This window comes from Rattus norvegicus, chromosome 7 (genome assembly GCF_036323735.1).
Source record: "Rattus norvegicus strain BN/NHsdMcwi chromosome 7, GRCr8, whole genome shotgun sequence".
NCBI classification, from domain to species: domain Eukaryota; kingdom Metazoa; phylum Chordata; class Mammalia; order Rodentia; family Muridae; genus Rattus; species Rattus norvegicus.
Window position 1 is genome coordinate 779284 of NC_086025.1, and position 144179 is coordinate 923462.

Sequence of the window (144179 nt, forward strand, 5' to 3'; positions counted from 1 at the left end):
TTCCTGAAGAACTATTGCTGAACAGGTCCTCTTCCCCCATATCCTAATAACTTTTAAGTTCCATTACCTATGCTGGGCGGTGGGCTAGAGGAGGGGTTGAATTCTTATTAAAAGTAGGTTGCGTGCTCGCTTCGGCGGCACATATACTAAAAATAGGTTGCAAAAACCTTTGCCTACATCCTGCTGTAGTAGAAATAAGGAAAAAGCAAAGTATTTTGTACAAAATACTTTATCAGAGGTCTTAACCTCCTAAGGCTTCCTCAAAGAAGCTCTGAAGATAATTTTAGGAAGTATTTAATAATCCTGTATGTGGTAAAAGAGGAGAGGCACTTGGGTCAACTATAATTCAATTTTATTAGTCTGGTCTCTTAGTCTGCAGCACATCTATCTAGGCTCTTATGGCTCTTAGAGTCTCTAGGGAGAAGTAGTGTGTAATTCTAATAGGAGGACTGCATTTATATGTTACTAGTCCTTTTCCCCTTGCAGCTTTTATTACACTTTATTTGTTCTACATGCTTACTGGCTTAGGTAATATATGCCCAGGGGTATTCTTTTTCAACTCCAGGCCATTTCATACACTGTTTGCTCCTTTCACTTTGATAAGTCTCTTGTTTAAGTTAAGGACATTTTCTTCTACATTTTTTGTTGAGAATGTTTTTTGTTTGTTTTTTTGTTTTTCTGCTTTTGACCGGAGTTTCTTTTCCTCCTTCTTATATACTTTACTGTCTTTATCATTTTATTATTATATTTGTTATTTTGTACAAAAACTCTATTTCTTGGATGTTTTCTTACAAGATTGACTTTATTTATTTTTCCTTCCTTTCTTTCTTCCTTCCTTCCTTTCTTTCTTTCCTTCTTTCTTTCAATTTCCTTTCTTCCTTTTCCCCCTCCACTCTTTTCCTCCTTTTGGATTTAACATTTTCCTCTATCTATGCATCCATTCCTTCTATCATCTCTTCAATGCCTGAGACTCTCTATTCCATCTGTTGGAGTCTGTTATTAAAATCTGCCTCTGAGAGACTATTTGAGTTCCTACATTTTACTCATACACATCTCTCTGTTTAAGTTTTCTTTATTCATTTCCTTCCACAGTTAGGGTTTTCACAGATTTCTTTATTTTTCTCTTTAAAGACCTCTATCATATGTGCAAATGCTGTTTTACAGTCTTTTTTATTCTCGTTCTTCAGTCATGCTGACATATTCAGGGCCTTCTGTGATAGTGTTGATGGGCTCTAATAGAGATTTGAATGCCCTGGCTGTACTGGTTGTGTTTTTATACTAGTCTGTAGGTATCTGGGATTGGGAAGATTATAATTCTAGGTGCTGGAGTCTGGTTTTGTGTGATAGAAAGTATTTGATCTCAACCATGAATTTCTACCCATCCTTTGTCCATTTAGTTTCCGGATAAAAGATGCATACAAGCTTTATATTTATGATAATCCTTAATTAGCACAGGAACTGGGCAGATAGCTATCCTGTACACTATTATGCATATTTCTCAGCCAATAATTCCATTGCATAATTTGCCATGGTTTTGTCCGGACTGCTTTTAACTCCAATTAGCCAATAAGCATGGCCATTATCTAAAGATTCTTACCTCATGGTGGTTTCTCCTCTGTTTACCTTCTTCTATCTACCCCTGTCATGGTCTCCTCCCACCCCCAAGCTGGGAACACCAGAGAACACTGATCTCAATTCTGCACAGCTTTTGAGTGTAGGCATTTTTATTTACAATTCAGAAATAACTTGGGGACACGGTCACTTAAGAGTATGGATTTGTGTTTTCTTTCTTTCTTTTGCTTTGTTGTTGTTTTTCATTTGTCTTTGTCTGGTTGGTTGGTTGGTTTTTGAGACAGTGTTTCTCTATTAGTATTTTCAAAAGTCAATTGATTAAGATATCTGGGGTCAGAGAAAGGACCACCCGTTTCCTTAAATCTTGTGTATGGTAATCAAGAAATTCTATTAAAACTTCTGAAGGGCCCTGTTACCCTTCAGCCCCAGGGTTTATATAGGTACCTCTGGATATTCTCTAATTTACCTTATTGATCAGGATGGTCTTAAACTCAGAGATCTGCCTGCCTCTGTCTCCCAAATGCTGGAATTAGAGGGGTGTGCGAGCATGCCAGGCTAGTGCCCTGAATAATTTCAAGAACTGAGTAGTTTCTCCCTGCTAAGAAAGATTTTGATATGCATGCTGTGCAGACATTTTCAGGGAGTCATGAAATCAGTATGATCTTGCTGACTCATGCCTGCTGATGCCTGCCTGGCTTTGCCAGGTAGTGCCAAAGCTGCTGATTCATGTTTACTATCCAGAGTCTACTGAACTGGACTGCTGATATATCTGTGAAGGGTTTGTGAGTAGATCAAGCTGCTGCTGCTGACCTGTGAACTGACTGCCGATTTCCCATCTGACAAAACAGATGGGAGTTGCTCCAAAGAACTATTTCTAAACAAGTCCACTCCCCCATATCCTTTCTTTCCCACTACCTCTGGTAAAAGTGGCTAAAAGGAAAGTTAAAATACTTAAGAACTATCATTAAAAATAGGTTTTAAAAAGTTGCAGTTATACTCCGGCTTTTTAGTTCCTGAGAAACATCCCTGGCTCTTCTGCAACTTGGTGTGTAGACCAGGGTGGCTTAAAACTTACAGAGATTTGTCTGTCTTTGCCTCCTGAGTGCTGGGATTAAAGGCATGTACCACCACCCCATCCGGTCAACAGCTCTTGAAAAGCTTCACTCACACATGTCATGGTGCTGTTTCTACCACATGAGTCACTAAGAGATAATGACACTCTTACCTTCCCACTCAAGTGGTTCTGTTCAGTACCTCTATTCCAACGCACATGATCCAAATTATTCTTCTGCCCCTAATGTTGTTTTACTTTTCTTCTGTTGCCATTTGGAAGTTAGTGTTGAAATTAGAAGCTTTAAAAGTCAATAAATAAATCGCAGAAGTTAAAACATGCACATGAACGATAATCAATACTTTACATGGCACAATGGTCAAGATATTTCTAAATTTAGAAAAAATATGAGGAACATCTATCACGTTAAAGAAACACAAGAGTTATCTCTGATACCTCTTCAGTTACCTACTCTAATAGGAACTAATGTTGAAAGCACCATTAGGAAATCTGTGTACTTTCCTGACAGAGACCAGCATTGGCATCCATCTGGTGTGCAAACTGAGGCAGGCAGCCATTGGGGTCAGTGCTTAAAGCTCCTGATGAGTGGATCCAGATACCTAAAGATGCTGCTGCCAAAGGAAACCAGAAATCAGAGAAGTTACTCAGCAGACCTTTTTATGAGGGAACAACGCTTAAATTACTGGGGCTGGCACTCCCTGAGGGTACTGGAAAAACTATGAACTTTTTCTAACTCCTTGGGGCCAGCAAGAAAGAAAGAGAAGGAAAGAGAGAAAATTCTCTCTCTCTCTCTCTCTCTCTCTCTCTCTCTCTCTCTCTCTCTCTCTCCTTCTCTCTCTCTCTCTCATCATACACACACAAACACAAATACACACACAAACACACACAGGCACATACGCACATGCGTGCACACACACACACACACACACACACACACACACACACACACTGAGTGGATGAAACAAAAGATAAAGTCCAGTAACTTCATATACACAAATATATGCATACAAACACACAGATGTATATGCATAGAAACCTATAGACAGACATATGTACATTCACACATAGATTAGTTAATGCAGACCTCCAGCAAGCAGGCTTCAAACATTACACACCTGGATGCATAAGTACACACAATAGATGGCCTGAGAAAGCTACACACACCCAGACAGGCAACAAGCTTTACACATATACCTACACATTGTCGATGGGTGAAAGGAACAATGTTCCAAACTACCATAGACACAAACATTACACATACACATATGTGGTGAATGAGGGTGGAAGCTCCAACCCTCATTCATGCAAATTCTGCACATATACATACATACATACATGCATACATGCATACATGCATACATGCATACATGCATACATGCATGCATACAAGCACACACAATTGATAGATAAAAGAACAATGCTCTAACCATCACACACACAACCCTTACACATATTCACACATACCCCATAGTTTATGTTAGAAGAAATAATGCTGCAGCCCACCACACATAAGCCTCAACAGAGACACATAGTTGATGGATGCTCCAATCCCCACAATTTATTCTTCATTTCATCCAATATATATCCCAGCAAAATCTTTCATGCAGTGTTAAATTACAATGTGTTTGTGTTTTAGTTTTATTGTAGTGAATGGTTAGTGAATGATGTGTTTTTCAATACCTTATAAGAAATAACATTACAAGTACAGGTAAAAAACAAAAATTAGTAGCACAAACCCATGAACATTATAACAAAGCAATTTATCATAGATTAACAAAGCGTAAGCAAGCAAGATAGTTTTCTCAGCCAGTTTCTCTTATGGCAGGCAGCAATTAACAATTCCAAAGAAATGAGTAATTGTTTTCTTATTTTTCTTAAAAGTAATCTTGTAAGAATCTTAAAAGGATCACAAATCTAAACTTTTATATAAAAATCAGTCATATCTTCCTTAAGTCCTCAGAATGTATATTGACTTATCAGAAATTCATACTAAGTCTTATCAGGATGCTGAGGGGAAAATGGGTATAAGAAATCAATTATCACCAGTCCAGCCTGAGTGAGAGTCATGTCAGCTACTAGTGCCATTGTACTTATTTCCTGATCATAAAGATCCTAGCTTAATCCATATGAGTGTGCCTTTCTGAACTTCAAATTATTCCCTAAGATTTTCTACATCATAGCCAATAGTAGAAAACATCTCAGCCTAGATTCACTAACAACTTTTATTCCCAATATTTTGTAAGGGTGGAGGTCATTGCTGACAATCTAAGTATCTAAGTTCTTCACAGGACCAAAAGCTTTTCCTCCTATTGATGCTGGACAGTGCCATCCTCTGCCACATATGTGACTAGAGTCATGGGTCCCTCCTTGTGTACTCATTGGTTGGGGGTTTAGTGCCTGGGAGGTCTAGTGGGGTTCGATTGGTTTATATTGTTGTTCTACCTCTGGTGTTGCAAACCTTTTCTGCTCTTTCAGTCTTTTCTCTATCCTCTCCATTGGGGTCCCCTTGTTCAGTCCAATGGTTATCTGCAACCATCCTCATCTGTATAGTAGGGCTCTGGCAGAGCCTCTCAGGAGACACCCTTTATCTGGCTCCTGTCAGCAAGCACTTTCTTGGCATCAGCAATAGTGACTGGGTTTGGTTGCTGTTTATGGAATAGATCCTGAGGTGGGCCAGTCTCTGGATGACTGTTTCTTCAGTCTATGCTCCATTCTTTGTCCCTGTATTTCCTCCCATGAGTATTTTGTTCTCCCTTCTGAGAAGAAATGACACATCCACATTTTGGTCTTCCTTCTTCTTGGGCTTTTGGTCTGAATGCTCTGAGTCCAGTGAAACCAAGGATGGGGATTGGAGCTAACTTCAGAGAGTTCTCTATTCTAGGTTTAGAGTGGCTCTTAGAGCTTACCACCACCCTAGAGCCTTAGCTCGTCTCCTGACTCACATGATAATGACTGCGAAACCAAGTGGACAGGTGCTTGAGAACAGCTATCTCAATTCCTGAAAGATCACCCTGTGGCATCTTTCTTTGGGTGCTGATAACAGGGTCCAGGGACTTTGGCCTCAGCCCAAAAGTAACGGGAAACAAAAAGAGAACAACCAGGGAACTTTCCTACCTCATACAGGAAGGGTAGGAAGGAGAGCCTGGTGCACATGCAGAGGCCTGCAAGGACCTGTCCTACCCAGTCTTTGTGCCCTTCCCCTTTTCAGCTTGTCAGAGGGGTTGCCAATGTCCAAGTGACCTAGCCAGGTACCTCTTTTTTTTTTTTCTTAGATTTGTTTTTTTTTTTTTTACTTTACATTTCAAATCTATCCCCTTTCCTGGTTTCCCCTCCATAACCCCCCTATCCCATCTATGAGAGTGTTCCCCATCCATCCACTCACCACTTCCTCCCTCCCTGCCCTGATATTCCCCTGCACTGCGGGGGCCCATCCATGGCAGGATCAAGGGCTTCTCCTCCCATTGGTGCTCAAAAAGGCTATCCTCTGCTACACATGCAGCTGAAGCCATGGGTCTGTCCATGTATACTTTTTGGATGGTGGTTTAGTCCCTGGGAGCTCTTGTTGGTGGGTGTTGTTGTTCTTATGGGGTTGCAAACCCTTGAGCTCCTTGAATCCTTTCTCTAAATCCTCCAATGGGGACCACATTCTCTGTTCAAGTTGCCAGCCTCTGTTATTTGTCATGCTCTGGAAGAGCCTTTCAGGAGACAGCTATATCAGGCTCCTCTCAGCTTGCACTTCTTGGCATCAGCAATATTGTCTGGGTTTGGTAGGTGTATGTGGGCTGAATCCCCAGGTGGGGCAGTCTCTGGATGGTCTTTCCTTCAGTCTTTGCTCTAAACTTTGCCTCTGTATTTCCTGCTGTGAGTATTTTTGTTCCTCCTTCTAAGAAGGACTGAAGCATCCACACTTTAGTCGTTCTCCTTCTAGAGCTTCATGTGTTCTGTGGATTCAATTTTGGGCAATCCAAGCTTTTGGACTAAACTCTTCAGGGCTCTCTCTCCTCAGATGTACCCTCAGTCTGTGTCATCCCTGGGAGGTCCCACCTCAATTGTAGCTGCTCTTCTGCACATATTGGAAACTAGTGTTTATTCCTTGTGAAGATGAATTTTTTTGACTCAGGGCCCTTCTGCCTCCTTTGCTCTCGGTGTATAGTAACACTGGAAGGTCATGGGGCTTGTTGTGTCTTCTCAACATCCTGGTTATGTTAATCGTTACCTGCCACCACTTTCTCTCCAGATTGGCCTAAACTTGGCTGAATATACCTTGGCTTTGGAGTTTGGCCTGGAATTTGTTATTTGAAAGATTAATTTGCTTAGAGTTGAATCTGCAAGCAGAAGATGTCCAGGAGTTATGCTGAGGTGGAATCACATCTTTGCCTCAGACAGAACCTTAGGCTCAAAATAGTCCACAGCACTCACCCTGTGTTGTGTCTGTGGCTCTCTTAACTATTGTTATTCAAAATCATTTGATCTGAGTGAAATGATTACAGATTAGGCAAAGGAAATGTGTCAAGTGGGAGCTTAGACAATACTATCCATACCTTAAAAAATAAAACCATATAGAGAGTGCAGTTCTTGGGCACACTAGGTTGAGAGAGTTGGAGAAATTTTTCCCTCAAATCCTCACTTATCTCACACAAACCCTCACCCTGATCTGTAAGGAGGGTTTAGAACAGTGATGACCCTCAGACATTGCTAGAGGTGTCAAATGGGTAGCCCTGTGAGAAGCCATGTACAACTCTTCGGAAAGTTCAACCTTTTGACACAGCGATTCCAGAACAAGAAGTAGGTGTCAGCAGAGAAACTGTGGCACACTAGTGTTGTAGTGGTCCACCTCTGAGCGGCCCTGAAGTAGAATTATGCAGATGTCCATCAGTCAGAAAGTGAAAAGATACAATGCTGTGCAGCCCTTCCATGGACTGTTGCAGAGTTTGATTATACATCCAAGCATTTGGCATTGAATTAGTCAGCCTTATCTTACTGGAATTATGTCTGACAATATCCCATTACAAGCTTTACCTTGGATTGTGGTAGATTTCCTAGTTGTTTGTGCTGGTAGTTTGGTTGCCCTGTCAGGTAGGGTATGGTAAAGGCACCTCATATTGAAAAATGCTACTCACTTTGCATCCAGTGGGAAACAGTGAGCCAGAGGACGGAAGAGGTTCACCTGCCCCGCCCAGTACACTACTGCCTGATGGTAAGCCTCCTGTGCACAGCCTTGTGAACTTGCTAAGCAGGCTTGGCTGACAGGCCAAGATGCCACACTTGTAACTTCTGATTTTCAGGGGAATGCACTTTATTGACTGAGCTGTCTTTAGGCTCTGCTCACTGTGTACTTACCCATTCCAGTTTTCTTTCTTATGCCACAATAGTAGACTGGGTGATCCCTTCTATTACCATTAACTGGGAAACTAACCACTAACTCCATCCATGAAGTATATGTGATCCATGGAGATTCTGCTTGTATGTGTGAACAAATATATTTGGGTGGGTTCAAAAGTGTATATGTCTGGATATCTGTCTGGCTGTATGTCTGTATGTCTGTATACATGCATGCCTCTGTGGACAATATAATCTTCTAATGACCAGGATGAGGACAGAATGGAGGAAAGTCTGCAGGACCCCCTGAATCAGAAAGAACTGGTCACTGAGCAAAAGGCCTTGTCTGAGAAGATGCACCATCATTTCGGTGTCACTGAGGTGATTTAAAAGCACAGAATGGGGGGCGGGGGGTGGGACCCAAGTAGATTCCCTGTGCTTATAAACTGTCTTATTGGGTGTGTGACTTTCTACATAGTTCTCAGCATCTGTCAGCTAGGAGCAGCTCAGAATATTATTCTTCTCCATTTTAAAAGAAATTCCATCCATGAAGTATATGTGATCCATAGAGATTCTGGCTATGGTGTGCTGATCCTTCCAGTCTGAGCTCTCTTGTCTTATCTGAGCCCAGTGCCTTTAAGTCTCCCCACAAATAGTTTTACGATACCCATAAACAAAGGAGTGATATAGTTTATTTTCTGCATGAGAATCTCCTTTAGAGTTCAATGCCTCCCCTTGGAAAGATTTCCATGCTACATATCACTTCAGTGTACATGTACTTCTTGAGATATTGTTTCTCTGGGTCTTTGTAGATATTGAGGTTGTCAGTAGAACCCAGGCAGATTCCTGCGCTGGAGGAATAATAATAGCCTTCATTTCAGGGATGGCCAGGCGTCCCAAGGCCTTCCTATTTTTTTCTAGGTTGTTCACCTCCTCAACTGACATTGAGACATTGCAATATGTTATATATGGGTGATTGGAATTATGTGCTGTTCACTGTTCAATTTTTAGCAGTTTTTAAAAGCTGAGAAAATATGCAGACCTGTGGGATCTCTTACCCTTCTCTCTTGGGCATTAGAGAATGACCTCAGATGAAAGATCATCCTGGATTATCCTGCTGAATTGTGCTGCTGAGTATGGGATAAGTGACATGGCATGTCCTCCTCAGGCCTTTTCCACCCCTAGGTCTGAACACTGCAGTAGAAGCTTGTACAGGGCCCAGACCAGGACTAGAGCTCTCAGAGACAGAATTGTCCACCAGGAGCATTGTGGGTGCAAAGATTGACAACACCTCCCGAATCTCAGTCCTCATAACCATACCAATCTTGGGCTGCATTTGAAAGACCTTGAGATATGGCATGGAACATGCCTCATGTTTAACCTTTTGACAACTTGTCCATCAACAACCAACCACCCCAAATGGGGCGTGTCTGTGTTCATCTTGAAGAGATTTTTACCATCTTACCTGCCCTTCTACTATGTTTGCAAGGCCAGCAACAGGCTGGAGGTAGATGTTAAAAAATCTGCAGCAATTGAATGCTAACTTACCTGCTGTATGTGGTTTTCAGTTTGAAGTTTGATTGTTTTATGCATTTGGTCTTCTTTGTTTACGTTTGAAGTTTTGTTATTTATTTGTTAACTTTAGTTTTTTTAATTAATATGCTATATTCCTAAGGCTATATACATTGAACTCATTGACTCCCCACTTTAAAATGTTCTTGAATAAATTAATGTTTGCCTATAAATAAAAATGTGACCTTTAACCCCTCACTCACAAGGCCGTCCTGAGTCGTGTGTGGTTCTTCCTCCTGTAACAGCACAAGTGTAAGGCAACAGTGGTTTTCTGCAAGTCTCATGCAGCGTAGGCTTCACCATCAGTTCACAGCCAGCCAGAGCTGCACAGGAAACTGTGCTCTTGATGTAGACAGTGTGTCGTGCTCTGTGGATCCCCCTTCATGATGAAAAATATCCTTGCTTCATCCCTGTGCTCACAAATTTAGCTTCCTTTATAATGACAAACAAAGGAGACACACAGAAGTATTTCTCTAATACAGTAGAGGAAATAAAAACATTCAGTATGGGAATATAAAGAGAGATCAGGACACACACAGCGGTATGCCTGTGGATTCCTTGAAATATAGCATCAGCTATGACTGCAGACTTAATGAATTCCACCAATTTAAGAGGAATGAATATTTTTACTATTTTTGTTGTTGGTTTGTTTGTTGTTATTCTTGGCAATGATATTTTTGCTGAGTTCATTTTGATGTATATCATAGCTTCTTTTGGGGAGGTGTTTCAGTTTTGAATTATTTCTTTTTTGCAATTTTTAGTGGATTTTTTTATCTATATATCAAATATTATGCCCCTTCCCAGTTTCAACTCATAAAACCCCCTATTCTCTCCCCAATACCTCTGCCTCCATGAGGGTGCTACCCCATGTGCCCACCCTCTCCCTCCCACCTCCCCATGTTTGTTTCCATGCAATTCTGCCAGCAGCCAGCAGAGGGCAGTAGATTTCACCCAAAACTGATGTGACAGAGAATTATTAATTGCCCCTTAGGTCCTCTGGGATTCAAATTCTCAAACAGATGAGCCATGTCTCCAGTCCCTGTCCTGGACTTTTGTAATGAATTCAATTAATTACAACCTGTCTGCCAATTCTGTGAGATCAGTGAGTGTTATTTAATTTGTCATTAATAATTTTTGAATGGCCATTTACAGAAATGGTAAACATTATTTCCATGTGCACATTCACTAATGGGCTTATATAAAACATATTTGAAAAACTAAAACACTATATATCAAGAAAAACCTAATTCAAATGGACTACATATATGAGCATAGTATTCACAACTGAAGAAACTCAAATGACTTAGAAACTCATAATAAATATTTATCATCCTTGGACATTACAGAAATGCAAATCAAATTATTCTGACATATTTTTTCATACCTTTCAGAATAACTTAGTTTAGTACCACATAAGAGAATTCATTTTTACTGGGTTAACGAGTGAGGGGAACATTGAGATTCTCTGATGGCAATGCAAATTTCTGTAGCAACTTTGGAAATCAGTATGCTGTTTCTTCAGGAAGGTGGGAATGGGTTTACCTCAAGATACAACTCCAGGGCATGTATCCTCATGCTGATTCATCCTAGTATAGAGACCCTTTCTCCACCGTGTTCACTGAAGCTCTCATAATGTTCAGAATTTAGAAATATTCAATTGTCCCTTACGAGATGAGTGCATAAAGAAAACGTGGTGCATTTCCAGACTGGATTGCTGATCAATAACTACAAAAGGAAAAAGGAAAGCATGTAATTTTCAGGACAATGAATGGATCTTGTAAAATTATCCTGGATGAGGTGATCCAGATCAATGAGGACGAATGGGATCCATATTCACTTTAATCTGAAGGTTAATTCTTCCATGTGTGTGACTGTATGATCAGTTTAGTGTGAGGGTCTAGGGACGTGGGCCAGACTGTCCCCATTTAGGGAAGTACAAGTTCACTCATGGATTGCTGAGGGACAGTATCAGGAACAGGAATGTTGAATGTGAAGAGACAGGGCGAGGGCGGCAATGGAGGGAACATAGAGAGGGACAGCTGATATTGAGGGTCATTTGAGGCAGTGAACTGAAGCCTAATGGAGTAGAAACACAAATTATTTTTTCAAATTTTTTATCAAAGTAACTAAATATTTATTATGGGTGCAAGGACAGAAGATAAAATATTGATTGGGTTCATCTATGTGAAATTTCAATAAAAAGTGAGTCACAGGGGCTGGGGATTTAGCTCAGCGGTAGAGCGCTTGCCTAGCGAGCGCAAGGCCCTGGGTTCGGTCCCCAGCTCCGAAAAAAAGAAAAAAAAAAAAAAGTAAGTCACAAAAATTATGGAGTTTAATCTTCAGTGAATCTATGTGACAGATAATGTATATCTGGTCCTTATGGAGACATATGTCAAAATCTCTGTTGGAAACATAAATATATTATATTATAAATGTGCAAATGTGTTCTAGGTACATTCCGACACTTTCCCTTCTATTAGCTTCTGCGTATCTGGTTTTATGTGGATGTCCTTGATCCTCTTGGACTTGAACTTTGTAGAAAGAAATAGAAATGGATCAATTTGCACTCTGCTACATGCAGACCACCACTTAAGGTAGCGTCATTTCTTAAAATGCTTTCTGTTTTTCATTAAATCATTTTGGAATCTTCCTCAAAGATCGCGTAATCATAGGTGTGTGGGTTTATTTAAGGGTCTTCAATTCTATTTCACTCATCCACCTGTCTGTGTTACCAACACCATTAAGGTTTTTTTTTTCACTGTTTCTCTGTAGTACATCTTCATGCCAGGAATGGTGATTCTCGCAGAAGTTCTTATATTGTTGAGAATTGTTTGGGCCATTGTTTGTTTTTTCTGTGAAGACTTGAGATGCAATTTTGATGGAGATTTTTTAATCTGTAGTTTGCTTTTGTTTAGATGACCTTTTATTAACCATGCTCCTTTACGATGATCCATGAACATAGGAAATCCTCCCATCTTCTGAGGTCCTCTTTGATGTCTTTCCTAAGAGACTTCAATTTCTTGTCATACAGCTTTTCACTTGCTCGGTTCAAATTATGCCAAGATATTTTATATTGTTTGCAAGTATTGTGAAAGATGCTGTTTCTTTAATGTCTTTTTCTGCCCATTTATCCGTTGTGAAGGAAAAGCCACTGTTCAGTTTGAGTTAATTTTATATATAGTCAATTTGATGAAGCTTTTTTATCACGATAGGAGTTCTCTGGTAGGATAAGTTGGCTGCTTATGTATACTATCATATCATCTGCAAAGAGTGAAAACAACTTCTTCCTGTCTGATTTGTATTCATTTGACCTCCTTTGTTGTCTAATTGCTCTAACTTGAACTTTGAGTGCACTGTTTTGAAAATAGTTAAACAGTGGAGACTGCCTTGTCTTGTCCCCGAGGTTAGTGGGATTGCTGCATGTTTCTCTCCATTTAATATGGTGTTTGCTGTTGGTTTGCTGTACATCGCTTCTGTTAAGTTTACGTATGTGCCTTGTAACAGAATCAACTGAGACACCAGCAGAAGTGTTCTATCTTGCCTCTCTCAAAAATGTGAAGATCAGTGAAAACGAAGCCTGGAGACCAAGGAAGCTGTTCAAATCCAGCTATGCAAGCACCTCATCACTGTCCATGAATCCTATTTATACTTTTTTTATGCTATGAAACAGATCTGGTGTGCAATGCATTTGTCAGGGGAGAGGAGGGGAATAAGGCCTGAAGAAGGGATAGAAGCACATGAGTGGACATGCAGACAAGCAGGCAGACAAACAGACAGAAGCAGAGCCATCAGACAGAGCAAAGAGTAGCAGAGAGGAAAAGAGAGGGGGCCTGCACTGAGAACAGAGAGAAATCTGGGGTGGTGTAGGGGTCTTTTATTCACTGCACACTTCTGGTGCATTTGGCAGGGGCAGCAGGTCATGACATAAGCAGCTGCTAGGTCCCTGAAGGCAGCCCAACCGAATTACCCACACACTCACATAGGAACCTAAGTTATTAACTCTCAGCTTTCTCCAACACCTGGAATTCCACCAAGCTGCGATAAACTCCTATCAAAGTCCTCCTCAGAGTTACACCTCTCAAAATTCATCCAGGAAGTGAGTTTAGTTAAAAACCCTCTTGTGGATGAGGACCACCAGCTCCTCCTCACCGTCTCTACCGACACGAAGATCTCAGCTCTGGGATTCACTTTCCAGGTTAAAACTGTAACAACATACCCCACACTAAATCCAAGCAGGCTTCAACCCTCTACCCTATCTCAGAGGAGAGTCTCTCCATGGCCTAAACTTGTGACCTCTTGGGGACCTCAAACTCTTACATAAAACCAAAATAAACAGATAAGATTACTCCTTCCATGGTGTCCTCCTGCCTCACATTTCAAGGTGGATAAAATCCTCTCTTAAGTCTCTCTTTGGCAACAAAGACCAACTCTGGAAATTCCTGCTCTACTGGAATTCATACCCGATGTTGACCGCAGAGGGAACTTGGATTTCAACACCACTGCCACTGTAATCGGCTTTGATTGACAGCGATTTTCCCTGTTCAGCTTCCTCTCTTCTGCTTCACTTTATCTATTTAGCCTCAATTCCAACAATTCTTTCCTCCAATCACCTAGAGCATGTTCTCAGTCTTAACCTACCACTTAATAAATCCGACTTCCTCTCTTTATCTCAGTAATGCTGTCCCTGCCCCTAATAGCACTGATGGAAGTTGATGATCTAAATACCTTGCATGAAAGATTATTATTTTTATACTTGCCTAATAGTCTAGGAAAAAAATCTACTTTCCTAAAAAAAAAAAAAAAGTTAACCAATGAGGGGTAGCTAAACATATCAATCCATATTCTTGTCAACTGCCCAGCCTGTCCTCCCATGCAGGTACAGATCTTGGCATTCTTTCTGTTCACTCTCACCCAATCCAGTCTCCCTCAGCTCATTTAAACAATAGTATCATGACTGCATTTATTCAAGGTTACGCAAAACGTCCCCCAACCTGCCATCGAGTCTCGGTTTTTGGCAAAGAAACACAACTGTGTCCTCCTGACTATCCAGGCATCTTCAGGTTCAGCTAGAATGAGTTTCTTTGGTTTGTTGGTATCCTCAGTTACAGAAAAGTCTGAAAACTGGTGAGATCTGGAACCAGCACCCACCGAATGTGGAGGGCAGCAGAACTCAGTGGCTTTAAGTTTCAAACCTGGGACAAGTGGCTAAGGGGCCTGCTCAACGTGTCAAAGCCGACCTGGCCTCCAGAATCCCTCAGAGTAGCGTTCCACGTGTGCGTTCTCCTGTCTCCTAACAACGTCTTCTCTAGCTCAGCCGTCATCCAGTCTGCTAGTCCAATCCACTCCAACTGCCTCGTGTTTTCACTCTGCTCCATCTCTTCTCTTTCCTAGCCCTATTCGATCTTTCTTCCTCATGGCTCCTCTCAGGTCCTTCCTGGAACTTCCTCATTTCCTCTAGGAACTGCCTAAGTCCAGCAGCTTCCCAGTGCCCCTGTGTCTGTTGTGGTATTGGGACCTCCCTCGGGTGGAGTTCCTCTGTGCTCCTCCTCGCGCCTTATGGCTGCACAGTTCTGTCTCCTGGCTGCCTCACCCTCCCTATGCGGACATCTTTCACCTCCTTTCCTGCTTCTCTCCTCAGACTCGATTCCTTTCTTGGACTCACAGATTTTTCTTTTTCATCCCGTTGTCTTGGCCTCGGAATAGCACAATGGCCAAAGACAGCGATTCCACATTCTCGCAGACTGTAACAGCTTCTGCCACCGCATGAGCAAACGGATCCCACGTCTCCTACCTCTAAGGTTCTACAGATTTCTACTCCTAAATCTCTGATCACCATGATTTCTCTGCTCTCTGTTCTCTATTCTTTTAAGACTATTGTGTAAGGGGTCTTTATCTCAGCGTTGATTTTGTAAAATCATTGGGTATGGTTGAAAATCCATAAAATCTGTAACAAAAGTTGGCTTTACACTTTTGTAACTAAGGATGGGTTTCTCAGTTTAACGGTAGCAGCCAAGGCTTCAGCCACCTTCCTAGATCTCTGCACACATAAAGTCCAGGCCTCCGGCCTCACTCTCCTATACCTGGGGCTGAGAACGACAGTTTACCTTGCTACCAGGCTTCAAAACGAAGATTTCAAAAAAAAATTTCCCAGTAACCAACCAGTAGTGAATAAATAGATAGAAAAACACTGTAACATTTTTAAAGGTTGTAAAAAGAAAATGTTTAGGGTCTAAGAAGGTGCCTTAGGGTTGGTAGATGTAAATTATGAAAGTTGGTGGGAGTGAAAGCCCTGGGTCTCCACGGCAACTTGGGCTTCACTGCTTCTTGTTTCAGTGTCTGGGATCCACACAATCTTCTGGGTTTCTCCGAAGGCCCTGGGTCACTTCTCCAACTCTGCCGTCTGTAGAACTCTAGGCTCTGGTCGACTACATTCCACTGTTGCTGCTATTCCATCATCCAGTGGACTCGAATCTCTAACATGCTAGGATTTCTCACTGCAACAGGCTTCACCAACAGCCTCTCATGGGTTCTCTTGATGGTGCCAAGCCTCAGTTTCTCTGCGTGGCCCCTTCAGTCCTGGGCTGTCAACTGCAACCGAGGCTGCATCTTCATCAAAGGCCTTCCCTGGCCTCCCACAGTGCCAAGCTCATGCTCTCTATGACCCATTCATGCCTTCAAAACCAGTACCTCCTGGGTGATTCTTACACATGACAAAAAAATCCACCTGCAACACAAGGTACAGCCTTGGCTATCTCTAGACACAGCTTCTTTGTGCTCTCAGAGAGCACATCTCAGAAGATTTCACCTCAGTGATGCTGGTCCCTTCTTAGTCACCACTAATTTCTTAGCTCCAGCTGACCAGCATCTATTGTCCCAGCAGTCCCTTCTATTCTGGATGCTAAAGCCAGAGCCACATGGCCGAAGCTGTCAAGTTCTGCTGCCTGCTGGGGCTGGAATGTGATTTCCTTCTTCTATTACATTATCATCAAGTTTCTGTTTTCCAAATCCTTCCCTGCCCAAGCTTGGCTGTCCTGGAACTTGTTCTGTAACCTCATCTTGAACTCAGAGAACTGCATACCTCTATTTCTTGGGATTAAAGGCAAGTGCCACCATGCCTGGGCCTGAGCTTTTCAAGGACACTGTTCCTCAACATCTGGATCCAAAGCCTGTGCCCTCCAGCCTCGAGGTCTAGATCACAGGAGTGACCCCCTTCTCTGGGTTGTAGTTCATTTCAGGTTAAAAATAGGAATGAAAACAGTAACAAGTCCCTTTTTCAACTGCAAAGGCATAAACAGTAAACTTAGCAGGGTGAGATCTTGCTCTGACGTTGCACTCCCTCAATCTGTTCATCTCCTTGAATACAAGATTCAGTTTCATGCCACTTCCCAGTGCCCCTTTATTCTTTGAACCATACATTTTGTAATCTTTCCTTTTAAGCTTGCTACACTTGGTCAAAACACTCCTTGTGACACTAAACCAGAGAACAAAGTCTCTGCTAGGCTTTCTTTTGTCAATGCAATTAATATAAATCTCTTTGCCTTAACCTCAGTTAGATTCTTCAGACAAGGACAAAAAGCAGCCACATTCTTCACCAAAATACTACAAAAACAGTCTGTAGGCCACATACTGAAATTCTTCTCCACTAAAACCTCTAGAGCCCAGCTTCCACCATTCAGATCACCCTCAGCAACAAAGTCTTCCTTATTCCTACTTGCATAATTCATTAAGCCCCACTTAAAGCACTCCACTGCTTTCCAAATCCAAAGTCCCAAAATCCACATTCTTCAAGTCTTGTAAAGACAACATTTAATTGGTACTGGTTTACAGTTTCAGAGGTTCATTCCATCATCAGCAAGGTGGTGCTGGAGAAGGGTCTTTTTTTTTTTAAGATTCATTTTATTTATATGAGTACTGCCTGTATAATTTGTAGCTGTCTTCAGACACACCAGAAGAGGGCATCAGATCCCATTACAGATGAGTGTGAGCCACCATGTGGTTGCTGGAAATTGAACTCAAGACCTCTGGGAGAGCAGTCAGTGCTCTTAACCGCTGAACCATCTCTCTAGCCCTAGGAGAAGGGTCTTAAAGCTCACTCTCACAGTGATACACTTCCTCCCACAAGGCTTCACCCACTCCAGCAAGGTCACACCTCTTATTAGTGCTGCTCCCTGGGACAAGCTTATTCAAACCACCCGTGATTTAAAGTATATAAAATTTTTTAAAATGCTTCAGATTTCTTTTCCTCACTGTGCTATCATTATCCTAAGACTTCAGAAGTTCAGAGTTTTAACATTAATCAATGGAGTTCTGATAAGCTATTAATCTAGCTCTGGTAAAGCACTGACCACTGTTTTCACAATCATGAGCTCAAGATTTTAAATTTCCTTTGGCTTATATTCTAAGTATAGACTTAGAAGTGCTTCCCATTGTGTTATAAAACATCTATATATACCCAGTCTCCTGAGTAGAGGGCAGAATGTTAATGTTTTTTTTAAGATTTATTTATTTATTATATACACTGCAGCTGTCTTCAGACACACCAGAGAGGGCATTGGATCCCATTACAGATGGTTGTGAGCCACTATGTGGTCACTGGGATTTGAACTCAGGACCTCTGGAATACTATCAGTGCTTTTAACCATTGAGCCATCTCTCCAACCCATGTTAATGCTTTTAACCAAAATTATTTTACCACAGTGTTTACTATGACTCAACAGGGTAAGTCTATTGTCCTTTCTACAATGTGGATTTCAGTACAGAAACTGGTAGTACTAACATATCTAAAATGTATTTTCTGGAAACCTAAAAAAAATTTTTTCTAAGCTTCAGGGAATCTACTTGGATCCACCTCTCACAAGTCAAATAGACAACAGATAAGTGCTGTCAACCACAGCCTGTTTCCCCACCTAGGTGGGGAATGAATATTCCTGAGAGGGAGATTTCTTCCCCTTCCCTGGTCCTGGAACCTTTCCCCCAACTACCAGGACCATGGAACTAAAAGTTTCAAGCATGCACCCAAAAAATTTTCCCCCAAACCCCTGAACTTTAGCTTCTGCTCCTAATATATGTCTGCTCCAGCAGATTTCCAATCAATTAAAGAATACAAACTATTCCAGCTGATGCCTTCATGTCCCCAGATGTTCCTGCAGAGCCTGGAGCAAGGAAAACAGCCTGCTCTTCCCAAACTTGGCCAACAATCCAGCTTTTTGGGCTCCCAACAACAATGCCCCAATGTCAGCAGGAAGTAGTCATAAACAATTGCATTCCCCCTTATTATTTTATTATTATCAACAAAAAGCTGTGGTGTTAAATTTCAAACCTAGGACAAGGTGTTTACTTAGCATATCAAATAAGACCTGGCCTCCAGGTTCTCCCAGCATCCCTCAGTCCCTGCCTCTTACAGGATATGACTCACATTCCCAACCCTGACCCTCACCAGCTGCAGCACTCAGAAGAGTAAACCTGTGCCTCTCTCCAAGACAGAACAGCAAAGCTGCCCTAGGTGCAAGGAAGAGGGTGGTCAGATGAACCTGAAAGAATAAAGATTTTAAATTATCCCCCACTGACCCTGCTGTGAGGACAAGTGCACCTCACAGCAAAGAATAACATAACATGTTTTGGGGATGTAGCCTGGCTATAGCCACCACAAACCATCTCGCCTCAATAAGGCCTGACTCAACAGTCCTGAGAAAAACGAGAACTAGGGTCAGCTTGCCCCAGAAGCAGGGTGGCCTAGAGTTGAACTAAGCCCAAGTTACAAACCAATGAAATTGCTTTTGTGACTGTTGCCAACTGCCTATGTAATTTTCCCTACAAATATCTTCCCCTAATTGGGCTCAGGGTCGACTCCTCTGTCTCCTGTGTAAGATACGTGTCATCCCAAGAGCTCTGGTTCCTCAAATACACCTCTTGTTTATTACATCAAGACCGGTTTCTCATGAGTTCTTGGGGGGTTGCGTCGTCTCGAGATTTGAGTGGGAGTCTTCCCCACACCAGTTGTCTTTTCATTTGGGGGCTTGTCCAGGATCTCTCGACCACCCACAACTCTGAAGACCTTCTTGGACTGACTTAAATCTGTTCCAAGCTCTGAAATTTGGCATCAGCACCCATCTCAGCTGCCAGGAAGATAGTTGCCATTGTCACACTGAGTCTAGAGCAGGCAGAAATCAGTCAACTCCTGCAAGGAACTTATTCCAACACATCAAAAGAATGTGTCAAGGATGCATACGTAAGTTATGAAAGGGACTTGCTAAACAGCCATGAATTTTCCAGCAGTCAGAGAACTAGAATGGGGCAGACATCACTAATGCCCTATGTTCCCTTACTAGCTTGAGCTGATGCCTACCACTTAGGAACCACATGATGCTAAACTCTTTTCCTCTTCCTCACCTGTCTGTCTCATGCTCCTTTTTTCCCTGGGAGTGAAGGCGCATGTCAATGAGGCAGCAGTAGTTGTTCTGAGAATCCCTTCCCTGGGGTGATGTAAGCAAGTTTCTACAAGGCTACAACCCAAACCCGAGTTCAAGTCCACTGAAGTTCCACCTGAGGAATCGGTTGTAGAGCATGGTGAGGGGATTTCTTGTAGAAGCACGGATGATGCCTGAGTGATTGACAGCTTCCCCATAGCCACAAAAATGGAGTTTCCCTGTCCAGTTAATCTTTCTCTGCAACAAACAAATGTGCTGTTAATTTTATTCCCCCCGCCCCCGAAGCTGGGGACTGAACCCAGGGCCTTGTGCTTCCTAGGCAAGCACTCTACCACTGAGCTAAATCCTCAACCCCCAATTTTAAAATAAAATTTAACATCAAAGCAACGGTGAAGTAGAAGTGTTTAGGAGACACTGTATTTCCTGGGTCCAGACTGAAGATGTCTTGGCTCCAGGTAACTTCATTATATAATAACATCTGAAGTTGTGTGGGAAACTTTCTAATTCAGTTGCCTATGAGTCCTGGATGTACCACATAAATCCATCTTCCTCTTACCACCCATACCAGAAACCTGCAGCACATCCCAATAAGCAAATCTTCATGTTGGCAAAGGTCACAAATGAGGACCTCTGCTTCCAAATCCAATGAATATTTATTAAACAACTTTTCTGTTCAAGAAACAATCACCTTTGGAGCCCCATTGAGACCCACTTGCAAGAGACAAATAATGGCCCTATTGTAACTGCACAGCCAGACACTGAATCATGAAGGCTGAGGGAGCATCCAGTTTTACTTCTGTAACTCCTGCTTCTAAAATCATTACAACCTGTCCCAGCTTACCCATGCCTCTTATACTTTATAAGTTGAGCTGTTACCATTATACACACCATCTAGAAACAACTCTTAAAATCAGGTCCCCAAAGTTGAGGAAAACTTGGTCCTTCTTGATAGCTCCTACACCTAAGAGATGGGATCGCAGTACATGAGAGCACAGCATGTCCTCAGAGCCCAGAATGCTTCGCTCTTGTAACAAAGTGCATCATTCTTCCCCAAGTTGAACTGTGCAGACGTGAAAGTTTGTTTCAAACTTGATAAATATACTCACAGAATTGGATTTGCATAGATAAGAGGTGAGGATGAAATGGAGGGGCCTGGGAACATAGCACAGGTGCCCTTCTTGGAGAAACTTAGAAAGATGTGGTGTTGTAAGGGGCTAGAGACAGAGCTTCATCAGTAGAGAGTTTACTGGACAAGCATGAGGACTGAGTTTGGATCCCCAGAACCCACATAAAAATCGAGGTAGGGTAGTGTGTACCTGTAATCCCAGCGTGAGGCTGTGGAGACCCAGGGAGCCCAGGTTCTTGTGTACCACCGTGTACCACCAGTCAGGCTAGCTGAAGCAGTGAGCTTAGGCCCCAGGGCCCAGTGTCAGCTTCTTTTTGTTTGTTTGTTGTTTTGGAGGCAGAGTCTCCCTACCTATATAGCCCTGGATGTCCTAGAACTCACTATGTGGACCACACTAGCCTCTAACTCTTGGAGATCCAACTGCCTCAGTCTCCCAAGTGCTGGGACTAAAGGTGTGCACCACCATGTCCAGCTTTTGTTTTAGGTTTCAATCCTAGTCCACAGAAGGAGAAAATTTGCTCGTCTGTCAGATTCATTACTAAGTACTGTTGTAAGACCCCCAAAGTGACCCTACCTCAGGAGCGCCACCCACAGAGCACAGATTGACAAAGTGACCACTGCAATAGCATGAGGGTATAAGGTTTTTAATCCACGTACATGGGCTTGCTCATCCGCGCAGGGAGAGGCAACCCCAAACCCAAAAAGCACACAACTTTTAGTCGTTACAGAGGGCAGACTTCAGCAACAGGGTTAGATGGCCCATTCTCATTGGTGGTTCACAGGACAAAGGATCTGGTCAGGTATTGGCTGGCCTGCTCAAGGGGCTGTTCTTGGCTCAGTTGGTCACTTTCCTCATCCAGCCCTACACCTGGCCTTGGAGAATCACTGGGAAAGGGATAAGTTGGCACATCCATTCCTTAGAGGGAGAGGAACTGGGTGGTCGGGTAGGGTCAGGATGACATCTTGTGGTTGTTCTCAGAATTTACTACAGGGAGGTGTAGGGGGAGTCTTTCCGAGAACAGTTGTTATTGTTTTGTCTTAATTAGCTTAGTCAGAATTGCCTCAATATCTTGATCACCAAAACTTTATCATATCACTGGGCATCCTGACGTCAGCTGCATCTCTCAGAAAGGTCACAAGATTGTCATAGGCATCCTGACCACCAGATGTATTTCTCAAAACCTTGTTTTTTCAGCTTTGTTTATCACATCTATGAAACTTTATTTTTTTTCAGCACTTCCTACTTTCGTGACTGTGTGTCATTTTTAAAGTTCCAAGGATGGATGAGGCCTAAAATTCACTCCAGAATGTTCTAGACTGAACTCCAGGACCATAACAATGTTTGATATATACTTTTCAAGAGCCAGCAGAGTGAGGAGCAAATCCCTAAGGAAAGAAAGGAGACTGGCTGTGGTTCAGAAGGAAGAACTTAAAACACAGTGACTGGAAAAGAAAAAGGAATTGACCTTCAAAAGAAGGATTTTGGAGACCCTCAGATGTCAACGAGGGTGCTGAGGGTACCTGGAAGAGAATGGGGGACAAGAGATTCGAAGAAGGACGCCAAGACAAAAGTCTGATCAAGGCGACAATTTTATTTTATCCCAAGGCTGAATTTATACCATAACAGGGGTAACAGGGAAAGGAGGGAAGTGGGAAACACAGTATTTGTGTGGTCAGCTGATGTCCACAGGATGTTAGAAAGGTCACAGGTTTGTCAAATCTATTGGTCAGCAGGATGTTGGTTTCTCAGAAAGGTTACAGGTTACATCACATTGGGCATCTTGACATCAGATGTATTTCTCAGCAAGGTCACAACTTTATCATATCATTATTCATCCTGACCACCAAATTTGTATTAGTCTTCTGCAGCTGGCTGGGGATTTTCCATGAGCCCAGCCATACTTAACTCTAACCATAATAATAACATCAATAATGGAGGGTTTCAAGGGCATCACTCCCAACACTCAGAGGTACAGACACCCCTGAGAACCCAGAGGAGGCTACTCTCTGCTCACATTCCCGACTCAAGAGGAAAACACCCAGCAACACCTCTGCCCCCTGCACAGAGAGACCTAGGAGCAGTAGGGGCAGGACCCTTACTTCTGGCTGCCGCCCTCACGGAGAGCTGAAAGGCAGCCAGCAGGAAGAACTACATGTCTGAGAGCAGAGGTAAGGTCAACTTTTCTATGCCAAGTGACCTGCCTGGTGGACTCAGGACACACAAAGGCAGAAGCCCTCTGGAACCAGGCACTTCTGGCTTCTTGCTGTGGCCTGAACTTCTCTGATCCCAGCCCACAGCTCCCTGCTCCCAAATCCCATGGGAGACAGAGCTGATCGCCCAGAAATTCGGGCAATCCTGAGACTGCAGGTCAGGACAGACTGCCACTTCTGCCCACCTTTGCCCTCATCCCTGGCCCAAGAGGAAGCTGCATAGTGCCTCTGGACACAGGAATATAGGAACAGTCAGCTGCAGGAGCCCTGTGGTCCAGATCTGTGCCCAGATCTGAACTGAACAGGTCAAACAGCTCCCTGCACCCATGGGGGAGGGGAACTAGACCCTCAGAAGTGCGGACAATCCTGTGAAACCAGAGGAGACTACTCTCTGCCCACATTCTCAACTCAAGAGGAAAACACCTAGCGCCACCTGAGACCCTGCACACAGGGACCTAAGAGAAGTAGGGACAGGACCCTTCCAGATGCTGCCCTCACAGAGAGCTGAAAGCCAGCACACCTGAGAGGAGAACACTCTGCTCCTGTAACTAACAGAAAGAAAACAGAACAACGGGTCTACAGGAGTGCTGGCACACAGGCCCACAGGAAGGTCAAGCCACCATTAGAAACAGCAAGAACGGCTAACACTAGAGACAAACTGGTGGCAAGAGGCAAGCACGAGAACCAAAGCAACAAAAACCAAGACTACTTGGCATCATCAGAACCCAGGTCTCCCACCAAAGCAAACACTGGATATCCAAACACACCAGGAAAGCAATACTAGATTTAAAATCACATTTTATCATGATGATGGAAGACTTTAAGAAAGTCATAAATAACTCCCTTAAGGAATTACAGGACAACGCAAGTAAACAAGTAGAAGGCCTTAAAGAGGAAACACAAACATCCCTTAAAGAACTACTGAAAAAAACAACCAAACAGGAGAAGGAAATGAACAAAACCATCAACGAGTTAAGAATGAAAATAGAAACAATAAAGAAAGCACAAAGGGAGACAACCCTGGAGATAGAAAACCTAGAGAAGAGATAAGGACTCATAGATGCAAGCATCACCAACAGAAAAAAAGAGATAGAAGAGAGAATCTCAGGAGCAGAAGATACCATAGAAAACATCGACACAACTGTCAAAGATAATGGAAAATGGAACAAGCTCCTAGCCAAAAACATACAGGAAATCCAGGACAAAATGAGAAGATCAAACTTAAGGTATAGAAAAGAGTGAAGACTCCCAACTTAAGGGGCCAGTAAATATCTTCAACAAAATCATAGAAGAAAACTTCCCTAACCTAAAGAAAGAGATGCCCATAAACATACACATACAAGAAGCCTACAAAACTCTGAAAGATTGGGCCAGGAAAGAAATTCCTCCCGTCACATACTTGTCAAAATACCAAATGCACAAAACAAAGAAAGAATATTAAAGCAGTAAGAGGAAAAGGTCAAGTAATATATAAAGGTGGACCTATCAAAATTACACCAGACTTCTCACCAGAGACTATGAAAGCCAGAAGATCCTGGACAGATGTCATACATACCCTAAGAGAACACAAATACCAGCCCAGGCTACTATATCCAGCAAAAGTATCAATTAACATCGAGGGAGAAACCAAGATATTCCATGACAAAACCAAATTTACACAATATCTTTCTACAAATCCAGCCCTACAAAGGATAATAAATGGCAAAGCCCAACACAAGGAGGTAATCTACACCCTAGAAAAAGCAAGAAAGTAATATCCTTGCAACAAAACCAAAAGAAAAGAAGTACACAAACATAATCCCACCTCCAAATACGAAAATAACAGGAAGCAACAATCACTATTCCTTAATATCTCTCAACATCAATAGACCCAATTCCCCAATAAAAAGACACAGATTAATAGACTGGATATGTAAAGAAGACCCAGCATTTTGCTGCCTACAGGAAACACACCTCAGAGACAAAGACAGACACCACCTCAGAGTAAAAAAAAAGCTGGAAAACCACTTTCCAATTAAATGGTCTGAAGAAGCAAGCTGAAGTAGCCATTCTAATATCGAATAAAATCGACTTTCAACCAAAAGTTGTCAAAAAAGATAAGGAAGGACACTTCATATTCATCAAAGGAAAAATCCACCACGATGAACTCTCAATCCTAAATATCTATGCACCAAATAAAAGGGCACCTACATACATAAAAGAAACCTTACTAAAGCTCAAAGCACACATTGCACCTCACACAATAATAGTAGGAGATTTCAACACCACACTCTCATCAATGGACAGATCATGGAAACAGAAATTAAACAGAAACATAGAGAAACTAACAGAAGTTATGAACCAAATGGATTTAACAGATATTTATAGAACATTCCATCCTAAAACAAAAAGATACACCTTCTTCTCAGCACCTCCTGGAAACTTCTCCAAAATTGACCATATAATCAGTCAAAAAAAAAAAGCCTTAACAGATACAGAAAAATAGAAATAATCCCATGCATCCTACCAGACCACCACGGACTAAGCCTTGTCTTCAATAACAACAATAAGGAAAGAACGTCCACATATACATGGAAATTGAACAATGCTATATTCAATGATAACTTGGTGAAGGAAAAAATAAAGAAAGAAATTAAAGATTTCTTAGAATTTAATGAAAATGAAGATACAACATATCCAAACTTATAGGACACAATGAAAGCTATGCTAAGAGGAAAACTCATCGCCCCTAGTGGCTGCAGAAAGAAACAGGAGAGAGCATACATTAGCTGCTTGACAGGACACCTAAAAGCTCTAGAACAAAAAGAAGCAAATACACCCAAGAGGAGTTGAAGGCAGGAAATAATCAAACTCAGAGCTTGATTGGGTGGGTATCAAAATCAACCAAGTAGAAACAAAAAGGACTATAGAAAGAATCAACAGAACAAAAAGCTGGTTCTTTGAGAAAAATCAACAAGATAGATAAACCCTTAGCCAGACTAACCAGAGGGCACAGACAGAGAGTGTGTCCAAATTAACAAAATCAGAAATGAAAACCGAGACATAAAAACAGAATCAGAGGAAATTCAAAAAAAAATCATTAGATCATACTACAAAAGCCTATATACAACAAAACTCAAAAATCTGGAGGAAATGGACAATTTTCTAGACAAATACCAGGTATCAAAGTTAAATCGGGAACAGATAAACTATTTAAACAACCCTGTAACTCCTAAAGAAAGAGAAGAAGTCATTAAAAGTCTCCCAACCAAAAAGAGCCCAGGACCAGATGGGTTTAGTGCAGAATTCTATCAGACCTTCATAGAAGACCTCATACTAATACTGTCCAAACTATTCCACAAAATTGAAACAGTCAGAGCACTACCAAATTCCTTCTATGAAGCCACAATTACTCTTATACCTAAACCACACAAAGACCCAACAAAGAAAGAGAACTTCGGACCAATTTCCCTTATGAATATCGACGTAAAAATACTCAATAAAATTCGTGCAAACCAAATCCAAGAACACATCAAAATGATCATCCATCATGATCAAGTAGGCTTCATCCCAGGTATGCAGGGATGGTTCAATATATGGAAAACCATCAATGTAATCCACTATATAAAAATTTCAAAGATGAAAACCACATGATCATTTCATTAGGTGTTCAGAAAGCATTTGACAAAATTCAACACCCCTTCATGATAAAAGTCCTGGAAAGAACAGGAATTCAAGGCCCATACCTAAACAGAGTAAAAGCCATATACAGCAAACCAGTAGCTAATATTAAACTAAATGGAGAGAAACTTGAAGCAATCCCACTAAAATCAGGGACTAGACAAGGCTGCCCACTCTCTCCCTACTTATTCAATATAGTTCTCGAAGTTCTAGCCAGAGCAATCAGACAACAAAAGGAGGTCAAGGGGATACCGATCGGAAAAGAAGAAGTCAAAATATCACTATTTGCAGATGATATGATTGTATATTTAAGTGATCCCAAAAGTTCTACCAGAGAACTACTAAGCCTGATAAACACCTTCAGCAAAGTGGCTGGGTATAAAATTAACTCGAATAAATCAGTAGCCTTCCTCTACACAAAAGAGAAACAAACCGAGAAAGAAATTAGGGAAACGACACCCTTCATAATAGACCCAAATAATATATAGTACCTCGGTGTGACTTTAACCAAGCAAGTAAAAGATTTGTACAATAAGAACTTCAAGACTCTGAAGAAAGAAATTGAAGAAGACCTCAGAAGATGGAAAGATCTCCCGTGCTCATGGATTGGCAGGATTAATATAGTAAAAATGGCCATTTTACCAAAAGCGATCTACAGATTCAATCCAATCCCCATCAAAATTCCAATCCAATTCTTCTTAGAGATAAAAAGAATAATTTGAAAATTCATTTGGAATAACATAAAACCCAGGATAGCTAAAACTATCCTCAACAATAAAAGGACTTCTGGGGGGATCACTATCCCTGCCCTCAAGCAGTATTACAGAGCAATAGTAATAAAAACTATATGGTATTGGTACAGAGACAGACAGATAGACCAGTGGAATAGAATTGAAAACCCAGAAATGAACCCACACACCCATGGTCACTTGATTTTTGACAAAGGAGCCAAAACCATCCAATGGAAAAAAGATAGCATTTTCAGCAAATGGTGCTGGTTCAACTGGAGGTCAGCATATAGAAGAATGCAGATGGATCCATGCTTATCACCCTGTACAAAGCTTAAGTCCAAGTGGATCAAGGACCTCCACATCAAACCAGACACACTCAACCTAATAAAAGAAAAAGTGGAGAAGAGTCATGAACACATGGGTACTGGGAAAAATATCCTGAACAGAACATCAGTGGCTTATGCTCTAAGATCAAGAATCGACAAATGGGATCTCATAAAACTGCAAAGCTTCTGTTAAGGCAAAGGACACTGTCATTAGGACAAAATAGCAACCAACAGATTAGGAAAAGATCTTTAACAATCCTACATCTGATAGAGGACTTATATCCAAAAAATACAAAGAACTCAAGAAGTTAGATTCCAGAGAGCCAAAGAACCCTATTTTAAAAATGTGGTACAGAGCTAAACAAAGAATTCACATCTGAGGAATACCAAATGGCTGAGAAGCACCTAAAGAAATGTTCAACATCCTTAGTCATCAGGGAAATGCAAATCAAAACAACCCTGAGATTCCACCTCACACCAGTCAGAATGGTTAAGATAAAAAAAAAAAAAAAAAAAAAAAAAAAACAACCTCAGGTGACAGCAGATGCTGGCGAGGATGTGGAGAAAGAGGAACACTCCTCCATTGTTGGTGGGATTGCAAACTGGTACAACCATTCTGGAAATCAGTCTGGAGGTTCCTCAGAAAATTGAACATTGTACTACCTGAGGACCCAGCTATACCTCTCCTGGGCATATACCCAAAAGATGTTCCAACATATAATAACAAGGATACATGCTCCACTATGTTCATAGCAGCCTTATTTATAATAGCCAGAGGCTGTAAAAATCCAGATACCCTTCAACAGAGGAATGGATACAGAAAATGTGGTACATCTACACAGTGGAGTACTACTCAGTACTCTCAGTCAAAACAGTGACTTCATGAAATTCATAGGCAAATGGATGGACCTAGGAAATATCATCCTGAGTGAGGTAACCCAATCACAGAAAAACACACATGGTATGCACTCATTGATAAGTGGATATTAGCCCAAATGCCCAAATTACCCAAGATGCACAGACCACATGAAACTCAAGAAGGATGACCAAAATGCAGATGCTTCACTCCTTCTTTAAAGGGGAAACAAAAAAAAAAAAAAATATATATATATATATATATATGTGTGTGTGTGTGTGTGTATACATATATATATATATATATATATATATATATATATATATATATATACAGAGAGAGAGAGAGAGAGAGAGAGAGAGGGAGGGAGAGAGAGAGAGAGTATTATACCAAAACTAGGTAAGATGGATGAAGCGATGAAGCTAAGAAGTGCGTGCTGACAGGAACCGGATATAGATCTCTCCTGAGAGACATAGCCAGAATATGTCAAATACAGAATCGAATGCCAGCAGCAAACCACTGGACCAAGAACAGGACCCCCGTTGGAGGAATTAGAGAAAGGTCTGAAGGAACTGAAGGGGCTTGCGACCCCATAAGAACAACAATGACAACCAACCGGAGTTTCCAGGAACTAAGCCACTACTCAAAGACTATACATAGACTGAGCCTGGGCTCCAATTGCATAGGTGGCAGTGAATAGCCTTGTTGGGGCACCAGTGGAAGGGGAAGCCCTTGATCCTGTCAAGGTTCGACACCCAGTGTAGGGGATTGTTGGGGGGGTAGGTGGTAATGGGGAAAGGATGGGGAGGGGAACACCCATATAGAAGGGGAGAGGAAGGAGTTAGGGGGCTGATGGACAGGAATCTGGGAAAGGGAATAACCTTTGAAATGTAAATAAGAAATACCCAATTTAATAAAAATTGAAGAAAACAAAAGGACTTTGACTATTTTTGTCTGAGATCAGAACTACAAGTGAATATGGAACTCTGCTGGGTTTATTCTCTGTAATGACATTTTTACAGGAATTCAAATATGAAGCACATAGTGAAATAGATGGATTGTGTGATGTAATTTAATACAGTGAGATGCACCAAGTTACCTAGGGCCAGGCTACTCTATAGCTGACATCCTTCTGTAAGCTCTTCATAATGTCTCGCTTCTCTTCCAAAAGTCCCCCAATTTAGGTAACAATTGCACTGCATATGTTCACTCTGTATAAGGGAAAATGTATGGGGTTTTCTAAGAATTCTTTAACATTCCTCAGATGACAGAGGTAGATACTATCCCCTTCTCCCCTATACTGTTTATCTTAGTTACGGTTACTATAGCTTTGATGAAATACCATGACCAACTTGTGAGGAAAGGGTTTACTTGGCTTACAGTTCCCCACAACTGTCCATCACTGAAGGAAGTTGGGACAGGGACTCAAACAAGCAGGAACCTGGGGGCAGGAGCTGATGCAGAGGCCATGGAGGGTGTTACTTACTGGCTTGCTCCCCGTGGCTTGCTCAGCTTGCCTTCTTATAGAACCCAGGACCACCAAGCTAGAAGTGGCCCCACCCACTATGGGCTGGTCTGTCATCATCTAACAGTGGGAATCTCCATGAAGATTGTGTCACCCTGAAGACATGGCTATATTAATAAAACCAGGCAGCATGCAAACACAGCAGGTGTTACAAGTACGACTACCAGGCTGGGGCCACTGTGTGATAGGAAGCTGCGTTGGCACGGTGAGGGCCCAAGTCCCATCCTTGCCATCTTCATAAACAAGCAAACCAACATCTGCTGGGGATATAGTTCAGCGATTAGGCACTTGCCTAGCATATGTAAGGTCCTGGACTCCATCCCTAGGACTAAACCCTCATCCCCTACCCTAAACCCACCAGGTCCAGGCATCACTTGTCAATCCTGAGGGCTTGAGTTTGATCCTAAGGCCCTCTGTGGTACAAGAAGAAAAAAGCTCCCCTGAGTTGTGCTTGACACCCACATGTATGCCATGCATGCCCCCCACCTTACCCAGAGTAGGGGTTGAGAAGCAGTCACTGCTCTTGCAGGAGACCTGAATTTGCATCTCAGTACTGACACTGAATGGCTCAGCAGGTTTCAGGGTGGAACTGGATATGTGACCCTGTGCTAACTGCATTGTCCAGAGTGGGGAATGCAGCTTCTGAAGGGGAATGCAGGCCAGCCTCCATGCCTCCGTCTTCAAGGCCTATCTTGAGAGCCTGATACTATGGCAAAAGAGACTTCATCTCTCCAGAGGACACCTCAGTGATGAAAACGATCAGTCCCCAAAGGCTTGCCACTGAACAGAGATAGCCTCAGACGCACACCTCTGCCCTCCCCAGTACCACCCACTCTCCCCCCCCATCAATAAATTGCTCAACCCTTTCATGAACTAGATGGCAATACTTTGAGGCAGGAGGATCAGAAGTTTACTGGCCTATCTGGGCTCATATGAGACACTCTCCCCGAAATCAGAGCCGTAAGAAATTCAGCATGAAAGCTCATGTAAGAAATTCAGTAGCCAAGCTCAATGACCCAGTTCAGAGCCTGGGACCCCGCATGGTAGGATAAAGTGACTCCCATGATTTTGCCTCTGAAAGACCCCCGGAGAGGACCTTTCCCTCAGGAGGAGTCCCAAGCGCCCAATGACCGAGCCGAGTCCACTCGGATGCAATCAGCAAGAGGGTTTATTGGAAAACACAGGTACCTGCGGGCACACAGTCTCTTCGGAGGACTTGCGTGCCCAGCAGCTTCAGCATGGGGCTTTTATAGGGATTGGGGAAGCAGAAGCCGGCGTACAGAAGCAGATGCATAGTTACGGGGATTGGTGGATTCAAACGAGGCACATAGACATGTTCACATATGATTGGCTATTTTACATGATGAGGTAATAAGGTATAGCTACACACATTGGCAGGTTTGGGGCGTCCTGGATGTCGGGGGCTGGGAGCTTATCTCTTCCTGCCAGGTGGCCTGTGAGTCAGATCCGGTACTCCTGGTCTGTTCTGCATTCCTTTCCTTTTATGGTCTGTTAGTTCTAGCGGCAGGGCGGGGCTGCCTGGACTTGCTTTTCACAGTGTTTAGTCCTGAGTTGAAACATACTCTTTTAACTTCATATTTTTAAACCTTAAATCTGTATAATTTTCCTTTCATTCCCCTCTTCTTCTACTAAGTAATTCTAATCTTAGAATTTTGATATCAAGTCTTGTATTTGGTCTCACCAGTTGTCCTAACTGACTGGTACTGTTGTCTCAGAACCATCAACCGCACAGCACTCACTCGATTTGTAACAAAAGCAATTAACCTGTTTGTCACGCAGGGTCCAAAAACTAAAACCAAGAAAATTATTAGTAATGGCCCAGCCATATAGCAGAGAGTAGGGTAGTCATCCAGGGAGACCGAGTGAACCAAGACTCAAACCAACCTTGTTGAGCGTCTCTATCTTTTTGTAGGAGTCAAACCTATTAACTAGTTTCTCTAACACACATGGACCTATAATCAGAAGCAGAAGCAAAACTAAGAAGGGTCCCATAAGGGAAAATACCAGAGTAGTCATCCAAGGAGATCTACTAAACCAGCTCTTGAACCATCCCTGATGCACTTCTCTGTCTGCCTTTTGTCTAACCTTTCTCTAAGTTTATTCATGGAGTCTTTAATTACTCCTGAATGGCAGTTCTCAATTCTCTATAAGCCTTGCATTGCAACAGCAGATGTCCTTGTGCTGCCCTTGCAGCACCTAGATAGCCTTAGCCCTCAGTAATTCTCAACTCCTTTTTTGTGTCTTACTAAGTCTTTAGCATCAGGATTCCAATCTGGACACTATCTAAACCTACACACCAAGGTCATGACTAGCTTTTAGAACTTCTAAACTTATACAGATTGTGATCCCTGAGGCACAGTCCCAAGAAGTGTTAGGAGTACTAACATATGCAATGTTATATCATTTGTAATGGGAATCAAGCCTATCCCACACCTATCTTGATAGAACCCAGGACAAACATGACTGAATTTCCCTCTAGGTCCCAACTCTCAGCCCCAACAGCTAGTACACGGCTGGTGAGGGCTGAGAATTGACAGCTGTCAGGGTGGTCAGCAGCACCAGGTACAGTCCTTTCCAGTGAGGCTCGAATGTCTGGGCTCAGTGTAGCTGCAGTCTCCGACCTGGAACTCAGGGGTCTCCGGGGCATAGCCTGCTGTCAGCTGTGAGCAGATTTCTTTCTGTATCACCTGTAGGTCTTTTAGCCTAGCACACAAATCATTATTACTATGGCACTATGACATGTTGGTTCAGTAACATCATCTAATACAGTCAGGGGGGCTGAGGCCCCATTTAAGATCTCAAAGGGGTAAGGCTGAATCTGGAAGGGGTATTTCTTGCTCTGAAGAGAGCAAGAAGGAAGGAGTATCACCCAGTCTGTGCCAGTCTCCATGGTCAATTTGGTCAGGGTCTCTTTTAGAGTTCTATTTATTTACTCTACCTGTCCTGAACTTTGAGGTCTGTAAATACAATGTAATTTCCAATCGACCTCTAAATACTTGGCCACACCCTGGCTTACCTTGGCAATGAAAGTAGGGCCGTTGTCTGACCAGATTACCTTGGGCATTCCAAATCGGGGGAAGATTTCTTCCAGTATCTTCTTGATGATTGCAGAGGCCGTCTCTCGTTTGGTGAGGAAAGCTTCTATCTATTCCTGAAAAAGTATCTACAAGCACTAGGAGATACTTGTGATTATATTTTTCTGGTTTTATCTCAGTGAAGTTCACTTTGACTTTTCACCAAACTCTCTAGGTCTCTTTGCCCTGTTTGCTTGCTAAGCATTCACTTATTGACATACCTTATACTTTCTACTGCCTCTCTGGCTAAAATCTTAAAGTCTATTACATACACTTAACTACTTGGACAGACTTTTTATCTCCTAAATGAGTCCATTTCTGTATTTGGCAAAGTGAGTCTTTTCTTTGTTCTCTGGGGAGTATAGCTTTCCCCTCAAGTTTGTCATTGTCTTTTTTTTTTTTTTCGTTTAAGCAATTTGGGGCTTTTCTTCTGTTTTACATTCTAAGTGAGGCCATCCCTTAGTCCAATCCCAGTTCCCAGTGGCTGTCTCTTGCAGGCCTGTAACCAGGATAGGCTCCTGCATAGCCATTTCCCGAGCCACTTTATCTGCTTTGTTACTGCCCCATGTCACTGAATCTCTTCCCTCCTGTTTTCCTGGGCAATGAATAGTACTCACAGTTGTTGGCTTCACCAGGGCATCCAAGAGATGGCGAAGGCATCTGCAGTGCTGATGTGCTGGTGGCGTAGAAGTTCAGCCATCCCAGATGACATCGTTTTGTCCACCATGGCAGCACCCACTTATCTCTGACCTTCATTCATGAAGAGAACTGTTCCCGTCTGTGACAAGGTCCTCGGCTTTCAGCAGCAGTCAATCAGCCAGTGGCAGAGGTCTTTCCTCCACCCATGGGCTTCTGCCAGTACTTGACACTCGTGCTGTGGTGGCTCCAGGTCCAGAGTGGGCAGCAAGGTGACCAGATTGTCCCCACCCGGTGGAGAATCTAGTCCATGGCAGCTGACCAGTGGTCCCATCTTTTGGGACACTCTATTCAAAGGCAAACATCAGCCACTCTATCACAGTTTAAGTCCTGGATTGGGTGATAATTGTTATTGCCCGGCTGGCAGGAGTGATATGTTCCAAGCAGAACAGCTCTAAGCCATTCATCTCCCAGCATCAGGGACTGGTGCACTGAGACAGGTCTTAAGCTCCGCATACACAGTCTGTAGATATGCATACACATGGCCTCACCCAGCCATTTCAGCACACGCAAGCCATTTTGGGGAGCAATTTTCTCATGAGCAAGGGATGGGGGCAGTCAGGGATGACTATGAACTAGTGGGTTACCCAGCCCACGCCAAGGTCCACTGTTCTTCGGGCAGTCCATAAGTATTGTTCGTTGCCAGTAGCCCCTTGCACTCAAGGTCTTTGGATATTGGCCCACTGGGGGGCATAGGAGCACAGAGCATTGGGTCCCTGTATCCACACTTCCCTTCTATCTCTGTACATAGCCAGCACTCTAGGACCAAGAAGCTCTCCAGTGGCCCTTCTTGTTCTTTCTTGGGCAGTCCCGGACCCAGTGTCCTTTTTCTTTGCATTAGGCACACTGATCTTTAGCCAGGAATTCTCTTCTGTTGCCAGGTACTGTCTTCCTAGGTTCCCTAACTACTGTGGCCAGTATATGTTCCTCTCTTGTCTTTTATCTCTCTTTAGCTCTCTAGCTTCCTCTTCTTTTTGTCTCTTTTCTTCCCTAGCTTTCTGCTCTTTTTACCTTCTTTTCTCTTTCTCTTTGTTTAACCTTACTTTCTCTGTAACTTATACTAACTCTCAGCAACTTAACTTAACCCTTCAAATTTCTGTAACTTTCTCTTCATACCCTTTCCTTATCTTAGCCAGATTGGTGGGGCATTTTCCAGCCCCTAGGAGACCCACCCTTGGAGCCTGGGGGCAGACCTGGAGCACTCCCTACCTTTAGGCGTATTGAAGTTAACAGGCAGAAGTGAGGGCCTTCCATCCATGTCTGGAACATTCTTTCTGGCCTCCAGTAGGATTCCGTCTTTCCTCAGTGGTAAAGAAGACCTGTAACAGTTACTAACAAGCATCTCAAATGGGATGGTGAGAAAACAAGAGAATCTTGAGAATAGAGGTCCACTGAAGAGGGCAAATAGCATTTAGTCACACAGCTAAGCCAGGAGGCTTTCTTGGACAAAAGGCCATTGTACAAATAAGCACAAGCTTTGTCTATGAAACAGAAAGGCGAGCAGAGAGGCAGCCTATCTGTTACCGGCTGTCTCTCTGGACTTAGATTTTCCCTTAAGGAGTACCTCCCTTCAGTGTCAGCTTGGTGGCTTTGCCTCTCAAGAGAACCAGCCTCCAAATGACACTAGGCTTCCAGTAAGAACTAATAACAAAAGGATGGAGAGATGGTTAGAACCTGGGTGCTAGATACTAAGCAGCTGACAAAAGAATTGTAACCAGTTCACCTGGGGCTTTCAGGACTTTAGTAGCAGCCCTTTACCAAACTGTCTCAGTGGGCTATAGGCCCATGGAAAAGAAAACATTAATCCTGACTGGCAAAACAAAGTTCTTCACAGTTGTAGATTCTTTGAAACTATTTTAGGGGCTCTTTTTGTCCCCCAACCTGGGGCATTTTAACCATAGGGGCAGGAACTGGCTGCTGTGGGGATAGGACCAAAGGCACTCTCCATGTTAATGATGACCAATGAGAAAAGTAATTTAATGCTGGAGACTGACTCCTCCCTTGGAATAAGGACAGCAGATAAGGCAGGCTTCCTTAAAGAACTTCTCTTAATGAGCGCTCTCCTTCTGTGAGCAAATGTCAGAAATTCCTTTCTTGTTTTCCTTATAGTCCTCTCCCACCTCGCTCTCAGCCTTTTTAGATAGTTCTTCCCGTAGCATTTCTAACACCGCCTGTCCCTTTTTTTATAGCCTGTTGACAGCATTTCTGATCTTTTAGGCAGGGCCTAAAACCCAGGGCCTTGCGCTTGCTAGGCAAGAGCTCTACCACTGAGCTAAATCCCCAACCCCCAAAACACTATGTTTTAAAAATTAACTTTGGCTATCAACCAACACACCGCCACTAGAGCGGGGTCCACAAAATTAAGTTTCTTACTCACTAAGCGTTAAGGGGACCAAGTAAAACTCTTCGACGAACAAAGCAAACAGTTTCATGATTTCAAACACAGTCGTCGGTCCAAGATTTTAAACACAGTCGTCAGTCAAAATTCAAACACGAAACAAAAGTCAAAAAGACACTAACAGACACCAACACGTCCAGAAAACCACAGTCAGGTCACAAAGAAGACAAACAATTCCAACAGTCAAACAAGTAACAAACAGACGCGCCACGCGGCTTCGGTACCAAACTGAAACCAAAAATTCAGACAGAGTCAGCGAGGGTCTTGGATCCTCTACTCCAATAAAATTCAGATGGAGTCATCAAGGGTGCAGATCCCTCCGAAAACGGACGGAGGTGCCACGGATCCGGATCTCCCTCTCCTCCAACCACCCTTGGAACGTCTTCCAGGGCTGCGGGGGAGAAGTCCGAGCTCGTCAGCTCCTTCTCTGGCCCGCCCAGATAGTCCCCAGATCTGAGCCTATTGATCGATCGTTCACAGGACAAGACACAACAGACAAGACAAACGCCGGCTGGCTTACCTCCCGGTGGGTGATCGGTGATCTCTGGGCGGAGGGTCTCCAAATCCCAGACGAGCCCCCATAATGAAAGACCCCCGGAGAGGACCTTTCCCTCAGGAGGAGTCCCAAGCGCCCAATGACCGAGCCGAGTCCACTCGGATGCAATCAGCAAGAGGGTTTATTGGAAAACACAGGTACCTGCGGGCACACAGTCTCTTCAGAGGACTTGCGTGCCCAGCAGCTCCAGCATGGGGCTTTTATAGGGATTGGGGAAGCAGAAGCGGGCGTACAGAAGCAGATGCATAGTTACGGGGATTGGTGGATTCAAACGAGGCACATAGACATGTTCACATATGATTGGCTATTTTACATGATGAGGTAATAAGGTATAGCTACACACATTGGCAGGTTTGGGGCGTCCTGGATGTCGGGGGCTGGGAGCTTATCTCTTCCTGCCAGGTGGCCTGTGAGTCAGATCCGGTACTCCTGGTCTGTTCTGCATTCCTTTCCTTTTATGGTCTGTTAGTTCTAGCGGCAGGGCGGGGCTGCCTGGACTTGCTTTTCACAGTGTTTAGTCCTGAGTTGAAACATACTCTTTTAACTTCATATTTTTAAACCTTAAATCTGTATAATTTTCCTTTCATCCTCCACCTTCAACACTCATGCTTTGGCATGAACATCCCTACAATGAGATCAATACACATGGAATAAAAACTTAAACAGAAATACTAATGAAGACAATGCAGACAGACACTTTTTTAAAGGGTCCTAGGAGCCCTCACCTTGTACTTTCCTTCCCTTTGTCTTGGGAATAGTACCTGCACCAGAGGCTGCAGGCTTCCTGCAGAGAGAGCAGAGAGACATACTGTTCATCCAGCTAGAGAGGTGTGTAAAGACTAGAGTCACCTGACTTTTTCTGATAGTGGGAGCTGGGCCCAAGTGTGGCTACTCCTACTAGAGGCTCCACGAGAAGAGTACGACCATTCTTACAGCTTCCTGGAAGTCAGAGCACTGGCTATGGGTTTCCCTCAATTCTCAGATGACTCTCTGTCAGAGATGACTCAGAGCCTCTTAGGACAGAGAGGCACCAGAGCTTCCCTGCAAGGCAAGATCCCTGTCTTATCTGACAGTTATGAGGGCTTAAGGATGGGACAGAAGATTTGACAAGGCTACATGTAGCACAGGGGCTAGGTAGGTCATAGAGTCAAAGCAAAAGGAAAGAGAACTGGAATATTCCTGATCTGTTCTTTTTGCTCTGTTTGTAGGGATGAGGTAGCAGTGTGGGTTAGAGGACTATGACACCACCTTCTCTGCAAAGGGTCAGCTTTCTAGGCTGACCGGTCTCTATGACCAGCAGCTCTTAAACTTTGCCATTCTAGTACCAAAGCTGACACAACTGGTAGAACATGTAACAACAAAACTTTACTGACTTAGCAACATCTGGGACCCCACAATGTTCATGTGTCACAGAAGAGTTGGAGTTCTTTTTAAAAAGATGAATTTATTTTGTGCATAGGAGTGCATTGCCCCTGTTTTCAGACATATCAGTAGAAGCATCAGATCAGATTAGAGATGGTTATGAGCCACAAAGTGGTGGCTGAAAATTGAACTCAGGTCAGCCTATGCTCATAAAAACTGAGCCATCTCTCCAGCCCCAGATTAGTTGTATTTCCAATAGCTTTTGTTTTTATTTCTTTTTTCACGTATGTCTATATGGTGTTTCTGTGAGTACCCTGTGCTGCTTATGTGCCACTGTATATACCATGGTGCCTGTGCAAAGTCAGAGACAACCTCAGGTCCTCACCTTCCACCTCTCATCCATGACTGTGCATGCCAGGGCAGCCCTTCCCCTTACTCCTAGAGACTGTTCTACTTTAGGCTCTCATCTCCCTGTGGGAAGTGCTGAATTACAGACACTACTGCATCCAGTTTTATGTGACTTCTGGGGACCCAAACTGTTGTTGGGCTTGTTCAGTGAGCAGTAAAGTCCCATTTCACAGCCCTGGCTGGGCCAGACAGCTGCTCTTGCAGAAGACTTGAGATCCATCTTTAGCACCCAGGTCAGGTGGCTCACAACCACCTCTAATTCTACCTCCAGGGAATTCCAACCTCTTCTGGGTACACCTACATGTCAAAAGCAGGGACAGGAGCTGGAGACTTCTGGTGCTGGCTTCTACCTGCAGCAGGGGCAAATCATGGGCATATGAGAAAACATGGGACCCTGTAACTCTACAAAGTGCAGGTGTACATATTGTCCCTAAGGATGCCCCAGAGCTTGCCCACCACTCACAGAGGCTTCATTAACATGGCATTGTCTTGTACTGTGTCCACTGTGCGTCCCCACTACCTATCCCTAGCCTTTCATGGCTGGAAGTCTCAGGTGTAGGAACCTCCTACCATAGGGCTCTTCTCTTAGCATTCAAGTATTTTATATTTCATGTATGTTAGTATTCTGTCTAAGCTCCACCCCCACAGTTACCTGGCAACAGTCAGCTGTGCCTAATACTATATAAGGAGCTGCTTGGCCCCTCCTCACCTTCTTTGCTCTTCTCTGCTCTGCTCTCTTGCCCTCTTCCCCTTTGTCCCTGTCCCTTCTCTCCCCACTCCCCTCCCCTCTTCCCTCCACGTGCTCATGGTTGGCCCCTATTCCTCTCCTCTTCTACTCTTCTTCTCTTATTAAACCTTTCCATGTAGAACCATGTTGGTTTGGTGTGTTCTGTCTGGACGTGGGCCAAGATTTAAACCCCAACATTGTTGACCCTTATATGGGATATTATCTCCCCGTGACTGCCTGGCTCAGGCAGAGGCCGCCAGCTCTCACTGAGCTGTCACACGGAAGGATGGAGGAATGTGCCTCCGCTGCTGCCACGACCATGGTGCGTACCACCCGAATTGGATCACTGCCACTGCCCATACCAGTTCCCCCTACATCAGCCGAAACCACTGCGCCATTGGACACTGCCACCTGCTGGCTGCTGTGGGACTCAGGACTTCCACTCTGCCAGTTGTTGCTGCAGCTGGCACACATGCAGACTTCTTTGTGAGCCGCTGCCCTCCATGGTTCACCACGTGGTGCCAGCTCTTGCCACATGGTCACTTAGACAGGCCCTCACCAACCACCTTTGATCTAACCCCTCTTTGTATTGCCCTTCCCGTGGCATCCCACTGAGGTAACCTGTGTCCCAGGTACTGGACAGTCCAGCAGGCCTCCCCATCGCTGTAATGCCCTGTTTGCAGCTGCCTGGCAAGGAGAGCGCCCTCTTCAAGCACATGCTGGTGAGTGGTGACCTACTGGACCTCTGTGCACTTTCTTTACCTCAGAGCTTGACTTTCCATGATGTACATATGGTCTCAGAGAAGCATTCTTGAGCTTGGAACTACCTGTGCTTGCTGCCCCTGGGGATGGATCCTTTCACTGACCCTTATTCTAGAACCTTTTCCCTTGGGTGAGATATTTTACTCCCTCCCTCCACCCCCTTTTTTGAGACAGTTTCTCTCTGATGAAAATGCCAGGCCTGGCCTAGATAAGCGCTCTCTGGCTCAGGAGCACCAGCTCTGAGTGCAGCCCCAGCACTGGTAGGGGCAGTTAATAACCCCTAGTCTTGTTCACAGGTCTTTGCCGCCTGTCCCTATTTCCTGGGATGTTTTGGTCTAATTTACACTAAGCAGAAAACAATATCTCTGTGCAGCCAACAAACTGGTACTCTCTTGCTAGTGACCTGTAGCATAGGCCTCCCTCTTCCCTTCCTCACTGCTGCTGCATTGCTGTGGCTCCTGGTTCACTGCCCCATGAAAAGCATCCGCCAGGGACTCTGTCTGTGAGGTCTATACACTTGGTGCACTCTCTCAAGCGGGGCTTCTGTGCTGTGCCTGAGGCTGGGAGTGCTACAGCCTTTTGTTAGCAGCAGCAGGAAATTCAGTCTGGTCCCACCCCTTGCATCCTGCCAGGGATTCATTCTGCTTGCTAAAACCCACGTGTAAGCCAGCTCTCTCTTTCTATCTGGGACTTTGCTCCTGTGCTCGGCCTGCCACACCCTCGAATAAAACAACTTTGACACTGTCTTTTCCAGTGTGTTCACACCACCAGCACACTCATTACTTAGGGCTCTTCCTCCACCCTACCCCCCCACCGTGGGGAGGGGTAATGCAGGCCCAAAGCTGGAATCACTGGCTGGGGTTTCTGGCTGCCAGGAGGAAGGTCCTCCCCACCTGACTGGGTACTAACCATGCGTGCCACAGAACCACCCCCAACCCCAACCCTGCGTGCACCAGTGCCTCACCTGCACACGCCTGCACACATGCACTTGTACCTCTCCCTTGCTCTGCAGATTAGCCATTCCCAAACCTTGCTGCGCTCAGTTGTCACAGGCTAAAATCTGCCCAGTCACGGTCTCACATATGGCATGGTTTCCTTATTCCTTTTCTCTATTTATAAAACCTGTCAAAGTTATTTAAGATTTTTCATTCCTACCCTGTCTTGACATATGATCCTAACTAATAATCTACTTCCTGAGGGACGCCGCTGAGTTTGGGAGCAGGAGAGAACACATGCAGACGAGATCCATCAAACAGATGGATCATACCCAATCGGGTCTGAGGCAGCGCCTGACCAAGATCTGGATGGAGTTAGAATCCCACCTGTGATGTTTTAGCCAGAGGTAGACTCATGACCTGTCTCCTGGCCGTCTTTACAGACAGTCTTAAAACCAGTGAATTTTGAAAAACTCTAAGAGGTCACCCAGGAAAACTCATCCCAATTTTTAGAACGCCTCACAAAGGCTCTATTGCAATACACTAATTTGGACCCTGAAAACCCAGAAGGTAAGCAACTTCCAATGACCTATTTCTTTTCCCAATATTATCCCAACATAAAAGACAAACTGAAAAGGCTAGAGAGGGGGCCCCTGACTTCACTGGCAGAAGTTTGGGCTCTGGTCTTTAAAGTGTACCATGGGAGAGATGTGAAGGCTTGCAGATTAAAGTACCATATGCTGGCAAAGGCTGTCTGACCAGCCTCAGCCACTGCCCTGAACTCCTGGTCTTCTAAGGCTAAGAGACCACCAGGCTCCTGTTACAAATGTGGTCAACAGGTCATTGGGTGAGTGCTTGCCCTAATCCCTGCAAACCAAGGGGCCATGTCCTAGGTGCCATCAAGAGGGACACTGGACTGTCAATTGCCCTCATGTTGCACAGGAAAAGGGGACATCACATCCAGATAACCCTCCAGCGCATCTCCTAGGCTTGACTATGGATGAATGAAGGGGTCTGGACCTGACCACTGCTATCACCAGCAGACCTGGGTAATCATCATGGTATGTGGGCAGCCCATCTCCTTCCTCTTGGACACTGGGGCCACTTACCTGGTCCTAATGGAGTTTTGGGGTCCCACTTCTCTCTCCCATTTCCCTATTGTTCAGGTAGGGGGGCAGCCTTACCTTCCTCACCAAATCCCACTGCTTACATTTTTAGGGGTGTACCTCTCAGCCATTCCTTTTTGGTGGTGCCAACATGCCCTGTCCCCTTATTGGGAAGGGATCTTCTAGCTAAGTTAGGAGCCTCTATTTTGCTGCACCCATTTGCCTAAACTCAAGCTCACCTGCAGTCTTTCTGCTTCTCCTAGCCAGCCAACCTACTAACACGGACATGTTGCTTCCTTTACCAGCTTCTCAGGTAGACCCCCGAGTCTGGGATGTCCAGAACCCCTCTGTTTCTAAACAGTCTTTCCAAATAGAATCTGGAAATTGCTTTTTCTATGTGTCTTTTTGTCATGGCAAATGGTTTTAAGACATCCAGGACACGTTCTGTAGGGCAAATTCTTCCTTCTGCTCCATAAAAAAAAAAAAAAAAAAAGCTAATCTTTTTTTTTTTCGGAGCTGGGGACCGAACCCAGGGCCTTGCGCTTGCTAGGCAAGCGCTCTACCACTGAGCTAAATCCCCAACCCCAAAAAAAGCTAATCTTAAAGAATGTTCATGTTGTTAACTCATGTTATCTCTTTGTAAACTTATAAACTACAGAAAACCCACTCAGAACTACCTCTCATGTACCAAATAGACTACCCAGATAAGTACCTCTGCCTAAAGTTCCCACTGACTACCTATTCCAAAGGGTGGGATTCCTCTGGGTTTCAAATGTACATCTAAGAAAAAGAAAAAAAATTATTTCTCCCAAACACACTTAATCTTATTATATATATGTATATATATATATATATATGTATATATTAATTATGGGGGGGTTCCAGCATCTTGTCAAATCCAGGCACTTACTAAACCCAGGACAGCTCCAGAGAAGTGACCTCCAGATGTTCCAATCTCCTCTCACAAACACAGATGCTTCTATTAAACCTGTTCCTTCTCACCTATCCTCAGATGGTTCCACAAACCCTGGACAACAAGGAAGCAGACAATTCTTAAGACTGGACAAACAAGCCATACCCATTTTCCTAGGTTCCCTAGAGACATGTCACCCCAAAGCAAGCAGGAAGTAGTCAGAGATCACAATGACCATCACCTTTCGAATTAAACTTGGTATTCGAAGCTCCATCCCCACAGTTGCCTGGCAACAGCCAGCTGTGCCTGACACTATATAAGGGGCTGCTTGCCCCCCTCCTCACTCCCTTCGCTCTTCTCTTCTCTGCTCTCTTGCCCTCTTTCCCTTTGTCCCTTCTCTCCCAATTCCTCTCCCCCTCCCCTCCACATACTCGTGTCTGACCTTTATTCCTCTCCTCTTCCATTGTTCTTCCCTCATTAAACCTTTCCACATGGAGCCATGTTGGTTTTGTGTGTTCTATCTGGACGTGAGCCAAGGTTTAAACCCCAACGATGTAGTTTGTAGTGCTCATGCACCATGACATGCATATGACATGCACATGACATGCACACGCAGAGCACAGGACAAACTGTAGTCAGTTCTCTTCTTTCACCATATGCAACCTATGCATCAAACTGAGGCCATGAGGCTTGGCGGCAAGAGCCTTCAACTGCTGAGCTGTTATACCCACTTGACCTTCACGCAGCATCCTTTTCTGTACACAGTTACATCAGCCTGTGACCCTCATCCTCCAGACTCTTATGAAGCAAACAACCATGAGTGTGGAGTTCTCAAAGTGAGCCAGGGTTAAAAGCAAGTGCAGGAAGCCATTCAGGAACTCTAGAGCTCCTGAGGCCTAGGAGCCTGTTTTATTTGTGCTGGGACTAAACTCAGGCTACCATGTAGGGCCACATTTTTCCTTTAAAAACAGAGGACTATGTGGTGGTGTTGGCACATGCCTTTGATCCCAGCACTTGGCTGAGGCAGAGTCTCACAGATCTCTGTGAGTTCAAGGCCCACCTGCTCAATAGAGCTAGTTCCAGGTCAGCTAAACAAAAGAAACACTGTCTACAAGGGAGAAAAAAAGAAAGAGAAAGAAATTTAGAAAGAAAGAAAGAAAGAAAGAAAGAAGGAAAGAAAGAAATTATATTATTTATACAGAGAGATGCTTGATGTGTATTCCTGCACTATTATGCTAATTATAATTGTAGTTGTTGTCATGTCTGTGTTAATTCAAATTCTAAAGTCTAAATAGTTAAATCTCAATGACAATACAGCTAATTGGGGGATGGTGCTGAAGAGATGGTTGATTCAGTTGCTAAGAGAAGAAGACCCAGGTTCAGTTCCCAGTGTCCACATGGTGGCTCATACTTGCCTGTAATTCCAGCTCTAGGGAATCATTTTAGACTTCCTGGGCACCCGACACACATGGTGCACAAGCATATATCAGGCAAAACACCCAGACACATAAAATAAGTAGATAAAATATATGATTAACAGACACTGTGATTCAGGAATTTCTTAGTGGCTTTGGTTATCATTTCTCTCTCCTGGAGACCTGTCTTCCTCATGGCTAAGCCTCCCTGGCTTCTAGGACATTTCCTAGCTCTGTGGAGCATGAAGTACTCAACACCATAAGCCAAGCATTGCAAAGCAAACTGCACCTTCACTACTACACCTTCATCATGGCTGTGTCTAAAGGTAGAGACTAGGAATCCCACAGATGCAAGGCCAAACCTGTTGGGTTATGTTAGCCCAGCCACTCAATAGTCAGATCTATTCCTGTCCTTGGCTATGGCATGAGGCTCTTGTTGGACTGTGTTAGCCCAGCTATTCAATAGTCAAATCTGTTCCTATCCTTGTCTATGGCATGAGGCTCTTAAGACAAATTAATTTGAAGTATATCTACAGCAATGCTGTTATGACCTATCATTGCTCTGCCCAACCTACAAGCTCCTTTACTGGCTCAAATTCATATCTGAACCTCCTCTCCTGCCTCAGCCACCATCAGCTCTTCTATTTCTCTCCAGCTGTCCTCTGAATAATTCACATTAAGGTGGATGTTAAGCTCTCCATGGACCTCCAGATTTATGCTTGTGATTATGCTTCATTGGCTGTTTTGTATTGGTAGGCAGCAGGCCCTTCTAGTCTCATGCAGAACACTGTTCACACATTTTGGATCTTACAACATCTTCTTGATTGAGTCTCCGGACTAATGACTGACTGAACCTTCCATTCCTGAAGCCACCCTCTGACTACCAGTCTGAGATGAGAATCCCCACCCTAACCCCATGGTGTCCGGTCTCATCTCAGAAGCTAGACTCTGCACTGCCCACTGTCCGTTGGATCTCTTCCTCTACTCCTCTGTTAAATTATTCCTCTATTATTTTGTTAAATATTTTTGTTGTTTATTTTTTGAGACAGGATTTCTCTATTTGGCTGTGACAGTTCTGACATATTCTCTGTAGAACAGGCTGGCCAGGAAACCAGATATCTGCTGCCTCAGCCTCTTGAGCAATGGAATTTATTGTGTGTGTCAGCATGTTCAATTAAAAATTAACTAGTGGTAGGGCATTGGATCACATTAATTCCACTGATTGGGAGGCAAAGGCAGGTGGAGTTCAAGGCCAGCCTGGTCTACATAGGGAGTTCCAGGACAGCCAGGGCTACAAAGTAACACCTTGTCTCAAAGATAAACGAGACATTTAAAAAAAATGTTGATATAGGCTCTTAGTTATGTAAACTGAGTCTGTCCTTGAACTCTGGATCCTTCCACTTTCACTCATGTGCTAACCACCATGCTTCCCTCTTGACATTCACTGAGCACACATGGGTCCCACTAGTGGTAACACTCCCAGGTGTTACTCTAAAGTAATTATTTTTAACTCCTGACTCTCTCATCATTGTCACAAAACTCCTGAATTCTAAGGAACAGTCGGAGCTCCAGTATTTCCAAAGCTCACTCTAATACAGATGCATCGGATGCTGTAGTAAAATGGTCAAAGCTGGAGGTCTTAATGCCAGGACGTGGTAGGGAGGAGTTGGAGGATTTTGAATTCAAGGTTATTTTTGTGTTACAGTGTTGTCCAAAGTGAATTTGGGCTGCTACAAGATACCTTGTCTCAAACTATACCAGAACACACTTAGCATAAAACAGAGGAGTTTGAGTGGGCCACAGATGGGAAAGCTAGGCACTTTGTGGCTAAGCCACTTGCTGCCAGCACCAAAGTCCATGCACAACCCCAGTTCCGAGCTGCGTCTGGGACCCTGCTCAGGAGCACGCACCAAAGTAGCTCAGATCCAGGGCTTTTGGTCTAAGAGGAATTCAGGTAGTCACTCTTTGGATGCCAGTTCTCCCGCTCAACTGCCTGTCAGCCCAGGATCTGTTCTTGGTCAAGGCTTGGCACCCCTAAATTCCTCCCAGCTGTGCTCTGAACTCACCCTGTGCCCCGTTCTGATGAATCTACCATTCTCCACGGGAGTAGCCTCAAGAAGTCCCGCACATCTGAAGCACCACTCAGAGTGCACTAAAGACTGCTGGGAGGGGCGTGGCTAGCAGAGCACCCACCCCTTTTAGCTGCAGAACATTTAGCTCTATAATGGGCAGTGCTGTGCATTGTGGAACTTGAACAGTATCCCAGCCTTGGCCTGAAGAGCCGTTGACACCCACACTTTCTGGGATGACACTGGCCCCCGAGGACTGAGTCAGGCCAGGAGCAGCAACTGATGTTCATGAGAGACAAGTTTTCTTCACCACCTGCCCATGCTGACCTTAGGGCCTGGGCTTTCTTGGTGACATGAGTGCAGAGCCCCCCAGGTAGATGGATTTCCAGAGGGTTGGGTGGTGACTGTCACCACAGGTATCCACAAGGGTAAGTCATACTGTACTAATTCCCATATTAGATCCCTTCTAACAGGTCACAGAGGCCATGCTGGGTCCTAAATGTGGAGCCAGGTTCCTGGGAACTTTTGAGAGATGGGTCAGGAGTGTTGGCTTCATGACATTTTGTTGGTATTATTGTTTATGATTTTATTTTTACTGTTGGGGCCAAACCTGGGGCTGCCATGTGCTGGGAAAAGGCTTTGCCACAGCTGTAGATCGTCCCTAATTATAAACTCCTAAATTCTCCCAATCCTCACATAGAATCATGGGATGGATTGCATTCCAAAGAGAAACAGTGGGAAATGTTCCAGAGTGTCTCCCTGTGGCTGTGACAATGAGAATGCTGACCAATGGATGGCAGGGCCCATGTGAAAGTCTTTTGGTTTCTATTTGAGTGGAATCTTCACCATGACTTTTTTTTTTTTCTTGAAACACAGGTTGGCCTGGAACTTACAATCTTCCATCACCCTGACTCAGTTTTCCATGACTGGAATCACAGGCTTAAATTATTATGCCCATCTCTCTTTTTTGTATTTATAAATGTACTAAAAGCCAGAAGGATCCAGATTCTAAAATGATGCAGTTCAAGGCATTTCTGACAGGGGATTATTGACCTAGGAGTGTCCAGACCAGTGTTTATTGTGTGGTTACTTCATTCCCGTAACAGCCAATGTTTGACAAAGAGTTCCAAGATGTGACATCACTGGGTGGCAGGTGGTGTCCCACATAGCAGCACTGACTCAGGTTGTAATTTAGGCTGGAGAAACCTACTAGGACCCTGGTAATCCTACCACCCTGGGGCTTTAGATGACCTTAATCTGATCTTCCCTCCTAAGCTATGAGTCAATTGCTCTTGAAGGCAGATTGGAATTTCCAGTCACTGTGAGGCAGGAGTATTAGGACCATAGGCCACTCTGGGCTCCATAGGAAGACCCTGTTTCAATAGTAAAAGGGGTCATTGTGAGTTCTTCCTGTCTTCCCTGAGGCCTTCCTACTGGAGTTAGACTAGCTGTCTCACCAAGCTGAAGTAGAGGACAGAATGTTGGTGCCTTCTATGGTGAGGACTAGTAACAGATGGTCTGTGGAAATTCTAGAAAGGTCTACAGGTATTTATGTCCTGTGCATGGAAACTGCCTGCTTCCCCGGGTTCTTTGCCTTTATTTTGCCACCCATGGGGCACCTGGAAATGTCCCAAAACCAGGCTGTACACAGGGCCTGCCCCATGACACCCACTTGCATCCAGAGCCTGCCTGATTGTCATAGGTCTGACAGAGCCACTGTATGCTCCCCTGACACCTGCAGAGACCACTATAGGAGACCCTGTAAACACCACACCACCCATCAGTGTCTACAATGTCCCTAAATGGCACTGAGACTGTCTAAGCTCCCTCTCACATTTATGTTGTATCAGAATCTGGCCATTCCTACTTTTGCTCCTCTCATACCCACACTAGAAGCCCTGTACCCACACTAGTCCTGCTGACCTGTTGCCTGCTGACATCTCATGGCCTCTGCCCCAATATTCCCTGTTTGCCTGGGTCCCTCCAACTGTGTCCAGCTCTGGCTGCTTCCCTGCCTCCCCATCTCCATTTTTCAAATGTCCACGTTGACATATGCTTTTCTGGGTCTCCCACTCCTCGGATGCTTGGGACAGGTTCATTCTTTTTTGCATGAATGGTTGTCCTGACACTGGAGGACCTTGCTTCAAGTAGTGGCAGTCAAAGCTGGTGCTCACCGTGTCAGATCTGTCCAGGCTGTCTGTGTGACTGTGGCAATGCACCTCTGTTTTGGCTGAGTGTCCTTTACCTTCCTCATGGCCATATGATAACCCAGTACCAGACCCTGAGCATGTTCATTGTTTGGAAAGAAGGGTGTGGAGGACATATGCCTGTTATCCTAGCATTAGGGAAAAAAGACATAGGTAGATGATGCATTCTAGACCATCCTGGGCTATAGAAACTCTGTCTCAAAGAATGCAGGTGGAGCAGGGCTGGGGTTCAGTTGGTGAAAGGCTTTCCTAGGGTACATAAAACCCTGAGCTCTATCTCAGCACCACATAAACGCACTCTAACATCCAGGTATGAAGGAAATCTGGGACTTGAAGGTTAGCCTTAGCTGCATGGTGAGTTGGGGGCCAGCCTGAGCTACGTGAGACCATTTTGAAAGAGAAAGAGATAGACAGACAGATGGATACTGGCTTTTTGGGATACAGACAGGTAGAATCCAGGCAGAGAGAGCTGCCTTGAAAGTTGGGTGACAGAATGCTTATCAGATGGTAGTTAGGATAGCTTAGCTCATGCTTGGAGGGGTGCTGTCTCCAGGAAACCTGATCTCTCAGACGGCAGAAGTGGTCTCAGAAAGGAAGAATGGCGTGTTCTGAGCACTGCTGTGGAGCCAAGAGTCTCCAAGGCGCCTTCTCACCATGTTCACACCAGGGAGGCAGAAGGCCACAGCAACATGCAACGCCCAGAACCACTGCATGGAGTACAGCCCACGTCCCCTCTTGGGCAGCTAGAGGCAGTGCTGGGCTGTTTTAAGTGGCCATAGCCAGCTGGCTTAAAACAGCAGGAATGGAATTCTCTGGCTCTGTATGCTTTAAATCCCAAATCCTGGAGACTATAGTCTTGAGCAGCTCCAGGGAATCTCCTTCCTACCTCCTCCAGATCTGGGATTTGGGTGGTCTGTGTTTCATGTCTCATTCTAGCACTCCCCATCTCTATGTGTTCTTCATTATGGTGTTATTTGACCATCAGGGTCTTGATGAGAATCCCTCCTGCTTTAGCATCTCCAGTGTGCAGTCTGTCTTGGGAAAGTATTTGAGGTGTGAGCCACCACTTGAGCAGGCTCTTTGGCTTCTAAGAGTGCCTGACGTTGTACTTAGAGCTCAGTTGGCCTTCCCATGATATGTTCTGAACCCCTGGCTTCTGTCACAGCCTTCTTCCCAAGTAGCTTCACACTCTGAGGCTCCCAGTGGGTGTGAATTTCAGGGAGCAGCCCAACCAACTCTCAGCCCGGTGGATAGCACCATGCTGGTGGCTCATGCTGAGAGTTCTGGCAAGAAGATATTATATACCTCTGCCTTCCCATTGAAGACTTGTAGGTTTTGGGCATCCTAGGATGTGCCTCTCAGCAGTGTCTGAGAAAACTAGTTACCTACACTTCTCCTGGTATTTCCTGTTAGACTTCGGTTGGAGTCCAGTCAACTCAAGATTCATTCCTAGGGCTACCTACACTTGAAACTAGGACTTTCTGAATGGGAGGCAAGTGCAGTAGTACTAGGCCACACCCCCACAAACAACTCCTCACTAGGGGTTCTAGGCAGAGCCTCCACCCCTGAGCCCTGCCCCCAGCCCAGCTCTACCTGGGGTAGGGGATTCCTCTTGTGAGCTCCTTCTATGGACACTGGACTGTCCACCTAGAAGATTGGCTGTAAGGTGCTTCTAGGTGGTCAGGTATAAATTTGTACCGGTATAACCTACCCAGCCTGTAATACATCACTTTTATTGTCAGGGCTGGCCGTTTGGTACTGGAGAGCCAGTGGGTGTGCTCTTTCCTGGGGAACACTGTTTCTCCCACTCTCAGGGTTCCTTAGTTGCCTATCGTTCTCTGTGTAGGGTTGAGACCTGTTGGGCTTCCCGTCCACACTAGTGTTTTTATTGTCTTCCTTGTTCAGCTTCTGTTTAGGTAGCCATGTTGGTGAGATGTGGTGTAGTTTCTGATGTTACTAAGAGACACAAACTTCCTGATCCTCTGGCTTTTCAGTCTTTCTGCTTCCTGTTCAGCAATGATCCCAGAGTCTAATTTTTTAAGTTTATATCAATGCAGTAATTAAATCTAAGGAAGGTTTTTACAAATGTTACTACAGCATATTATGGTGGTATTCACCTTTAATCTCAGCACTCAGAAGGCAGAGGAAGGTAAACCTCTCTGAGTTTGGGGCTAACTTAGTCCACATATAGCAAGTTCCAGGACAGCCTAGGCTATATAGTGAAATTCTGTCTTCTTTATTTAAAAAACAAAGTTACTCTAGAGCTGGAGACATGGCTCAGTGGTTAAGAACACTGGCTGCTCTTCCTGAGTTTGGTTCCCAGCAACCACATGGTGGCTCACAAGGGATCCGATGCCCTCTTCTGGTGTGTCTGAAGACAGATACAGTGTACTTATACAGAAAGAAAGAAGAAAGAAAGAAACAAACAAACAAAGAAAGAAAGAAATCTAAAAAAAGATTATTTTAAAAAAAAGCAGAACAATAAAGAAAACTGCAATGTGTGTCACAGGTGTCATCGCACAGACCAATTTCTAAAACATACACACAGATTCACGTGACTGTTCAGTGTTCTCAAATAAGAATTCTTGACAGAACTGTAAATATATAGGTAAGTCATGACATCAAAACAGGCTCAGGGTTGGGGAGGGGGGTGGCTAAACAGGTGGCTCAGCAGTTAAGGGCTCCAGCTGCTCTTCCAGAGATCCTGAGTTCAAATCCCAGCACCCACACGGTGGCTCACAGCTGTCTGTAACTCCTGTTGCAAAGGATCTGACACCCTCACATAGACACACATGCAGCAAAAGACCAATACACAGAAAATAAAAATAATAAATAAATCATTTTTAAAAAAACAGAGTCAGGCTTTGAGGACTGAAAAGATGGTTCAGTGGTTAAAGCACTTGCTGCTTTTGTAGAGGACCAGGGTTCAAGTCCCAGCACCCACTTAGGGAGGCTCACAACTGCCTCTGTTCTGCCATGTTTGACAATCCTTAGGCACTGACACTCTCCTGGACATACCCACACAAAGACACGTATACGTACGCAAAGTTAAAAATAAATCTAAGGAGAAAAAAGGGTAAATTGTTCTTCTATGGGACACTTTTTAATAGGACAAGAAAGAATAACACAATATGGAAATATCCCCAGGAAAAAGTGGCTAAGTTAGTACTAAGTTTTGTACGCCTGGAATGCAAACGCCTTGATTAAGAGAGAGACAGACGTTTTCTATGAGTTTGCTGCCAGCCAGGGTTATAGAGCGAGGCCAGGTGCCTGTGGGTGTAGAGAGAGGAAAAGACAGCCCTTACGTGGTTTAGGCAAGAAAGTATGTCAGCGCACACAGCTTGAGCTGGGAATAACTGAGTTGTTTCTTCATTCCCAGAGCCGCCGACCCAGGATCCTTCAGACTGCCTGAGCTGGCTTGCGCCTAGATATGGCCAGTAGGCAGTCTACCAGTGATGTAGGCAAATAAGACAGAGGGATGAAGAAAAGTCTGGCATCCCAGCCAGCTGAGTATCGGGTGCGAGGATACTTAGAGGTCAGAGCGTGCTCCATGCAGTCTGTGACCAGGCTCAGGTTCGTGCTGCACTTCTTCAGTTCTCGTCTGGTGGTGTTGCAAACTGAAGGAGCAGAGGAGGGAGGTCAGCCAGCTCTTCTCTGGATTGTTTCTAAGTGATCGCTGCACATGGTCACAGGAGTCTAACTACAGTTCATGTCTGTGAACTTTTGTGAAGGAAGACCAAGAGTCCAGGCCAAACCCGTGCTCCCCAACGTGATCACCACGAACATAAAGATCAAACCTGTGTTTTTACTTAATTCTAGAAACAAGTTTATTCTGGGGTTTTTCTGTTTGTTTGAGTCTGGGTCTCTCTATGTAGTTTTGGTTGGCCTGGAACATGTGTGCTATGTAGACCAAGCTGGACTCAAACTCACAGAGATCTGTCTGCCTCTGCCTCCCAAATGCTGGGATTTGGGGTGTGTACCACACCCTTCCTTAGTAAACTTTATTTTTAAAACTCAGTTTCATGACTCATTCAATATAAGTACACAAATCTCCTCTTTCAATCAGAAATGTTATTGTTATTTATTGAATGCACATGTGTGGAGGTCAGGGCACACCTTTGTGGGGTTGGCACTCTCCTACACCTTTATGTGGGTTCTAGGATTGAACTCAGGTCACCAGACTTAGATAGCAAATACCTTCACCAACTAAGCTATCTTGCTGGCCCTCAGTTGTAAATCTGGGCATTTTTGTTATAGCTTATATACCATAAAATCTAGCCAGTGTATTTAAAGTTGTATGATCATCTTCATATTTGAATTTTAGAACATTTTCTTCACTCCTAAAATATGCCCTGAAGGATGGGCATGTGGCTCAATGGTAGGCTTCTCGCCTAGAACATGCATGGCCCTGGGATTGATCATCACATGACATCACACACACACACACACACACACACACACACACACATATATGTACCCACATAGATTCACATGTAAAACACGTACATGTGGGGACTGGAGAGATGGCTCAGTGGTTAAGAGCACCGACTGCTCTTCCAGAGGTCCTGAGTTCAATTCCCAGCAACCACATGGTGGCTCACAATCATCTGTAATGGGATCTGATGCCCTCTTCTGGTGTGTCTGAAGACAGAGACAGTGTACTCACATACACATAATAAATGAATAAATCTTTTTTAAAAAACAAACAAAAAACCACATACATATGTACACAGTTAAAACATAAACACACATACATATACACAAGCATAAGCACATGTAAACATATGCAAACACACATACAAACATATAATTCCAATGCCACGCTTTTTCTCTCCAATCTAACAAATCCAAGCAACAGTTAATGTGCCGGTCTCTATGAATTTGTGTAGGGAGCCATATTGGATTCGGCTGCTTTGTGACTGTATGGCCACAAACAGGGCCATACAGGGTTACTTAGCCCTAAGATGACTGCCATAAAGTCTTGAAATTGTTGGACAAAGCCTCTCCCATGAATTTACAGCACAAGAAGAAAATAATCACGGAATGCTTTGAGCCGGGCTGATGCATGTGGAACCGACACACCTGGGCCACACCTGGGCCACACCTGGGCCACACCTGGGCCACACCTGGGCCACACCTGGGCCACACCTGGGCCACACCTGGGCCACACCTGGGCCACACCTGGGCCACACCTGGGCCACACCTGGGCGGTGGTCAATTTGCTCCTGCCTTTTGCTTTCTCAGCCTTTGTCCTTGAGATTTAGGCTGGTCTTCTCGGATTTCTCCCTAATTAATTCAGGTCTCCTAGTGGTCTTTTGTTTCGAGCCAGGTAGTCATGAGCCAGGGTTTCCCACTGTGCTTCCCAGATATTTTCTACCTGGGGAACTTGGGTATATAAGTGGTGAATAGGGGTTGGGGATTTAGCTCAGTGGTAGAGCGCTTGCCTGGGAAGCACAAGGCCCTGGGTTCGGTCCCCAGCTCCGAAAAAAAGAACCAAAAAAAATAATAATAATAAGTGGTGAATAAAGCTACAGGAGTCTCTCTCTCTCTCTCTCTCTCTCTCTCTCTCTCTCTCTCCCTCTCTCTCTCTCTCTCTCTCTCTTTCTCTCTCTCTTCCTCTCCTGGCTTGACACAGATAACCTGTGTGTGTGTTTCTTTAATCCCGCAGGCTTTCGCCCAATTCTCGGCACCGTGTCGGTGCAGGCGCCGACAAATTCGTGTGGGCATTTCGACAGAATATAATCATGAATTGCATTCCCTATATATGTGTTTGTGTGTAGTATGGGGTACATGCCAGAGGGTGTTTTTTTCCTTATACAAACATATCCATTTTCTCTAAAATCTCTATGAAAAACAAACAACAACAAAGAACCTGGGGCTGGGGACCTGCAGCCATGCATGGGGAAAGCATGCATGTGTCTGAGTGCCATTGGTTGACTCAGATACCCAGAACCTACACAGAAGCCAGGCCATGGTCGTAACCCCAGGATGGAGGGAGAGAGCTAACTCCCGGGATGTCAGCCAGCCAGACTGAAATGATGAGCCAGTTTGTTCAGAGACCTTGTCTCAGAACTACTGTGGGGATCCCAGTGGAGGCGGCAGCCACCTTTGACACATGGGAAGCAGAGTAGGCACACCTCTGTGAGTTCGAGGCCAGCTTGGTCTACAGAGCAAGTTTCCAGGACAGCCAGGGCTGCACAGAGAGACCATATATGGGGAGGGTGGAAGGGATGAGGGGACTAAGGTGGAAAGTAATAGATGACACCCAAAGTCTACCTCTGCTCTCTGCAAATGTGCAGGGAAGCACAGCCCACACACTGCATACCCCCCCCCACACACACACACACACAACTTACAGTCATCAAAAAACTGCTGTCCGTAGGACTCCCTGATGTGCTCAGGGGTTGCCTCCCAGGTTTTCTTGGTTTTCTCAATGATTAGCTCTGCGTCAGTCATTCTCGTTTTGAAGCTTCCAGGTTCAATTATGCTGACTTTCACCCCGAAATCTCGAATCTCACGTCTGAAACCAAACTTTAAGTTACCACCTTTGATGAAAACAATCACCATTTCAGCTCTCTCTCTCTCTCTCTCTCTCTCTCTCTCTCTCACACACACACACACACACACACAACAACAACAACAACAACAACAGTTTTACTGCAGATTTTAAAGGACAGAGAGCCAAGAGTGGTGGTACACACCTTGAATCCAAGTACTTAGGAGGCAGAGTGGATCCCCATGAGTTCCAGACCAGCCTGGTCTACATAGTGAGTTCTGGGCCAGCCAGGGCTACACCGTGAGACCCTGTCTCAGAAACATAAAATAAAGAACAAAAAATAGGAAAAAAGAAAACAGTAATTTAAACATGCCTAGATCCAATCATGGGAACATGATTACACCTACTCCTCTAACCATTAATCTGTTTTGCTCTTCTGCATTGCTTAGATTTCCTTTTCTTTGCATGTTTGTGCATGCATGCATGTGTGTGCACATGTGTATGCATTTTAATATGTGTTTATGTATATGTGTGCATGTATGTGTGTATGAGTGTGCTTTGATGTATGAGTATGTGTATATGAGTGTATCTGTGTGTGCATTATGTATATGTGTGTATGTGTGTGCTTGCATGCATGAGTGTGTATATGAGTGTGTCTGTGTATGCTTATGTATATGTGTGTGTGCTTGCATGAATGAGTGTGTGTGTATGAGTGAGTCTGTGTGCATATATGTATATGTGTATATGTGTGTGCTTGCATGCATGAGTGTGTGTGTGTGTGTGTGTGTGTGTGTGTATGTGTTTACCATATCACACTTTTTGGAGGTCAGAGTTCAACTGGCAGGAGTCAGTTCTCTCCTCTTGCATGCATAAGTTTCAGGGATGGAACTCAGGTCTTCAGACTTGGTGGCATATACCTTTGTCCTCTGATCCATCTCACCAGTCCTAAGCTACTCTTTCAACAAGAGCACACACTGCTTCTCCAGAGGACCAGGGTTTGCTTCCCAGCACCCACATGGCAGCTTACAACCAGCCATAACTGCAGTTCCAGGGCATCTGGCACAGTCTTCTGACCTGGACAAGCACCAGAAATGAACACAGTACACACACCTATGTGCAGACAAACACTCATACACATAAAATAAAAATAAATGTTTTTGAAGCATTAGGTACCCAAGAGGGGAAGGGGAAAAAGCAACATAGGAATTGACTGTGAAGGTGCTGTGCTAAGTGCTTCTGTGTATGAACTGAGTTAAGACTGAGCCCCCTCAGAAATCTCAGAGCAGGTAAGTTCTGCCTTCACCACAAGAAGGAAGATGGTAGGCAGCCAGGACAAGGCAAGCGACAGAGCCTCCCCAGGCCCTCAGAAAGGAGGTTTTGTCAATGACCTTCACTTCAGATATTTTGACTCGGAAGAACTATAATCTTGTTGTTTTAAAACACCATAAAGGGGCTGGGGATTTAGCTCAGTGGTAGAGCGCTTACCTAGGAAGCGCAAGGCCCTGGGTTCGGTCCCCAGCTCCAAAAAAAAAAAAAAAAAAAAAAAAAAAAAAAAAAAAGATGGAGAAGTTTAACATACTTCATTTAATACAATATTTGAAAATCCTATTTTGGGGGGCTGGGGAATTAGCTCAGTGGTAGAGCGCTTACCTAGGAAGCGCAAGGTCCTGGGTTCGGTCCCCAGCTCCGAATAAAAAAAAAAAGAACAAAAAAAAAAAAAAAAACCACCATAAACTTTAAACTACTTGTGATAATGTACTATATCCAGGGGAAGCTAATCACTACCACGAGGTCATATTTGAGTCTCATTTCCCAAGATCAACCCCTGCTAAAGAGAGTTTATACAGAAATATAAAGTGACTACACATGGTCTTATGTACACAGCGGATTGGACCAGGGTACTTGACTGGAAGAGAGCCAATCTTAGGTCTAGGCAGCAACTCTGTCTGCTATTACCCATGTGACACAGGCAAGTACTTAACCTCCTTTCTGTAGTCCCACAGTAGAGTGAAGGCAGTACCTTAAATAATCTGGGTGTTAGAGATACAGCTCAATGATTTTTTACCTAATACATAAGGGCCCAGAACCACAAGAAAAGATGTAAAATTCTTACAATATGGCTTGATGACACACAATGTGGTGTCAGTGACTATAAGATACATGAACTCAGGATCTGTAGAGATGGTTCAGTGGTTAAGAGCACTGACTGCTCTTCCAGAGGTCCTGAGTTCAATTCCCAGCAACCACATGGTGGCTCACAACCATCTGTAAGAGGATGCGATGCCCTCTTCCGGTGAGTCTGAAGACAGCTACGGTGTACTCACATACATAAAATAAATAATTTTTTAAAATATATGTGAATTCAGGACAGGACATGTATATAGGACCTCAGTGTATATAGGACCCAGAGTTCGATCAACAGTAGCAAACACACAAACACAATGAGCTCTAGATTCAAGCAAGACCTAGGGGTCCCACGGTAAATTGAAATTATAATCTAAAAAAAAGCAGGCTATCAAGTAAGAAGATTCAGGGTAAGGCATCACATGGAGAGACAGAGACAAGTTGTTTTCCAGGAAGAAAAACAAAGCCACCCTCTCCTCAGAAGGGGAATCTTGTAAGGGACACATCTTGAGAACTAAGTGTGAGGTAGCTACAGAAGCCAAGGGCCTCGGCCTGGACCACCATCCTGCCAAATCCTAACTTACAGATGAATTGGGGGGATTGAACTTTGGTCTCAGTTTCCGTGAAGCAGTAACAATATCCACATATGGGACTTTTGAACCTACGATGCTTTCCTGCACACTTTAACCCCAGCACTTGAGAGGCGAAGCCAACAGATTCTTTGAGTTGACAGACCAGCCAGGACATAGTAAGATCCTGCCTAAAAAGGCATTTTAGCTAGACAACAGCACAAATCTGTACCCTCAGTCCTTGGGAAGTTAGAGCAGCATGCTCAGGAGTCCAAGGCCAGCCTCGGCTACCTAAAAGTAAGGTGTTTGTTTCAAAACAAACAAGTTCATATTTGCAATCTCAGCATGCAGAAAGCCAAATCAGGAGGGTACCTACTATGCTCCAGGCCAACAAGTGCTACACAGTGAGATCCAGGCTAGCCAGGGTTACAGCGGGAGATCTGTGTCAAATAACAGAAAAGATGTGGGGAGCAAGGAAACGAGGTGCTGCGTGAAGCACAGAACTCAGGGTCTGCAGCGGCGGTATAGGCAGTGGCGCGAGGCCCAGGTATCTAAGGTACCTTAGCACGTCCGAAAATGCCTCGACTCCATACTTGGAGCAACTGTAGAATCCTCCAAACAATGCAACTCTTCCCAAAACACTGGAGACGTTGACGATCCTGCCCCGAGCCTTCTTTACCAGGAAAAGCATGCTCAGAGTCACCTGTGCCAAACCAATGAGGTTCACTTGAAAGATAGACATGCAGTCCTCCGGTCGGCACCACTCAATGTAGGCAAATGCTTGAAACACACCTGCATTATTAACCAAACCCCAGAGTCCTGAAACAACAAAACATAAATCAATAGATTTCTGATAAAAGCAACAACTTGTGTTGACACATTTTCCTTAATAACTAAAAAATGCTAGAGAAAAGAATCAAAACTGAGACTACATCTCTCTCCAGAGCCCAGGGTGAGCTGTGTCTAATAATCCTCTTCCTTCAACCTCCCAAATGCTGAAATAACAACTGTGAACTATCACATCAGAGAGAGAGGGAGAGAGAGAGAGAGAGAGAGAGAGAGAGAGAGAGAGAGAGAGAAGAGAAGAGGAGAGAGAGGAGAGAGAGGGAGGAGGGAGGAGAGAGAGAAGAGAGGAGAGAGGGAGGAGAGAGAAGAGAGGAAAGAGAGGAGAGGAGAGAGAGGGAGGAGAGAGAGAGAAGAGAGAGAGGACAGAGGAGAGAGAGGAGAGAGGAGAGAGAGGGGAGAGGGGAGAGAGAGGAGAGGAGAGAGAGGGAGGAGAGAAGAGAGAGGAGAGAGGAGAGAGAGAAGAGAGGAAAGAGAGAAGAGGAGAGAGGAGAGAGAGAGGAAAGAGAGAGGAGACAGAAGAGAGGAGAGAGAGGAGAGAGAGGGAGGAGAGAGAAGAGAGGAAAGAGAGGGAGGAGAGAGGAGAGAGAGAAGAGAGGAGAGAGGAGAGAGAGGGAGGAGAGAGAAAAGAGGAGAGAGAGGGAGGAGAGAGGAGAGAGAGAAGAGAGGAGAGAGAGAAGAGAGGAGAGAGAGAGAAGAGAGGAGAGAGGAGAGAGAGAGGAAAGAGAGAGGAGACAGAAGAGAGGAGAGAGAGGAGAGAGAGGGAGGAGAGAGAAGAGAGGAAAGAGAGGAGAGGAGAGAGAGGGAGGAGAGAGAGAGAGAAGAGAGAGGGAGGAGAGAGGAGAGAGAGGGAGGAGAGAGGAGAGAGAGAAGAGAGGAGAGAGAGGGGAGAGAGGAGAGAGAGAGGGGAGAGAGGAGAAAGAGAGGAGAGAGAGAGATGGGGGCAGGCACAGCCCATTCCGGGTGGTGCTCTTCCTGGGCTGGTGGTTCTGAGTTCTATAAGAGGGCAGGCTGAGCAAGCCAGTAAACAGCATCCTCCGTGGCCTCTGCATCCCCTGCCTCCAGGTTCCTGCCCTGCGTGAGTTCTTGTCCTGACTTCCTCCAATGATGAACAATGGTGTGGAAGTATAAGCCAGATAAACCCTTTCTTCCCTGAGTTGCTTTGGTCACGGTGTTCCACAGCAAAAGTAACTTTAACTAAGATATTTTTTATTTTATAAGTCAGACCAAACCCTAAGAAATGCGATAATCTAGAGAAAATAAATAGAACCCTGATTGCAGGTTTAAATTTTAAGGAAATTTGTCAACCACTGTGAACTTGGAAGGGCTTAGTGGGGAGGAGAAAGAGAGAGAGACAGAGAGACAAAGACAGAGACAGACAGAGAGGAGTATACAATACTTCTGGATTTTAAATTCCAAAGAATCAGGGCTGGAGAGATGGCTCAGAAGTAACAGCGCTGGCTTCTCTTCCAGAGGCCCTGAATTCAATTCCCAGCAACCACATGGTGGCTCACTTCTATAACAGGACCTGATGTTCTCTTATGTCATGCAGGCTTAACATGCAAATAGAACACTCATATACATAAATAAATATTTTTCAAAACCAAAAATAAATTTTAAGGAATATGTTCAGTTAGGAAGAAAGTCACATTCTATGGAAGCTTCTGGAGAGAATGATGAAACTGGCCAGGCAGCACAGGGAAGAAAAATGCAGTGAGTTCAAGGCCAGCCTCCTCTATATAGGAGTTCCAGACTACTCAGGGCTACGTAGTATCAAGAAAAACTGATAATAACAAAGAGAATAACAATAATGACCCAAGAAAAAAATCTCTGGGGCTGGAGGGACGGCTCAGCGGTTAGAGCACTGACTGCTCCTCCAGAGGTCCTGAGTTCAATTCCCAGCAACCACATGGTGGCTCACAACCATCTGTAAGGGGATGCGATGCCCTCTTCTGGTGTGTCTGAAAACAGCAACAGTCTCACCAATAACTGAGAAGCTATTAGCAAATAGTAAATGCTGTGAGAGGGAAAATCAGTTTTCTTCAGTTGAGTAGGTCAACATAGTCCAGGGTGTGGCCAGCACTCAGGTACAATTAGGCAGCATAGGTCAGACACCTTGTTTTTAGTGGCCTTTTCCTTGTGTTTTTATTTTTAAGAGAAAGAAAGAGTGTGATGTTGGGTTGGTGGAGAAAAGAGTATAAAAATATATACTGCATAAAATTATTGAAGAATGAATTCTTAAATGAAAAGAAATAAATATCACTATATTGAAGATTTTAAGGAAGGAAGGTGGGAGGACAAAGTCATGACAGTCCTTCAAGTGACAAAGCCAGTGTTTTAAACCCTGTTTCTTGGCATGTATATATTATACAGCTTTGCATTTTCCTGCCTAAACAAATTAAAAGTGAAAATATTTTTTATACCTTTGTCTCCAACATGCTCCTTCACCCACTGAGTGGCTGCTGAAATACTGTCTGTGTTGGTAACGTCAAGGATCACTGTCTCCAGCCTGTCAGATGTCTTGCTCTTCAGCTCCTCTGCTCCCTTCTCAGTCAGACATGCAGCCAGCACCCTCATGCCTCTCCTGTCCAGCTGTCTGGCCAGCAGGTTCCCAAAGCCAGAGTCACAACCCGTGATGAAGACATACTTGTCATGTAGATGGCTCACCACCTGCCTTTCACGATACCAACGCAGAAGGTAGTAAAGGCCCACAAGAGTCACCAGGTAAAACCACATTATGAGGGAATGTCCTTGAATAGAAAGAGAATAGATTTTGTCACGCAAAGGGCTTTGGATATGGTTTAATAGAAGACCATTTGCACCAGCCCAGGTCTTGATTGCCAGTAAGAGAAACTGAGAGAAGGCAGTAAGGATGTGACAGACATCTTAACGGGAGTTAAGTTACACAGTGCCAGGTGTTTCAGAAGAGGGAAGCCAGAGTGTCAGTCATATGTCAAGATGGTATCTTAAAAAAGAAGAAAAGTGGGCCTAGGGATTTGGCTCAGTGGTAGAGTAAGCGCTTGCCTAGCAAGCTCAAGGCCCTGGGTTCGGTCCCCAGCTCCGAAAAAAAAGAAAAGAAAAGTTACATATTCTACAATGAAACATTCCTAGCTTTGTCTCAAAAAAGCATGGGAGGAGAGACTGGAGAGGTGGCTCAGCAGTTAAGAGCAATGGTTGTTCTTCCAGTGAACCCAGATTCAATTCCCAGCACCCACATGTCAGCTCACAACCATTTGTAACCCAATCTCAGGGGATCTGACTCCCTCTTCTGGTCGCATGATGCACAGACATACATGCGAGCAACACATCTATACAATTAAAATAAAGGTTAGAAAAGTTTAAGGATCTTACAGTGGCACTGGAAGCTACATTAGACAAGGATTATTTGATGGGGAATAGGTTGGAAGAGCAAATTTTAAATATAGACCAGTCTGAAGGGCTGTTGAAATTCATTTCATTGCTATGATGTATCTCAATTGGTCCAGTGTCTACTTAGCAGGCATCTCAACTACTACATAGGAAGTCTGAGGTCACATGAGACCCTGTCTCCAAAAGGGTAATGGGACCCATGTGACACGAAAGCAAAAACTTTTCAGGAAGAAAGAGGACCAGAGAGAAGTGGTAAGAAGAGGGTGGGGGTGGGAGGGGATAATGAAGTATAATGATATGTGTGCATCAAAATGCAAATGCTATGCAGTAGCCCACGGCTTCTCCGGCTAACTACAAAACAATTTAAAAAGAAAAGGAGAGATTTGTTGTTGTAAAAATATAAAAATAAAAAAAGTATTGGTGTCTTTTACCTCGCTAGATCTGGCACCTCGGTGCCCCAAGATACCTGCTAGATATCTTGGCAGAAACACATCCCACAGCAGCCCAGTGTTTCCTGCCACCACACACTTTCCTACACTCAAACCGCCACATGCAAAGCCCGGTACGGTCCATCCCTTAGGAACTTTACAAATTCAATAGGGAGATTCTGGCAAAGTTACCTGATTCCTGAGCAGTGACATAGGCAGTGACTTGGGGCAGTGGAATTAGCATCAAAATACAGATAACTCCAGGGCAAACCACAACAGACATTAGTGTTGCCTGTCTCTGCTAGAGCTCTGGAGAAGGGCTCTGCATCTTCTGTTAATCTTTAAGTGTTGGCTACCCTGTAATCACTATGAGTAAAGGTCAAAGATAAGGGTAGAGGTAATGAGGTAACAACTTAAGGAGGCCTCTCTCCCCAGCAACACCTGCAAGACGAGAATCTACACAATTCAGATTCCTTGTCCATCATTAAGGCTTTCAGGTGCCAACACCTAACCCCCTTTCTCCTAGTTTGTACTCTTTCTCTCTCTCTTTTTAATTTTTTTGGGACAGGGTCTTGCTATACATTAAGCTTCAAAATATAGACCAGTCTATTATTTTGAATAGTGTGAAGCTGGCTTCAAACTCACAGAGAACTGCTGGCCTCTGCCTCCTGAGTACTCGTATTAAAGGCATGCCCCACCACATCTGACTTTACCATATTCTTTCTTATAGCTTACTCTTTAATCCTAGCAGGCAGTTTCCAGTATGCCCCAGAGGACAAATTTTTTCTGGTTTTTCAACCTTACTCTGTTGCCTAGACTGGCCTTGAACACCTGAGCTCAAATGATTCTCAGCCTCTCTCCTCGCTGGTACAAAAGACCGGCCACTGTCACCAGAAGCACAGCTTTTTCATTACCTCTGCATTTGCTTCAGCACATCTTTCTTTTCTCCCCAACCCTTATCCAGTTAGAAAACGATATATATTATCATATATCACATGTCATATATCATATTGTATCGTATACTATCTATCACATATCATATTATATTATATATTGTATACTATGAGAGTCAGGTCATTTTTGTTCAACAAACATTTCCTGAGTCAGACATTTGGAAACTGTGAGGCGCTGACATACAACCACCGACAGAACAGTCCATTTGAGCCAGGTGTGGTAGGTAGCATATTGCCTATAGTCCTTGCACTAGACAGGCTAAGGCAGGAGAATTACATCAAGTTCAAAGATAGCCAGGGCTACAAACCAAGATGAGCAACAAATTAACAAACTCACAGTCTGTTCTCTGTTGAATTTTCAGTCTTAGTGTGAAAACCGATGGGGCCGCCCATACCAGGTGCCCATGATACAGTCACTAACTCTCCACCCATGCTAGTGCAAACATGCTAATAACACTCAGAAGGTCCCTCACGCAGAAAAGATGTGACTGTAGGAGAGAGCTTGTTAGAGAAAGGGGCTCCATAGAAGAGGGGTAAAAAGGTGAATGGAGGTGAATGTGATCAAGCTACATTATATATGTCTGTACTAGAGTTCTCCAGAGGAAAAGGATTGGTAGACTAATAATATATTACAGAGGGGATGTTTAGATCAGCTTACACAGCACTCACTGTCTGTGATGACGGCACACTAGACAGACCCAGTGCCAAACACCTCAGCAGTCTCAGGCTGTCCTGAAAGGCCAGGAGGTGTCCTGGTGAGCCTCAGGTCTTCAGTCTATGCTGGCCAAGAGAGCAGAGTTCTAAGTTATCAAGGACGGGTAACCAACAGTTTCTCTCTCAGATTCGGGTCTAGACCTCCATCAGAAGGTGCCACTCGTTCTTGGAGAGGAGCTTCCTTCCTCACTAATCCCTTACAGACCAGCCCAGAGGCATTTTTCTTAGTTTCCAGATCTGATCAAGTTGCCACCCTGAAGGATTAACTACCAAAATTCCACCGTTGGTCAACTTGACACCCAATTGGTCACACCTCATTTTGTGCCTAATTTCCAAATGAAACAATAGTGTCATAATTTCACCTATCTTATATAGAACTAGAAATGCACTATTTGGAGTTTTGGGGTTTTTTGAAACACAGTCCCACTATGCTACTCTGGCTGTCCTAGAACTCAGTATATAGACCAGACTGACTTTGAACTTACATAGATCTGCCTGCCTCTCTGCCTCCAAAGTGCTGTGATTAAATGTGTATACTACCATCTTGGCTACTGTTCTTTTCAAAATGATATTGTCATTAGTTCTTTGAGAATTTCATATGTGCATGTTATATGTTCTGGTCACATAACATGGTTAATATTATCTCCCCCTAACTCCTCCCCCAGAGCCTCCCCTACCTCCTGACCCTCCTTCCAATTTATGTCTGTTTATTCGTGTGTGTGTGTGTGTGTGTGTGTGTGTGTCTGTGTGTGTGTGTGTGTGTGCCTGATGCCTGCAGATGTCAGACAAGGGCATCAGATGCCCTGGAACTGGAGTTACAGACAGTTATGAACTGCCATGCAGGTGAGAATAGCCAAGACTCTTAGCTGCTTAGGGCTTCTCTCTCTCTCTCTCTCTCTCTCTCTCTCTCTCTCTCTCTCTCTCTCTCTCTCGCCCCCCCCCCGGCACCTCACTTTTTAAATAACCCCTAAATAACCCCTGAATCCCATATAGTCAATATCCCCTTAAAGAAAATTGCTCTTTCTCCCTCAACATCCATCAAATATCAGTAGTTCCTCAACCAGGGGTGGGGCTGGGATGCTGATAGCCCTGAGTCTGTGTGGCATTATTTGGTCAGGGATTTCACCAGTTCTTGCTCCCACAACTTTTCAACCTCCTCTTCCAAGATATTCCCTGACTCTCTGGCAAGGAGGTCAGACACAGAGAGAGCTCCACAGACACCTTTTCCTCTGCACTGTGACCAGCTGTGAGTTTCTGGAAATGTATTATTCTTCAGAACAGAAGTGTTCACAGTACTGACATGTCTCATTTCTGCGATGGGCCATGTGGCCTTACCTGGTGTTCATCACGTTTTGCGTTTCTTCTACTCTCAGCAAGAGCCTCAGCAGGTGTCAGTCTTCCCTGAAGGGGAAACGCATACCTTCTTTCCTGAAGTGTTTATTATCCTTTCTAGATGGTGGCCTGTCTGGCTTTAATTACAGAATGTGGTAACACCAAGAGCCTTCAAGAAGCCCTCTGCCCTACGGATGTATCCACATACTTCTTCCCTAAATGCCTTTCTCATCAATTGCTCTTCCCACATGCCTGGCAGCCATTTGTCCGTACCATTGACTACAGCCCATGAATCGGTTTATGTTTGCACATTTGGCCATTTTCCTTCAGAGCAAAATGCACAGCCATATGTACTGCCTCAAGTTCTGCCCACTGTGAAGACCTACTTTCCCTGGTGTCCTTGGAGATTGTCTCAGAAAGGAACTATATTACTGTTACTGTCCACTGCTGGGTGCATAGTGTGCAGAGTTACCCACAAACTAGGTCCCAGCAGCCTCTCGTCTTCAGTCAATCAATCACAGGCCACACCCCATGAATCCTCTCTTCCTTAGTTAATCAATCACAGACCACACTCCACGAAGCCATAGGTGCACGTTTGGGGCAGGTGACATTATAACATGTACAAGACCTATATGCATTTGGGCAATTTCTTCATGTAACTGACCTGTGCCTTGGGGCCCAGTCACACACATACCACACCCATTTGAGGATGGCTTGTTGCAGTTCACATCCAACTTTGTACCTGGGTGTGCCAAATAACACTCAGTTCATATTGGACAGCTCAGGTTGCATGGTAGCTTAGTGGCCCATTGTCAAATGTTCAATTTCTACTAAGGCCCAAAAGCAGACCAACAAAGAATGCTGTCTCTCAAAAGCGGAAGAGTTGTTGGGTAGGGTAACATAAGACTTTTTTTTTCCCCCACCCCCGTAACATAAGACTTTAATCCCAGCAGGTCAGATACAGGCCAGTCTCTGAGGAGAAGGCCAACTTATTCTACAGAACAAGTTTCAAGACAGCCAGGGCTACACAGAGAAACCCTGTCAAATAAATAAATTAATTAAAAATAAATAAATAAATAAATAAATAAATAAATAAATAAATAAATAAATCTGTCTGCATATTACAGCAGATCCTTGCTGAAAAAAAAATTCCAAGTTTCCCTGCTTTGGTTCAGTTATGAGGAGCTGTGAAAGGCTCCAAGCAGCATCCCCATCTGTCACCAGCACCTAATATACCATCAGGTCTGCTGGATCACACACTGACATCAGCAAAGCAGCCTGGACCTGTTGAAAGCCGCACTCACCCATGACTAGAGCATTTTGGGTCATGTGGTTTACAAGTCAGGGTAACATACAAGTAATGCGCTGAGGACCTATTGCCAATTGATGGCTATGGATGGAAACAGAGTCAGTGTTCCCCAGGGATGTGGCCTGAGGGGCTACCCATGCTCCAGTAGACAGTCCTACACCCAGGTGCATACTACAGCCAGTACTAAGTGGACCCAATGGGCTTTCTTTTAGGAAGAGCACATGATCTTGGGAGGGAAGCATGGTGAGGGTAATTAGGGGAATATTAGAGGTGAGAGCATGAGGGTAGGTTTGATCAAAACACACTATGTGCACGTATACAATTCTCCAACAATAAGAAGGAAAATTTTTAAGATTTGTTTATTTATTTATTGTATATGAATAAACTATAGTTGTCTTCATGACACCAGAAGAGGGCATTGGATCCCATTACAGATGGTTGTGAGCCAACATGTGGTCACTGGGAGTTGAACTTAGGACCTCTGGAAGAGCAGTCAGTGCTCTTAACTGTTGAGCCATCTCTTCAGCCTCCCTCCACCCCCCCAAAATTTTCAGAACTATAATGAAGTTCATTCTCAAGCAGATCTGGTCTCCTCTTCATTTGAAGAGTTTTGGGTCTTCAAACTAGCTCAAATCTGGAAATTAGTTGAGGGGCCCTAATTCTCTGCTGTTATGACTCAGGGTAGCCTTTTGTTAGCTTGTTGTAGAAATTTTCAGCATGTAGAGAGCTTTCTACCTATGTCACCTCTGGGAGCACCATGGCCAGTTAGCCAAGGGTCTGCAAGGATCGTTGCAAACACTGCTTTGGCTATGCCGTGCTCTGCAGCAGCTACACTTACCTTGCCTCTCATGCTGCCACACGCCCTGGACACACTGTGATCCATGATCCGATGAGACCCATCGCATGCAAGTCAGGGAGCAGTCACAGTTCCCACTGTGAGGTCTGGCACAGAGAAGAGCAATGACGAAGCTCTTCAAATAGGACCAGCTCCTTTCACCAATCCATTCCTTAAAGTATTTACAGAGGGCAAATCTTCTGGATCCTCACACATACCATGATGTGTACATGGCCAACAAACACACACACATACAGACACACACAGACACACACATGCAGATATACACACATATAGACATACACACAGAGACACACACATACCAACACATACAAATACACACATATACACACCCACAGACATACACAGACACACACACATATAGACATACATACACACATACAGATATACACACAGACACACACACACCAACACACATACATACAGACACATACAGGCACATACAGACACACACACACACATACACACATTGGTAATCTGGAACAGAACAATTAGAAAAACCAGGAAAACAGGTAACAGGCCTGTCTGCTGATTTTACAGCTCACTTTACAAGCTGTCTGTCCCAACCATTCCATAAAGCGATCTAGCAAAGGTCATTAATGACTTCCTACTTGCTCTAACCAATGGACACGTCCATAGCTCTCTCCTCTCGTGGCTCCTGTGAAATCATTCCTAGCTCTCCCGCCCATCAATTTCTCTGGCCCTTGCTGACTTGTCTTCCTCTGCAATGTTTACGTGAGTATCTTTAACAGAACTATCTTGCTCCTCTTTCTCTTCTCAAATACACATTCTTATCTGGTGATTTCGGTCGTCATTCTGACCTCAATTCAAGTGACCCCACATCTCTGATTTCAGCGCAGATCTCGCTCTTAGTGTCTAGCCTCTGATTTCCAGCTGCCTCTGAACACCTACCACCTGGGTCCATCTAGCATTGGTCAACTTAGAGTCCTTGCTTTATAAGCAGGCCCTGAAGGAGCTATTAAACATAGCAGAGGCTCATAAAGCTGTTTAAACTCTTCGCATTTAAGTCTTTACTTTCTGGGGGGTTGTTTGTTTAAATGCTGGGCTCAAATGCGAGATCTCTCAGAGGCTAAGCACTGCCACTACCGAGCCCTAGAATTCATAGAATTAATGCAGAGAATAGATAGCAAGCATTCAATATGCCCCAAAATGCAGTATACACTAATACTTTGCATTGCCGCACATGGTATGAGAACTAAGAAAGAAGCCCAAAGGGCTGGAGAGATGGCTCAGCGGTTAAGAGCACCCGACTACTCTACCAGAGGTTCTGAGTTCAATTCCCAGCAACCACATGGTGGCTCACAACCATCTGTAAAGAGATCCAATGCCCTCTTCTGGTGTATCTGAAGACAGCTACAGTGTACTCATATATAATAAATGAATAAATCTTTAAAAAAAAAAAAAAAAAGAAAGAAGCCCAAAGACTTGAACTCAACCTGTTAGGAATCGAAATCATCACTCTTTGTAGCTGGCTGTCCTTCTTCTTGTACATGCATTCCCAACCTACATCCAGTAAATAAATGTTTAACACACTTATCAGCACCTACAAATGTTCAAGAAAATCCCCTTCTACCCAGTTGCCAGGGTCCACAATGAGGTCATTATTTTAATCTCTTCCCTCCTCCCTCACACATAGAGATATTAATTCTGCCTCCTTAAGTACCAGACCCCATCCCACCCTCCCTTCCTCAGCAATTCAGGTCGTGAGTATCTGTCATCTGCTCCCAGACACAGCATCTAAAACTGCCTGTTCATTTCTCCCCTCCTACCTGCCAGCCTGAGGCTCTAGAAATTTCCTAAGACACAATTCTGGCTGTGTCCCTGGGAATGCTTAAACCCAGCAGAAGAATGATGTGTACCGTCCTAGACCCTCGGGAGGCCGTGAGTCCTGAGCTGAAGGCAGACGTAGCAACACAGTAAGAAAATAACTTCGCTCCTCGCTGTCTTCAGACAACTCCACTTTTCCATGAAAGAGTAGATTTTGATACTCTGTTTTGTTATAAGTCTAATAATCCTTTATTTTACGCAGCCTGCCGGGAAAGGGCTGTATTTAAAGCGTATGTAGCATTATGAATAGCAAGAAAATGTACACAAGAAGACAATAAAAGTCTAGTAGGCTAATTTATAAGTAAACTTTAAATTTTTCAATTTTCTATACCAAACCGCTTGACATAGCTTAATGGGCACTGAATGCTCTGTTTGCTTTCATGACTGTCCCTTGCTCTGGGTTTAAAGGAAATAATCCTGTGGGGTTAAACTAAAACATCCTCATTAGGGCTGGAGAGATGGCTCAGTGGTTAAGAGCCCCGACTGCTCTTCCAGAGGTCCTGAGTTCAATTCCCAGCAACCACACGTTGGCTCACAACCATCTGTAATGGGATTTGATGCCCTCTTCTGGTGTGTCTGAAGACAGCAACAGTGTAAATTATATATAATAAATAAATAAATCTTTTAAAAAAAACTTTTAAAAAAGGTCCTCATTAAACAAATGCAGTCATTATAAACAAGCTCTACTACTTTGCTGTAGTGTTTATACTACCAAATTTAAGCTGAAATATGGCCTTGAACATCTAGGTGTCATGACCCCGTGTCAATCGAATGTATCCTCCTGTCTCCTTATCTTACACAGGAAGCTATCAGCTAGCACACAAGTCCTTCACATCTTCAAAGAACCCTCTCATTTCCATAGTATTTTCACCAACCCACCCCCAAATTTCTCACCAAATATTGGCGTAGTTGGCGTTTTCACTTCACTTCGATGGAGCTGAGTAAAAGGAAGGAAGCACTCCATTTGCCATCACATCCCTCAGCTTGGCTCATGGTGCTTGCCCCATGCTGCCCTTTAGACCCACTTCCCAGTTGAAAATGGAGAGCTAATGGCAGGTTCCCAAACACGCCGTGCCCTTTATACTTCTGTGCCTGTAGTTCTGTGCCTGTATCAGCTTAAAGAGCCGAGGCCATAGAGGGCTGGGAATATGGCTGAGGGGTTAGGAGCACTTGCTGCTCTTCCAGAGGACCCAAGTCCCAATCCCAGCACATACACAACAGCTCACACCTGCCTGGAACTTGAGTCCCAGGGGAGCTGATGACCCCTTCAGGCCTCTGCAGATACCCAAACATATGTGGCAGACATGCAAAATCCATACACATAAATTTAACAAAAGTTTTTAAGTTTCTAACTACACCTATAACATTGTACTACCCTTGTTTGTGCTTTCACTACCTTGGGAGAAGAAACCATGTCATTAATTTCCTTCTCCCTAGAAGCCTATCTTTGTACCCAGCATAGACTGTGTTAGTTTTATCCAGCAAAGCAGAACCTACAGGGTAAACAGATATAGATATAGGAAAGGGAATTACCAGGAGCAGTAATCATAGAGGCTGAGAAGTCTCACAACAGGCTGTCTGTAACTGAGGTCTCAGTCCATGTCCAAGTCTTCAGATCCAGGAAAATTGATCACCATAACCCTCAGAGTGAGGCTAAAGGCTAAAGGTTGAGTCCTAGATTGCTGGGAGTTCACCACTCTGCCCTTGTGGACAGAATTAAAGTGTTCCAGGTTTAGGAAAGAGGAAATCACCTTTCTTCTGCCCTGTTTGTTCTTTCTGGTCCCCTAGCTGATTGGACGGTGCCTGCCGGAAGGCAGATCCTCCCATTCAGATTAGCAGTTCATTCGCCAACATCTCCTTTAAACAACCTCATATGCACACACACCCGAAACATTTTATCAGTCAGTATTCTGGGTGCCTTAGTTGAGTCTAGGTGACCTACAAATCTAAGTATTGTACATGTACTCATTAATTATTTGCAGACTAATAGAATAAGTGACCACTTGACATGGTGGTGGCCGAAATGTCAGATTTAGGAACTGGAGTAGTAAGATGCAAGTCTTAGACTGACCTAGGCAATGTAATTCCCATCACCTCCAAAATATTAATAATTTTTAAACAATGTAAGAGATAAAATAAAGATTTAAAAAGCCATATTCCTCTAAATAAATTACTCTTTTAACTGCTAAAAAACACACAAAATAATGCTAGAAACTAAACTAAAGGGAACTGGAGAGGTAGCTCAGCGGTTAAGAGCACTGACTGCTCTTCCAGAGGTCCTGAGTTCAATTCCCAGCAACCACATGGTGGCTCACAACCATCTGTAGCAGGATCTGGTGTGCTGAAGGCAGTGTACTCACGTACATAAAATAAGTAAATCTTAAAAAAAAAAATAGAAAAGAAAAAACTAAACTAAAATCCCAAACAATTGGGATCTCACTCGGCTGTTTGGAGATAGCCTAGGGCTCGCTAGATATTAGTTCTAAAAAAGAGTGACGCTGTCTGACAGTGTAAGGCTTGAAGGGGGAAATAACTCCTAGCGGGTAAGAGGTCTGTAAAGGCTGACAGCTAAGGCTTGAAGTGAAATAGGTTTTGTTACTGCCCTGGATGAAATCTCAACGGAAACAATGCTACCACCCAGTGGCAACTGGCAGAAAAGCCTCTACCCATGGTTCCTTTTAAGATTAAATAATTCCGGTGTAGAATGACCATCCTCTTTCTTTCCTTTCTTTCTAAAGAATTATTTATTTATTTATTCATTCATTCATTTATTCAATCATTCAGTCAGTCAGTCAGTCGTCCATTCATTTATTCACCAGAAGAGGGAGGGCATCAGATCCCATTACAGATGGCTGTGAGTCACCATGTGGTTCTGGGATTTGAACTCAGGACCTCTGGAAAAGCAGTCAGTGCTCTTAACCACTGAGCTCTCTCTCTCTCTCTCTCTCTCTCTCTCTCTCTCTCTCTCTCTCTCTCAACCCGCCCCCCTCTTATTTACTGTTGCTTTTTTGTTTTGTGTTGAGACAGGGTTTCCATGTGTAATCCTTGCTGGGCCTAGAACTCTCCCTCCTGACTACTGGGATTAAAGATGTGTACTGCTGCATCCTTGTTTATTTGTTTGTTAATCTCAGTATAATAACTTTAAGTTAATTTAAAAATCTCAAGGAACACAACAGCCCAGGCCTATAATCTGAGCACACAGGAAGCTGATGCAGAAAGACTGACCACACAGCCCAAGAAAGGAGTGAGCCCAAAAAGACCACCAGACCAGTGCTTAAAAGACCCTAGCGGGGGCTGGAGAGATGGCTCAGTGGTTAAGAGCACTGACTGCTCTTCCAGAGGTCCTGAGTTCAAATCCCAGCAACCACATGGTGGCTCACAGCCATCTGTAATGGGATCCGATGCCCTCTTCTGGTGAGTCTGAAGACAGCTACAGTGTACTTATATATAATAAATGAATAAATCTTTAAAAAAAAAAAAAAGACCCTAGCGGGCAGACCACAACCAGGATGACTCCTGCCAGGTTCCAGGCTTCCAGGGCAGGGAGCACCCTGAGACAAAACTACCTCAGCCTGGGGCTGTGAGGCCAGGGTGAGGGTCAAGCCTGAGATGACCACCAGTCCTGCCCTGTGCAGGCCCAACCATGCCCAGGATGGCCCCTGAAAGGTGCCTTAATGCATGAGTAGTGCATAGCACTCCTGAGACCACTCCTGGGATGACCCCAGACACTCAGAGACCCTGGGCACCACTAAGAGGAGCAAGTAAGTGATGGAGAAATGGAAGAGAAACAGAAGGGCATGGGCACTGTGAAGACAGGTGAAACTGGAGGCTTGAGGGTAGTGAGGAACAGCCTGGTGTGAGTAGACAGTTATGCCATCTGGGACTATGGTAGGGGTCCTGTCCTGTGCTGTCACCAGGGGCCACATCTGGGTCTCTGGCCCTACAACAGCAGGGGTCTGTTACTACCAAAAGCCAGGCAGGCATCCCTGGCCTAAGCTGCTGCCCAGGGCCAGTGTTAATGTCTGAGGGCTGTATAAAACTGCCCCCATTCTTCATCTGGGCCTTGTAGGGGAGCTGGCCCCAAGGACCCAAGAGCAGAAGAGCTGACCCCACCCCTTGCTAGCTGTAGTATTGGAGAGAGTGGCCCCTGCACATCCCACATTGCCCAGGAAGCACAGTAGAGCCAGCCCTGGACACAGGAGTTGCTGGTGAGCTGGCCCCAAGTGGTGGCATGGAGAATAGTCAGGAGAGTTCTCCCCTGGGGTCATGAAAGCAGAAGAGCCAGCAAGGGGTGGGGTCCTCACATGCTCCTCACCTGGGAGCACAGGAGAGCTGGCCCTGATGGATGGCACAGATAAGCCAGCCCCAAGGGCATGAGAGCTGGAAAGTGGTTCTGGCCCTTGCTGGCTGCAGCACTGGGTAACCTACCTGGGGAAGGGCTAGAGAGCTTGCCCCAGTTGTGTGGATGCTAGAGAGCCAGTGAGCTGACCAGCTCAGATAACTCTCAGGCCCAGGTCCAGGGCTTTGAGTTGGCCCATGCCAACATCTACCTCATCAATGAATTCCTAGAGCACATGAAGGGGTCAGCCCTACAGATCTAAAACTACAGGATCTCGGGGCTGGGGATTTAGCTCAGTGGTAGAGCGCTTACCTAGGAAGCGCAAGGCCCTGGGTTCAGTCCCCAGCTCCGAAAAAAAAAGAACCAAAAAAAAAAAAAAAAAAACTACAGGATCTCCATGACACAGGATATCAGAGAGGAGTCCCAGTGAGGCTCCAGTATTGACAGAGCAGCAGAAGTCAAAGGCCTTGAACCAGTCCCATGACTCATTGCAATGAACATTTGCAAGTAAAGATGTGTAGACAAAAAGGTATACTGTGGGACACACTGTGACAGACTACAGCTCTCACAACCAGATTTTTTTTTTTCTTTTAGTGGGGAGGTTGTGAGGGTGGAGGGCAGGTACAAGGGAGCAGAGAGATAAGTGGGGTTGGGGTGCATAATGTGAAATTTACCAAAAACCAATAAAAAGTTTTAAAAAAAGAAAGAGAAAGGAAAGATGAATATATTTTTAAAAATACAAAATAAAATAACATGACTATCAAAATAGGTGTTTAAAAATTAAACTTAAAAAATAAGAAGCAGGGCTGGATACTGACGGCTCAGGGGTTAAGAGCACTGACTGCTCTTCCAGAGGTTCTGAGTTCAAATCCCAGCAGCCACATGGTGGTTTACAACCATCTGTAATGAGATCTGGTGCCCCCTTCTGTAAATAAGTAAATCCTTTTAAAAAATAAAATAAAATAAAAAGAATCTCGAAAAGAATTTTAATCATAAGTTAATTAATTAATTAATTAATTGGATTTTAAAATATGATTTTCAAGTGACACGATACTGATGTGGTCATCAGACTGGCCATCTAGTCCATAGTGGTGAGAAGATACATCATGTCACCGTAAAGCTGACTGGTATATTAGCACATCGGCAGGAAATGAGCTGACGCCATAGTTTTAAAAGCTCTCTCTGATTCTTCTAATTCATATTTTAGTATTTCTGGGAATTCTGTTTAAGAGACTAACTCTACAGGGTGTGGCCCCTCCCCCGCCCCTTTTTATTATTTATTTTATATGAACTTTTCACATTCCTGTGGGCCTTTGTATTTGTACCAAAAGTGTAAAATGGTGTTTGACTCACTTGCCATAGAAAACTTAGACTATGGGGTTGGGGATTTAGCTCAGTGGTAGAGCGCTTGCCTAGGAAGCGCAAGGCCCTGGGTTCGGTCCCCAGCTCCGAAAAAAAGAAAAGGGAAAAAAAAAGAAAACTTAGACTAAATAGCCTTTGATTTTTCTCACGTGGTCTTCATTTCGAATAATGAATACAGTAACTCTTGACAATTTTCCAAAATCTCTTTATGAGATATTGATATTATCTCTAAAATATTCATCTTTTGCACAGGACTTTTTAAAATCCTATCATTACTAATCTAAGTCAATATACTAACGGTCTCTCCTTCTCTGGGACAACCCTCTTGCTAAAAAGAGAAGTCGGAGTCCGCCGCACCTGCGAGACTTGCAAGAACTACAATTCCCAGAGGCCTCGGCGGTGGCGTGGGTCCATGCGTGCGCAACCGTGGAGTCCTGTGCTGTTCCCGCCAATTCTCGTGTCAGTCCTGTCTGGGTCTAGTTCCTTACTTCATGGAGCTATTTGATCCCGCGGAGCTGCCGGAGCTACTCAAGCTTTATTACCGAAGACTCTTTCCTTACGCCCAGTACTATCGTTGGCTCAACTATGGCGGAGGTAATGGAGGCTGGAACGGGATGGTAGTGGGGCTGGGAGCGGTGTGTGAGGAAATTCTGGGCGGGATATCCTTATATACTGTGTAAAGGCCCTCGGTGCCGATGGGAGTTATCTCCATCCCTCCTCATCACCTTTAAGGTACAAAAAGACAGGGGAACCTAATGACCATACTGTGTAAATGAAAGAGAGAAAGGAAGGGACCAACAACAAGCAAGCACGGAGATGTGACCTCCAACCAGGTCCTAGGAAGAAGAAAGGGACGTTCTTCATGGATGACTGGCATTTCGTCTTTGAAGAGTTTACACCTCCTTGTTTATTGGTCCCTAGAAAATGTGAAATTTTATGCCCCTTCAGATTACAGGCTATTTAGAACAGTGCTGGGCACAGGGCACTCATCAAAAATATGTCAGAGAGCCTAGTGATTCATACCTGTAATCCTTACATTCGGAAGGTTGGGGCAGGTGGCTTTTCATGTAGCCTGGGCTTTACATAGTAAGTTCTACGGCTGCCTAGTCTACACAATAAGATTCTATCGTTTAAAAATGTCTTCCTGTTAGTTAAGGTGATATAATTCCCTAAATTGAAATTAAAATTATTTTGCAGTGACAAAGAATTACTTTCAACACCGTGAATTCTCATTCACACTGAAAGATGATATTTACATTCGCTACCAGTCCTTCAACAACCAGAGTGATCTGGAAAAGGAGATGCAGAAAATGAATCCATATAAGATTGATATAGGTGCAGTATATTCTCACAGAGTAAGGAATCTTTTTTGTTGTTTTTGTATTTTGTTTGTATTTTTTTTTTTGTTTCATAACCCAGAGTGAGTTGGTGCCCCCAAGTTTTGAAGGTAATGTTTTAGAGTCTATTGTAGTTGATGAAACAGCTTTTCGGCAAGTAAATTTTAGTCTCGTTTAGACACTCTACTGACTGAAAAATCACTTGGCTGCTAATACCTTGCCTTCTTACTAGGTTTAGAAAAAAAAGGAAGCTTTGGGCTAGAATGTAGCTCATTGATAAGAGTATGTGCCCGGCATGCACAGCACAAACTGTTGGATTCCGTGCCTAAGAACGCATAAAGCAGGTGTGATGTGCATTGTCTGAGTCCCAGCCTAAAGGAGGCAGAGGCCAGTTTTAAATGCATGAGACCATGTCTTTAAAAAAAAAAACATTTTTTGCTGGGGTCCTGGCATTACTCCTCTAATCCTGGAGACAGGAGGATCTGTGAGTTGGAGTTTGAGGCTAGCCTCATCCACAGAGTGTACTGGGACAGCCAGGGCTGCCAGAGGCACTGAGGGCAAGGAGCACAACTTTGATTTGGTTGGCTGAAAGCCAAAATAAAACAAACTTATGTTCAAAAAACCATAAGCCCAAGGCCAGGGAGATAATTCTATTGGTAAAGTGCTTGCCAAAGGACCTGAGTTGGGAATCCCCAGTACCCTGTTAAAAGCCCTCAAGGCTGGGACAAAAAAAAAAAAATCCCTGGAGTTTGCTGGCCAGACAGACTAGCTGAACCAGGGAGAGACCAGAGACCCTGTCTCAGTTAAGTAAACACCCAACCCCAGCCTACACAGGTGCATCTGCACACAAGCAAACACACAGACGCCCATACAGTAAGTATAAAAGATTTTGCTAAATTTCTCAGGAAAGAGGCTAGAATGTATATTAGTCGTAGAATATGTGTTGTGTGAGTTGTGAGACCTTACATTTGAAGGTCAGCCATAGAGCGTGTGTCGTGTGAAACCCTACATTTTATCCCTGTTGAACCAGGGTGTGGGGAACTAACACCATTCTAGTTCTCTCCTTACTGCATGAGACCTGGAAGCTCTTAGGATTTTCTGTCAATCTTTTCTCTTCCTAGCTCTGAAAATGTACTACTGTGCACCATGGCATGTGCCTTTTAATGTCTGTTCTGATAGGTATCTATGGACCCTTACAATACCCATCATCTTTATTATTGGGGAAGCTGTATCTTTTTCTAAATATCCTGTCCTTTTTTTTTTCAATATCTTATTTTCAAGGATTTCAATGATAGATCATTAAACTCTCTTTGCAGTCTTAACACTCCACACACACACACGCACACATACATACACAGCCATGTATAATCTTGCTTTTGCCAGAAGTTGCCAGAATTGTAGGTATGTACCAAAGCACTCACCAGTGGGGTGTGATGTTTTACTGAGAAGCGATTTGGCTGAGCCATATTCTTAGGGACTCTCTGAGCTAAGTTTGCCTAGATCTTTGTCGGGATAAAATCTCCACTAACATAGAGACCTCTGTTTAGATCCTAGAACAGTGCCCAACACATCTGGTCAAATTCTTCTGAAGGAATCCAGTCTCATTCCTGGGTTATCAGTGAAAGCCAACAGCTGTGAGGAGAAGGGCCTGAGTCTCTGGATAAAGAGCTGACTCAACAGGAAAAGCACTTGCTTTGGACCTGAGTTCAGACCTCCAGCACCTACATAAAAGCTGGCTATGTCCACACTCGGCCTTATGACATCAGTTCTGGGCAGGACGGAGGACACTGGGGCTTGCTGGGAATCAAGGGCAGCCTGGGCTACATGAGACCTTGTCTCAAAACAACAACAGAGATTCATTTGAGGAAATATTTTTTAATATGTCGAAGGGACCTAAATAAGTATATATGTGTAAAACACCCTGTAATAGGGAATTATTTGTATAGACCTTTACTTATTAGAAGCCTAACATAGCTTTGTTATTCATTACAACACCCTATTTTAAGTCCATAAAAAACAAAGCTGCCATCAATTCAAACTGTATGAGCTCCACGGTATCTAAAGTGTCCTAGACGGGGTATTGTGCAGCATCTCTGACTTACTGCGTGTGAATAGACACGGGCAGCTCTTACAGAACCTGATGCCGTTTTGTATCTGTAGCCCAGCCAACACAACACAGTGAAGCTGGGGGCTTTCCAGGCTCAGGAGAAAGAACTGGTCTTTGACATTGACATGACAGACTATGACGACGTAAGGAGATGCTGCAGGTAAGCGCCTTCCTGCTGGGGTAGGTGATGTTACTGGCAGTGAGTAATGACGGCTGTGTTCCAGTTCCGCAGACATATGCTCCAAGTGCTGGACTCTCATGACAATGGCCATGCGCATCATAGATCGGGCATTGAAGGGTATGTGTCAGTGTGTCATATGTGTCTGTGTTGTGTCATGTGTGTCAGTGTGTCATATGTGTTAGTGTGTTGAGTGTTGTATGTGTTAGTGTATTGTACATGTCAGTAGTGTGTTGTGTCAGTGTGTTGTGTGTGGTATGTGTTAGTGTGTTGTGCATTTCAGTGTGTTATCCACTCGGTCTCTGTATTTCATTATCAGATCTCATACATGTCTAATATTTTCCCCTGAAACATAAGAGAAAAAACAAGGGCTGGAGAGATGGCTCAGTGGTTAGGAGCACTGACTGCTCTTCCAGAGGTCCTGAGTTCAATTCCCAGCAACCACATGGTGGCTCACAAGCATCTGTAATGAGATCTGATGCCCTCTTCTGGTGTGTCTGAAGACAGCGACAGTGTACTTATACATAAAATAAAAAATCTTAAAAAAAAAAAAAAAGAGAGAGAAAACAAGAGAGAAAAATTAGTATTAAAAACGTTAATACAGGTGTATACAAATCAGTGTATCTTCCCCCAGTACAGTCTGCTGTGGAGCAGCTCTGCGTGCTAGGTTCTATTCTCCATACAAGACATGAAATATAAAGAAACAGTCTTACCCAGGCTGGTTCTAAACTTGCTGTATTGCCAAGGATGACCTTGAACTCCCCCTCACCCCTCAAATTACAGGACCTCTGAGCTGGTTCCTTCTGTTGTGTGGTTTGCCTCACAGCTGCCTCTCTTCTATCTCTAAGGGATCCAGTACCATCCTTCTGGCCTCTGTAGGCACCATCACATACACATGAATATTAATGAAAATAAATCAAGGAAGAAATAAATCCTTGGGCTGGAGAGATGGCTCAGTGGTTAAGAGCACTGACTGCTCTTCCAGAGGTCCTGAGTTCAAATCCCAGCAACCACATGGTGGCTCATAACCATCTGTAATGAGATCTGATGCCCTCTTCTGGTGTGTTAAAGACAGCTACAGTATATTAATATATAATAAATAAAAATAAAAAAACAGTTTAAAAAGATTTATTTATTAAAAAAAATAAATAAATCCTTGTTAGGAAGACAGTGATGGGTAAGAAAGGCCAGTGCTCCAATGACAGCGAGCGCTCCAGGCGCATGGCAAGTTGTGGGTAAGTTGGCATGGGGAAAATGAGGAACTGTCACCATGTAAGCGTGAGCGCCTGAGTTTGGCTCTGCAGCACCTCTGTAAAAGCCAAGCGTGGTGGCACATACCTGAAACCACAGCACAGGCTGGTGGAGACAGGATTCCCAAGGCTTGCCCAGCCAACCTGTGTAGCTAAATCAGTGAGCTCCACAGGCAGTGAGAGACCTCAGAAGATTGGACGGCAACAGAGGACAACACCCAGCATCAGCCTCTGAGATCCCCGTGTACATGCACAGGCATATGTCAAAACCACAAATTAAAAAGTAAAACATGAGAAAGCCTGGTCTGGTGGTGCATAGGAGTAATTTCGAGGGTCAGGGTAGGAGGATCAGGAGTTCAAGAGCAAGTGTGAGACCAGCCTGGGTGGGTTATCTGGATGGTAGCAGTAGACACTTAATTTCTTCCCTCGGGAGGCAGAGGTAGGCTGATAGATGGAGCTCTATAGACAGCCAGGGCTACACAAAGAAACCTTGTCTCAAAAGAACAAACAAAAAGCCATCCTGGGTAACTTAAGACTTTGTCTCAAAATGCATCACCCTGCCTGGGAGGGGCACACGTGGAAAGTGAGAGTGTGTGTGGAAAATGTGAGCATTGGATAAGCAAGGTTATAGAATCGTTTTAAACCCTATTGTTTCTATCACTCCTCAGAGGACTTTGGATTTAAGCACCGCCTCTGGGTGTATTCAGGAAGGAGAGGTGTACATTGTTGGGTCTGTGATGAGTCTGTTCGAAAGCTGTCCTCTGCTGTTCGCTCCGGGATCGTGGAGTACTTGAGTCTTATAAAGGTAATGGTCTCTTAATTAACAGTCTCCATCATTCTCTAGAAGATATTACCCAGAACTTTTTTTTTAAGATTTATTTAATTTATATGAGTCCACTCTAGCTGTCTTCATGCACCCCAGAAGACGGCATCAGATCCCATTACAGATGGTTGTGAGATGGGAATTGAACTCAGGATCTCTGGAAGAGCAGTCAGTGCGCTAAATGGCTCAGCCATCTCTCCAGCCCCACAGACCTTTTAATGAAACAGAGAATATATTTTTTATAGCATTCATATCCTAGAGTAAGTGAACTTAGCAATGATCATGTAAAGCCATAATAGCTACTTTTAAAAGATACTTGCACATGTGAGTGTGGGCAGGCGCGCACACACACACACACACACACACACACACACACACACACACACAGAGCTCAGGTAGCATTGCAGGAAAGAATAGAAAGAAAGAGCCAGAGGATGGGGAGACGTCTTCTTGGACATGACATGGCCAATGCACTCGTGTGCTCACTATAGCTGGGCTATGTGTTTAAGTCCTTCACGTGAGGAGGGTTAGCAACAGTTCATTTCTCATGGATGTAAGAAGACCACCGCCAGGCCCCATTCCTTCATGTGGGCGTCCTGAGGGAGGACATGTCCTCATCACTGCTAGTAAGTGGCCCTTGCTCTGGGAAATAACTTCTCACCCACACTGGGGCAAGAAACTTCAATTAAACTCAGCGATTCTCAGACATAAATGAGCAGAAAATGGGAAGAAGGGTTTCAATAAGGGAGGGTGGGGAGAGGAATGGGGGTGGTGGTAAAATAACTAAAATTTATCATAAAATATGTGAAACTGAAACAATAAATTATACACACACACACACACACACACACACACACACACACACACACATATATATGAATATGTGTGGCATCTCATGACCATAATTCTAGCACTTGGGATCTGAAGCAGGAAGGTGGCTGTGAGGTTCATTCAGGTCAGCCTGGGCTGTAGAATGAGACCTTGTCTCCAACATCAGCAACAAGAAGATACTAAATGTTTTGTTGCTAAGCATCCTCCATTGTAACAAAAGGAATTTTGTTAAAGGAAGTTGGTGTTGATACTCTGGGCTGGAGAGATGATGACTCAGTGGTTAAAGCCACTGTCTACTCCCACTTCCCAGGACCTGACCTGGTCTTGCCACCTTTTTAGCTACACTTTTGTCTCACACACACACACACACACACACACACACACACGTACACACACACGTACACACATACACAAAAGATAAAGTAAATCTTTCTAAGAAAATAAAAAAGCATCCAAGCTTCTGTACTTCAGAATTTAGCCACTGTCTTTGGCTTTATATAGCTTTAAATGGGATAATAGAACCTATTATAGCTGTTTTTAATTTATGCTTTGTAATATACATAAAATTCTTTTTTGGTGGTTTGTTTTTCAGGGTGGTCACGATGTTAAAAAGAAGGTTCACCTAAATGAGAAAGTTCACCCTTTTGTCAGGTCTGTTGGGAAAGACCCAGAGGGTCTTTGGTTTGCCACATGGGCTTGTGGATCCTCTTGCTGCCAGTTTTCACCACCAAGTAGTGTTTCCATTAACAGTTGCAGCCAAAGGCCTCCAACTTTAAGTTGTCCTGTTCCCATGTGTTCTGTCATTTTCAATAACCTTCAGGACTTTAAAAGAAACATGACAGTACTTCCACTTAAAGACAAGAGAAGTGGGTTTTAGAGAACTGTATGGTTTGCTTGACATCACCCGAGCAGTTGTCAACATCTAGCATGTAGGTCCTGGTTTACTTAATTCTAGCTGTTTCTACCCCAGTTTCACCCTGTGACCTTGATAAATGCTGGAGGCACCCCCTTTCCCAAATACCTACTTATTCTGCTAGGCTATTTCTGCTTTCAGTGTCTAGTTTTAAACTCAACTAACAGAAAGGTCTAGTTCCATTTATCTAGTTATAGAAATTCAGGAAAAATAGTGACCTCACCTAGTAGAATGCCTGTGTACCCTGTTTCTTACTAACACTGTTGTTACTGTTGTTCCTACAGAAAATCTATAAACATAATTAAAAAGTACTTTGAAGAATATGCCTTAGTTGACCAAGATATTCTTGAAAATAAAGAAAACTGGGATAAGATTTTAGCCCTTGTTCCTGAGAATATCCTTTCCTGTGGTTACTATGTAAGCCAGTTGTGTTGGTCTGTGACATATAGATGTGTGCACTTACATAGTCTCTGTGACATTATACATACAGATATTAGACATTATACATATAGATGTGTGCTGCTTGCATAGTCTCTGTGACATTATACATGTGTGTGTTTACTTAGTCTCTGTGACATTATACATATGTACTGTTTGCATAGTCTCTGTGACATTATACATGTGTGCATTTACTTATTCTCTGTGACATTATACATGTGTGTGTTTACTTAGTCTCTGTGACATTATACATGTGTGCGTTTACTTAGTCTCTGTGACATTATACATGTGTGCATTTACTTAGTCTCTGTGACATTATACATGTGTGTGTTTATTTAGTCTCTGTGACATTATACATATGTACTGTTTGCATAGTCTCTGTGACATTATACATGTGTGCATTTACTTAGTCTCTGTGACATTATACATGTGTGTGTTTACTTAGTCTCTGTGACATTATACATGTGTGTGTTTACTTAGTCTCTGTGACATTATACATGTGTGTGTTTACTTAGTCTCTGTGACATTATACATGTGTACTGTTTGCATAGTCTCTGTGACATTATACATGTGTGTGTTTACTTAGTCTCTGTGACATTATACATGTGTGTGTTTACTTAGTCTCTGTGACATTATACATGTGTACTGTTTGCATAGTCTCTGTGACATTATACATGTGTGTGTTTACTTAGTCTTTGTGACATTATACATGTGTGTGTTTACTTAGTATCTGTGACATTATACATGTGTGTGTTTACTTAGTCTCTGTGACATTATACATGTGTGTGTTTACTTAGTCTCTGTGACATTATACATGTGTGTGTTTACTTAGTCTCTGTGACATTATACATGTGTGTGTTTACTTAGTCTTTGTGACATTATACATGTGTGTGTTTACTTAGTCTCTGTGACATTATACATGTGTGTGTTTACTTAGTCTCTGTGACATTATACATATGTACTGTTTGCATAGTCTCTGTGACATTATACATGTGTGCGTTTACTTAGTCTCTGTGACATTATACATGTGTGCGTTTACTTAGTCTCTGTGACATTATACATGTGTGTGTTTACTTAGTCTCTGTGACATTATACATGTGTGCATTTACTTAGTCTCTGTGACATTATACATATGTACTGTTTGCATAGTCTCTGTGACATTATACATGTGTGTGTTTACTTAGTCTCTGTGACATTATACATGTGTGTGTTTACTTAGTCTCTGTGACATTATACATGTGTGCGTTTACTTAGTCTCTGTGACATTATACATGTGTGTGTTTACTTAGTCTCTGTGACATTATACATGTGTGTGTTTACTTAGTCTCTGTGACATTATACATGTGTGTGTTTAGTCTCTGTGACATTATACATGTGTGTGTTTACTTAGTCTCTGTGACATTATACATGTGTGTGTTTACTTAGTCTCTGTGACATTATACATATGTACTGTTTGCATAGTCTCTGTGACATTATACATGTGTGTGTTTGCATAGTCTCTGTGACATTATACATGTGTGTGTTTACTTAGTCTCTGTGACATTATACATGTGTGTGTTTACTTAGTCTCTGTGACATTATACATGTGTGTGTTTACTTAGTCTCTGTGACATTATACATGTGTGTGTTTACTTAGTCTCTGTGACATTATACATATGTACTGTTTGCATAGTCTCTGTGACATTATACATGTGTGTGTTTGCATAGTCTCTGTGACATTATACATGTGTGTGTTTACTTAGTCTCTGTGACATTATACATGTGTGTGTTTACTTAGTCTCTGTGACATTATACATGTGTGTGTTTACTTAGTCTCTGTGACATTATACATGTGTGTGTTTACTTAGTCTCTGTGACATTATACATGTGTGTGTTTACTTAGTCTTTGTGACATTATACATGTGTGTGTTTACTTAGTCTCTGTGACATTATACATGTGTGTGTTTACTTAGTCTCTGTGACATTATACATATGTACTGTTTGCATAGTCTCTGTGACATTATACATGTGTGCGTTTACTTAGTCTCTGTGACATTATACATGTGTGCGTTTACTTAGTCTCTGTGACATTATACATGTGTGTGTTTACTTAGTCTCTGTGACATTATACATGTGTGCATTTACTTAGTCTCTGTGACATTATACATATGTACTGTTTGCATAGTCTCTGTGACATTATACATGTGTGTGTTTACTTAGTCTCTGTGACATTATACATGTGTGTGTTTACTTAGTCTCTGTGACATTATACATGTGTGCGTTTACTTAGTCTCTGTGACATTATACATGTGTGTGTTTACTTAGTCTCTGTGACATTATACATGTGTGTGTTTACTTAGTCTCTGTGACATTATACATGTGTGTGTTTAGTCTCTGTGACATTATACATGTGTGTTTACTTAGTCTCTGTGACATTATACATGTGTGTGTTTACTTAGTCTCTGTGACATTATACATATGTACTGTTTGCATAGTCTCTGTGACATTATACATGTGTGTGTTTGCATAGTCTCTGTGACATTATACATGTGTGTGTTTACTTAGTCTCTGTGACATTATACATGTGTGTGTTTACTTAGTCTCTGTGACATTATACATGTGTGTGTTTGCATAGTCTCTGTGACATTATACATGTGTGTGTTTACTTAGTCTCTGTGACATTATACATGTGTGTGTTTACTTAGTCTCTGTGACATTATACATGTGTGCGTTTGCATAGTCTCTGTGACATTATACATGTGTGTGTTTGCATAGTCTCTGTGACATTATACATGTGTGTGTTTGCATAGTCTCTGTGACATTATACATGTGTGTTTATTTAGTCTCTGTGACATTATACATGTGTGTGTTTACTTAGTCTCTGTGACATTATACATGTGTGTGTTTACTTAGTCTCTGTGACATTATACATGTGTGTGTTTACTTAGTCTCTGTGACATTATACATGTGTGCTACCTGCACAGTCTCTTATGTTCCTAGATGTTTAATCTTTTGTTTTATGCAGTTATCTCCTGCACTTCTACATTTTTGTATCACTGGGATACAGTAAGAAATGGAACCATTTTGTAAAATAGTTTCTTCATTTTATAAGTTGTTCCTAGAATAAGTGGTTAATGATGAGGAGTCATTTCATTTAGATATGATGTGTCATAAATACCTTCTAATTATGCTAGCATTCTCTTCTGCCAGGTCACTACTATAGTTGACCAAGGGAATTTCAATGCCATAAATAAAAGCACTTGTGTTTTAGGAATCATTAATACCTTCTGAATGTGCGAAGCTTCAACATTCTGGTAATAATATGTACTAAAGACTTATTCGTTGAATTATCCCAAGTGAGCATGGTCCTTAATGAAGCATCACCAGTTCATGATGAGCTGCAAAAAGGGTTTCAGAGATTTCACAGTTCACCTCAGCGCTGGGAATACCTGAGGAAAGTGGCCAGTGCACCACAGGTACACACCCCTGGGATCCGTAGTCATCAATGTCAGCACAGTTCTAATCGAGTTATGACTGTTTGTGCTTTAAAAATGGTTAAAGTTCCTTCTGATCCTCATTGTGGTCTCGTGTGTGCTTTTAGAATACCAAGAATGATAAGTGTGGCCCCTGGCTAGAATGGGAGATTATGCTCCAGTACTGTTTCCCACGCCTGGATATCAACGTCAGCAAAGGAGTCAACCATTTACTGAAGAGCCCTTTTAGTGTTCACCCTAAGACAGGTATGATGCAAAGAAAGTAAGGAAAACATTTCTTTCATTCTGTTTTGTGAGACAAGGTCTCACAGTGCAGCCCTGGCTGGCGTGGGACTCACTCACAGAAATCCTCCCTCCCGTCTTTGCCTCAGAGTGCTGGGATTAAAGGCATGTGTTGCCACGGCTGGCTTCTTATGTGTTAGCAAGGGTGTCATTAGTTGCAAATGCATGTGTCTGTGAAGTGAAAGGTTGAAGAGTTAACTTGTTGGCTACTACCTACCTATGTTCCCTTTGTTGGTTAAGGAGCTACCAAGAGAATTGCTGCTATGTAAAGGTTAGGGTTAAGGGGCATGTAACTCAGTTTGTAGAGTGCTTGCCTAGCACACACAAAACCCTGGGCTCCATCCCCAGCAACTATAAACTGTGTGTGATGGCACAGGCCTATAATCCCACTAGTTAGGAAGAGGACACAGGAGGATCAGTTTAAAGTCGTCAGCAATGTGGAACTTGAGGCCAGCCTAGGCTATCTGACAGCCTTGTCTAAAAAAAGAAAGGAAGGAAGGAAAGAAGGAAGGAAGGAAGGGAAAAGAAAAGGAAAAAACAAACTGAAGCCTAGAACAAAGATTTTACATATTTGTGACCCAGCACTTAGAAGGTAGAAGCAAGAGTTAGAAACCTGGGAGGTGGAAGGAAGGTCAGAGTCATCCTTGGCTACACAGCAAGTTTCAGGCCAGCCAGGGTTCCATAGTGGACCGCATTTCAAAAGGAATCATTGTATACCGAGCTCCTAGATACTCATTTTATGTATTTCCTCGGGTGTCAATTGGTAAGATAATGCTACTAAAGGTCACGGGTCAGTCACCAGTATCACCTTTAGAGAAATAATGTTTACTCTATTAGCAAGCAGACATCACTGTCTATTTTATACAAACTAAGCTGCCTGTTGCTAGATACCATTGTCTGTGCAGCCCATCATCTGACCAAAATATCATTATGGGCACATGACCATGTATTTCCACAATATTTCGTAAAGATGTACATTGTGGGACTGCTGAGGTGGCTCAGTGGGTAGAAGGCACTTCCAGAGGACCTGAGTTCAAATCCCAACACCCACGTTACGAAGCTCGCAGCTGCCTATAAACCAAGGGAATCTGATGCCTCTGTCCCCTGCAAGCACCTGCGCTCGTGTTCATAGAACACACACAGAGACATTAAATTTCAGATGTCCATTGAGGTCAAGTGTAGCAGTGAATGCATATAGTCTCTTCACTCAGAAGGTTCAGAAGTTCAAGACCAGATCAGGCTACATAATGAGACTTTAGTTCAAAACAAGCTCAGTGTGGTGTCTCATGCATATAATTCATCCCAGTACCCAGGCAGAGACAGAAAGATGGTTGCAAATTCAAAGCCAGCCTTCTCTACATGGCAGTGCTTCAAGAACGATTAGGGCTATATAGTGGGACCCTATCTCCAAAAACTGTATTTAAAACAAAACTCCTTGTAATAGTAAAGATTTTGAAAAAAAGACTTGCCGTGTGTGTGTGTGTGTGTGTGTGTGTGTGTGTGTGTGTGTGTGTGTGTGTATGTGTATGATACTAAGAATTGAACCCAGGACCTTAAGCATGCAAGTCACTAAACTACATCCCCAGAACTTTGTAAAATTTTAACCAAAAATAATTCAGAGACACAACAACCCACAGTCATGCATTTATAACCTCTGGCTCTTACAGGTCGCATTTCTGTGCCTATCGATTTTCAGAAAGTGGATCAGTTTGATCCATTTGTTGTTCCAACTATAAGGTATGTTCCCAATCAGTGATCATTCCTCATTTGTGACTTTTTTTTAAATTTTAAATAGATTATACATGATCCCTAGACGGAGAAGTAATGAATGACATGCCGTGATCCAGAGACAGAGGCAGGAAGCTCCCAAGCTCTAGGTTGGGGAGCAAGAGTGTAGCTTAGTTGGATGGCATATATAATAGCAGGTGTGTGGTATACACCTGTAACCTCAGGCCTCAGAACTCAAGGCCGTCCTTGACTACATCACAAGTTCAAGGCCACCCTGGTATACATGAGACCCTATTGAGCTGGCACGTTGGTTGTTTGCCTGTTGTTATGTGCCACAAGTGCCAAGGCCTTTTACATGTGCAGGCAGCCTCTCTACCACTGAGCTGTACCTCAGACACATGGCTTTCCCAGAGGATTTTGAGTGCTTGTATGCCACTGGGTGATGTGGGACCAGGAACCAACCCCAAGGTTCTTTTGTGTGGCTTACAGTGCTATCTGCCGGGAATTGGATGTGGTTTCCACCACTGAGAAGGAGAAGGAGGAAAATGAAACTGACAGCAGACACAGAGTCAGAGGTAAGCTACTGTGCCAAGGCTTCCTGAACGGGCAGCTTTTTGCCTGTCTGCACTCCTGGAGGCAACAATCCTTAGAAGCCAGCCACCCTAGGCCGCTGTCTGTCCTAAAACCAGCTCCGTGGTAAATTCTGTTGTGGAGTGCTTTCTCTGGTTAGATATATTCCCAAGCAGTTCGTTTTCTGGTTTTAGAGTTGTTTGAAATGGGATATTTGGGGCTGGAGAGATGGCCCAGTAGTTAAGAGCACTGGCTGTTCTTCCAAAGGACCCCAGTTCAATTCCCAGCACCCACATGGCAGCTCACAGCTACCTGTAACTCCAGTCCTAGGCGATCTGACCAAAGACATGCATGAAACACCAATGCACCAAAAAATAAATAAAAATTTAAAAAAAGTTAAATGGGATATTTTTCCTAATTTCTTTTTTTAAATATTTATTATATATGAGTACACTATAACTGTCTTCAGATACCAGAAGAGGGCATCAGATCTCTTTACAGATGATTTTGAGCCACCATGTGGTTGCTGGGAATTGAACTCAGGACCTCTGGAAGAGCAGTCGGGCCTCTTAACCACTGAGCCACCTCTCCAGCCCCCTAATTTCTTTCTCTGAGAATACATATAAAGGCAGACTTTGTACCCTGCAAGTTTTCTAGGCTATTCTAGAGAGTCTTTAAAGAATCATGTCATTGGGGTTGGGGATTTAGCTCAGTGGTAGAGCGCTTGCCTAGCAAGCGCAGGCCCTGGGTTCGGTCCCCAGCTCCGGAAAAAAAAAAGTAAAAAAAAAAAAAAAAAAAAGAATCATGTCATCTGTAAATACAGATAGTATGACTTGTCTTCCTCCTTTCCTGTTTTTATCAACTTTAGGTCTATCTTTTTTGTAACTGCTAGAGCTAAGATTTTGAGCATTGTATCAAATAAAGAGTAGAGGAGGTGATGAGAGAATTCTCAGCAGTTAAGAGAGCAGGCTGCTCTTGCAGAGGACCCAGGTTTAATTTCCAGCCCCCACACTGTAAGAGCTGGTTGTAACTCAAGTCCCAGGAGTGCCCTTTTCTGGCTTCAGTCGGTACTGCATGCATGTGGCACAGAGACACATTCAGGCAAACACTCATACACATGAAATTAAAAGAGTCTAAAAAGGCAAAAGAAATAAGAGGGGAGGCAGGCATCCTTGTCTTGTTCTTGATTTTTAGAGGAAAAGTTCTTGGTCTGTCTCCACTTTACATAACGTTGTCTATGGGTTTATTATATATAACCTTTATCGTTCTGAGGTCTGTTCCAGCTTTGATCATGAGGGCACACTGAACTTTGTCAAATGCATCAGTAGAAACCCGTGCGGTTCTGCCTTGAGTTTATTTATACGATGCATTACATTTATTGATTGCATATGTTGAACCAAACTTGCCTCTCCAGCAGGAAGTCTACTTGTTCATAGTGTATAATCTTCAATCTGTCCCCGATTCAGCTTGCAAGTGTTTTGCAAGAATTTTTACATCTATGCTCATCAAAGAAATTGGTCTGTAGTTGTGTGTGTGTGTGTGTGTGTGTGTGTGTTGTTGTTGTTGTTGTTGTTGTTGTTGTTGTTGTTGTTGCTGTGGTTGTGGTTGTGGTTGTTGTTGTGTCTTTACCTGGTTTTGCTACTAGGATAATATTGCCTTCATAGAATGAATCTGGTGGTGTTCCTCCTTTTCTGTTTGTGGAACAAACTTTTTAAAAATTGGTATGAGATAATCCTTGATAACTCAAACATGGTGCACATGCCTTTAATCTTAGCACTTGGGAGGCAGAGGCTGGAGAGTATCTGGGAGTTCAAGGTCAGCCTGGTCAACAAAGGGAGTTCAGGACCGTCGGAACTACACAGAGAAACCCTGTCTGTCTCAAAAAACTAGAGGGGCTGAGACATCAGTGCCTCTGTCCAGCTTCCACTTGTGGTATTCTATTCATGTCTCCTGGACTTAATTTTGGTATGTGATGTGCATCTAGAAATCCTTCTACTTCTGCTGAGTATAAGTTTTCATACTAATCACTACCGAGTCTCAGTATTTTGGAGGAATGTGTCAGAATAACACCTTCTGTTCTCTGTTTGATTCATTTATATCTCCTATTACGTTGACTAAAGGTTTGTCAGTCTTACTAACTTCTTCAAAAAACTGTTTGGTTCTAAAATATTCATGTTCTTTCTGACAGTGTGCTTGTTCTAATGTACATGTCTTATGACTTAGATTATAAAAGGACCAGCCTAGCACCATACGTGAAAGTATTTGAACAGTTTCTCGAAAACCTGGATAAATCTCGGAAAGGGGCACTTCTCAAGAAGAGCGGTAAGATGGGCTTCCCCTTGTCTTTGTAAAACTAATCTTTGTCTAATCTAGTTAAAAACAAATTACTGATTTATTGTGATTTTAGTTGGGTGTTTTTTGTTGCTTTACATTTATTTATTAGCTGTGTGTGTGTGTGTGTGTGTGTGTGTGTGTGTGTGTGTGTGTGTGTGCGCACGCGTGTAAGTCAGAAGACAGCTTGCAGTGGCTGGTTCTCTCCCACTCACGCAGGTCCTGGGTTTTGAACTCGGGTCTTCAGGCGTGACAGCAAGCACCCGCACCCGCACCCACTGAGCGGGCTTGCTGCCAAGTCCTCTGTATTCTCATTCTGCCCTGGATCAGCCTATAATTTGAACTTCAGCAAGTGTGAAAACAGGCCTTTGTATGTGGTGTGAATTAACAGCTTGAAACAAAGCAGAATAGGGAGATAAATGGTTTTATCTTCCTTTACTAATTCTTTCACTTAAACTACATTTTTACTTTTAAAATTTTGTTTTCTATTTTGTTTTAGATTTACAAAAAGATTTCTGAAGAAAACAACCCCATCAAACCAATGTGAATGCCTTCTACATTCAACCATGGAGCATTTAGTCAATGCAGTAGAATCGTCAGTGTGACTGAATCCTTAAAGCAGAGCTTTCTTTCTTTTCTTTCTTTTTTCTTTTTTTCGGAGCTGGGGACGAACCCAGGGCCTTGAGCTTGTTAGGCAAGCGCTCTACCACTGAGCTGAATCCCCAACCCCTCAGAGCTTTCTTTTGAGAAATCATTTATGTCAAAGAGACCTGGTTTCTGAGACCAAAGAGGGTGTCAAAGGCCCTGAAAGAAACAATAAATCAAGGAATAAATGCACTGCAAAAGTCTGTAAAATGTATTGTGTAAAAAGATAATCCTTAGGCTTCTGCTGTACTCAGTTCTGCCCGTCACTGTGCAGAGGCATAAGTGGGCAGGAGTTTGCTCAGAACTTCTATTTCAGCACTCTGGGACCCTCCCTCGCCTCCATGGTTTTATATAAATGACAGCCTTGTCCTTCAGCCGTGTAAGTTAGTCATGGCTCACACCTATGATCCCAGCACTTGGAAGTCTGTAGCAAGCTTGCTCTCATCTGTCCTCTCGTCCCTTCCCCGATCTGGATTCCCCTCCCCCCTCTCTAATGGCCGGCCTCTACTCCACCCCTCCCCCCCCCACCGCCCATCCCTCCTCTCCTCTCTCTCTGCCTTTCTCTATATCTATTACCCTCTCAACTCCCCTCCCTATGCCCTGAATAAACTCTGTTCTATACTAAAGAAATTGCCTCAGACCATGCAGGGCCAGGCTCAGCTACATCACAATCCATTTAAATTAGTCATGGTTCTTTAAAGGAACAGAACACATGTATATGCCAGTGAGGGAATGGACTTGTTCATGAGAAGGAAGAGCTCCCTTCTTCCGTGTCCTTTACACAGAAGGTGTGACCTCTTCAAACTAGCCAGATAGATTTGGGGTGGTTTTCCCACTTCAGTGACGTAATTAAAAATCCCTCACAGGTGTACCCAGCGCTTGGTTTTAGCAAATTCCGGTGGCCAAGTTGGCAGCTGACAACACTGCTCAGTTTGATCTGCTTTGGTTTTGCTTTTTAACCATTTTGTCTGCTTGTTTTGAGAGAGGGGGTCAACTCTAGATCAAGCTGACCTCGAACCTGTGGCCGTCCAACTTTGTCAGCCTCCTGGGGGGCTGGAAAGAACGCCTGGTTCTTTTCGTTTTCTTTTTTTCTTTTCCTTAGATTTATTTACTTTATTTATAAATATTAGAGCACACTGTTATTGTCTTCACATCAGAAGAAGGCAGCAGATCCCATTACAGATGCTTGTGATCCCAGATGCTTGCTGGAAATTGAACTCAGGAACTCTGGAGGAGCAGTCATCTCTCCAGCCCCATTTATTAATGTTTTTAGTCAGCATGTAGGAGAATGAGTTTCACAGTGACATTTCCCTTTTGTTACCCTGACAACTCAGGCATACATTTACGTTATACTTCCTTTCTTGTCACCCTCTGCTTTCCCCCAAATAGACTCCCTTTGTCTTTCATGTCAAATGTTTTCTTTGGCTCTCTTGTCCCTCCTTAAGATAATTTTTAACCGGGGCTGGAGAGGTGGCTCAGTGGTTAAGAGCACTGACTGCTCTTCCAGAGGTCCTGAGTTCAATTCCCAGCAACCACATGGTGGTTCATAGCCATCTGTAATGAGATCTGATGCCCTCTTCTGGTGTGTCTGAAGTGTACTCATAGACATAAAAATAAATAGATCTTTTTTTTAAAAAAGATAATTTTTAACCAAATAACTAAAGCTACCGAGATTTCCAAAGATGAACGATATTAGGGCTTAATAGAATGTTATCAAGCATTTTCAGTCTTAGTGCCTTTTTCCCTCAGCAACTGGATGAATTCACAAAGAAGCAACTTAAAAATGTAACCAACTTGATCTGGAGCGGTGGCTCAGTGACTAAGAGCACTAGGCGCCCTCCCAGAGGACCTAGGTTTAATTCCTAGCACCCACATCGCAGCTCACAACTGTCTGTAGCTCCAACTCCAAGAGATCTGAATCTGCCTTCACACAGACGTATATGTAGGCAAAACACCAATGCACATTAAAAAAGTAAAAAGGAATCATTGAAAATGTAGCCAACTTAACCAAAAGAAAAAAGCTACCGTGAGGGGTGAGGGCGTAATGACACTGGACCTTCACCCCAGCACAGGTAGGCAGATCTCTGAATCTGAGGTAGCCTGGGCTACATGTCCAATTCCATAACAGCAGAGCTAAGAGCCTCAGTCATGAGGCCGTGTCTGAAAAAACTTACTTTTGTCAAAACCTTGACCTCCTCACCTACTCTTAAAGGGAAAATATTAAAAGCCATTTTGCAAAATTCCTTATTTAAGTTTCTATATACTCTGGATCACTTAGTCTTCAGCTTCTAAGAAATAGTGGATCAATTTAAACTTCTACAATACAGAATAATAACTATCTAATTGTGCTATAATAATTACCGGGCTATAGAGATGGGCTCAAAGCTCCTGGCTTTTGTGGGCACTGTACAAATGTGCTACAAAGACATCCAGACAAAATACCCATGCAAATAAAATACAGGAAATTTTAAAAAATAATTTCTAAGCCAGGCGTGGTGGTGCAAGCTTTTGTGCCCAGCCCTCAGGAGGCAGAGACAGGCATATCTCTGAGTTCAAGGCCAGCCTGGTCTACAAAGCAAGCTATTACACAGAGAAACTGTCTCAAAAAAAAAAAAAATTACTAAAGTCTCACTGGGGTTTTTTTTTTTGGGGGGGGGGGGTGATCACAGGATTTCTCTGTATAGCCCTGGCTGTCCTAGAACTCTTTATAGACCCAGACTGGCCTCCGACTCTACTGGCTGCTCTTGTGTGTCAACGTGACACAAGCTGAAGTTATCACAGTGAAAGGAGCCTCAGTTGAGCAAATGCCTCCATGAGACCCAGCTGTAAGGCATTTTTTCAATTAGTGATCAAGTGGGCAGGACCCAGCCCATTGTGGGTGGTGCCGTCCCTGGGCTGGTGGTCCTGTGTTCTAGAAGAAAGCAAGCCAAGAAAGCCAGGGGAAGCAAGCCAGTAAATAACATCCCTCCATGGCCTCTGCATCAGCTCCTGCATCCTGACCTGCTTGAGTTCCAGTCCTGACTTCCTTTGGTGATGAACAGCAATTTGGAAGTGTAAGCTAAATAAACCCTTTCCTCCCCAACCTGCTTCTTGGTCATGATGTTTGTGCAGGAATAGAAACCGTGACAAGACAAAGTCAAATCTTTTTTTTTTTAAGTAATAATTGTATAGCTCTTGAACAGAACCACCCAAAAATATTGACACTAAATTGGAGTTTCAAACTTTAGCCAGTGTGCAAGAAAATAATAAACTACAAGCTGGAGAAATGATAAAGGGGAAAAAATCCACTTGTCACACAGCATGAAGACCGTTTGGATCTCTAGAACCATGTAAATGCTGGGTGCAGTTATCATGAATCTGTAATCCCAGCAGTTTAGGAGAATTAGACGGGAACATCCCTGAAGTTCAAGGGTCAGCTGGCCTGGTCATATAGGTGAGCAAAAGACCCTGTCCCAAACAAACCAATGTTCAAGATTGCCCCCTGGGGATGGAGAGATGACTCGGTGGTGTAGAGCACTGATTGCTCTTGCCAAGGTTGTGAGTTCAATTCCAGCAACCATATGGTAGCTCACAACCATCTGATGCCCTCTTCTGGTGTGTCTGAAGACAGTGAGTGACAATGCACTCTCATACATACAAGAAATAAAATCTTTTTTAAAAAAAAGTTTAAAGAAAGATTGTCCTCTGACCTTCGTGTGTGTCTCTGTGTGTGTATGTGCACATAATAGGTCTCTTCCTAGGCTAGACTTACCAACAGACTTAGAAACAATCCATGAGCCCAAGTAGCCTCAACACTGTCCTGGTCAGAAGAACTAGCATGTACTCCTCTGTTATGTATTCCAGGAAGTCCCAGTCTCAAAGGAAGTATCAACTGCTAAATCCAAGGTTGGTTTAAGAAAAGAAAAAACTGGTGGTGGTGAATGTCTTAAGTCCCAGCACTCAGGAGGCAGAGGTAGTGGGATCTCTGAATTGGAGGCCAACTTGGTCTATCTACATACTTCCAGGACAGCCAGAGCTACACAGAGAAACCCTGTCAAAGAAAAGAAGGAGGAGGAAAGAAAGAAAAAAAAACTTGAGTGTGAGGAAGTTTCACACCAGCACTACTCCCCTTCCCTCACCCAATTTCAGAAGAACTGAGTCCTCCAAATTAGTTACTCATGAATAGAAGTAGATGGACATTCAACTCTCCATTCTCCTGCTTCAGCTTCCCAAGTAGATGGGCCACAGAGCCTGGTTTAGCTACACTTTTTTTTTTTTAAAGGCCATACCTCTTTTTTTTTTTATTCATTTATTATATATAAGTACACTGTAGCTGTCTTCAGACACAACAGAAGAGGGCATCGGATCTCATTACAGGTGGTTGTGAGCCACCATGTGGTTGCTGGGAATTGAACTCAGGACCTCTGGAAGAGCCGTCAGTGCTCTTAACCGCTGAGCCATCTCTCCAGCCCTAGCTACACTTTTAATAGTAATAAACAGTCCTGTGCATACATTACCTGTTGCCTTTCTAGCTGTCCTTTGGAGCAGTAAGGAGTATCCTCATCTCACAGATGAAGGCAAAAGTAAGTTACATAGGCTAAATGGTCCATGTGGGATTCAAAGATTGCAAAATAGTTTTGACGGGGATGGAGGGTTGGTCTTATTTAGCCCAGGCTGGGTTCAAACTTTAACATGTAGCCAAGAATACCTTACCCTGAACCTCTGACTCCCAGATGCCAAGTGCTGACATTACAAGCTTTCACCATCATGCCTGGTCTTAAGAAGTACTGGGCATGGAACAGTGCCTTCACATATGTTGCAAAAGCCTAACAACTGAGCTACAGTCCCACATCTGTTCCCAGTCACTCTCGGTCTCTCCTGTCTGTGATTTCATCATTTCCCAGTCTTTGTAAAGTCTGCTACTCCAACAAATCCTGCTTGTCCTCGTTTTCATTCCTTATACTCAAAGTCTCAAAATGTTTTATATATTTTCTTTTCTGTTTTTATGAGTATGGATGTAGCATTGCCTGAGGATATGGCTGTGCACCCTTACATTCATGCCCCCAGAGTCCAGAAGAGGACTTGGAATTCTCCAGGAGTTTAGTTACAGACAGAAGTGCTGAAGACTCTGGGAATCAAATCTTTGCCCTCTGAGACAGCAGCTAGTGCTCTTAACTGTGAGTCTTCTCTTCAGCCCAGATTTCGATAACATTAAGTTTCAAACCAGGGACAAGTGGCTGAGATGCCTAATTAGCATATCGAAGTGGACATGGCCTCCAGGCTCTCCCAGGATCCCTTAGTCCCCACCTGTTACAGGGTCTGGCTGACCCACTATGCCCTCTACCTGAACTCTCTAGCCCACGGGCTGGGCTACCCTTCCCCCTTCCCACAGAGGCTCTTCCTTGCATAATCCAAACGTTTTGATTACCCACCCTTTTTGTACCTTTGGGTTCCAGGCTGCTACATCTGGTTCCCCTTCTCCTTCCCCTTTTCCCTCCCCTACATGGGCAAGGTCAGTCTGGTCATGTCCACTGGACTGGGGAATCACTCTGCCCCCGCCTCTGCTCTCCCACATGTCTATAATGAACTTTATCCTCCTCCATACCTAAGGGAAGTCATACCCTTTCCTTTTTATTCCTTTTCATTCTTTGTTTATGTGTACTTGATGTGTGTAGTCGGTGGAGTCTGTTCTCTTCCACCTTTCCATGGGTCTCAAGGGTGGAAGGTCACCAGACCTGCACAAGTGTCCAAACAGGCTGGACCAGCTGACCAGCCCAAGCCCAAGGCTCCTTTCAGATGTTTAACTTTCTCAGTGCTTCCTAGAAAACTTAGCCAACCAAACAGATAAGTGTTAGGTTAGCCAGATATGATGGTGTCCAGCTGTCATCTCAACACTTTCCAGGACTACCCCAAGTTTGAGACTAGCCTGGACCTATGGAAAGCTTGCATTAAAAACAAACAACAACAGGTGAGCTAAGTAATTCAGGTTTAATATTGTTGAGTCTTTTTGTAGAACTAAAAGATGGTGTGTAAATCACTTAACTATTTCTTTCACAAAATATTGGTTTTGTAGTATATTCTACTTTCAAAAAGTATGGTTTTGTTTGTTTTGAGATAAGCTCTCAATATCTAGCCCAGGCTGGCTCCAAATTTGCTAGGTTCAGAGGCAGGTGGGTCAGCCTGGTCTGTACAGCACAGGTCTATACCTTGTCTCAAAAACACAAAGCTGGGTCGGGCTTGATAGCCCGGTCTTTAATTCCAGCACTCTGGAGGTAGAGGCAGGTGGATTTCTATGAGTTGGAAATCAACCTTGTCTCAACAAAACACTGCACACACAAAATTCACTGTGTGCACGCTTTGGAGAGGATGACTTTGAGCTTTTGATCCTGTCTCTGCCTCCCAAGTGCTTGATTGGGCTCGCACCACTTGCGATTTTATGTGGTGCTGTGCATGGAGTCCAGGACTTTTTTTTTTTTTTTTGGTTCCTTTTTTCGGAGCTGAGGACCGAACCCAGGGCCTTGCACTTCCTAGGCAAGCGCTCTACCACTGAGCTAGATCCCCAACCCCCCCCCCTTTTTTTTTTTAAGATTTATTTATTTCATGTATGTGGGTACATTGTCACTGTCTTCAGACACCAGAAGAGGGCATCAGATCCCATGACAGATGGTTTCGAGCCACCATGTGGTTGCTGGGAATTGAACTCAGGACCTCTGGAAGAGCAGTCAGTGTCCTTAACCACTGAGCCATCTCTCCAGCCCCCAGTCCAGGACTTCTTGCCATGCTACGCAATCACTCTACCAACCGAACTACATTCCCAGGCTCAAGTGTGGGTTTTTAGTGTATAGTCCTGTGACCCTAAAATTTTTAGAATATCTGAGAAGTGCCCAGGGTATCAGGCGAAGCGAATTGTGTTTATGCTCTGTGTTTGAGGTTTTTCCTGGAAATAACCGAGCTTTTGCTGCCCTAAATCCTCTTTCCAAAATTTAAACCTAGGTCACTTCTCTCCAATGGCGTGAACACGGGCTCTGTGACGTTCGCTGTTAATTCGCAACTCCTTCTCTCAAAGAGCAAACACGGACGCGTTCTTAAAACAGCTGTCGCTATTTCGCATACGGTCTTGGAGCGTCCCTCGAGGTCAAGGCCATGGCGGGGTGGCCCCTACAGACCCAGCCAGGCCCGCGTGTCCACTTAGGAATTCCTAGCCTTATTTAGACCGCGCCACCACCGAGCCCATCTACTCTATTCCACCCCCCCATATTCCCGTGCACTGGGGGTCCAACCTTGGCAAGACCAGGGGCTTCCCCTTCCCCTGGTGCCCCAACAAGTCTGTTTTCTGCTATATATGCGGTTGGAGCCCTGGATTATTCCATGTATAGTCTTTCGGAATTGGTTTAGGCCCTGGAAGCTCTGTTTGGTTGGCATTGTTGTTTTGATGGGGTTGCATGCTCCTTCAACTCTTTCAATATTTCGTCTAATTCCCTCCAAGGGTCTTGTTCTCAGATCAGTGATTTGCTGCTAGCATTGACTTCTGTATTGGACATGCTCTGGATGTGTCTCTCAGGAGAGATCTATATCCGGTTCCTTTCAAGATGCATTTTATAACTTCATCAATCTTATCTAGTATACATATATATACATATACATATACATATACATATACATATACATATACATATACATATACATATACATACATATAAATATAATATACCCCCTTTTAAGAAGGAGTGGGAGCATCTGAACTTTGGTCATCCTTCTTCTTGAGCTTCCTGTGGTCTGTGGATTGCATCTTGGGTAATTCGAGCTTTTGGCTAATATCCACTTATCAATGAGTGCATACCAAGTGTGTTTTCCTGTGATTGAGTAACCTCACTCAGGATGATATTTTCTAGTTCATTCCATTTGCCTATGAATTTCATGAAGTCATTGCTTTTGATAGCTGAGGAATACTCCACTGTGTAGATGTACCACTTTTTTTAATCCATTCCTCTGTTGAAGGGCATATGGGTTCATTCCAGCTGGCTATTATAAACAAGGCTGATATGAACATAGTGGAGCATGTGTCTTTGTTATATGTTGGAGTATCTTTTGGGTTTATGCCCAAGAGAGGTATAGCTGGGTTCTCAGGTAGTGCAATCTCTAATTTTCTGAGTAAACTCCAGACTGATTTCCAAAGTGGTTGTACCAGTTTGCAATCCCACCAACAATGGAAGAGTGTTCCTCTTTCTCCCCATCCTCCTCAGCATCTGCTGTCAACTGAGTTTTTTATTTTAGCTTTTCTGTATGGTGTGAGGTAGAAATCCAGGGTTGTTTTGATTTGCATTCCCCTGATGACTAAGGATGTTGAACATTTCTTTAGCTGTTTTTTGGCCATTCAACAATCTTCAGCTGAGAAAGACTTGTTTAGCTCTGTACCCCATTTTTAATAGGGTTATTTTACTCTCTGGATTCTAACTTCTTGAGTTCTTTGTATGTTTTAGATATTAGCCCTGTATCAGATGTAGGATTGGTAAAGATATTTTCCCAATCTGTTGGTTGCCATTTCATCCTATTGACAGTGTCTCTTGCTTTACAAAAGCTTTGCAGCTTTATGAGGTCCCATCTGTCGATTCTTGATATTAGAGCATGAGCCATTGGCGTTTTGTTCAGGAAATTTTGCCCAGTGCCCATGTGTTCGAGACACTTCCTCATTTTTTCTTCTCTTAGTGTAAGTGTATCTGGTTTGATGTGGAGGGCCTTGATCCACTTGGACTTAAGCTTTGTACATGGTAATAAGAATGGGTCAATTTGCATTCTTCTACATGCTGACCTCCAATTGTACCAGCACCATTTATTGAAAATGTTATCTTTCTGCCATTGGATGGTTTTAGCTCCTTTGTCAAAGATCAAGTGACTATAGGTATGTGGGTTAATTTCTGGGTCTTCAATTCTATTCCACTGATCTATCTGTCTGTCTCTGTACCAATCCCATACAGTTTTTATGACGATTCCTTGGTAATACTGCTTGAAGTCAGGGATGGTGATTCTCACAGAAGTTCTTTTAATGTTGAGTATAGTTTTCGCTATCCTGGGTTTTGCAAATTGCTCTTTTTATCTCTATAAAGAATTGAGTAGGGATATTGATGGAGATTGTATTGAATCTATAGATTGCTTTTGGCAAAATGGCCATCTTTACTATATTAATCCTGCCAATCCATGAGCATGGAAGATCTTTCCATCTTCTCAGTTCTTCCTCAATTTTTTTCTTAAGAGACTTGAAGTTCTTGTCATGCAGATCTTTCATTTGCTTGGTTAAAGTCACACCAAGATATTTTATATTACTTGGGAATATTGTGAAGGGTGTCATTTCCTTAATTTTTTTCTCAGCCTCTTTATCGTTTGAGTAGAAGAAGGCTACTGAATTGTTTGAGTTAATTTTATACCCCGGCACTTTGCTGACGTTGTTTATCAGGTTAAGTAGTTCTCTGCTGGAACTTTTGGGGGTCACTTAACTATACTATACTATAATATCATCTGCAAATAGTGATAATTTGATCAATATCCCTACTCAATTCTTTATAGAGATAAAAAGAGCAATTTGCAAAACCCAGGATAGCGAAAACTATACTCAACATTAAAAGAACTTCTGTGAGAATCACCATCCCTGACTTCAAGCAGTATTACCAAGGAATCGTCATAAAAACTGTATGGGATTGGTACAGAGACAGACAGATAGATCAGTGGAATAGAATTGAAGACCCAGAAATTAACCCACATACCTATAGTCACTTGATCTTTGACAAAGGAGCTAAAACCATCCAATGGCAGAAAGATAACATTTTCAATAAATGGTGCTGGTACAATTTCAAATTTGTATCCCTTTGACCTCTTTTCACTGTCTGATTGCTCTGGCTATGACTTCGACTATTAGATTGAATAAGTAGGGAGAGAGTGGACAGTCTTGTTTAGTTCCTGATTTTAGTTGGGTTGCTTCAATTTTCTCTCCATTTAGTTTGATGTTAGCTACTGGTTTGCTGTATATTGCTTTTACTATATACAGATGTGGGCCTTGAATTCCTGATTTTTCCAGGACTTTTATCATGAAGGGGTGTTGAACTTTGTCAAATGCTTTTTTAGCATCTAATCAAATGACCATGTCATTCTTATCTTTGGGTTAGTTTATAGTAGATTACATTGATAGATTTTCGTATATTAAACAATCCCTCCATCCCTGGAATGAAGCCTACTTGATTATGATGGATGATCATTTCAATGTGTTCTTGGATTCCGTTTGTAAGACATTTGTGAGTATTTTTGCATCAATAATCATAAGGGAAATTGGTCTGAACTTCCTTTTCTTTGTTGGGTCTTTGTGTGGTTTCAGTATAAGATTAATTGTATAATCTTATTATACAATTATTAATTTGTAGAAGGAATTTAGGTGTGTTCCATCTCTTTCAATTCTGTAGAATAGTTTGAACAGTATTAGTATGAGGTCTTCTGTGAAGGTCTGGTAGAATTCAGACCTGAATCCATCTGGACCTGGGCTCTTTTTGATTGGGAAACTCTTTTTTTTTTTTCTTTTTTCTTTTCTTTTTTTTTTCCGGAGCTGGGGACCGAACCCAGGGCCTTGTGCTTGCTAGGCAAGCGCTCTACCACTGAGCTAAATCCCCAACCCCGTTTGGGAAACTCTTAATAACAATAACTGCTTCTATTTCTTTAGGAGTTATGGGGGTATTTAGATGGTTTATTTGTTCGTGATTTACCTTTGGAACCTGGTATCTGTCTAGAAAACTGTCCATTTCCTCCAGATTTTCCAGTTTTGTTGAATATAGGCTTTTGTAGTAGGATCTAATTTTTTTTTTAAATTTCTTCAGATGCTGCCTCCCTATTCATTTCTGATTTTGTTAATTTGGATACACTCTCTGTGACCTTTGGCTAGTCTAAGGGTTTATCTATCATGTTGATTTTCTTAAAGAACCAGCTCCTGGTTTTGCTGATTCTTTGTATACTCATTTTTGTTTGTACTTGGTTGATTTCAGCTCTGATTTTGATTATTTCCTGCCTTCTACTCCTCTTGGGTTTATTTATTTCTTTTTATTCTAGAGCTTTTAGGTGTGCTGTCAACAGTGGCCCTTAGAATTGGGGGTGATTTGGAGGTGGGGTTCTGGGTTTCCTTGGGTATTCCATTGTCTTTATAGGTGATATCTGTAGTGAGCCATATTGGATTTGGGCCTGGCCACTTTGTAACTGCATGGCCACAGTTAAGAAGTCATGGGATTGTTGGACAGAGGCCTCTCCCATGTAATTACGGCACAGGAAGAAAAGACGAAGTAGTAAACACCCAGTGTCTCCACTGCATGACCTCTGCTGAGCCCAGCTGATGCATGTGGAACACCTGGACCACACCTGGGTGATGGTCAATTTACTTCTGCCTTTTGCTTCCTCAGCCTTTATCCTTGAGATTTAGGCTGGTCTTCTTGGATTTCTCCCTAATTAATTCAGGTCTCCTAGTCGGTCTTTTGTTACCGAAGTCACGAGCCAGGTAGTCACGAGCCAGGGTTTCCCACTGTGCTTACCAGTTATTTTCTACCTGGAGACTTGGGTATATAAGTGGTGAATAAAGCTACAGGAGACTCTCACTCTTCCTTCCACTCTTCCACTCTTCCTCTGTCTCTCTCTCTCTTCCTCTCTTCCTCTCCTGGCTTGACACGATAACCTGTGTGTGTGTATGTGTGTTTCTTTCACCCCGTAGGCTTTCGCCCGATTCTCGATACTGTGTTGGTGCTGGCGCCGACAGACACCTTCGGTCCTAAAGTGGTCTTTATCTGGTTGGCTGTTTTAACAACTACCTCTAAGGACAGATCTCCTTAGTTGGATGGGGGGAGGTGGAGTAAGGGGAGAGGCAGGTGGAAGCTCCTTTGTTTTTTTAATGGAGTCCTGCCTTGGGGGGAGAGGGAGGAGCAGACAGTCTGTTTAGTGTCTCCTTTGAAGCCTTGGGGGTTTTCTGTATCAGCTCTGCCGCAGGGCACATCCCCTAGGTGATACAGGACTTACAAGTTTGAGCACACTTACCCCACACTGCCACAGGGTGGGTGTTGGGCTGTGGAAAGCTGCAAGAACACTGCCCTGGAGGGCGGGTGCAGGAACTGAGGAATTTTTTTTTTAATGTTGTGTTTTTGTGTGTGTCAGTGAACTGTCAAGGAAAAGAGGAGAAACGGTTTGTCCAATGGGAACATTCCCTTGGCCTATCGGCTTTGGGGGATTCCACAGAAGTCCAAAACGTTAAGCCTTTCCGCAGATTAAAGAACTAGGTGCCCTGTGGCTTTAAGTGTCTGCTGCATTACCAGGTTAGATAGGGAGTCTGCCAAAACCAATTGCAGGCTGTTTTGCCGGCTGTCTGGATTTAGACAGGGGCTAGAGGGACCTTCAGCCAACCCCAGAGAGTAGCTCTGGCCAGGAGCCTTCAGGTGCCCCTTCAGCTTGACCTAAGCTTGAGGTGGTGCTGACTGAAAACTCAGCAGGAAAAGATAGGTTGCTAGTCTCCAGAGTTGGGGGAGGTGACTCACCTTCCCGCACTGCAGTTTTGTTGATCATTGTTCGAGCACTACATTTTAGGGCTCTGGTGCCCGAGTGCTCTCCGCAGTGATCTCTGACCAGGCTGGCTAGTTGTGTGGGTACAGGTAAAGGGAGAAAGATCTCAGGCAGGGAGGGGGAACATTTTTTTGCCACCCCAACTGCCAGTCCTTCTCCTTACCCCGACTGCCTGCCACTTTGGGCTGAAGCAGCAGAGGACTGACTGACTAGCCAGTGAGGAGTGCAAGGGAGATTCTGGCAGTGATGATTTCCAGAGAGCAGATCTCATCTCCAAGTGGCTCTCATAACAGAAGCTCGTAGACAATGGAATAATTCCTGCACACCTTTCATTGTGCTTCAATAGTTTTGTGAATGGGTCAGTGTCTGACAGAAGGTACTTCCTATTGGTTTGTCCTGAGAGCTTGGGAAGACCTCCTCACATACTTATTTGTAGGTGTGGTCCTGCTTCTACCTCTGATCTGTCTTGAGCCTACATGACCTGTGGTGAAGGGGCTTGCAGCATTGCCCTACATGACTGGTCTGTCTCAAACCTCTGTAAAGGGGTCTTTGGGGGGACCTGATATCCTGGGAAATTGGGAAGGCACCGGCAGTCCCCTTTAAGGGTCCTGGGGATTCAACCTATCTCCAGCAGGAATCAGGGTACCTTTCACTGCCTGCCCCTCTAGTGAATTACATTGATGGATTTCCATATATTGAACCATCTCTGCATCCTTGGGATGAAATCTACTTCATCATGATGGATTATCATTTTGATGGTTGCTTGCATTTAGTTTGTAAGAATTTTATTGAGTATTTTTGCTTTGATATTCATAAGGGAAAATGCTCTGAAGTTCTCTTTCTTTCTTGGTTTTTTGTGTGGTTTAGGTATAAGCATTGTTGGTATCAAGTGTTGCCTTTAGCTGTAACACCATACATTCCCAGAAGACGTTTTGGCTCAAGTCTCACCTCCACCTGGGCATCTTTACCTCACAGTACTGAAAGGAAAATTATACGAATTTAAGGTTTAAAAATATAAAATTAAAAGAGTAAGCCCCAAAAGCCACAGACTCAGGAGCAGCAGGCCATAAAGATAAAGAAAAGAAATACAAGAGAACTACTTTGCTTATCACCCAGTGTGAGTAACTGTTCTTTGTTCTGCCCCTGTGATGTTTATTTAAGCCCCTACTTGTGCTTTCCAGCCATTGCGTCCTACAGAGAGCACCCCAGGAAACCTGCGGCCCAAGCCTAACCAGAGGTGTTTCAAATACAGATGATTCATCAATTTTGACAAACTTTTAAAAATAATGAGGACCTGAAGACCCTACCCTTCTCCTGATTTAGTAGCTCTGTTCCAGGAACCAGGGGGCCATAAAACCTTCTGGCGTCCCCTTATCTCCTGGAGCCATAAAACAATCCTGTAACTTGTGGTGCCTTCCCCTTTGACATCCCCCATCCCCTGGGCTCACAGCCTCTGCCTTTAAATGCTCTTTCTCCCAGCCTCTCGGGGCCAACACCTCTGTCTCCTGAGTGGGATACGTGTTGGCCCGGAGATCTCTGTAATAGGTCTCCGTAATAAACCTGGCCTTTGCTTATTACATCCAAAATGGTCTCTCTGTGTCTGGGGTCCGCGATTTCCCAAGACTTGAGTAAGGGTCTCTCTGTGTGGGATCTTTCAGTACAAATAAAAGCAGACTCCCTCCACCCTCACTCTCTTTTCTGTTCTTTCTCTGGCCCCTTCCCCTTGTATTTAATAAGGGAATTATTAAATCTCACCACATGGAACCGTGTTGGTATTGGTTTGGTGTGCTCTTTCTGGTCGGGTGCAGCCAGTATTTAATAGCAACAAGCATAATTATGGTTTCATAGAAGGAATTGGCTAGTGTTCCTTCTTTTTCTATTTTGTGGAATAGTTTGCACCATATTGGTATGACATCTTCTATGAAGGTCTCATAGAATTCTGCACTAAACACATCTGGTCCTGGGCTTTATTTGGTTGGGAGACTTTTAATAACCGCCTCTATTTCTTTAGTAGTTATGGGACTGTTTAGATGCTTTGTGTGATCCTGACTTAACTTTGGTACCTGGTATCTGTCTAGAAAATTATCCATTCAATACAGATTTTCCTGTATTGGTGAATATAAGCTTTTGTAGTAGGATCTGATTATTTTCTGTATTTCCTCAGATTCTCTTGTTATGTCTTACTTTTCATTTCTGATTTATTAATTTGGATACCCTGTGCCCTCTGGTTAGCCAGGCTAAGGGTTTATTATCTATCTTGTTGATTTTCTCAAAAAACCAGCTCCCACTTTTGTGGATTCTTTGTATATTCCTTTTTTGCTTCTACTTGGTTGATTTCAGCCCTGAGTTTAATACAATTTCCTGCCTTCTACTCTTCTTGGGTGCATTTGCTTCTTTTAGTTCTAGAGGTTTTAGGTGTTCTGTCAAGGTGCTAATGTATGCTCTCTCTCCAATTTCTTTTTGAGCTGTGAGCTTTCCTCTTAGCACTGCTTTCATTGTGTTCCATAAGTTTGGGTACATTGTACCTTTATTTTCATTAAATCCTAAAAAGTCTTTAATTTATTTCTTTATTTTTTTCCATGACCAAGTTATCATTGAGTAGAGTGTTATTCAGCTTCCATGTATACGTGAGCTTTCTCTCACTATTGTTGTTATTGAAAACAAGCCTTAGTCCATGATAATCTGTTAGGATGCATGCAATTATTTCAATCTTATATCTGTTGAGGTCTGTTTTGTGATCAATTATATGGTCAGTTCTGGAGAAGGTACCATGAGGTTATAAGAAGGTATATTCTTTTGTTTTAGGATGAAATGTTCTATTAATATCTGTTAAGTCCATTTGGTTCATAACTTAGGTTATTTCTCTATGTCTCTGTTTAATTTCTGTGTCTATGAGCTGTCCATTGATGAAAGTGGGGTGTTGAAATCTCCCACTGTTATTGTGTGATATGCAATATATGCTTTGAGCTTTAGTAAGGTTTCTTTTATGATGCAAGTGCCCTTGCATTTGGAACATAGATATTCAGGACTGAGAGTTCATCTCGTTGGACTTTTCCTTCGATGAATATAAAGTGTCCTTCCTTATCTTTTCTGAAAACTTTTAGTTGAAAGTTGATTTTATTCGATATGAGAATGGCTACTCCAGCTTTTTTCTTTGGACCATTTGCTTGGGAAATTATTTTCCAGCAATTTACTCTGAGGTAATGTCTGTCATTGTCACTTATGCGGGTTTCCTGTTTGCAGCAAATGCTGAGTCCTCTTTAAGTATCCACTCTGTTTGTCCATGTCTTTTTATTAGAGAAGTGAGTCCATTGATATTAAGAGATATTAAAGAATAGGATTGTTGTTTCCTGTTATTTTTTGTTGTTAAAGGTGGAATTATATTTGTGTATTTCTCTTCCTTTGGTTTTGTTGCAAGAAGATTACTTTTGTGCTTTTTCTAGGGTTAGTTTTCCTCCTTGTGTTTGAGTTTTCAATCTATTATTCTTTGTAGGACATAAATACCTATCTTAAAGAAGTACAGCACAACATAGGTAAGGAATAGAAGCCCTTAAGAAGGAAACACAGAAATCTCCTGAAGAACTACAGGAAAGCACAAACTAACAGGTAAAGGAATTGAACAAAGTCATCCAGGAATTAAGAATGGAAATAGAGACAATAAAGAAAGCACAAAGGGTGACAACCCTGGAGATGGAAAAAGAAGGAAGGAGATCAGGTGTCAGAAACACAAGTATTTTCAATCAGAAATCAAGAGATAGAGGAGAGAATCTCATCGGCAGAAGATAACAGAAAACACTGACACAACCATCAAAGATAATGTAAAATGCAAAAAGCTCCTAACCCAAAACATTGAGGAAATCCAAGACACAATGAAAAGATCAACCCTAAGGATAGTAGGTATAGAAGAGAGCTAGATTTCCAACATAAATGTCAACAAAATTATAGAAGGAAACTTCCCTAAAGAAAAGAAAGACATGCCCATAAACGTACAAGAAGTTTACAGAACTCCAAATAGATTGACCAGAAAGGAAATCTGTCTCATCACATAATAGTCAAAACACCAAATGCACAAAACAGAGAAAGAATATTAAAAGCAGTAAGGGAAAATATCAAGTAACATATAAAGGCAGACCTATCAGAATTACACCAGACTTCTCACCAGAGACTATTAAAGCCAGAAGATCCTTGGCAGATGTCATACAGACCCTAAGAGAACACAAATCCAGGCTACTCTATCCAGCAAAACTGTCAATTAACAAAGATGGAGAAACCAATATACTCCATGACAAAACCAAATATACAAAGAACCTATGCATTTATTATGTGTATCTAACTGTGTGTCAGACAGACATCTATATACACATGTAAATAAATTACATATTTACTAAATTACTCAAAAACATTTTACAATATTCAAGTAGACATATGTGTAGAGAGCTGCGACGTGCCGTGCCTCAAAGATAGCACTGGCTTCCGCCTTCCACCCTCCCAATGGTGAGCGCTCCTTGCAGTAAACAAGTCCTTATTTGGCTATGTCTGCCTGGCCCGCTAGCTTCCGCATAGTGACAGCCTATCTACATGACCCACGTGGCTTGCTAGGACTGGCCAGTGCTAGCTATTTAAGTGTGGTGCAGGGCGTTCCCCGAAGAGAGAGAGATTCAGAGAGAGAGATTCAGTAAGAAGGGAGAGAGTCGGAAAAGAGGAGAGAGAGAGAGAGAGAGACAGAAGAGAGAGAGTCAGAGAAGAGAGCGAGTCAGAAAAGAGAGAGAGTCAGAAGGGAGAGAGTCAGAAGAGAGAGAGTTAGAGGAGAGAGAGCCAGAAGAGATAGAGGTCAGAAGTTTGTATCAAGGTTCCTGAGTAAAACTGCTTGAAGAAGATCTCCTGTGGTCGTGTCTTCCTTGCTGGTCGAGGTTCGGCATGGCCCATATGTGCACACATGCCTACATATATACACATATACAAGTGTGGCTGGTATATACCCACGGGTTAGGTGTCTTTTTTTGCACATCTGACTTTATAAATGTATGTAGTGGGGGGGGAATGGTGTGACGTGTATATATTTATGTGTGAATGCACACCCTTTTGTGTGTAAACACATGTGGAAGTCAGAGGAAAAGGTCATGTGTAGGTTCTCACCCCTTACCTTGTCCTGGGCAGGCTCTATTGCCACTACCACTGAGTAGTCAAGGCTCCTTGATCAGAAGCATCCAAGAGTTATCTTCTTTTCTCTTTCCACGTTACCATATGACCTGTGGTATCCACATCAACCATGCCCATGCTTATTTCATATGGATTCGTTTTTGATATGGTGGGTGTTTGCGGCAAGGTCTTTTCCTTAATGAATAAAGATTTCAGGGCACCAATCACTGGACATATACTTCCAGGTTAGACTTCCAGGTTGGAGGGAGAAAGAGAGGATGAGAAAAGGGGCCTGTGGATTGATGGATTGTGGGAGAACTTGGGGTAGGTGATATAATGAACTAGAGCCTCCCACTTAGATTTCCGATCACTCAGGATCACCACTGAAGGATTTCATTTACTATGGCTTACTAATAAGGAATGTTAGTAGTTGTACCCAGTGATTGAATTACCTGTTGATTCTAAACTAAGTTTGCGTTGTGTTTGCCTTCACACAGCTTCTCAACTGATTTCCAGAGATAGGTACAGCCCCACTCCCACCCCTACCACCCAGCCAGCCGATCAATTTGGATGCTCGAGTCTGAGGTTTGTCATGGTAGTGACTTTCTAAGGTGACTTAGCAAATTGGGTGAGATTTCTGGAGCTACAGACCAGAAAGTCTGTCAAGATGAGAACAGCCCACCAGGGCCAAATGACCCATTGGTGCCATGTGACCTGCTGGTACAGGGGGTAATATGGGATGGTGCCCTCTTCGGTATTTCACGCTGCAGGTGTTCAAATTCAGTTTGAACCAAAATGAGTACTTTGGTATTAAAGCCTAAGTTTAACCAATAACAATATTCCAGCACTGACACTATATTTCTTAGCATAAAGCATCCTATGGGATCTGTACGGTTCAGAATGAGTTCTCTGTATTTAATCTTTTCACAAGATTCAACCTAATTCCCAGCTCCTTTGGAGGTCACCAACTCCACTATAGGCTGTTCTCCTATGGCACCAAACCTGGGCATAAAATGTAAAATGTTATCAGGTTGATTGTACTCCCATGAATCCATTTCCTTTCACTTTCCTCATTGTTCAGCTACTGATGGCTTTTGGTTGTCTTTTTAAGTAGCCATACACATACCACCTTTTACATTGTCTTTTGCAAAGAGGCTCTATGGCTAGTGTCAGTACCTCAATCACTTAAAATCTTCCCCTTCATAGTCTCAAGAGTTATTTCCTCACATTCCTCAAATGGTTTTCAATATTATTCCACTTCAAAGCATATCCTGATTTTCAAAAGAGAACCTCGTAGTTAGTTTTATTCCATATTCAATTTTTATATCATGTCCTGCTGACCCTGTTTCCCTAAAACTTAGGGTAATCCCCAAATCCTAGCAGAAACTCAATGCAGTCCTGATGAAAGAATGAGCAAATCTCTCAAGATTCAAAAAAAGTCACAGAAGAAAAATGTTATAATGTTGTTATGATTAATTTATTCTGTCTTGAGATCCCATAGCTATTCTTTGTTTGAAACTATTACTTATTTCTAAACTCAGCTCAGGTATTATGTTTTCTGAGGACATACTAAGACAGTCCACACACAATGACAGGTATAAGCAGGTGATAATGACACACTTCCTAAGCCCTGTCATACCACCTGCACATTTTCTTAAAACTTTTCATATTTTAATACATTGTGCTGACCTGCCTGTGCCACCACTATACTGTAAAAGCCACCAATGCTAATTTTCTCTCCTCCAATTTGTCTGCTCAGTGTTTACCATGTTTCCTGCCTGTTCCTCTACTGCTTAAAAATGATTTTGGACTTAAACCAATTTTTCTTTTAGTATTGCATAAAAGAGAAAGAGAAAAGGATCATTATATTTTCAAGAGGTGTTATTTATTGAAGTGGAATCACAGTATTAATGGGAATAGAGAAAGGTTTTGGGGACAGAGCTGAGAGGATTAGTACTTATCTACCCTGTACTGGAGCCTGGGCTTATGTCAAACACTGAATAAAAGAAAAAAGCAGCAATACAAGTGGGTGATTGTACACACACACACACACACACACACACACACGCATACGCACACATTCACACATTCATATACATACATATGCATTCACAAATACCTACATACATTCATATACATGCACATATATGCAAACACTCATACAAACATATACACAAATAGACGCATGTTTGCATGTGCGCGAGTGCACAGACTTATAGGCCAGAACCAGGAACATCTTTTTTTTGTTGTTGTTCTGGTAATACATTTGTGCCTTTGCTGTGGAAACAGAATGTCCACATACTGCATTAATAGAAGCTGTAGTTGTGTATCTGTAAGGATAGTGAAGAGGCCCGGGGTAACCTGCCTTATAAGAGCACTGTGTCACAAATGAATTCGTTTGTCATGAGGATATGTGCTCAGATTCCCAGAAAAACCTGATATGACAGTAGGTGCCAAGAACTCCACTGCTGGGATAGAAGAGCAACTGGCCAATCTATGGAGCTCTTTGCTTGGCCAGCCTGGTTGAACCAATGAATTCCAGGTTCAGATGAGATACAGTGAATCTTAAACAAAGGTTTTGACCAAAAATTGACAAGAGATTTAGAGCTGTCCTCTGTCCTCCTCAGACACATGCATACTTATACACACCTGTCCGCATACATAGTGTATGTACAGCTCTCCCCCAACACCTAGTTTCATCTCAAGGTTTTTCTATAATTGTTTCTTATCTCCTCATTCTTTTATTTTTTTAACTGTGTTCATGTGTGTGTGTCCATGTACATGTAAGTGAAGTTTCATTTAGATGACATAAAATTGTTTTGAGTTGGATATATGTTGATTCGGTGTCTCTTGGGTGCTAAGAACTGAACTTGGGTACTCTGAAGGACTAGCAAGTGCTCTTCATTCTACCCGTTGTCTTTTATGGGTGTGTCCTTTTTTTCTCTATCACCAGCCCCATTACCAGACTTCTCACATTATAGTTTTGCCTATATGGAACCACCGTCTCTGTTTCACAATGGGCTCTGTATGATGCACCGTGCCATTCTATTAAACAATCAGAACATATTTTTTGGGTAAAGGGTGCAGTTTGTCCTGGTTTTGGGCAAGTGGTTTACCCTCTATATCCATGTAAATATCTCAGAAATGCAAACACTTAACTGTCTTTCTTCACAGAGGTAACACAATATACAAAGTCTTACATATGTTAAAGAATGTTAGTGCAGGCTGAGCAGAGATCTTGATTGATAATATACATGGTATATAAGCATAGGAACTCATGTTTGACTCGCAGAACCTATGAAAACTGGGCAGAGCACTGTGTGTCAGTGTTACCAGTGCTGGCAAGGCAGAGACAAGGTAATCCCTGGAACACTTTGGCCTACTCACTTAACAAAATCACTGAGGTTCAAGAGAACTGAAAGGCTTTATCTCAAAATAAGAGAACATATGATTGAGGAAGTCTTGTGCTGACTTCTGGTCACCTACACTAATCTGTACATGCACAGACCAAAAGGATATTGAAATTGACAACCACTACTGTAGCTAACCCTGTCTAAACCACAGTCATGGGAGGGATTCTGTACAGCACACAGGCATTGTTTATAGTCTAGATTCATTTGACATGGATGGGAAGCTGTGTTTTCAACTATTTCAAGAGACATCTGGTCTTATCTCACATCTGAGGGTGAGGAAAATGAATAGATGCCAAAATAAACAATAAGAGGTTTCTTATCCAATTGAGTGGGATTTTAGATTTTTGAGTTTGAGGTCAGGTGTCATCAACATTCATCTCCCACCGACCACGTGATAAGGAAAACATTTTACCTGGTTAATAAAGACTTTGTTTCATTCTTCCAACAACATGAGCAGAAGGAAGGGAAGTGGGATGTAAGTTCTCTGAACATTTTCAGGAATCTCCAAATCAGGCTAGTTCCATTTGTGTTTCATTATCTCTCCCTACTCTTAACAATTACAGCATTCCTGAACACAGAATGAAACTCCTAAATTCAATACCACATCTAGAAAGCACTCTTTGTACTCAATTTTATAAACTCAAGGTAAGTTCTTTGGAGGAAATATAATACACATTCTTAATGGCAACAGAGAGCTTTCACTGTTTTCCAAATGGATAAAAACATTTTTTCAATTGTAACATATCAAGGGAAAACATGTTTACTTTGTCGTTCTTTATATACAATCTGATGTAGGATATAAATATCACTATACCTCAGGCAATAATTGTAGATACACAGGTCACGTAGATAGTACTTGAGCTCCAGCAATCTGTTCCTTAAATCACTTAGTAATGCAGTTTAAAATTCTTCCATGTATGGATGCACGCTCCCCTTTTTCATACAGAAAGTCGGGATGCCGGGGTTGGGGATTTAGCTCAGTGGTAGAAAGCTTGCCTAGCAAGCACAAGGCCCTGGGTTCGGGTCCCCAGCTCCGAAAAAAAAAAAGAAAAGAAAGATAAAAAAAAAAAAAGAAAGAAAGTCAGGATGCCCTCTTTAGTTTTTGATGTGAAGCAAGAACACAGGCAAAGGGGAGTTCACGAGACATGAAACTGCAGATTTTTCTGGTGTTCAACACACTCTTTTTTTGATTTTGAGACAGGATTATTTTGTGGAGATCTAGCTCTCCTGTAACAAGGTCTGCAGACATCCTTGAACTCACAGTGATTCACCTGATGTGCTGGGATTAAGAGTGGGCGATCACCACCCTGCAACAAACTCAGTTCAAGCAAAAGGGATATAAATTAGAGAATTATCACTTAGTATTAATGTAATAAAAAATAAAGAATATAGTTGTGTCAGTGGGAAAAACATATAACTCATCATCAATAGCAAAATTGGACTCACAGAAAAGGCTTAATGGTGAAGAGAATATACAGTTCTTACAGAGCACCTGACTTTAGCACCCAGTACTGGGTTCAGAGTATTCACACCAGCATATAAATCTAATTCCAGGCAATACGACACCCCCTTCTCACCTCTGAAAGAACTGCAGTGACATGTCAATGCACATATAATTTAAACAAAAGCTTTCAAAAGTGAAAATTTTCTTTTTTTCATTGGATATTTCATTTATTTACATTTCAAAAGTAGTCCCCTCTCCCAGTTTCCCCTCCAGAAACTTCCTATCCCATACTTCTGATTCTATGAGGGTGCAAACCCACCCACCCACCAGCTCTTGACCCTCTCCTCAATCCTACCCACCCCCGCCCTGGCATTCCACTACACTGGGGCATTGAATATGCCCAGCACCAAGGGCCTCTACTTCCCTTGATGTATGACAAGGCCATCCTCTGCTACATGTGCAGCTGGAACAATGGGTCACTCCATGTTTACTCTTCGGTTGGTGTTTTAGTCCCTGGTAGCTCTAAGGGGTGTGCTTGTTTGATATTGTTGTTCAGCTACTTCAGTCCTTTCTCTAATTCCTCCATTGGGAACAACTTGCTCAGTCCAATTGTTGGCTACAAGCACCTGCTCTGTAACTTTCAGGCTCTGGCAAAGCCTCTCAGGAGACATCTATCCGGATCCTCTCAGAAAGCACTTCCTGGGATCTGCAATAGTGTCTGGGTTTGGAGTCTGTATAGGGAATATATCCCCAGGTGGGGTTGTCACCGGATGGCCTTTCCTTAAGTCTCTACTTCACACTTTTTCTCCAAATTTCCTCCCTTCAGTATTTTGTTCCCCCTTCAAGAAAGGACTGAAGCATCCACTCTTTGGTCTTTCTTCTTCTTGAACTTCATGTGGTCTGTGGATTGTATCTTGGGTATTCCAAACTTTTGGGCTAATATCCACTTAACTGTGAGTGCATACTATGTGTCTTCTTTTGTGACTGGGTTATCTCACTCAGGTTGATATTTTCCAGTTGCATCCATTTGCCTAAAAATTTCATGAAGTCATTGTTTTTGATAGCTGAGTAGTACTCCATTTGGGTAAATGTACCACATTTTCTTTATCGACTCCCCTGTTTAAGAACATCTGGTTTCTTTTCAGCTTCTGGCTGTTATAAATAAGGCTGCTATGAACATAGTGGAGCATGTGTTCTTGTTATATGTTGGAGCATCTTTTGGGTATATGCCCAGGAGTGGTATAGCTGGGTCCTTAGGTAGTGCAATGTTCAGTTTTCTGAAGAACCACCAGACTGATTTCCACAGTGGTTGTATCAGCTCGCAATCCCACCAACAATGGAGGAGTGTTCCTCTTTCTCCACATTCTCATCAGCATCTGCTGTCATCTGAGTTTTGACTGGTTTTACCTTTCTGACTGGTATGAGATGGAATCTCAGGCTTATTTTGATTTGCATACCTTGATAAGTAAGTGTGTTGAACATTTCTTTAGATGCTTCTCAATCATTCAGTATACCTGTTAGAATTCTTTGTTTAGTACTATACCCCATTTTGAATAGGGTTATTTGGTTGTTGACTACAACTTCTTGAATTTTTTGTGTATAAGCCCTTTTTCAGATATAGGATTGGTGAAGATCTTTTCGCAATTTTTTTGGTTGTCATTTTGTCCTATTGCCAGTGTCCTTTGCTTATAGAAACTAAAATTTATATAGTCCACTTTACTGACTGTGATCTTAGAGCATAAGTCACTGGTGTTTTGTTCAGGAAAATTTCCAAAGTGTCCATGTGTTCAAGGTTCACTTCTCTTCTATCAGTTTCCATTGATGTTAAGAGATGAAGGACAAGTGATTGTTGCTAACTGTAATTTTAGTTGTTAGATGTGGAATTATGTTCCTGTGGCTATCTTCTTTTGGGTTGTTGAGAAATTAATTTCTTGATTTTTCTAGTGTGTTGTTTTCCTCCTTGAGTTGCAGTTTTCCATCTATTATCCTTTATAGGTCTAGATTTGTGGAAAGATATTGTGTAAATTTGATTTTGTCATGGAATATCTTGGTTTTTCCCTTTATGGTAATTGAGAGTTTCACTGGATATAATAGCCTGGGCTTGCATATTTGTTCTCTTAGGGTCTGTCTGACATCTGCCCAAGATATTCTGTCTTTTCTAGGCTATGATATGTGCCTTGAATTTCTGATCGTTTCATGAGTTTTAACTTGAAGGGGTTTTGTATTTTGTCAAATGCTTTTTTAGCATCTTATGAGATGATACTGTGATTTCATTTTTTGAGTTTCTTTATATTGTAAATTACATTGATGAATTTCCATATATTAAACAATCCCTGCATTCTTGGAATGAAGCCAACTTGTTGGTGGTACATGATCTCTTGAATGTATTCTTTCATTCTATTTGCAAATTATTTTATTGTGCAATTTTGCATTGATATTCTAAAGCTAAATTGGTCTGAAGTTCTCTTTCTTTGTTGGGTCTGTGTGTGGTTTAGGTATCAGAGTAAATGTGGATTCATAGAATGAATAGGGCAGTGTTCTTTCTCTTTCTATTTTTATAGGATAGGATGAAGAATGTTGGTATTAGATCTTCTTTGAAGGTCTGGTCAAATTCTGCACTAAAAGCATCTAGCCATAGGCTTCTTTTATTTGGGAGGGGGGACTTGGGAGACTTTTCATCTTTTAATGACTGCCTCTATTTTGTAGGGGTTTTGGATCTGTTTAGATAGTTTACCTGATCCTGATTTAACTTTGTTACATGGTATCTGTCTAGAAAAACCATCCATTTCATCTAGAATTTCCAGTTTGTTTATTATTTGCTTTTCAAGTAATATCTAATGATTTTATTAAACTTCCTTAGTTTCTATTTTTATATCTTTCTTTCCATTTCTGATTTTGTAGAGTTGATATACTGTCTCTGTACCCTTCAATTTGCTTGGTTCTGGGTTTATCTATCTTGTTGGTTTTTTCAAAGAACTTGTTCTTAGTTTTTTGTTTTTTGTTTTTTTTTTTTATTAACTTGAGTATTTCTTATATACATTTCGAGTGTTATTCCCTTTCCCGGTTTCCGGGCAAACATCCCCCTCCCCCCTCCGCTTCCTTATGGGTATTCCCCTCCCAACCCTCCTGCCATTGCCGCCCTCCCCCCATAGTCTAGTTCACTGGGGGTTCAGTCTTAGCAGGACCCAGGGCTTCCCCTTCCACTGGTATTGTTCTGAGTTTTGTTGATTCTTTGTATCTTTCTATTTGCTTCTGTTGTCATTGAAGATCCGCCTCAGTGTGTGGTGATCTGATAGAATTTTAATCTTCATGTATTTGTTGAGGTTTGTTTTATGTCTGATAATATGGTCAGTTTTTGAGAATGTACCATGTGGTGATGAGAAGAATAGGACACACTGTTCTGTAAGTGTCTGTTAAATCCATTTGATTCATAACTTTTGCTAGTTTCACAGTGGCTCTGTTTAGTACCATTCACAGGTGAGAGTGGGGATGCTGAAGTCTCCCACTAATATTTTGTGAGGTTCAATGTGAGTTTTGAGCTTGAGCAACGTTTCTTTTACAAATATGGTTATCCTTGCATTTGGTGTGTAGTTTGTTTTTTAGAATTGAGAGTTCACTTTATTGAATTTTTTTTTCTTTTTTGAGTATTTAGTATCATCTCTTTTGATAACTTTCAGTTGAAAATCTATTTTAATAGATATTGAAATGGCTACTTCAGCTTGTTTCTTGGGACAATAAATAAATTAATTAATTAAAAATAAAAATAAAAACAAACAAACAAAACATTTCTCCAGCCTTTTACTCTGATGTAGAGGGTATCTTTGTCACTGATATGTATTTGCTATATGTATCAAAATCCTAGGACTTGTTGAAATATCCAGTCCCTTAGCCGATGTCCTTTTATTTTGGAATTGAGTCCATTGATGTTGAGAGATATTAAAGGCCAATTAGTTTTGGTTCTTTTATTTTTGTTGTTGTAGGCCATATTTATGTTTGTGTGGTTCTTTCCACTGGGTTTTTTGTGAGATGATTTTCTTGAATTTATTGTGTGTAGTTGCCCTTTTTGTGTTGGAATTGTTCTTTTAGTAGCTTCTATAGGGCTGAGTTAATAGACATTTGTTGTTTACATTTGGTTTTGTCATGGACTATCTTGTTTTCCCCATCTATGGTGATTGAAAATTTTGCTGGGCATAGTAGCTTAAGTTGGCATTTCTGTTTTCTTAGGGTCTGCATGACATCACTCCAGGATCTTCTGGCTTTCAGAGTAACTGTTGAGAAGTCAGGTGTAGTTCTTATAGGTCTGTCTTCATGTTTCTTGGCCTTTTCCCCTTACAACTTTTAATATTCTTTCTTTGTTCTGTGCATTTAAAGTACATTTTTAGACATTTCTTTATTTGGGTTATGGACATTTTCTCCTATAATTTTGTTTCTGGCTCTTTGAATTGGGTGTCTTTACTCTCTTCTATTCCTATCATTCTTAGGTTTTGTCTTTTCAGTGTATCCTGGATTTCCTAGATGTTTGGGTTGGGAGCATTTTTCACTCAGCATTTTCTTTGAGTGTTTTGTCAGTATCTTCTATGGTACCTTTTATACCTGAGATTCTCCATTTTTATCCCTTGTATTCTGTTGGTGATGTTTGCATCTGCAACTCCTGATCTGTTTCTTCGGATTGCCATTTCCTGGTTTGCTTGTATTTGTGATTTCTTTATTGTTTCAATTTATGTTTTTAGGTCCTGTATGGTTTTGATCAGTTCCTTCACCAGTTTTTGTTTTCCTGTTTTTCTTTAAGGGATTCATGTGCTTCCTCTTTAAGGACTTTTCCCTCATCACCTCTGTTTTCTGGTATTCCTTTAAGGGAGTTATTCCTTCTCTCTGTAAGGTCCTTTATAATTGTCATGAAATAGGATTTTAGGCCAGAATTTTGCTTTACAGGCTTGCCCTGGTAGGAGAATTGGATTCTGAAGGTACCAAGTGGCATCTGTTTCTGTTGCATATTTTCTTGTGCTTGCCTCTTATCATGTGGTTAACTCTGGTGTTAACTGGCCTTGTTGTCTCTGACTAGAGCCTGTTCCTTCTTGTAAGCAGGTGGAGTTCTGTGATCTATATTAGAACAGGGTTCTGAGAGTCAAACAGTGCTGTTTATGGTTAGGGAGGCCTCATGTGTCCCTAAAGCAGAAGAAACCACAGACAGATAAATGGATGTAGACTGCTACAAAAGAACAATGAGGTTTGAATCCGTTACATGTCGTCTCATGAGAATGTAAAGTATATAGAGAGAAATCAGAGAAGAAAGAATGGAAGCTAGAGCAGAAGAGATTGGGATACTGTAGTTAGTTAGGAGGTGCTTGGAATTAGGAAAATATTCTAGAAGTGAAGAGTGGTTTGGGCAAAGTATTGAATTTTCTTAGCACCACTTGACAAATGTAAAATTCCAAATGGTTGAATAACCAGAGGGACAAAGTTTGTATCATGTGTATAAAAACTACAAAAAGAAAAAAATCACTTTTAAGAAAGTGGTCTAAGAAAAGAGTCACCTATGTACAGGTGAGTTTTCAAACAAAGGGAAGAAACTACACTGAAATAAACAAGGAATCGAGTGTCCTGTAAGGAGGAATCTAGAAAGGTTGACAAAGCTCTAATCAAGCATGACACAATGTGAAAGTTAAGAAGAGGGAATAGGGCATGTTGGAGAATTCGGAAGGAGCTGGGGAGGAGAGAAATATAATTAAATTATAGTTTGCAAAAGGAAATTCAAAAGTGACTCTCATTTCAAATAATTAATAATTAAATTTATTTTGAATACAGACCATCTGAAGGACAATATTCCAAATGTCAATGTAAATGGCCTTGTCAAATATCCATCAAAGGAAACAAAATGTTGGAGTCAGACTTATAGTCAAGAAGAGCTGAGCTGTGGCACAGAGAGAACACAACTTTAGCATAAAGCCAGTGTCTGGAGAGGCAGAAAGGACTCACTCCATTTTGCCTCCTACCCCTTGTCACACAGACTAGGTAATGTAGAAAATAGGGAAGATTAGCAAAGATTACCTTTCCGAGATTCCTTCAATTTGGAATATTATCTGATGTTTATAAAATTCAAATGACTTAGTTACAGCTGCTTCTAGGATCAAGATAGAACAGAGGACAGGACAATAAAATTACTTGTATTGCAGTTTCTGTTTATTCACTTTGTAGTTATTGGTCACTTCTATACTGTATCTCTTCCAGATTAACTATCTGAATAGTCTGGAGTCTACTGTCTGTTTTCATAGAAAAGTCTATTCAGGAGGACAAACAGATTGTCTGGAAACAGTGACAACTGACAAAAGTAAGGTGGGAGGAAGAACAGACAGATAAGTTTTCTGTGTCAGAAGCTGCCAACTTTATTACAAAGGCATATTGTCATTGAAACATAGGAAAATGACTGTTGGTCTAGAAGAGACACAGTAATTCACTTGGGAAATATCATGACTCAATGAGTTTTGCTTTTTTCCCTCTACTGGTAGCAGGCGTTCAGTCCCAAAGTTAGAGTTGGAGATCAAACTGAAGCTCTACATGGAGCACAATAGACCATCCTTTCAAAAAGGTACACAGAGGATCACAATAATACAAAGATAAGATTTGAATTTTTCAAGTATCCCTAAAACCATAAAGAGGACCCAGTGTCTTCAAATCCCATTTAAGCTAGTTTTCTTATTGCTCTAATCAAATACCTGATAGAAAGTATCTCAAGACAGGAAGATTTTATTTCTGCTCAAGGTCTGAAGGCACAGTCCATCATGGTGGTTAAGGCATAGTTACAGGAGTAAGGCAACTGCTCACACAGCGTCCACGGTAAGGAAACAGAGTGAGATGGATGCTGGATGCTGCTGCAGAGCTTGTCTCCCCCACCCCCAGAACCCTAAGCAATGAAGTAGTTTGATCAATAGTTGAAGTGTGTCCTTGTACCTCACATGATGTAATCTAATATAGAAAAATGCAACACAGCTATGCCCACAGACAGGTCTTCTCGGTAATACTAGATCCCATCAATTTAATCCAAATAGTAAACACCAGTGTTATTTAACCTCAGGAATTTATAAAGGCCTATGAGCAAATGAGTCTTTTACCTCTTCTGGAGGAAAAATCAGATGACATATATGGCCATGGAAAAAGCAATCACTATCTCAGTTGATAGAGGGAAAGAGAAAGATCCTTGAGAGTAGAAACAAGGGAGTAGAAAAACCGCTTGCCTTCTAGGAGCAAAGGAACTAGCGCCATAAATGGAAACCAGCCTTGTATATTGATCCATTCCTATGTGTAGCTGAAAGAAATTTTCCTGATTAATATCAGGATTCTTATCTATATAATCATTGATAACATAAGTTGCTTCTTAAACACTCAGTTATAGTTAGATTTCCCAATTTTAATGGTTAAAGGTTTAGGTCTGTGTGTGTGTGTGACACATGATCTATATACTTTCATTTTTCTATTTATAATTTTATTTGGCTGTTAATAGTATCACCTGTATGATGCAGACAATGTGTGGGAATTCCTTCCCTTATAGCTGTACTTCAGTTCCTCCTTTCTCTAAGAGTAAAAAAGGTGCCTCTGTGAACGAGAATATATACCCTCTATTTCCAATGAAGCTTTGTGCCTAGAACGCAAGTGTTCAGTAGCAGGCATGACTTAAGCTCAAGACCTTAATGCAATTAGCATATGGGAAAGCCTGTATATCAAGTGCCAACATGGTTGATCAAATACGCACTTATTCTTCTAATTGGTATTTAAAGGAGTTGGTAGGCACAGCACTTGTGTTCAAGCAGATTTTTGCAGAATGATGTGACTTCAAACTCCTGACTTTGATATGATGTTGATGTGTGGCATTGTCACCATTTTAGCCAAAAGAAGTTCATTGGATTCTATTTTACCCATGTAATTAATGGCTTTACTCCTATCACATTTGTATGAAAATATTTCCTTTTCTCCCAGTCGCAAAGTTTGTAAGCACCATTTATTTAGTTTCCCCCAGTATGTATAGACACTTGGAGGGATGTATGTGTATGAATCACAGCAGAACCTTCTAAATGAGATACTGAATGAATTGTTATTTAATTAAAAATCAAATCAAGGCTGAAGATAAAATGAATGTCTGATCACTTGGATGGTCCCTGTCTGAACAAATTCGACTAATGATAAACAAACATTACAAAACACTTGATTGAAACATAGGTTGCCATGAAGGTGACAAGCCCCAAGTAGTGACTATATTAAGATCAAGGAATAATAATAAGTAATCTGATGGAGGCTTCCTGGCAGTAGGAAGGTAAAATGGTTTGAAAATACTTTCCAACACTGGCCAAGGTGAAGGTAGATGAATTGTTGTTAAGGTGTCCTGAAAGACACTTTTGCAAATTTGAACTTGATTTTCCTCATCTTGGTCACCAAGTGTCTCGGTTTTAGATAAAATGCTGAATGCTTAAGAAGTGGTTGTACATGTAGGCCTAACATGGACTTGTAGGACTTGTAGGACTTGTAGGCAAATATATGTGATCTTTGTATGTAAGGGAGAAGTGAGTACTTGTGCATGCAGTAGCAAGAACTAAACCTAAAGCCTCAGCTGTCATCTGCAATCTAAGCATGGCTATTTACGTTCTAAATGATCTCTAGAACTGACTTCAATTATCCTGTTTTTCAATAATTTCAATAGATACATATTTGTATTGTAAATTCACACAGATACACGTACACACACACACACACACACACACAATGACAAGTTATTTTGGGATACCTTTGTGAGGTTGATTATAAAATCTCTGGAATTATATCATAACATGTATGTGATAGATTAGGCTCTATATAAACAGTAGTGTTAATTACAATCATGCCTATGAATAATTTTGCTAAATTCATCATGGTTATAAAATGGTCACAACATTCTGTTACACTAATGAAATTTTCTGTTACATTAACAGTCAGAGAGTGAGAAGTTTGCTTGGAATATCTCCTAGGGCAGCCTTAGTGTACCTTAATGAAACCCATTTAACATGTGCTGTGACTGCGTTATTTCACTTCTATTACATATTTTATTAAGTAAATTTATTATAATAATTGTTCACAGACCAAGAAACAATGAAAGATCATCTTTATGCACAGACACATTCCCTTTAATTTTATATTTTTAAAATTCTTTGCAGAACTGAGCATCATCATGCTGTCTCTTCAGCAACCCTGTTGATTACAGATGCTACCACAGACTTTTATCACTATGCACCAAGTTTAATTCTACTTTTATATTATTGATAATGATAACATAAATAATCACGTGACTTTTATTTTAAGGAAAATACCATATATCTCAGGCTGGTCTCATTCTTGCTATGTAGTTGAGGATGACCTTGAATATATGATATCCTGACTTCACATGTAAAGTTCTGAGATTATAGGCATTAATTACCACCTTATTGTATGTGCTGTTGGGGTCTATGATGCTTCTCACACACCCAATGCATCTTGCTTGCTAGGCAATCACTGTACCAGCTGAATCACAGCCATAGTCACCTCATGATTTTCTAAAACTTAAATCTGTGTTGGAATGAATAAATGTGAAATAGCATGAAAGAAAATGAAGACTTAAGAGACTTGCAGACTCTCACTGTTGAAACACATGAAAATATGGACAGTGGGATCCCTGTTCTTCACAAAGATGCCCTTCTTCTCAAACCCTCATCTTTACTGTGCTGGATGTCTGTATCCACAGCTTTTTGGTTTCTGCCTCTCCTTTACATTACACCTTAGTTCCAAGTCCACACTTACAACCAAAGAACTTCTTCATTCATTTATATTAAAGACATTTTCAACATTAATTTTTAAGTTATCAATGTTTTATCAGATGTTTTAATATTTTTAATTTATGTATTTATTCATTTTACATTCCAATATCAATCCCCCTCTCCTCCCAGTCCTTCCTCACAAAGATCTTCCCCAGAATTCCCCCTCCTCTTCACACACACTTCATTCCAACCCATTTCTCCCTGGCACATCAAGTCATTGCAGTACTAGGTTCATATCTCACTGTGAAGTCAGATAAGGTAGTACAGTTGTGTTGAGTGTAGTTTTAAAATCACTCCCATCTTTGCCTGGGTTCAGACCATGCTCTGGCCCCTCCCAGCTTCCCTTATGTTCTTCTCAGCCTAAGATCCTGGAGGTGACTTTCTGCGACCAGCTCACTCGCTCCAGAGACTCTTGAATCCTTTGATAAAAGACACATATACAACTTGTCAATTCACAGCTTGACTTCTGTGGCAGAATTCCTGAGCCCAGATAGGAGGCTGCCTAAACAAGCCTTCCTTAACCACATTATCTCTGTTTCTTGCTTTCCCTAAACTCACTGGCTAGTCAAACTCAGCCCCTGTCAAACACCCTTGGCCACCCAACTACGGTAGAGGCCACAGGCCATAGCTCTCCTCCTCTCCCATGAAGGCTTTAAGTGACTGCTGCCTTCTTCATCCAAAGCGTGACAGAACAGCCTTCTCTCCTTGCCTGCCTCTCCTTTCTCCCTCAGACCAGGAAGTCCTGTCTGTACATTCTGCCATGCAATTGACTCCCAGCCTTCTTTATTGAAAAATCAAGAACCAATTAGGGTACAAGACTTTAACAACAGAACCTCCATTACAGAGTTGGGGAATGGGATCTGCAGATAGGAATGCAACAGTTTCAGAGACAGCACCAGCTACAGTTCTTGGGATACCCACATGAAGAGCAAGCTGCATATCTGTTTCTTACGGTTGGTAATTAAGTCTCCAGTAGTTCTCAAGGGTCCAGGTTAGTTGATTCTGTTGGTCTTATAGTTGAAACCCGTTCCTCTTGTGTCCCTCAATCCTTCCCTCAATTCTTCTGCCAGACTCCTTGAGCTCCATCTGTTTGTCTGTGATTCTCTGCATCACTTTCCACTGACAGCTGACTGGAGCCCCTCAGAAGACAGGCTTTCTAGGCTCCTGTCTGAAAGCATAATACAGTATCATTAATATTGTCAAGGATTGCTTCTTGTTTCTTGCCCATGGGATGTGACTCTGTTTGGGGCAGTCATTGGTTGGCCATTCCCTCAGAAACTGCTCTTCGTCCCTGCATATCTTGTAGGCAAGACACCTTTTAGGTCAAACGTTTTGTGGGGGGTTGCTATCTTTATTCCTCCACTGGGAGTCATTCCTAGCAACATGCAAATGCCACTGCTATGTCCACATTACCTACTATTAGAAGTAGTAGCCCTCTGTAGGCCCCCAAGGGCCTCCTTTCATTATAGGTCGCTGGCTTGATCTAGCAGTTGCTCCCAACTCACTGCTTATTTCCATTCTCTCTGCCCTGCCCTCCCCACATTGGATTATCCTGTATCCTGCTCCTTTCCCTATCACCCCTACAACTCACATCTCTCCCTCCACCTACCTCTTATATCTATGTTTCCCCTTATGAGGAAGATTCAGCCTTCCTTCCTTGGGCTTATTTGGGCCTTTTGATTATAGTATGGTTCTTTTGTACTTATGACTTATATCCACCTGTCCTACTCATGATTGGCAGTATTAATATTGTAAAAATGGCCATCTTGCCAAAATCAGTCTACAGATTCAATGCAATCCCCATCAAAAATTCGATCTCAATTCTTCATAGAGTTAGAAAGAGAAGTTTGTAAATTCATTTGGAATAACAAAAAACTCAGGAAACCTAAAGCTATCCTCAAAGATAAATGAGTTTCTGGAGGAATAACCCTCTTTGATGTCAAGCTGTATTACAGAGTATTGGTGATAAAACTGCAAGGTATTGGTACAGAGACAGGCAGGGAGATCAATGAAAAAGAATTGAAGATCCAGAAATAAACCCATATATCTATGGTCACTTGATCTTTAACAAAGGATCTTTGAAAAATTATCCAGTGAAAAAAAGATAGCATTTTAAGTAAATGGTGCTGGTTCAACTGGCAGTCAGCATGTAGAAGAATGCAAATTGATCTATTCTGATAGACATGTACAAAGCGTTAAGTCCAAGTAGATCATGGACTCCACATAAAACCAGATACACTCAAAGTAATAGAAGAAAAAGTGATAAAGAGCCTAGAACATATGGGCACTGGAGAAAATTTCCTGAACAAAGCACTAATGGCTTATGCTTTAAGACCATGATTCAAAAAATGGGACCTCATATAATTGCAAAGCTTCTATAAGGCAAAGAACACCGTCATTAGGAAAAAATGGCAACCAACAGATTGGGGAAAGATCTGATAGAGGGCTAATATTACATACACACACACACACACACACACACACACACACACACACACATACACACACACGTATATATATGTTAGATTCCAGAGAATCAAATAACCCTATTTAAAAATGGGGTACAGAGCTAAACAAAGAATTCTCAGGTGAGGAATATCAAATGGCTGAGAACTACCTAAAGAAATGTTCAACATCCTTAGTCATCAGCAAAATGCAAATGAAAACAACCCTGAGATTCCACCTTATACCAGTCATAATGGCTATGATCAAAAGTATAGGTGACAAGAGTTAATGGTGAGGAAGTAAAGAAAGAGGAACACTCTTCCATTGTTGGTGGTATTGCAAGTTGTACACCCACTCTGGAAATCAGTCTGGGAGTTCTTCAGAAAATTAGACATATTACTACTTGAGGACCCAGTTATACCTCTCCTGGGCATATACCCAAAATATGCTCCAAAATATAACAAAACACATGTTCCAGTATGATCATATCAGCCTTATTAACAATAGTCAGAAGCTGGAAAGAACCCAGATGTCCTTCAACAGAGGAATGGATACAGAAAATGTGGTACATATACACAATAGGGTACTACTCGGCTATTAAAAACAATGACATCATGAAATTCATAGGCATATGGATGGAACTAGATAATAGTTCCCAAAAGGACAATTAAATGTACTTTTCAAGATATAGCAAAATTTTCACGAACAGAATCTAAGTTCCATTTCAAATTCAGTTAGTTCCCGATTGTACGCGCTTGTAATAATGTACTTTTCAAAATATAACAAAATTTTCATGAACGGACTCTCAGTATTTTTGCAAATTCAGTTAGTTCCCAATAAGACCCACTTGTAATAAGTGTGCTTTTCAAGATATAGCAAATTTTTCACGAATGGAAACTCAGTATCTTGGTGAATTCTGTTAGTTCCCAATAGGATGCCCTTGTAATAAGTGTACTTTTCAAGATATACCAATATTTTAACGACTGGAATTTCAGTTTCTTGGCAAATTCAGTTAGTTCCCATAAGGACACACTTGTAATATTTGTACTTTTCAAGATATAGCAAAATTTTGACGAACGGAATCTAAGTTCCATGGCGAATTCAGTTTGTTCCCGATAGGCCTCGCTTGTTATAATGTACATTTCAAAATATAGCAAAATTTTCATGAACAGACTCTCAGTATCTTGACGAATTCAGTTAGTTCCCAAAGGACACGCCTGTAGTAAGTGTAATTTTCAAGATTCAGCAAAATTTTCACGAACAGAATCTCCGTATAATGGCAAATTCACTTAGTTCCCAACAATATGTGCTTGTAATAAGTGTACTTTTCAATATATAGCAAAATTTTGACAAATGGAGTCTCACTATCTTGGAGATTTCCATTAGTTCCCAATTGGCCCCGCTTGTAATACGTGTACTTTTCAAGATATAGCAAAATTTTCACGAACGGAATCTCTATGTTCCATGGCCAATTCAGATAGTTCCCAATAGCACACACTTGTAATAAGTGTAGTTTTCATGATAAAGCAAAATTTTCAAGAACAAAATCTCCGTTTTTTGGCAAATTCAGTTAGTTCCCAATAGGACACACTTGTAATAAGTGTATATTTAAAGATATATCAATTTTTTTCACAAACGGAATATAATTTCCATGGTGAATTTCTTGCTTCTCCTGGCTTGCTCAACTTGCTCTCTTATAGAACCCAAGAACTCCAGCCCGGGGACAGCACCACCCACAATGGGCTGGATCCTCCCCTCTTGATCACTAGTTGAGATCACTGCCTTGCAGATCGGTCTCATGGAGACATTTGCTCAACTGAGTCTCCTTTCTCTGTGATAATTTCAGCTTGTGTCAAGTTGACACACAAACCAGCCAGTATAGTCACCTACCCCAGAATTCCCTAATGTACCTTAAAATAGGCCTGCAAGCTCATTGGTGGTCTCTCTGACTTGCTAATGAGGGACTCCAGCATGCTGGACTTCTGCAGAATAAAACACTCAATGTCTTTTCATACTATACATACCTTAATCCCAGCATTTGGAAGGCAGAAGCCCAGAGATCTCTGTGAGTTCTAGGTCAGCCTAGTCTACACAGTGAGTTCTTGGATAGCCAGAGATGCACACTAAATTGCTCCAAATATATGCCTTTAAGAAGAAATGATATTGAAGCTATAGCAAAAAAAAGTGTCCAAATTCTCCCACAAGGATAAGATGGGACAGATGCACTGTTGAATTATATCTGTGTGTGTGTGTGTGTGTGTGTGTGTGTGTGTGTGTGTGTGTGTGTGTGTGTGTATGTGTGTGTGTGTGTGTGTGTGTGTGTGTGTGTGTGTGATGTACTTATTATTGAGAGTCCATTTATACCTTCGGGAGAGTGAGCTCATGTGTGTGCATGTGTGTAGAGCAGCATTTTGCAATTTGTGGATTGCAGCCCCTTTGTAATGTCATAGTTAGGGGTCACCACAACACAAGGACTCCATTAAAGGGCTACAGCTTTAGGAAGGGTGAGAAGCACTGATATACAGGCTAGACATCAATATTGAATGTCTTTCTTTTATTGTTAAGACTCTATTGAATAGCCAGAAGAATCCTGATCAAAACCACAAATGCTCCCTGTACCACATTACCTAATTTCAAAATTAGACAGAGTCGGGATAACAAAAGACAGGATTTTGTAGAAACACATACATTATGTGTCAATGGAATAGAAGAGAGGACTGAGAAATAAGCCATGTAGTCACAGCCATCTGATTCCTACTTAATAAATGTGTGTTGGAGAAAAGGTATTCTTAAACAGGTGATGTCAGGCAAATTGAGTAGCTACACACTGAAGAGTAACACTAGATCCCCGTCCCTCCTGCTCTATGAAAATCAACTCAAAATGGATCAAAGACTGTAACTTAAGCCCCCAAAGTATTCTTGAGAGGATATCTTTGCTCAATCGTTCATCTAACCCAGAATAAATCTACATCCTATAAAGAAGTAAAGTAGGGAAGGACAGTGTGGCACATTCTAATCCTAACTCGAGTCACCATAAACAGGTAAAACTCTGTGAGGTCAGGCCATCCTCCTTTACATAGCTTGTTTTAGACCATCTAGAGCTTTACAGTAAGATCTTATCTAAAAACAAAACTAAAATAAAATAATGATAGCTAATAAGCAATATAATTAGTAGATGAGCAAATGATCTGAATAGAAATTTCTGTCTGTCTGTAAGTCTGTCAGTTTCTGTCTCTCTGTGTCTTTGTGACTCTGTGTCTCATGCGCGAACATGTGTGTGTTTCTGTGTGTGTGTGTGTGTGTGTGTGTGTGTGTGTGTGTGTGTGTGTGTATGTGTGTATGTGTGTGTGTGTGAGGGTGTGTGTATTACTTGGGCCTGCACCCAGAACTGGATGCTGGGTAAATATTCTACCACTAAGCCACACTTCCAGCCCTCAACTGCTAAACAGATGTACAGAAAACCAATAAATGTGATTTTAGCAACCAAGGAAATACAACTAGAAAGTCCACTGAAATTCCATGTCACCCCAGGCAAAATGATGATTCTGTATGTAAAGAAACTTAGATCCTGGCCTGATGACCCAGGTTCAATACCTAGAACCAATGTAAAGGTGGGAGAAGGAACCAATTCATACAGACTCTCTCTGACCCTCAGCTCTGCCCTGTGGTACACATATTCCCTGACATAAATATCACTCACACGTCCAAATACTATTTGTGTTTTTGGTTTTTAATACAGAAATAAATAGATATAGGTTTATATTGCTGATAGGAATGTAATGGCTGTAGAGAATAATATGGAGGTTACTGAAGGAACTAAAAACAGAACCACTATCATAATCCACATGTACTACTCCTGGTGGATACTCAAGGGAAAATATGAAGTCGGCCTCAGAGTTTATCAGTACATGGACAGGTGAAAAATTATTTTTTCCAGAAATGCCTGATGTCTAGAGTGTGCCTGTGACTGAGCCTCCAGCTTATGTGGGACTCAGTCCTGGATCCAAACTCCCCATTCCTACAGGACCAGAAAGTACCTTGCAACCACATTTCCAGCCCAGTGGCCTTAGAGGTCAGTTCAGGGCCTGAGGATTGGTTCCAGTTTGCTCAGGGTTCCCTCAAAATACTGCAATTTTGCTTCCAGTGGTATCTGACATCCATGTGGGTATGAAATCCTGAAGTCTGAGGTGCCAAAGGTTACTGTCAGGCCTCAAGTCTCCCTTTCTATGGTTCTAGAGGTTACTTTGTGCCTGTAGCTCTGTGTTCAGTCCCATGATTGTAGACAGGCTATCTGGTCTGAAATTGGGTATCCAGTCTCCAACAGGATTTTAGAAATCTGTGAGTCTAATCTTTCTGAGTTCAAGGCCATACTGGTCAACAGATCGAGTTCCTGGAGAACCAGAGCTACACAGTGAAACCCTGTATTAAAAAAGAAAGGAAGGAAGGAAGGAAGGAAGGAAGGAAGGAAGGAAGGAAGGGAGGGAGGGAGGGAGGGAGAAAAGAAAAGGAAAGAAAACTAAAAGAAATAATCCTAAAAGCAGCATGAAAGAAAACAATAGCTAACAAAGAACTGAATCTTGATGCTGTGCTATGCTCTGGGAGCTAGAGATCGGAGATTAATGTCTTATCTGAGATTAATGTCCTACCTTCCATCTCATCTCCAGCCAGGAGTGGGTGGGAGCAAAGTCCTTCATTTCAAAGCTCAGGCTTGCTCCTCTGATCAGGCGGCTGCCTTGTTCCTGAGATTCATACTAGGGGCTTCTGTATTTAATATTCCTGTAGCTCTCCCTCCTTGGTATTTCTGCAACTGGGTTTGAATAGGCAAAGGCCACCAAACCTTGTATTCCTCTTGAGGTATTCCTGGATTAGAAGTTAACTCAGAGCAAACCAGCAATTAGTAGTAATCAGCTGAGCTATTTACAGGTATGCATGTAGAGTCTCTCCTGAATTATGAAGTGCATGTGCGCTCTCAAATAGAGAATAGAGAAGTGGCCATCTGTCTTTCCACCCTGTCTTCCCCAATGGTTATCAGGATCCTGTGCAATCTGAGTGCCCTGGCTTCTTAGATGTTCTCCTGACTCTAGAGTCTCCATTGTCTGGTGTTATTTCCATATGCTGGGAAGAACTCAACTGTGTTCTGAAGGATACACAGGGTTAGTGAAAGGAGATGAACATGAATGAGCCTTCTAGACATAGAACAAGCTGGCACCTGGGAAGAAGCAGATTGGGCTGAAGAAAAGTATTTTTCAGGCATCCGTCATGCCAGTAACATAAGGTGGTGGAAATTAGGAAGGTAACCTGAGCAAGGCTTCCCTGTAGAGACAGTAGGTTATCTAGGAGGCAGCTAGAATTTTTAACCCAGAGCTCAGGGAGTTGTTCTCAGTACATCCTCTCCAAACTCACTTTGTCATGCCTGCATTAGGTTTAAAATGGACCTAAGTCATCCACTAGACAGCAACAATGATGCATATAAAAGGCATAGTCTACTTGAGTTCTCAAACTCAAAACCACCCAACACAATTCCAGATCCAACCCAGGTCACCTAAAAAGCAATTTTAAAAGGGAATGAATGCTGCCATTTATCAAGAACTTAAATGCAGGACAATTCCATTTATTACCCCTAGAAATTCATTTATTGTGTTTGGGTTCTCAAGATGGTGACTCCCTATGTAACTGACGAGACCGGCGGCAACTACATTGCCTCAACACAGAGACCCGATGGGACACTGCACAAGCAGCTGAGGGTCAAAGAAGGATACGTGCTCCAAGAATCCCAGCCTATGAAAACAAGTATGTGAAGTTTTTCAAGAGTAAACCGAAACTTCCCCCAGGGCAGAGCCCTGATGCCACCACACAGGTCACCCCATCCAGACCTGACAGTGGTGAAGCAGGCCTCTCCAAGACAGTCAAACGCAACCTGAAGCGGAAGGAGAAGAGGAGGCAGCAGCAGGAGAAAGATGCAGAGGCCTTGAACAGGACTCTTTTTTTTTTTTTTCTTTTTTTCGGAGCTGGGGACCGAACCCAGAACAGGACTCTTGATAAGGTGTCTCTGAGAGACTCAGCCCAGACACCCAGTGCTCACCATGGCCCCCAAGCCACATCTCTAGCTGCCTTCCATGCACCCGACTCTGTTGGCACCACAGAGAAAGCCAAGAAGATCAAGAACCTAAGGAAGAAACTGATAGGTGGAGGAGCTGCAGTAAAACCTCCAGGCCGGGCAGTTCAGCAGAGAACAGCTGAAGAAGCTGACATGGCACAAGGTTCTGGAGGAGGAGCTGGAGGACTTGGAGTTGGGCCTGTGAGGCTTCAGGAGTAGGGGAGTGGACTGAAGAACAAACCATGGGGTTCTCTGGGGTCCAGGGAGCATGGGCCACAGCAGTCCGGGGGCACCCCCATACTGGCTCACTTTCCCCTCCTATGGCCCAACTCTGTCCTCTAGATCCTAGGATCTCTCTTCTTCATCCCTTCTCCTTCTCAGCTCCAATTTTTGAACTTTTCCCTTCCATCCCATTGTTCACAGTCTGAGTGCTGACCCCAGGTACCTCTGCTGCTGATCTGGGTGTCTTGTTGAAAAGGAACCCCGGGAGGGTGGAAGTCTGTCGGAGATCTGTGGCTGAGGGTACAAGGAGTATCCAAGTTTTGGAGTCTTGGTTCCTGTTCAGTGTTTATGAATAACTTCTGTGGCCACCAAAACCACCACTACTACCTCCACCAACTGCTCCTCCTCCTCCTCATCTTCCTCATCTCCCTCCTCCTCCTCTTCTTCCTCCTCCTCCTCCTTTTCATCTTTTAAGAAAGTATGAATAAATTCTTGTAGACACCAAAAAAAGTTCATTTATTGTTTGTAGCAAACCTATGCTCTGTTGAGATATAGTGGTTTCCATAGATTTATTTATTCGCTTGTATTTGTTTGTTGTTTTCATGTCCACAGGTGTTTTGCTTGCATGTATATCTGTGCACTAGTGTGTGCCTGGTGCTTAAAAAGATCAGAAGAGGGCATGAGATCCCTGGCACTAGAGTTATGAGTGTTGAGAGCTGCCACGTGGGTATTAGGGCTCCAACTCAGGTCCTCTGGAAGAGCAGCCACTGTGCTTAACTGCTGATTCATCTCTCCAGCTCACTTCCATATTTCAAATACAGAAAAGTGGAAATCTTGGGATTAACCATCCAGGTAGACAAGACCAAACAATGACCACACCCAGCTGTATAGGCTATGAAATGAAGTGTTATTTCCTTTACTTGTTTCCTGGACATAAGCCTTCTATGCCATCCTCCTCCCCTTCTTCTATATTGGTGTTCCCCACCCAATTTGCCCCCCCATATACACCTACACTGGCGGATCCAGCCTTGGCAGAACCAAGTGCTTCTCCTTCCATTGATGCCCAACAAGGCCATCCTTTGCTACATATGCAGCTGGAGCCATGGATCAGTCCATGTATAGTCCTTGGGTAATGGTTTAGTCCTTGGGAGCTCTGGTTGGTTGGCATTGTTGTTCTTATGGGGTTGCAAACCCCTTTAGCTCTTCCAATACTTTCACTATTTCCTCCAATGAGAAGCCCAGTCTCAGTTCAATGTTTGCTGCTAGCATTCACCTCTCAAGAGGCAGGACCACTGAAATGCAGATGCTTCATTCCTTGTTAAAAGGGAGAACAAATATATTCATAGGTGGCGATATGGAGGCAAAAGTTTGGAGCAGAGACTGAATGAATGCCAATTCAGAGACTGCCCCACATATGTATATAGGCTCTATATATCTATATATCTATACCTATATCTCTATATATCTAATCTATCTATATATATGTGTGTATTTGCGTGTGTGTGTGTGTGTGTGTGTGTGTGTGTATAACCAAAAGTAGATAAGATTGATGAAGCTAAGGAGTGCATGAGGACAGGAGCCTGCTGTAGCGATCTGCTGGAAGGCACAGACAAATCATGTCAATTACAGAGGCGAATGCTAGTAATAAATCATTGAGCTGAGAACTGGACCCAAGATGGACGAATTAGAGAAAGGGTTAAAAGAGCTAAAGGGACTTGCAACCCCATAACAACAACAATGCCAACCAACCAGACCTCCCAGGGACTAAACCACTACCCAAGGACTATACATGGACTGACCCATGATCCAAATGCATATGTAGTAGAGCATGGTCTCATTGGGTACAAATAGAAGAAAAATTGGTCTTGTCTACCTTGGACCCTCAGTGAAGGGGAATGTCAGGGGTCGGAAAAGGGCGTCGATGGGAAAGGGAACACGTTATAGAAGAAGGGGAGTGCGATGGTATAGGGGGGGTCTAATTTCCAGGGAAACAGGAATAACCTTTGAAATGGAAATGAAAAATATCTAAAAACAAAACAACAAAGAACCAAAACAAAACAAAAAAAAAGAGCTTTAAAAAAAAAGACACAATCAGGAAACACAGAATATTATGCCTTTGTTTTTCTTCAAATATTCTCGGGACTCAGTTCAGTTCTGGGTCCAGACTGGACCAAGTAGGTTCCTGTTGCTGACTGCTCCCATATTCCTGTATCCGGAGGCACTGTGCAGTTTCCTCTTGGGCCAGGGATGTGGGCAGAGGTGGGCAGAAGTGGCGGTCTGTCCTGTGGTCAGGATTGTCCAAATTTCTGGCTGTCCAGCTCTCTCCAAAACAAAATTTGGGTGCTGGCTTCCTGATTGCTTTTAATCTCCCTTATCCCATGTTTTTATTTCCTGGGAAATATTACAGAAAACCTGATGTATATTCCATTGATTTATTCAACACTCTCATGCATAGAGGAGCATAATTAATTTGACATAATTATTTGACAACAAGGATAAAACGTGGGTAATTTTTGCATGATGAACTTGGTATTCACAGAGTTGGAAATACAGTCTACAGAGAGAATAATTGCCTTTGCATCTCAGTCTGACTGGGAAGCAATTATGATGCCCAGTTCCCACGAGAATGCACCTCAATAAAGAAGGTTCTTAAGAGTGAAGAGTTTGAGATCACTGTTTTATTTAAAATACATCCAATTTACTCAATAGTAACCAGATGCACATAGGCAATGTATACAGTCTATATCCTTATCAAAATAGCGAATCAACTGCAAGAATAAAACAAAAACAAATAAATAACAAACTTTCAAATGAATACAAGAAACACCAAAGAACCAAAATAATCAAAACTCAAACCAAAATCTAAACAGAGGAATTGTGCTAAACATTCTTTTGTTGCTCGTTTTGCAGAACAGACTTATAGCCTGTGGTTGACCTTGGAACATAGCAGACAAGCAGTTACTGATGGTAATAATCTTTTCAAGCGGAATGTAAGGAGGTCTCTTCTGTTGGAGTGGGGTATGAAGGACAAGGCCATCCAATACCGAGTATAAAATACATTGCAGTCTTGGTCTCAACGTCTTTCCAATGTTCTGGATTGATCTCCTTGAAACTCTTCTGGATGACCCATCAGGACAAGTACAAAATTGGATGGGTAGACTCTTCCTAGATGCCCACCATCTCTTAACTGATGTGCATCAGCTCTTCTCAGAGTCCCTCCAAATGTGCACTCTTTCTGGGGAGAGGTGAGATGAAAGGACAGTCTATTCAGTCCAAAGAAATCAAACTAAAGGAGGAAAATGCAGCCACTACTGCGATGGACAGCAGGGATGAGATGCAATAGTGGTGCATTTGCTGTGCACACTTAGTCCTCCTCCTGTAGCACTTCTCTCCAAGGGAGAACTTGTCCTGGTCTGTACCATGTTTGAGTTTCTGCTGGAGAATTTCAGACCCAGCAGAGCAAGGGAAAAAAGGTTTACTGAGGGATTGTCGATTCAGCTCTTCCTCCAACACCAGCTCTATTGAGTTGGACAATCCAGTATGACCTGTCAGCTGAGGTCATTCCCTGCATCCCCAAGTGTCATAGAGTACCTGGGCTTGGATTTATATCTCAGCTTTTAAAACCTGCTAGAAACTGGACTGTGAACTACACACTGTACTAGTATTAAAAGAAAAATGAGCATATTTTTCAAAGGTCCAGGTGTATTATATTGAATAATAACATTGTAACTATGTCTGAACCTGAGTTCAAGAGAGATATGACCAACCTAGAATACAGTTTGGATGCGTTAGAGAGAACATGACCAGAATTGAAGTGAAGGTTACGATTATTTTGTTAGTGAAGGATCTGCGTAGGTTCCATTTGTAACCGCTGTATCTGCAAACACACAGAAAAACCATCTCACATCAAATCCATGGGCACTGCATAGATCCTGTAATCACTGAGAATGTTCTCCATGCATATCTTTCCAGTCTACACATGGAGCATTAAAGGTGATTGTGATGTAGAAACATAACAGCACCCCTGTAAGACTATGGTTATTTTAATGCAATTTGTGAGAGAACAGAAGAGAAAATATTCTCAGATCTTATCAGAGAGTTCACAGGAAGAAAGAAGTACAAAATACAAAGAAATCCTGAGGATCATACATATTGTTTCATGGACAAAATTCACATAAACTGTACCAGAATAATACTCTGAGTAGTTCTTTAACTTCCTGAGGCTGAAAACCATGACAGTGGTCAGCCACCCAAAAAGGGTAGTTAATTAGGGACAGGAAATCCAATTGGCTTCTGCCAGCCTGTGTTCCTACCTGATCTCAAAGATATCAGAATGCTTCTGCATTGTTTCTCCCAAGTCACTTTCCTGGGTGATCAGTTTTCTGCTTCAGAGTGTCCTGCATTCTTTCCTCTAATTCTGGTCATCGGATGAGTGTACTGTCAATGGAAGCATGCATGCATGTGTGCACACACAAACACATGCACAGACACACAGACACACTAATACAAACTTGCAAACACACAATACATTTGTGTTCACACTATATAAGCATAGTACATTGCAGTCAAGTGTTTACTTTCCCAGTTAATCCTTAATATAATGATTCCCCAGGATACTCTGGAGGCATAAAAACAAATGTTGAGTGAGATATGTACATAGTGGCCGTAGCCTACACACAGCTCAGTCAGTGATGTACTGAACTCTCATAAAATGACATAGAATCCGGGTTCTTGCTTATTGCCCAGTCTGGCTTATCAAGTTCTCAAGGCTGTGCAGAGCAGGCTTGTTTCCCAGCAAAGGATCATATATTCGTGGTAGACTAGACTCTTTTTCTTGTTCACTGTTTCAGACTTTCCCCAAAGTGTGCAGCTTCTTTTAAGGAGCTCTCTTTACCACAGTCTGACTGAATTCATGCCCAAAGCTATGCCCCCAGAATTAAAGGAAATCTCCATATCCAGAATCCAAATGAACAATTTTTCTCCCTATAATGTGATTGTGTCACAGATATTTGGATTAAGTAAGTAAATGCTTAAATGGAATATCTCACACTGAGTCATAATCCATTGAAGGGCTCCAACCTATGGTACATTTTCCCTCCTTGGCTGATGGAAATCTGGATGGTTTCTCCTTCAGGGCTACTCTGGGGACCACTACAACCCTGATGTGCCCTAGTTGCAATGGCAACACCTACTCCTTGTTGTGGAATCTCTGTGTCAACTAAAACATCTGTTCCACTTTATGAACATGACTTCTCATAGGCCTACCTGTTCTTACACTCCCAGACCCATCTGAAGGTCCTCATTTCTCCTAACCCCATTGAGGCTGAACTTTACTCAGAGAAAATGATTTTGATTAACAGCACTTGCAGAATGCTATACAGATAACATAGGGGAGTGCTTTAGATTATTTGTGTACCTAAAGGGGCTCCTGAAACTGCCCTGTTCTTGCACCACAGCATAGCTATGGGACTGGCTGGATGATGATACAACTCCAAGAAACTCAAATTCTCAATGAATAAAATTCAAGCCAAACTCCCAGAGGAAGTTGTACTGTGCCAAGTTAGCTAGAAAGAAATGGTAACAGGCAATGTGGAAGACAACCTTGGAGAAGACACAGTGAGTGACAAAACCTTCCAGTGACCTTTCACAATTAACGAAGAAGAGAGAAGGAACATAAACTCATGGATTTTGTAGAGAAGCCTTGCCCTTACCTCCCTGTACTCCATTCCTTTGATGTGCTCCAAAGGATTTCAATGCAGATCAGTAGTTTTGCCCCTAATTACTTGAAAATCTAACTTTACAGGTATTTTTGTGCCTTTTTTTGGGGGGTAGCTTTCTAAAGGTCTTTATTGTCCTGCTTCTATACCATAATGAAAACGGACCTGTAAGCTCCAGGACTGTACCATTTGTTACCACAGTGAAAGATGACACACTTGAACATATTTCCCACTCCTCCCCCAGATTTCACAAGATAATTATGTTACAATTTTTTGAAAACGGAATAAATTACTAACTTAAGCATCCTTTTGCTGTACAGAGCTAGATGGAGATGCCAAATGATTGGGCGGCTGTATTTCATGTTTGTAGGATGTAAAGTGAACACTTAAGAGTATTTTCCTCATGAAACTTGGAAATAGAGGGAAACATAGGTTCACTACTGAACAAACAAAAACACACGACATACAAACACACACATACACACCTACACATACACACACACAAACACACACACAGACACATACACACACACACACACACACACACACACGCACGCGCGAGTGCACAAATGAAAACTTTGTTTTTCTGCAGCACATTTCCTGTTGAGTGAGGAATTAGTGGGAGCTGTGTTGTGTACAAGTCTTTTAGACTCAAGCAGGCTGTGCTGCCCTGGCCTGTACTCATTTCCACTTCAGGAAACCTTTCTATGCAGATACTTGCTGGTCCTACAAGTAAGTTACATGTTCTACACAGATAGCCTAAACAACAAAACATCAAATTCCAAAGAGAGGGATTTCTAGAAAAAGACTCCATCAAGCTCTATGTTGACTCAGCATAGGCCCCTCACTAAAACTACGCTGTTTCCTTCATAGAAGACTTTGGAAGCATCAGAAGAAGACAGTGACTCATGGTCAGTTACCAGGAACTTTTCATCACATTAGGGTTCATGTGATATTAAAACAACCTCAATGGCAGTCAGAAAAAGGCTAAAGAAATAACATACACTGACGTTTCTGAAATGCAGCACTGTGTACAACACTGAGAGGGAATCTATCCTGAAAGAATGCCATGCCCATGATATAGTCAGGAAAATAATGTCAGCAGAGGGATGCACTGCAGGATTCCATGCATGATCATGGTGAAGTCAATAAGACAAACCAGAAATTTCCAGGGGGATACCTCTATTCAGGTAAAGCGAAGGAATCTAATTCTTCTTTTTAAAATAGCTGAATGGTTTAAGAATGGGTTGAGACATACAGGAAATCCAGGACTCAATGAGAAGATCAAACCTAAGGATAATAGGTATAGAAGAGAGTGAAGACTCCCAGCTCAAAGGACCAGTAAATATCTTCAACAAAATCATAGAAGAAAACTTCCCTAACCTAAAAAAAGAGATACCCATAGGCATACAAGAAGCCTACAGAACTCCAAATAGATTGGACCAGAAAAGAAACACCTCCCGTCACATAATTGTCAAAACACCAAACGCACAAAATAAAGAAAGAATATTAAAAGCAGTAAGGGAAAAAGGTTAAGTAACATATAAAGGCAGACCTATCAGTATCACCCAGACTTTTCGCCAGAAACTATGAAAGCCAGAAGATCCTGGACAGATGTCATACAGACCCTAAGAGAACACAAATGCCAGCCCAGGTTACTGTATCCTGCAAAACTCTCAATTAACATAGATGGAGAAACCAAGATATTCCATGACAAAACCAAATTTACACAATATCTTTCTACAAATCCAGCACTACAAAGGATAATAAATGGTAAAGCCCAACATAAGGAGGCAAGCTATACCCTAGAAGAAGCAAGAAACTAATCGTCTTGGCAACAAAACAAAGAGAAGAAAAGCACACAAACATAACCTCACATCCAAATATGAATATAACAGGAAGCAATAATCACTATTCCTTAATATCTCTCAACATCAGTGGTCTCAACTCCCCAATAAAAAGACATAGATTAACAAACTGGATACACAACGAGGACCCTGCATTCTGCTGCCTACAGGAAACACACCTCAGAGACAAAGACAGATACTACCTCAGAGTGAAAGGCTGGAAAACAACTTTCCAAGCAAATGGTCAGAAGAAGCAAGCTGGAGTAGCCATTCTAATATCAAATAAAATCAATTTTCAACTAAAAGTCATCAAAAAAGATAAGGAAGGACACTTCATATTCATCAAAGGAAAAATCCACCAAGATGAACTCTCGATCCTAAATATCTATGCCCCGAATACAAGGGCACCTACATACATAAAAGAAACCTTACTAAAGCTCAAAACACACATTGCACCTCACACAATAATAGTAGGAGATTTCAACACCCCACTCTCATCAATGGACAGATCATGGAAACAGAAATTAAACAGAGACATAGACAGACTAAGAGAAGTCATGAGACAAATGGACTTAACAGATATTTATAGAACATTCTATCCTCAAGCAAAAGGATATACCTTCTTCTCAGTTCCTCATGGTACTTTCTCCAAAATTGACCATATAATTGGTCAAAAAACGGGCCTCAACAGGTACAGAAAGATAGAAATAATCCCATGCATGCTATCAGACCACCACGGCCTAAAGCTGGTCTTCAATAACAATAAGGGAAGAATGCCCACATATACGTGGAAATTGAACAATGCTCTACTCAATGATAACCTGGTCAAGGAAGAAATAAAGAAAGAAATTAAAACTTTTTAGAATTTAATGAAAATGAAGATACAACATACCCAAACTTATGGGACACAATGAAAGCTGTGCTAAGAGGAAAACTCATAGCGCTGAGTGCCTGCAGAAAGAAACAGGAAAGAGCATATGTCAGCAGCTTGACAGCACACCTAAAATCTCTAGAGCAAAAAGAAGCAAATACACCCAGGAGGAGTAGAAGGCAGGAAATAATCAAACTCAGAGCTGAAATCAACCAAGTAGAAACAAAAAGGACCATAGAAAGAATCAACAGAACCAAAAGTTGGTTCTTTGAGAAAATCAACAAGCTAGATAAACCCTTAGCCAGACTAACGAGAGGACACAGAGAGTGTGTCCAAATTAATGCAATGCAGAAATGAAAAGGGAGACATAACTACAGATTCAAAGGAAATTCAAAAAATCATCAGATCTTACTATAAAAGCCTATATTCAACAAAACTTGAAAATCTTCAGGAAATGGACAATTTCCTAGACAGATACCAGGTATCGAAGTTAAATCAGGAACAGATAAACCAGTTAAACAACCCCATAACTCCTAAGGAAATAGAAGCAGTCATTAAAGGTCTCCCAACCAAAAAGAGCCCAGGTCCAGACGGGTTTAGTGCAGAATTCTATCAGACCTTCAAAGAAGACCTCATACCAATATTATCCAAACTATTGCACAAAATTGAAACAGATGGATCACTACCGAATACCTTCTACGAAGCCACAATTACTCTTATACCTAAACCACACAAACACAACAAAGAAAGAGAACTTCAGACCAATTTCCCTTATGAATATCGACGCAAAAATACTCAATAAAATTCTGGCAAACCGAATCCAAGAGCACATCAAAACAATCATCCACCATGATCAAGTAGGCTTCATCCCAGACATGCAGGGATGGTTTAATATACGGAAAACCATCAACGTGATCCATTATATAAACAAACTGAAAGAACAAAACCACATGATCATTTCATTAGATGCTGAGAAAGCATTTGACAAAATTCAACACCCCTTCATGATAAAAGTCCTGGAAAGAATAGGAATTCAAGGCCCATACCTAAACATAGTAAAAGCCATATACAGCAAACCAGTTGCTAACATTAAACTAAATGGAGAGAAACTTGAAGCAATCCCACTAAAATCAGGGACTAGACAAGGCTGCCCACTCTCTTCCTACTTATTCAATATAGTTCTTGAAGTTCTAGTCAGAGCAATCAGACAACAAAAGGAGGTCAAGGGGACACAGATCGGAAAAGAGGAAGTCAAAATATCACTATTTGCAGATGATATGATAGTATATTTAAGTGATCCCTAAAGTTCCACCAGAGAACTACTAAAGCTGATAAACAACTTCAGCAAAGTGGCTGGGTATAAAATTAACTCAAATAAATCAGTAGCCTTCCTCTACACAGAAGAGAAACAAGCCGAGAAAGAAATTAGGGAAACTACACCCTTCATAATAGACCCAAATAATATAAAGTACCTCGGTGTGACTTTAACCAAGCAAGTAAAAGATCTGTACAAAAGAACTTCAAGACTCTGAAGAAAGAAATTGAAGAAGACCTCAGAAGATGGAAAGATCTCCCATGCTCATGGATTGGCAGGATTAATATAGTAAAAATGGCCATTCTATCAAAAGCGATCTACAGATTCAATGCAATCCCCATCACAAACCTACCTCCTCAAGGAAGTTCCCCAACTCTGCCAAGGCTCACCAAGCCTTCCCCAAAATGATTTCATCCTTCTTGTTTTACTAGACAGGAGGTCATCTTCCTTCTGACTTGGTGTGGTCTCTCCTTGATCTCCACTTTCCTTCCGAAATGGCCTGAGCAGCTGGCAAAACATGCCTGCTTGTGAACCCAAAGGGAACTGAAGGAACATCCCAAAGGCAGTTGGTGTCACCACAACACTGGTGACATCACAGAAGATTCTAGGGATCTCTTAGATACAATAGATTGTGCAATGAAGGGCTTACTGATGATGTCACTGGGAAGTTCTATGGCCTACCTGCTAACTAGCTCACCCCAAATGGATCAATTTCTGTGGGGGCCCTATCCTCCAGTCTCTAATGTGTCACCAGGAATACCGTTTGGCAACCTCTATTCCAAAGCTAGACATTTCTCTCTGCTTCATT

The 144179-nt window shown here is 42.6% G+C and overlaps 2 protein-coding genes, 1 long non-coding RNA gene and 1 pseudogene across 9 annotated transcripts; 2 read left to right on the top strand and 2 right to left on the bottom strand.

Moving 5' to 3' along the window:
* Positions 1 to 659: 659 nt before the first annotated feature.
* On the bottom strand, positions 660 to 14977 carry LOC134479639 (uncharacterized). Of its 2 annotated transcripts, none has more exons than XR_010053183.1 (4): positions 14684 to 14977; positions 11078 to 11260; positions 9739 to 9967; positions 660 to 3255 (listed from the first exon to the last, which is right to left on the bottom strand). It is a non-coding gene; the product is annotated as an uncharacterized LOC134479639 (long non-coding RNA). The 2 variants fall into 2 exon arrangements; XR_010053182.1 differs by having other exon boundaries at positions 14527 to 14894.
* A 37146-nt stretch (positions 14978 to 52123) lies between these two features.
* On the bottom strand, positions 52124 to 71667 carry Hsd17b6 (hydroxysteroid (17-beta) dehydrogenase 6). Of its 3 annotated transcripts, none has more exons than XM_017594688.3 (6): positions 71421 to 71629; positions 70782 to 70824; positions 61502 to 61828; positions 58796 to 59054; positions 55403 to 55566; positions 52124 to 52663 (listed from the first exon to the last, which is right to left on the bottom strand). In XM_017594688.3, exons 3-6 carry the CDS (start codon positions 61812 to 61814, stop codon positions 52446 to 52448), a joined length of 954 nt encoding a protein of 317 aa, XP_017450177.2. In that variant the 5' UTR covers positions 61815 to 61828; positions 70782 to 70824; positions 71421 to 71629; the 3' UTR covers positions 52124 to 52445. The 3 variants fall into 3 exon arrangements, with proteins under 3 accessions (XP_017450177.2, XP_063119152.1, NP_775427.2); XM_063263082.1 differs by lacking the exons at positions 70782 to 70824; positions 71421 to 71629 and adding exons at positions 68022 to 68125; positions 69497 to 69558; NM_173305.2 differs by lacking the exon at positions 70782 to 70824 and having other exon boundaries at positions 71421 to 71667.
* Positions 71668 to 75992: 4325 nt separating this feature from the next.
* Positions 75993 to 92694, top strand: LOC134479640 (DNA primase small subunit). 4 transcript variants are annotated; one of them, XM_063264392.1, is made up of 13 exons: positions 75993 to 76182; positions 76786 to 76943; positions 79086 to 79192; positions 79257 to 79330; positions 81129 to 81265; positions 82707 to 82765; positions 83312 to 83421; positions 86829 to 86920; positions 87046 to 87184; positions 88888 to 88957; positions 89438 to 89523; positions 91742 to 91840; positions 92349 to 92694. In XM_063264392.1, the coding sequence occupies exons 1-13, from the start codon at positions 76080 to 76082 to the stop codon at positions 92366 to 92368; spliced, it is 1254 nt and encodes a 417-aa protein (XP_063120462.1). In that variant the 5' UTR covers positions 75993 to 76079; the 3' UTR covers positions 92369 to 92694. The 4 variants fall into 4 exon arrangements, 3 of the variants coding, with proteins under 3 accessions (XP_063120462.1, XP_063120463.1, XP_063120464.1); XR_010053184.1 differs by lacking the exon at positions 92349 to 92694 and adding an exon at positions 91293 to 91483 and having other exon boundaries at positions 76006 to 76182; XM_063264394.1 differs by lacking the exon at positions 76786 to 76943 and having other exon boundaries at positions 76040 to 76182.
* Positions 92695 to 132861: 40167 nt separating this feature from the next.
* On the top strand, positions 132862 to 133683 carry LOC120093523 (partner of Y14 and mago-like; annotated as a pseudogene).
* The last annotated feature ends 10496 nt before the right edge of the window (positions 133684 to 144179 follow it).

Coding starts and splice junctions, on each gene's coding strand:
- Hsd17b6 (XM_063263082.1), bottom strand. CDS start 69,552: ATGTACAAGAAGAAGGACAGCCAGCTACAAAGAGTGATGATTTCGATT. Junction 59,055..61,501: donor GGAGCATGTTGGAGACAAAG/GTATAAAAAATA, acceptor TTGTTGTTTCAG/GACTCTGGGGTTTGGTTAAT. Junction 52,664..55,402: donor ACAGCAGTTTTTTGATGACT/GTAAGTTGTGTG, acceptor CTGCTCCTTCAG/TTTGCAACACCACCAGACGA.
- LOC134479640 (XM_063264392.1), top strand. CDS start 76,080: ATGGAGCTATTTGATCCCGCGGAGCTGCCGGAGCTACTCAAGCTTTAT. Junction 81,266..82,706: donor AGTACTTGAGTCTTATAAAG/GTAATGGTCTCT, acceptor TTTGTTTTTCAG/GGTGGTCACGATGTTAAAAA. Junction 89,524..91,741: donor CAGCAGACACAGAGTCAGAG/GTAAGCTACTGT, acceptor CTTATGACTTAG/ATTATAAAAGGACCAGCCTA.